Below are 144,179 nucleotides of genomic sequence, written 5' to 3' on the forward strand. Positions count from 1 at the left end.
GGGGGCCCGCTTCACCGAGCACCTCCACACCATCTGTCACCGGCAGGACTTCCCAGTGGACAAACATTAATTCTGATTCCCATTCCAACATGTCGCACCATGGCCATCTCTTGTGCCAAGAGGAGGCCCTCAAGGTGGAGGAGCAACACTTTATAATACGTCTGGGTAGCCTCCAGCCTATTTCTCCTTCTGGTGAACCAAATTCTTCCCCTCCACCACCACCAACCTTTCCTCCATTCCCCACTCTGACCTTTTACTTCTTCTCAACTGCCCATTACTCCCCTCCCCCGTCCCCTCCTTCCCTTTCTCCAATTGTCCAATCTCCTATCAGCTTCTTTCTTCTGCAGTCCTCAACTATCCCACCCACTTGGCTTCATCTATCGTGTTCCAGCTAGCCTCCTATCCCTCCCCCACCTTTTTATACCGGCATCTCCACCCACCTCCCCCACAGTCCTGAAGAAGGGTCTTGGCCAGAAACATCGACTATTTACGCTTTTCCATAGATGCTGCCTGACCTGCTGAGTTCCTCCAGAATTGTTACTCTGGATTTCCAGCATCTGCAAATGTTCTTGTGTTTGGGGCTGCATTATCATTCCCATCCAGTGATCATAGACAGAATTACACAGCTCAGAGACAGGACCACTAAATCCACACCAACCTCTAATCCCATGTCACTGTATTTATTTTATTCAGAGATACAGCATGGTAACAGTGCCTTCTGGCACCCAAATACACCACTGCTACCTGTGTGTTTTTGGAATGTGGGAGGCTACCAGAGCACCCAAAGGAAACCTACACAGGCACAGGGAGAATGTGCAAACTCCTTACAGATAGAGGTGGGAAATGAACCCAGTTCACCCACCGTTCCCATCACTCCTTCCAGATTCTCCTTCTCAGCGATGCACTGTGGGTAATTAACCTACCAGCCCACACAACTTTAGGCAAGCAGTGAACCTGGAGCAAACCCACAGAGTCACAGAGCACCAGACATCAGGACTGAACCAAGGTCACTGCAGGTGCGAGGGGGTAGCTCCACCTTCACCAGCATTCATTCACACAGAATGCCAATTCACAGAGGAGATGACTGCTGTCCACTGTAAGAAAGCAAAATCCATCACCGAGGGACCCCCACCATGCTCTCTTCTCACTGCTGCCATCGGGAAAGAGGTACAAGAGCCGTAGGTCCCACACCACCAGCTTCAGGAACAGTTATTACCCTTCAACCATGATGGTTTTCAACAGGCATGGATTACTTCACTCAGCTCAACACTGAACTAATCACTAAACACAACCCATGGACTCACTTTCAAGGACTCTACAGCTCATGGTCTCAGTATTGGTTATTATTTATTTCTTTTTTGTATTTGCAGAATTCATGTTCTTTAGCACACGGGTTACTTGTCAGTCTTTGGGGATAGTTTTCATTGATTCTACTGTATTTCTTTGCTCTACTATGAAAGGCTGCAAGAAAATGAATCTTGGGGTAGAATTTGGTGACATATACACAAGTTGATAATAAATTCATTTTTAAGTGTCCTTTGAATAATCGTACCCCAAGCACGGCAGGCCAATAAATTATGATCAGGAGAATGCTGTGCTGTAAGTTCACACACCACATACCTGGGATCATTGAGAGACAGAGATTTACTGTTGTTAATAGTTGTAACCTCAACAGATGCCACCTTCATCTTGGCAGAAGATCAGCTGGAAGAAAACAAGAGCTATCAATGCTTACATAACACAACCTGGACTTCACAGTTCTCAGTTGGGCATGAGTGGCGTGGAGGCCTAAACTTGTGAAGGGAAATGGCTCAACAAGAAAAGACACACTACTGAATGCACCTTCCTTTATTCGATCCCCACCATCCAAATCCATGCTTTCTTCTCACTGCTATTATCAGGAAGCAGGTACCAGAGCCTTAGGCCCAACACCACCAGGTTCAGGAACAGTTCAGCCACCAGGCTCTTGAACAAGTGTGGACAACTTCACTCACCTCAACACTAGACACAACCTTTGCACTCATTTAGGTGGGGAGGGGGATAACAAGACATGGGGTATTAGGGACAGGAATCTCAAAAACTGCATTTAGGCAGTTGATATCATTATCTTTGGCGAAAATGATCTCATATTTTTAAAGTATGGAGGATGGATACCGGTGGCATTGGTGCAATTCAAAGGCATTGATGCAAGTGCTTAGTCATGATTTTACAGCAAAGAGCAAGCTCAAGGAGTCCAATAATAGATTCCTGATTCTACATCAGATATTACAAAGCCAGGTTATATCAATATATCAATGCAGCTATAACGAAGGCAAGAGAACGGCTGTATTTCATTAGGAGTTTGAAGAGATTTGGTTTGTCACCTAAAACACTCGGAAACTTCTACAGGTGTACCATGGAGAGCTTTCTGACACTGTCTGGTATGGTGGGGGGTGGGGGAGGTTGGCTACAGCACAGGACCAAAAGCTACAGAAAGTTGTAAAATTAGTCAGCTCCATCAAGGCTACTAGCCTCCAAGACATCGTCAAGGAGTGCTACCTCATTAAAGTGGCATCCATTGTTATGGACTCCCGTCACCCAGGGCATGCCCTTGTCAGGAAGGAGGTACAGAAGCCTGATGGCACACACTCAGTGACTCAGGAACAGCTTCTTCCCTTCTGCCATCCAATTTCTAATTGCACATTAAACCCATGAACCTCACTTTGTTTTTATATTATTCCAGTTTTGCACTATTTTTGATCTAACTATTTAATATATATACTTACTGTAATTGATTTTTTTCCTATATCATGTATTGCATTGAACTGCTGCTGCTAAGTTAACAAATTTCACGACATATGCTGGTGATAATAAACCTGATTCTGATGTTGATGTAAGTGTGGGGGACGAGCACAAACAGGCTGGAAAAAATTCAATCAAGGCCTAAATAACATTATAGTCATGCCAGCTGAACGTGGCTATTTTATATTTAATTTTGCTTATCTCTAGCCCGAGTCCACTGACTAACATTCAATGAGAAGCCTAGGAAAACCTACTTTCAAGTGCCCAATTACTTTCCAAGGCACCAATTTTTAGTCTTTGCTTTCTGGCACACAGTACTCCTCCACCAGTAGAGGGCAATGCTTCCCTTTATTTCAAAGCCAGCACTTCACCATCCAACGCTTTCCCATAGCCAAGTACCAGTTTTAGCGATATAATTTCTGTAACTCACAAGTGGCACAGAGAGTCCTGTTGGATTATGATGTAGAATTGTGATTTTTCTTGTAGCTTAACTTTTCTATGCTTGTTTGTATTTTTATAAAAATCACCTACAAGTTCAATGAATTGCCCAATACTTATGGTACAACTGCTTCTCTAGAAGCTTCTTGGTTTTCTGTAGGAGGTGTCATGCCACCTGAATCTGGCTATTGTGTATTTAGTCATCATCACTGCAATTTTATCCCGAGTAAGACACAACCACAACTTATTTTTTGTCTTTTCTTCATTCGCTCTTGTAACCCTTAAACAACAAGTTTTAATCTTGACTTCTGAAGAACCTCTGGATCGCAAAAACACCAGGATCCAACAGTGCTAAAGTGGTGTAAATCCTGAAATGGAAAAAAACAACAATTTGCTGGGGGAAACTCAGCTGGTCATGGATGGCAAATGTTTTGTGCCCAGAAGCTTCATTGTGCATTCCTGGTCTAGATCACCTTCACCAAATGTCCTGCACTAATTCACCACAAGCTTCTCATGGGCAACTGGAGATGAATAGTTAATTATGGCAACACCTCAAGCACAAATTGTATTAACATTAGACTTTTTTTAAACTTTGTCTTTCCTTCTCACCTGTAACAGATTCTCAGCAGAAAGAATTGACTATTTCTTACATCCTTCATATACATGAGTAAAAATGTTTGCGTTACCTCTCCATCTAAATGTGCAATTTATAGTAAATAGTATGTACAACAGGATAGTCAATATAACAGAAATACAGTTGACTTAGCATGAATTAAGGAGGCTGTTAGCCTGGTGAAAGAAGATGTCCCGGAGCCTGTTGGTCCTGGCTTTTATGCTGCGGTACTGTTTCCTGGATGGTAGCAGCTGGAACAGTTTGTGGTTGGGGTGACTCGGGTCCCCAATGATCCTTCGGGCCCTTTTTACACACCTGTCTTTGCTGCCTCTCAGGCTCAGCAGCCCAGTTTTGTTGCTGACTCCTCTGCTGTGGTTTACACATGTTCTCCCTATGACTCTATGGGTTTACTCCCAATGTTCCAATTTTCCACCAACTCCACATTCGAAAGGTGTGTCGGTCAGTAGGTTAATTGCCTACTGTGAATTTCCATAAGTCAGGTGGGTGGCAAGATAATTGGGGGGGGGGGGTGTTGATGGAAATTCATGAGATTAAAGTTAATATGGCAATAAGTGGGGAACAGAGCGTATTTATGAGATTGCCCTGAAAACGCATGTACTCATTGGCCCAGATGACCGGAAAGAATAGCCACTGGCTTACATCACTTTAAAAAATCACCCCACCCAGAGGACATCAAGGAGCCCTTCGCAAGCACCAAGTCACAGGTAGACAGGGTTTTGGTCTTCATAAGTCCAGAGGTATTGAGTACAAAAACTGTGGAGCCCGCACATCTAGTGTACAGTATTATCAGTTTTGGTCACCCTACTTTAGGAAAATGTTACTAAACTGAACATTTCTTCCCCTTCTGCCTTTCTGTATTTGCAGAAATCATGTTTAAGTGTCCTTATGACTGAAAAAAAATTAATTCAATACTAAAAAGGTCACCCTTGCACACAGGGACATAAATGGTGCTTCTAGGAATGCTCCCCAAGGACACGTTCTTCCACATACATAAAAATGACACACAGATCAGTTATAAACCTTTCACACTGCAAAACACTCTTGAAAGGTCAAATTGCTCCAGGTAGGGTGCGGAACTACCACAACCACAGGAACTTAAATAATACCTTTACTTGATCAGAATCACACACACACATATTGAGGCAGTTTATTCAAAGATGTAAATTTCATTTTAAAGAAGGAAAAAGGCTGAGAGCTGGAATGTAGCTTCTGAACCCGATGACGGTGAAACTGATGGAAATGTGTGACATAAAACGGCCTCAATGAGGTAAATTGAATCAATATAAAAACTGATAGCTTTAAAAATCAATTCGATTATTTAATTATCCAATTTAATTATAGTAGCTTTCTGCTACCTTGGAGGCAGTGCATTGCATATTGCATAGCCAAGATAGAATGGAAATGTATGACAGGTACTCATCATAAAGGCATACTCCCTGTTAGTAGTTGGATAATTGGACTTGATAAACTCCAGTACAAGATAATTGAGCTTAAGACTGTGTGCTTGTTGCTGCTGCTGCTGCCGTGTGGAGTTTGCACATTCTCTTCGTGACCGCAACTCCGATTATTGTCTCTGATATCTCAAAGATGAGTTGTTAGGTTAACTTGCTAGTTAATATTGCAACCATAAACGTAGTCGCATGACACGGGAATGAGAGGTGGGGGAAGTTAAATGGGTATGTGAGAGAGAATCGAATTGATTGCGAAATCTAAGAGCCGGTAACTCAATAGAGAATAGAAATGTCAAACCCAATAACTAATTCCTTCTAATTAGACTAGATCCTAATTCCATCAGTTCTATCCCAACCATCGCGCAGTTAGTTTCAAAAGTTTGTTCAGAAATTTTAAAACTTTTCATTGAAGATACATCACCACTCCTTTTAGTTACAGCATTGCACGTCATGCGCACCCACAATAAACAGTGAACTTGAATGACACGTATCCCGTTTGTTAGAGTGAGTTTCAACACAGACGTGCATGCACCTATCACTTCAGAAACCACACCGCTCCTGAAAACAAATGTTTATAATCACAGCACAATCAAAAGTTTCTGAGTGTTCAGCATTCTTTGTGGAGTAGACCATTCGGAAAAATAAAACAAGTTCACCAGGATGAAACGCGACAGTAAATATATATTTTGTAAGCTGGTTTGCCAAGTTGTCATTTTCTTTCCATTATTAACACAGTAATTTAAAACAATAAGGAAATACTTCACACAAACTATCTATTAATAAACACATTTTAAGCAGGGAGAAAAAGACCAGTACCTGCTTTACAAGGTTGTTTCCAAATTTGCAATAGTTGTGGCTGAAGTTTGTACCACCGCAGGGAAACCCCACCCACCGGAAATGACTTTTAGTTCCTCGGAGAGGAAAGCCGAACGACGAAGAAACAAAGGGAACTCGAAAGCCCCGCCCACTTCACTGAGCATGCGTGGCTCACGATCGACGCGAAGGAGGCGGGACAGAGGTCTCCCCCGCCCATCCGCTCTCCTCGTCTTCCGCTCCGCCGGCCGAACTCATTGGAAAATTGTCCCAAGGATCTTGGCTTCCCATTGGCTGAAGCTGTTGCCAGTCAACGTATATGCCATCCAGCGGCGAAAGAGGCGGGCGGAAAAAAGTGAGAGAGAAAAGCTGCTGAGATTGAGTCGAATCGTCAACACGGAGAGCTGGAGAAAGAAAAGCACTAAATGTAAGTTTTTTTTCATCTAATAAAGTATTTCTATAATTATTATAAGTATTCGATGTTTTATGTCGATTTATGTTGTGGGAGTTTTGAAGTGGATTTATTTTCAGACCTTTTGGGAATATTTCACTCTTCGTTCTGTACTATGTAGTTTTAATTTCTTTTCCCCTTTTTTTCTAGTCAATTTCTCTGGACAAAACGCTATAAATAGCTTTTTTATGTAATCCTTCAACAGAGACGGATTGACTTGATAAAAAGAACAAAAAATCACGAATTTGCAATCAGATTAAAAATCTTACTGTAAATTACAAGTTTCATCTTGTAAATCTACATTTTTTTCTTTTATGATTTCTCTGTAGTTTAATACTCTAGGAGTAGATCGCAACATTTTTTTGTGTGGAGGATGATTCTGTATTTTCAGGTCAAAATAGATAACGACTAAATGTTTTATTTTTCTTAAAACAAAAATTCTGCTTCGATTTCTTTCTGAACTTCGTTTGCACTCTGCTCTCCCAATTCTGATTTGAGTTTTGTGTACAGTAGTTGAAGCACTTTGCCAAGTGAGGGGGAGGGTTTTGTGAATGTCCCGATTGGAAGGGGAGAGATCAGCTCCATGGAAAGCCCCTTAATGTTGATAGCTATTCAACTCAGTACTTTCTTCGTGCCCCATCTTAATACTAAAAGGCTGCATAGTCGTTAGTGGTATGCAGTCACTGGGAAAGCATGCTTATTGTATATTAATAATAGTTTAAAAGTACTTAAATGACTGTAAAGGACATTCCGTCTGTCGTGGAAGATGTCATATAAGCAATTTCTTTCCTTCCTGCACTTCAGAGGAAGTACTTTGGGTCATCCTTGGGCCATACAAGATGAGACAATTTTTCTTTTAGTTGGTGTGGAGCAAACAGATATCACCCTTATCATTTTTTAAAGTGCATGCTTTTGTCTGAATGTAAAGGAAATACGGAATTAAGCAGTTTCTTTATGCTGATGTTAACAGTTCAGGAAGAAATTGCCTCTTGTAATAAAAAGAAAGGGCTACAATTTACTAAAGCAAAATGGCATGGCTTGAAATTTCCTTGGAGGGCCATTAATTACAGAAACAAATTGGGTGCTCCCTTGTCTTTAGAGAGGAATGTTCTTTTTCATTTTTTTGTAGTTCTTAATTTGCATATCTAATTTATAATTGTACTTTGGTGTGACTAATAATCAGAACCTTATTGACTCATCTCTTTCATCTGCCATTTTTCATTGTCCTACTTAAATATATAAGGTCTGTTCTCTATTTAATTACCCACATGCATTTATTTATTGATTTATCACAAGTTGTTCTTTGCTGTCACTACCCTGCACAGTAACTGGCAGTGGATCACACTTTCTATAATAAGCTCATGAATATACATTTGGAAGGACTAACCATCTGTGGCAGTATTGATATATAGAAGAATTATGAGTAACATCCTTTTTGTTTAGTTCATTGCCCTTGAAGTGTTTTTGACAAGGCTTTTGTTTATTCAGTAGCTACCAATTATCAATTACATAATTGAGTGTTGTTTATGGATAGATAGTTAAGCCTAGCAATGTGAGAAGTTAGAATTAATCTAACCTATAATGTCATGTATCCTGTGTTAATAATTGCCACTGTGATATCCAAAAGCCAGTCTCAATACCCTCTGTTAATATTCTTACTTGAAGGAAAACAATAAGGTATAAAAAGTATAAAGAGATAATAAGCTAGTTGAGTGCTGTCACAGGAACAACCTTGCACTCCATGTCGGTAGGAGCAAAGAGCTGATTGTGGACTTCAGAAAGGGTAAGATGGGGGGACCCAAACCAGTTCTCAAAGAGGGATCAGAAATGGAGAGAGCGAGCAATTTCAGGTTCCTGGGTGTTAATATCTCTGAGGATCTAACCTGGTTCCAACATATCAATGCAGCTATAAAGAAGGCAAGACAGTGGCTTGGGGAGTGAAGAGATTTGGTATGTCACTTAAAACACTCGTAGATTTCTACAGATGTACCACGGAGAGCATTCTAACTGGCTGCGTCACCATCTGGTATGGGGGGGGGGGGGGTGCTACTGCACAGGATTGAAGTAAGCTGCAGAGAGTTGTAAAATCAGTCAGCTCTCTCATGGGTACTAGCCTCATTGGTATCCGAGATATCTACAAGGAGCGGTGCCTCAGAAAAGTGGCTTCCATCATCAAGGATCCCCATCACCCAGGTCATGCCCTCTTCTCATTGTTACCATCAGGAAGGAGGTATAGAAGTGTGAAGGCACACACTCAGTGATTCAGAAACGGCTTCTTTCCCTCTGCCATCTGATTTCTGAATGGACCTTGAACCCATGAATACTACCTCACTATTCTTTTTATTTCTGTTTTTGCACTACTTATTTATTTTAAATAAATATATATATATACACACACACACTGTAATTCATAGTTTTTTCTATATTATCATGTATTGCATTGTACTGCAGCCGCAAAGTTAATTTCATGACATATGCCAGTGATGTTATACTGGATTCTGATTCTAATTCATTGAAGTTTTTGAATTTACATGTTAAGTTGCCATGATGTTGAATGCAACATTTAAGAGAAGTTTGTCTGAGTACATGGATGGGAGGGGTATGGAGGGCTATGGCCCAGATGTGGGCTGGTGGGACTAGACAGAATAAAAGTTTAGCACAGATTAAATGGGCCGAATGGCTTGTTTCTGTTCTGTAGTGCACTATGACACTATGGCTCTTTGATGATGTAAAGTCATTATTGCATTAATTGCAGTATGTGACACTTACTTATCATTAAATATAACCCAACATAACCTTTCAGTTAATAAGTGTTGCTGTGGGTTGTTAGCACTGAGTTTGTAATGTTTCATCTGGAATATTTTAAATATTGTGATTGATCATGATTTAAAATCATTTAATTTTGTTCAGAGGTTTAGCTAAGCCAAGAATTGCAGTAATTGTTTTCCTCCCCACAAGTTGCTTAGTCTGGTGGGCATATTAAATATAAGTTTGTTGGTGTATCTTGGATTTATTGGCTCAGAGTTATTCTGTAAAATAACAGCATGTTATGGGATACCTTCTTATAAAAGCACAAAAAATAAAATAACTTAAGCTGTGGACACAAGTTGCCAATTGCTGCAAATTGCTGAATGATTTGTGCGCCCCTGTCATTAGCTTACCAGATATGAAATCACTCTTGTCAACTTGCCTCTGAACAGTAAAAAATTATTGAAATTGTGCCAGAATTATGAATTAAACTCACCATAGAAATGTAGTGTTTGCAGAGCATTTAGGACACAGGAAATGTAGTACTTTATGGTTCTGAATTGCCAGGCCAAGAAAAGGAAAAAATGGAACTTAACTACAGATGGCAAATAGTTCCTAGAGATGATATATATTAAATTTTCAGTTTTATGTTACTCCTCCTTTTAAACCTTCTCACTTGATCCAGTCATATTGTCCTTTTTTTTCCTGTCCCTTTTGCCACTCCTGTTGGACTGTTCAGCCGTTGTCAGTTATGCTGTACCAACGATTTGCAATGCAAAATGTGGTACTAACTGAAGGAAATAAGCCAGTTCGTGGCAACTGCTGCAAGAATCCCTGCTCAAGCAAATTCTAGGCCATTATGCCTTTGATTGGTTTCCAAGTGCTACCTAACTGAAAGCCAATGGTCTGATGTAAACCCATTTGTGCATGCTTTTTTCATCTTTGCACAATGTTAAATGAGAATGTTAAGCATCCCAATTTAGGGGAGAGTAACAAAATCACCGAATTTGTAAATCTAGTGTGTAGTTTGTTGTTGCTATTTTTGTTTATCTGGGTATTGAGGCATACAGAAATCTACTGAATGCATCTAAATCAAGCTGTAAGTGTGGATATGGATAGTGCCAATGCTTGCTCAATGGACAATAACACTTAACTCTTTATATTGTTCTGTAGAATATCTATCTATTAAATATATAATTACCTTAATTTTATACTGAAAGACTTCTTCAAGATGTTTAACATTGTGAACTGGAATAACATTTCTCATGAAGACCTTTTAAGGTATTCTTCAGTTTGTCAGTGTATATGAATGTTACATTTTTAGTAACCTTAATTCTCTAACAAAATACAATGTATAAATTTTTGAATGTTTGATTCAAGTTGTTGACTCAGATTTTTAGTACCTTAAGTTACTCTAAGTCAAAGGATAATTAGTGTCAGTATTTTTATTGAATAAGCTTGTGCACTCCTGTATTTGGAAACATCCACTCGTCGTTTTGCTTGGTAATCAGAGATTTTCCATTATTGGATTACCTCCATCTTTCATTCCCTTTGCCAAGAAGGTCTTTTACTTGGGGGTTGGGGAGGGAGAGAAGTTTTTCTTTTAAGAAAATCATCCTCTTCGTTACGATTCTTGAAGTATAGCCAGTGAGGAAATTATATCAGTGTAAGGGAAGTTATCGTCGATTAATGCCATTTAATTGACTTATTGTAACTTCATATCTGTCTCAGTAAATTTTGTTCAGTATAAATTTAGAAGTCAGCGTTTGAACATCTGGTGTGCCACAGTGTAATGGTTTATTTACATGTTTTATTGATTTTGTTTTGAGAATGTATACAAATTTTAAGTGTGTGTTTAACCTGATTTGAAATATGGTTTAAATTCAGCTTTGTGCTCCAGTTTTAGTTTTAAGCACATTTTTCACAATTAGGCTGTTGGATTCAAATCGAACATGCCTTAATTAACTTGTCACATCCATTAAATTTACTTGAAGCAGAAGAAATTAAATCTGGAAAGTAATAAACTATACTTACCATGGAGTGGACAAAGAACTGGTGTGTTCAGTAAGGAACAGCTGCATCAAGGTCACAAAAGAGCAGATGTGGCAGGAAAGCAGAGGAAAGGAACAATGATCTGAAATGAAGGGATTAAACATTTTGTTGTTTCCAAGCTGAGCTGCTTTCAGCCAACAATTTTGAAGAGTAACATGCTGGTTACTTAATCACATTTGGAAAAATATACTTAACTGTGCAAAGCAGAAAATTTTATTTGAAATCTTAAAGCAATGAATATTTAAGGGCAAAGGGTTGACTACTGTGCATGTTCCTTTTATTACACTACTTGTAGTTTATTGGGTAAACAATTTTCACCATTCTCACTACAATTTGAAATCTTAATAATGAACACAGTAGATGTATTACATGAATGAACCCATTTACCATTATTTGAATGTAGGTGTGCCATTTCTCTTATTTAACTTGTTTAAAGCAGACTAATAATGTCATAGACCAGGAAAACAAGAATCAATGAAACATTTGTTGAGGTGTACAGTTCTCTGTTGGGAAATAAATAGACGCAGCTGGTCCCCTATATATGTAGTTTATTAAATTCCCGCATTATGTCCCGAAGCCCAGTAATGCCTTGTTGGACTCAGGGAATACTCAGAAAAGGAATCTGGACAACATACTTGTATAACAGTATTGTCCTCTTTAAATAGCAAGTCTGGCAGCATCTGTGGAGGGGAATAAACAGTTGACAATTTGGATTGAAATCTTTCATCAGTACTGGAAAGAAAGGGGACAAAAGCTAAAAATGCCCTTCCTTTCCAAACCTGATAAAGGGTCTCAACTAAACTGACAGCTTATTCCCTTTCATAGCTGCCACAAAACTGCCAAGTTCCTCAAGTACTTCACGTGTGTTGCTTAAGATTTCTAGCATCTGCAGAATCCCTTTTGCCCTCTCCATCTAGTTATTGCGTTTAACCATTTTTTAAAAAGCATGGTAATTTGTATTATCCCATTTGTCTAGCCGTTGATCTGCAGAATTATTTTACAATTTGTGTTTGAATCCCTCTACTTCACTTTGCCTTCCACTAACAACACTTATGTCATTAGCTCAGCCATTCAAGGAGGTAGATCCATCCTCTCTATTACCACCACAAAGGTAGTTTGCACTGGTAGTGAAGTTCTGAGTGTGCCTGAGGGATCTGATAGACTTCCTTTCTTGCTGCGGATGAATCACATTCTTGATGCATGTTCGAATGCTATAGTGGTGAGGCATTCTGCTAGTCTGCTCAAGGAACCAGCTTGACAGGATCCACAGTTTTCCTTTTCCTGTAGGGTCTTAAAGGCATTTCCTGTAAAGTAATACCTAATTAACTTTTGGTCAATGAATTTCTTTGATGCAAACTTTTCTGCAAGGGTCAACAGATATGGAGTAGTACAATTGAATGGTTTATTCTGCAACAATACATCCAGACTTTTACCTAAATAGATAGCCAGGGGGCATGGGGATAGAGAGAGAACCTCAGCACTTAGCAACGCATGGTTTTGTACAGAAGCAGCACAGAACTCAATATAGCACAAACAGGTAGCCATCTATGTTGGATATGTTTTTCCTTTCATACTTTTCAGAGCTTCTTCTCTTGCTGTTAGTCTTGGTGGTGTGTGTTAAAGTGTCCAAGTTTATCTCTTTCTCCTATTAGCTAATACTCTCTAATCCAGGCAACATCAGTATTTCCAACAGGTCTAGAAATAGAGAACCCTTCTCTTTGTCTGCAACCCTGGCAATTTTTGTGTCATCTGCCAAGTTACCAATCAGCCCACCTACATTTTTGTAAAAAGCATTTTATCATCAAAACAGTAGAGGTCCAAAGTCACTGATCCTTGAAGAGCACCACTGGCCTCAGACCTCCAGTCAGAATACCACCCCTTCATTTCTGGTCTCTGTCTTCTGTGGTGGAGCAATTTTTAAATCCAATCTATCGAATCTAATGTACTGTGATTTCATTGATTTTTTTTTGTTCAAATACTTGCAATTTTTGTGATGAAGAAAATTACAAATGTAGTTTATTTTCTCTGCGATGGGTCCCAGCTGTTGTCATGTTAGATTTTTGTAGCACTCCTTGTTAACTTCTAATTAGCATTACAGTGGTAAGTCAAATCTCAGCAGAAGAGGTGCTATATAGAAGAAAAGGTGTGAGAATTTGAGTCTTGTGAAGCAGAAGTCCCACAGCAATTTTTTTTTGGAAATGGAAGTTTCGAGGTAAAAAAAATTATACTTGCACTAGGAAATACTGCAATGCCAGAAAATAAGAGGAGGAGACATGGTCATTTTTTAACACCCACAAAATGCTGGAGGAACTCGACACTGAACTTCCAGTCAAGATGGCGCCAGCGAGGAATGGTTCCTTGGGTGACATCTTCTAGATAGCCAATCTCTTCAACTATTTCACTTTTACATTTTCTGCTTGTTCTTTTTTGTCTGCTTTGTGTTTTGGAAACTGTTGGGGCCTGTGACGTGCAGTTTGGAGTCCAATAGAATGATCGAGGGCGGAGAGTATCATGAAGAAGACCAGAGATAAGGTGTGGGGCAGTGTTCGGCTCCATTTCATAGCATCGAGGAACATTGAAGCATCAAGGCAAAAGCAGAGGAGATCAACGGTCGCTCTCTACGGAGGCCAGGGGTCGGCAGCGTTCAGAAGGATGCAGGCCTGCAGCACGGTGGTCGCTCTTCACAGAAGGGCTGAATTTGATTCTGATAGGAGGGTGTTTTTGAAATTCTAATACGTAATTATTGTAGTTTATATTGCTGTTCTTCAGTTTTCTGTATTTTCTTTCTTGTTGCCATTTGGCAGGTTGGGGTTCTGTGGATGGTATGTTAGTTATTGTGAGTTGAAGGATTCGAAGCTTTGGGGTCTGATGTTCTTGGTTTTTCTTTGTGGGCGATCTGTTAGTTTTTATGTATGAAAGGGCAGGTTGGGATTTGATGCTTTCACTTTTTTGCGAGAGAAGGGTGGGGGTTTTGGGGTTTAATGTTCTGGCTGCTGTTTTTCATGTGGGCAATCTGTTAGTTTTTGTGCAAGGAAGGGGGTGGGGGTGTTTGGGGTTTGCGAGTTTTGTTCCTTTTTCCTTTTTTTGTGGGGAGGGGATTGATGTTTTTTCAACGACACCCATGTTTTTTTTCTGTATTTCTTGGTCATCTATAGAAGACAAATATCAGAGTTGTATTGTACATGCATACTTTGACAATAATATGAGCCAATGAGCAGGTCAGGCAACATCCATGGAGATGTTTTAGTTTAATTTAGTACTAGCCGTCCTTAGTTAGGATTTGCAGTTGACTAAGACCCCTGTCTGGGTTTTGTCTTCATATTATCTTATAACTTTCAAAACTTGATCTTTGGAATTATTGAAATCTAAACTCAAAAGCTGGGAGTAAAACCAGTTCTTGGTGGTGAAGGCAGTGGGAGCCAGAAAATGTTGCTGAAAAACGCAACAAAACTGTAGAAAACTAATGACTGGAAAGAAAAGAACACTTGGATTGAAGAAACAACTCATTACTTACTGTAATTCACATTTTTTCTCTCTATTCTCATGTATTGCATTGTACTGCTGCTGCAAAATTAAATTCACAACATAATGCTGATGATACTAAACCTGATTCTGATTAATTCACCAGACTCTCATTCATTTCTGTGAAAAGCACCTGACCAGGGTGAGACTGGGCAAGATGTTCTATACCCCTAAAGATGGCATAGTGTCGGATTGTAAAGAGGTGTTAGCGAGGGGAGTAATAGAGCAGCAAGAATTGTCAGGTGGCTTTTTCAGTGATGTAAACGAGTGTCTGCTGAATAAGTTGAGTTTTTTTTAGTCCTAGTGACTCTTTCCAACCTGTAATTTTCTAAATTTTTTGTTGTGTTTTTGACTATACTTTCTGCCTCCCACTGCCATCACCACCAAGAACTGGTTTTACTCCCAGCTTTTGAGTTTAGATTTCAATACAGTCGGCCCTCCTTATCTGCGGATTATCATGCGTGGATTCAACCAACCGTGGATTGGGAAAACCCGGTAGTTCTCTCTTCAGCACTCGTTATTTGAGCATGTACAGACTTTTTTTCTTGTCATTATTCCCTAAACAATGCAGTATAACAACTATTTACATACATTTACGTTGTATTATGTACTATAAGTAATCTAGAGATGATTTTAAAGTATAGACAGTCCCCAGGTTGTGAACGAGTTCCGTTCCTGTGTCTGTCTTTAAGTTGGATTTGAAGTCTGAACTGGTACATCCGGTATTATTTAGCGTCAATTAGTCAAACGTTTGTCTTGTATAATATAGTATATATATTATAATATAGTATAATATAGTATATATTTTACCTTTCTATGCATATAAAACACTGAAGAAACATATGTACAGGGTATTTCAATAATTAAACCACTGCGTTGCTTAGTAATAATTGTAGCTCTCATCGAGGCAGGGCCTTTTACATGCTCCATTAAAATTGTTATGATCGTTGACCGACTGTAGCCTAACTCTTTTCCAATGACCAATGGAATTTTCAATCACTTTATTTTCAATCGTGATTATTTTCGTGAACAGAAATACTGCGGATTCAGAGCTGTGCCTGCTTCTAAAGACCACCGCACTGGTCAGGCTAAATAAGGGACTTAAGCATCCGCATTTTTTGGTATCCGTGGGGGGGGGGGTCCCAGAATCAATCCCCCGCGGATAAGGAGGGCCGACTGTACTACTTGTGTCAGGGTTAGCTTTTAAACTTACTTTTAAATTAAGCTGAGTCTCACAGATGGGGTGAAAAATCCTCTTCTGCCATGTCATAGTCCATCTCCTTTGTTCTCTCCTTACTCCTTAAAGATACCCCACCATTCCTGCCCCACCTCCACCTCTTTAATCTACAATCTTAACAGTTGTTCTGCTTGTTAACTTTTTTGGTTCGTTGTCGTCATTTAATCTGAAAACTTGACATTTTTTCTCTCTTTCTCTACAAAATGCTGCATGACCCGATGCAGTTCCAGCATTTTCAGTCTTTATCTTTTTAGCACCTATGTATTTGTGCACCACTAAAGTATTGGCTTTAAATAATTTGCTTTAAATTGCTATTCACATATTGATTCACATTCACTAACATAAGTCCAATATAATACGCCAGTTAAATTACACAAATTGATCATTGGTTTAACACATGTTTCTGAAAATGCCTGACATGCATTTAAAGTCAAGCAGTTGTATATTAAAATGACGTTATTTTGAAAATCCGTAGTTTTTTTTCTGTAAAATAATTATGCATGAAAAATATTTCCAAATGGATTGCTCTTCAGAGGTTTGAACTCAAGCTATCCTTTGTTGCTGAACATTGGAGAATCATGACTGACGTATTTCAAATATTTGTGAGGCATCATGGGAGATGCCTTTGGTCTCTTCAGAATTAGTGCAGAACAGTAATATATGTTGTAAGTTGAAGATGAAAATTTACAAATGCGTGTATTGCTTGTTAAACTTTAAGCTGGAACAATTCCTGTACCTCAAAATCAGCACCTGTAACATAATAGAAAAGAGAACTGTCAATGAGGAGTTATTGTGGAAAATGTTCTTGTTTCTTTGATCTTTAGACCTTAGTTAGGGTGCTACCTATTTGTACAAAGCCATACTCCAGCTCCTGAATACAATGCAGAAATCTACTAGTATATTTATATTATAATTTAGAGGCTTAACATAGGTTTCCTGAAGTAGATGAGCTGCATGGAAAAGTACTTGTGGAGGATAAATTGTTACTGGTCTTCAAAGAGGAAGAATGCTAATGTGATATTTCAACATAACTGCCTTTTAGAAATAGATGGCTTTTCTAGAGAAGCTACCTTGCTGTGTGCTTGTAAGTAGTTTGCACTTGCACAGTGTATTATCGAAACAACATACACAAAATGCTGGAGGATCTCAGGTCCTGAAGAAGGGTCTCAGGCCGAAATGTCGACTGTTTATCCCTTTCCATAGATGATGCCTGACCTGCTGAGTTCCTCTAGCATTGTGTGTGTGTGTAGTGTTGCTTTGGAGTTCCAGCATCTGCTTTGGATTATCCAAATCCTGAGGTCCATGACTTTCACATGCAGAACATGGGATATGAACCTATGTTGCCAGATGCTATTGCACCAAATTTCACCAGCACAATCCTTGTTAGTCACAAACCCGAAACTTGATTAGATTTAAATATGGAAATCCACATTGAATTTACATCTCTAACTTTTATCCATCGTGCATGAAGTTGAAGTTTAATTGTCATTCAACCCACAAATACATCCAAACAAAACAACGTTCCTCTGTAGCCAAGGTACAAGACACAGTACCAACAGTCATACACAGCACAAGGCACGTACTGTATAGGATGGCAGTAAACATAGTCACACAAAAACATAGACCAAGTCCTTGAGACCATGGATGTCATAAGAACAAGCCCACAACAGTCCAGAGAGGAATGCAATTGAGCTTATCTTGCACTGAGTGTACGCTGGAGGGCAGCACTGATGGAGCGGCCAGCCCCCAATCCAGTATAGATGCTGCACCTTACCACCTCTGGCATCACTTCCACTGGGCAGCTACAATAGGCAACATTGCGGCATGAGGCCTAGTCTGCTTTGCAACTGAGGCCAATAAACCAATGAATCAGATATATGTGCTTTTTTTAAATATATATTGCAGTGTAGTGTCCTGGCCAGGACACTCTCAATGGTTTTCCTGTTTTAAAAAAAATGTTAAAATGGGTTTCAATGGTTCATTTTATTGTCAACGTATGCATGTACAATACAACTCTGATAACTGTCTTCTCCAGATAGCCATAAAATACAGAAAAACCATGAGGGTTGTTGAAAGAAAAGACATCAACTCCCCCTCACGCAGAAGAAATCAGCAACAGTAGCATCAAACCCCCGACCTCCTTTCTCAAACAGAAAGCTAAGAGATTACCCACACAGAAAAACATCAACATGAAAATCAGACCCCATATCCCCAACCCCTTCTCACAAAAACTAACATATTGCCCACGCACAAATTAGCCACAAGAAAGAAAAAACTGAAGAAGACCAATATAAAGGATAGTCCAATAATCTCACAAATCTCAGAATATTGAAAACTTCTGCCCCTCCGCATTTGAGGAGAGCAGCTGCATGAACTTAGTCCTTCCGTGAAGAGTGACTGCTGCGCCAGGTCTGAATGCTGCCGATCCGGCTACCGACCGTCATTGCCCCTGTGTTCTCCATTGCTGACCCTCTCTGCAATTGTCTCAATCTTCAATCTTTCTCGATGTTTCAAAATGGAGTCATTCATGACCCGTGCCCCGTCTTTGGTCTTTTCCACCAGTCGGCTCGTGTTCTCTGTTCTTCTTTTGGAACCGAAATTATTATTTAGAGTAGAAATACTGGCTGCTTGATAAAATTGAATCTGGTGGGTAGCATGGTAAAGTCGCAATTAGCATAATGTTTTACAGCACCGGAGTTTAGAACATCAGGTTTTAATTCCTGCTGCTGTATGGATGTTCGCGATGAATAAGGATTTCAGGTTGTATACTGTATATATTCTACGTTCTGAGCGACAGTAGTACTGCACTAACCAGTACACTACCATGGCGTCTTCGCAATTCTGTTGTTTGGTCTGAGAAACAACTAAACCTCTTGACCATGTTTGCATGATTCATGCATTCAGTTACTGCCACACGATTGGCTGGTGAACGAGCATGTGCACCGAATGAAATGGCCACTGAGTCTATGGACACACCATATACAAGCTCCCAAAGTACAATTAAGTATGGAGGTCTTGAGACATTCACACACATTCAGTTATGTAAATGATAGAACCAGTTTCCTTTCTTCACTTCGGCAATGTTCTTATCAGGCTTGCGTGCTTTTGATGCCATTCATTATCATCCTGTGACACCATCACTAACTCGCAAAATAGCACATATTGTACATTGCCTCACAAAATAGCATTCCTTCATTGTTTTTCAGGATGCCATTTTTAGCAGGAACATGAGGGCATTTTCATGCAAGGTGCACTGGTTCAAAGTGCAGTTTCCCATTTGGTTCGCCTGTTGGGATTGGGTGATCAAATACAGCCAGAATACTTGGGTCCTGTAAATGTAATTAATAAATGCATTGGATGGAAACAAGACAAGTGTTGGTATTGATATTTCTAAGATTTCTACATAAAGGATGATTACATGCGCTGCAAATTTGGCAAACTTTTAAAATTAAAAGGTCATAAATTGGATTAAGATCAAAAATGCCAGAAATGCTTTGCATATCAGGCAGCATGTGGAGTAAGAAATAGTCAACCATTCGTTAGTACTTGGAAAAGTTTTTAACTCAAGGACACATGAGTTGGGGGGCAGGGGAGAGAAAACACAATGAAATTTTTAAAAGCTGTTCATCCATTTGGTTCCTGTGACTCCATCAATTTAATGTACTGTACATATACTGATCAAACAGTCAGATGAATCTCCACAGTACCCTAAAGAGAAGAACTCAAAAGATTTGAACACTGAAGAAATTTCTTACATATGTCATAAATACCACCCACCTTTTTTCAAAAAAAAGAGGCAGTGTTCTCTTGTTGGGTAGGAGGGTGGCGATATGTCTCTACGGAAGGAGATATAAGGTGCTCCTTCCCTCTGCTAGCCTGCAGATCACCCTTAGGCAAGGTGTAGCACCTGCTTAGCTGCCCCCCCCCCCCCAAAAGAAATCTGGGTCACATGAAGCCATGGGAGCAAGTGATGGATAGTTGTGTGATCAGCTGGTGCATATCACCATTCCTAGTTGTGCGACCACTGATGCCAGGCAGACAATCTCTGAAGAGAATTGATAATGGCTGGGGTCACCCATCTTGTAAAGACACTGCCCAGAAAGTGGCAATGGCAAACCACTTCTGTAGAAAAATTTGCCAAGAACTGTCATTGTCATGGAAAGACCACAATCGCCCATGTCATATGACGTGGCACAAAATGAATAAACAAGCGTTCTTGACTCCTAAGCCAGGTGAAATATCTTATCCACATTAACACTGTCAGGATCCCTATGACCGAATGGAAGATAGAGGTTGAGCGACAAAAGCAGAGATGGAGTTGATGGAAAAAGGGTTAGTAAAGACGCATGTGTAATAACAAGTATGGCTGTTGGCCTTTAGAATGGAATTGACTTTTAAAGGTTGATGAAAAGCTTGAATAGCTGCTTTGGTACTAGCAGTATCCATTGCTTGCATCATTCGTAATCTTCCTGCTAGCAACTCAGAATAATTTCCAGAGCCTGTTCTTAAGTTTGAGTGTAAAACGTCTGGTCAACACAAAGGATCAGTACTGTAATGGAGAAGTCATTTGCTAAGAACTCATCGCTCCTCAACATGGGTAATGTGCCAATATAGTGCTACACAATGTTGAACAGAAGACCCTTGTTCTTGTGATTTGCTAACTGGAAAGGCCATACGTCCTCTCATGTTTTTTTTCCTCTTTGGACAATGAAAAAAATCAAAAATAAAAATGCACAATGCTGGAAAATACTCAGTGGATCATAGAGATGCTGCAGAAAGAAACAAAATCCATTCCATAGACTAACACTTGTGATACTTTAAATGAAACTTAAATAAAGTGGTGATGAAGAATGAATGTTGTATACTTAATACACCGTTGAATTATGTTTAAAGGTGTTGCTAGGCTAATGAAATTTAACAAGGTTCAGAAAGCCTAAAGTTGGCATAGAGAGCTTCAAAGGCAGGATTTTTCAACGTACAAACTATTACAATGAAATATTTGTTAATATATTGGACCAGTCTTGATTAACTCTGTCTGGAGTCATCTGTGTGTTGCAGTATATTTCTTAAACATTGCATCAAAAGAGGAGAAAAGTAAGTTTAAAAACATTAACTAGTGGATGAACTTTTGTTTTGCAGAGCCATCATGAACCTAGAAAATCTCAGCAAGTCAGAGTTACTGATGTTCTTCAGTGTGCTTGAGGGGGAACTTGAAGCAAGAGATATGGTAATTGATGTGCTGCGAGTAAGTATCACAGAATCTCCTACTTTGCTATTTCTCATGTAGCAGTATTATTAAGCAGTGCATCAGCTTGTTCAAAAGCAAATATACTGATCTTAATTCCAATTGAAAACTAATATTGAGAAATGTGTAGTATCATCACTTTTCCTAACTTTTGTGATGCTATGTTTAAGTGATTCTATTATCTGTATTAGTTATTTATCCTTTGATAAGGACTATTAGTATGTTGGCAATTCTTATTTCTCTAATCCAATATCCCAGAACTGTCAGCTTTGCTCAAATGCTGATCTGCTTAGGTAGGTGTGCTGTCATCAGGTAAATATGCAATACAAACACACAAAAAATGGAAATATTCAGCAAATCAGGCAGCATCTGTGGAAAGAGAAACAGGGTTAACATTTCAGGCCAATGATCTTCCATCAGAATTGGGAAAAATCTAGAAAGCAAGTGTGTTTTAGGTACCAAAGAAAAGAGTTTGAGTAAAAATAATGAATATGGATGATAGCGCTGAGACCAAGTAAAACAAGCACACGTTGGTGTTGGGTGATAGAGGGTGGTAAAGGCTTTTAGTTGCAGTTGATATATGTGCACTAGATAGGGTGGATGTGGAGAGAGCATTTCCTATGGTGATGATATCCAGAACTAGAGGGCACAGCCTGAAAATTGAGGTGTGACTCTTTAGAACAGTGGTAAGGAGAATTATTTTTTTTTTAGCCAGAGAGTAGTAAATCTGTGGAATGCTCTGTCACAGACTGTGGTGGAGGCCAATCTGTGGGTATATTTAAGACGGAAGTTGATAGTTTCCTGATTGGTCAGAACATCAGAGGATATGGCGAGAAGGCAGGTGTATATAGTTGAGTGGGATCCAGGATCAGCCATGATGGAATGGCGGAGCAGACTCGATGGACAGAATGGCCTAATTCTGCTCTTGTACCTTGTGGTCTTATAGTAGATGTTAATCTGGAAAGATGAAGGAGAGGACGAGAAAAATACAGAACACTGTATGTGCTGTACATTAAAAGACAATGCTAGAAATACCAGCTGGTCAGGTAGCATTTGTAGAAAGGGTAACACAGAAGTAATAATACAGGTTGATAACATTGCATCTAAACTAATCATCACAAACTGAAAACTGGAAATTGCTGAATTTACCATCAAATACTGAAGGCTGTAAAGTGTTCGGGTGCCTGGAAGGTGAAATGCTAATTCTCAAACTTGTGTTTGGTTTTGTTAGAACAGCCAAAATCTGTCAGAGTAAGAATGTGATGGAGAATGAATTTTTTTTAAAAATTGGAAGTTCAGGGAAACTCTCGTCGACTGAACAAAAATGTTCTGCAAAGCCATCATCCACTCTGCATTTGGTTTCTCTCATATAAAGGAGACCACTTCATGAGCATTGAATGCTGCATACCAAATTGAAAGAAGTAAATTGCAGCATTGCTGGAAAAGAATTTTTGGACTTCAGTAATGGGAAGGTGTTACGTTTTTGTGGATGGTGCAATGTATGTCGGTGGAGTTAGAAGAGTGTACAGTCCTCAGGAATGCTTGAGAAATCTGTCTGCTGGAGCCATCTTGTCAAAAATTTGAACTAAACATGGAGCTACAAAGGGGCTGATTCCTTCCCACTGACATCTTTCAGCATGATATAGCAAAGAGACATTAAAAAAAAAAATAATTTCTGTGGTGTTAAGAAAATGAGAAAGTGGATGGACAGACACGTATAACTTCCATGCATAGTATTTACACAATAATTCATGCAATTTTCCATTTCTAAATGCATATTTCAGTGAAGAGACTTGATATAAAGTTATTACTAATTGTTTCATTTTCACTCGGATAGTAGATCTATTTGATTTATAATAATTAATGCAAATATGAGACTTATAATTAAAGCAGTTGGGTGTCAAATGACAGAATCCTTCTGGTTTTTGGTTGCCAGTACTTAAAACGATCTTATCACAATTGATGTGTTTCAAAATTAAGTAAGTGATATCTACAGAGCTAATTAACTTCCAAAAATTGCAAAATTTGTTCACATTATTTTTCACCAAGGATCTACCATGCTCCTAGTGACTGGTTGCAGAGCTTTGCAAGACCAGTAGTTTGCAATAAAACCCTAATTGCTAGTAAAAAGAAATCTTGTATGACAATAGCAAAGATATTTTGAAGAATACAAATCCTGTATTATTTCTTTGAATGCTGACCATTACCTGTCCACTAACAGATCTTTTAAGGTAATTTTCCACATGATTACAGCAACCTTAATCTCTCATACATTAGCAGTTTATTTTATTTAGATTTAAGACCATAATTTTCAATTTAACTGAAGAAATTTGAATATGAAATTCTACCATTATCTTGCTTTTTTTTGCTTATCATTCTAAATATGATGGAATGGTATCGCAGACTCGAAGGGATGAATAGCCTAATTCTTCACCTATATCATATGGTCTCAGTTTGTAATTCTGCTTGCCCTTCATTCCTTTATCTATTTATTTTAAATACTGCTTTTCTATAAGATGATAACTAGTGTTAATAATTACAATATAGTTGTTTATAAATTATTGAATGTATGAGAGAAAAAATCTACCAAGTCAATGAGTGGTGAGGATTTGAAACTTAATTGTTGTAGGTGCAAGTCTGAGGTAAGTAGCACAGTGTCATCAAGAGGAAGTTGTGCATCCAAACGAAAGAAATACAAGGAACAGGTCACTTTGAAGTTGTCAACGATCCCCCAATGCTTCAAACTTTTGAAAGCATATCTTTCTGTAAATTCCTTTTGTAGCCCTGTCCGGCCATACACTCTTCAGCCCTTCCTAGTAGTTTTTTCTGCATTGAAACTCACACCCCACCTGAGTTGGCTATCTCCCCCCACCAGATTCCCTCAACCATCAGGTTCTTGAACCAGAAGGTATAATTTCACTCACTACAGCACTGAACTGTTCCCACAACTGCTGGACTCATTTTCAAGGACTCCTCATCTCATGTTCTCTGATTATTTATTTATTATTATTAATTGTGGTTTTTTTCTTTTTGTATTTGCATAAATTGTTGTCTTTTACATGCCGGTTGTCTGTCTTGTGTGTGTTTTTCATTGATTCTGTTATGTTTCTTTGTATTTACTGTGAATGCCAGCAAGAAAATGGATCTCGGGGTTGTTTCTGGTGACATTTACTTTGAATTTTAATGGTACCTCTCTAATGCTTTCAGATGCTTAGTATAGGTAGCCGATAAGTCTGAAGCATGCAGGTGTGTGCCTAAGCTTCTTCATAAGATCGGCTGCACTTTTCAGCAGTGCTGAAAGCATCTTTCAGAGCTTACAGATAATTATTTGACGTGATTAATGGGTTTTCTGCCTTCAGGAACCTCACTATAACCAGCTGATGGACACTAAACTCTCTACTAGTCTGTTTTTTCATATTATCAGAGCACTGCCACTCAACCATTAACTGAGATGTCTTCTCTGCCTAAGCCTCACACTCTTCTTCCCCATCGGGCGCGGGCTTGGCTCCAGAGAACACTCATAGCCTACAATATCTTCATCATTTATTAACCAGTGATGTAATAGCTGAAACCAGCACAGGATTTCCTTCGACTGCCGAAGAACCCATTACACAACTCTTTCCCCTCACTTCACAGCAATGAAAACAACTTGTCTTTAAAGTCTTCACCTTTAGCTACGTGCTCCCCTTCTCTAAAAGTATGGACTGCCTGTGAGCCCTCCTCTCCAGGGTATCTCATCCAATCAGGTAGCACAACTCCAGTTACATCACTGCTAGTCTCTTTTTTCCAACTCTTTTATAGAATTCCTCATTTCCATCCACCCCTTTCAGAACACAAGCATTATTTGTGGATAACCATTTCATTTGCACCAACCCTTTATCCCTGCGACATCCATAATAAAGTACCTTAATCAATTTCCCTGACACTAGCCTGACAACTGGCTTAAACACACAAACCGCATAATCAATCCTAAAACAGCAGTCATACAGCATCTGAAATCATCAGGGGATGGCCCCCCACAATTGTAACCTCTCACCAGGGCTCATGTACAAACTCTGCTCATTAGCTAACTCTTATGACAGCCATGTGACTGACTCAGTGGTGAGAAGCCCACCTTTCATAAACAATATACGTCTAGCTTCAGTATGATTTATGGTTCAAACAAGTGGGAATGTTGTGATTTTCTGTTTCAAGGAACCTGGATTTGAGCGAGTGCCCTGTAAATACTGCCCATACACAATTACAGCTGTTCCCCCCCCCCCCTTACAAAGGTAGAGCGTTCCTATGAAACCTTTCTTAAGTTGAAATGGCATAAAGCGAAGAACCATTAATTTATATGGGAAAAATTATCTTCAAAGCGAAAATCCTCTTTGCAATGTGAAAACAAGTTACTAATATAGGTGTTTTGTAAAACAAACATTTGTAAAGCGGGGGACACCTGTATTGGTCAGCAGGAAATAGCAGATTGTACACCGCATACAATTATAATGAAAGTATATCTACCAGTGTCAGCTTAATTAATAGTTAATAGGAAAAAGAAAAGAAAAGGGCCCATTACAGTTAAACCAATCCGTTGTGCACATGGTGTTGGAGCTCATGCTGGAGTATTCGAGGGTGTATCTCTTACTCACAAGCTGGACCCATGGTCTGCGTGAAAGCACCTGCCACATTCTGAGTCCATCTCAAACAAACTGGCTGTCTCTCAGGAGCGTTGGCCATTCTTCCTTCGAGCTATTCATCTGCACGAAGCACTTCTGGCAGTGGGGACTCTCCCTCCAATGGCATTCTGTGGCATCTTCCCTTCTGTCCCCCGCTCCGCAGCTCTGACCAAAAAGACCCCAAACCAGACTACTGTCCTTCAGAAATCTCTTCCCCTAGGCTCTCTAAAACTTTCTCTCACATCCCACAATCATGACTAAGTTGGACAACCTGGGCCTTTATCTTAGCTGAAGCCAAAACACACTTCCAGCATGGCACACTGCTTTTATAAAAAACTGCTAATATAAACTACCTCGCAGCATAGCAGTGGAAATGTTAGCCAGGGCATTACATAAGTAATTTAGTAAAACTTGTTACCCAGTACCCTTTGGACTTTGGTAATGATAGAATAGCAGATTTTCTCAACTATTAGATGTTACTTCCCAATTGAATGCTTTTATTCCAAGATTTATACAAATTACATAATTTTCCAATGAACCCACAGAATTGAAAAGGAGCAGGGAACAAATCCTCTGGACCATGCTGCAAATATACTCCTGACCCAGCCTTGTATACGACCCACAGTCTGTATTCCAATCCTGGCGCCTATTTCAACTCCTGGTTCTGGTCATGCATTATCTGAATTAATTCATGAGCTAGATGCTGGACCATCAGGATTTCTGAACAATTGAATGCTGGATTATTAGTGTTTTGCTGGAATCTCCAGTGTTCAGGCCAATATTTATTCCTGGACAAATTGTAAAACTGGTCATTGAAAGTCAAAATGATTGCAGATACTGGAAGTTCTAAAATAAAAGCAAAGTTCTGGAAATAATCAGCACCATCTGTGGAAAGAAAAAATGCATTTCCATACATACTTTTCCACAGATGCTGACCATTTACAGCGTTTTGATTTTATTCCAGGATTTTCAACATCTGTAGTCTTTACAGCCATGCTTCCTAAAATAAGGATATACTTTTTAAGGAACGCAATGATTGTCAAATGCTTTGGGGTGTCTCAATGTTGTGAAAGTCTGTTTATTGCCATTGCCAATCCAAGGTCTGTTTATTGCCATTGAGAAGGAACCATTTATGGGCTGACCATCAGCCTAGTATATTGAAACTCAAATCTTCTTGCAAGAAATGTTGAAAAAGGAAGAAACATTTCTGCAATCAAGTGAAGAGGGTTTGAAGGAAAGATGACAGAGAATAGTTGCATGGAAATGCATCTAATAAAGGGTAGTTTGATAGATTTAAAAACGTAAGTTAGGTGTACCTATGCTTGTTGATGCAGGATCTGATCAGCCAATCATGTGGCAGCAACTCAAAGCATAATAGCATGGTCAAGAGGTTCAATTGTTGTTCAGACCAAACATTAGAATGGGGGGGAAACTGTGATCTAAATGACTGTTGGGGCCAGATAGGGTGGTTTGAGTGCACAACAGTCTCTGGAGTTTACAGAGAATGGTATAAAAAGTATCCAGTGAGTGGCAGTTTTGTGGATGAAAATGCCTTGTTAATGAGAGGGATTAAACAGGCACTCAACATATTGCATGCTGCCATCAGTGAACAAGAAACAGCCACCCCCTCAATGCATTTCAAATCATAGTCAGAGACTGCAAGCAGACTTGTTTGAAGAAATCTCTGCCCAATTATCATCAGCATATAACCTGCAGCACTAACGGTCACAGTATACTTCACCACTGCTATATTGTAATAAGGAGTGTCTACTGTTCCATGCCTAGACCAGATTTCGGGAAATCTGATCACTTGGCTGTCCTCTTACCTATATTGAGGCAGAGGCTAAGAGTAAGGCTCCAGGGATAAAGACAACAAAGAGGTGGTCGCAGGAGACAGGAGGAGCTATGAGATTGCTTTGAGCAGGTGGACTGGGATGTGTTCAATAACTCAAAGGAGCTGAATGAATATACCACAGTTGTCACAGACTTCATTTTTTTTTAAAAAAAGACATAAACGAGTGTTTCCCTACAAAGTCATTCAGTCTTCCCCAACCTGAAGTTCAGGATGAACCATGCGACCCATACTCAGCTGAGTGTCAGATCAGTGGCATTCAGGTCTGACAACCAAGTAAGATACAAGAGGTCCAGGTATGATCTTAGGAAATATCTCTTATGTGTGAAATGGTAATTTCATACCAAACTTGAATCACTGAAGATTGTACAATAGCTGTGGCAGGGCCTAAATGCAATTAATTGTTACAAAAGTGAAGCCAAGCTCAATGCCTTCTATGCCGTCAAAACATGGTGACACTGGGTATTCAGTCTCTGAGGCGAACATGAGAGCATCCTTCAGGAGGGTGAGCCCGCTGAAAGCATCTGGCCCAGATGGAGTAACTGATCAGCTGGCTGGAATGTTCACCGACGTCTATAACTTTTTGCTTCAAGCAGACTCCATCATACAGCTGCCCAAGAAGAACATACTAACTGTCTCAATGACTCATCCAGTGGCACTTACATCCACTGTGATAAAGTACTTTGAGAAATTTGTGATGAAAACTACCAGCTCCTGCCTGAAAAGCTGTTTGGATCCGCTCAAATTAGCCTAGTGGCACAACAGATCCACATCAGATGTTGTATCATTGGCTTGTCACTCAACTTTGGAAAATCTAGATAGCAAAGATGCATACGTCAGGATGGTCTTTATCAACTACAGCTTGGCATTCAGTAGAATCATCTCCTCAAACCTAATCAATAAGCTTCAAGTCCTTTGCCTCAATACCTCCTTGTCCAGTTGGATCCTCAATTTCCTCACTTGCAGACCCTAGTCAGTTCAGATTGGCAACAACATCTCCTCCACGATTTCCAACAGCACAGGTGCACCACAAGGCTACATGTTTAGTCCCCTTCTCTACACACTTATGACTGTGAAGCTAAGCACAGCTCCAATGCCATATCTAAGTTTATTGATGACACCACTGTCTTTAGCCAAATCAAAGGTGATGAGAAATCAGCATCTAGGAGGGAGATTAAAAATCTGGCTGCATTGTGCATGTTTACATAGTGTTGTCGCAGGAAAGCAGCATGCATCATCGGGGACCCCTACGATTCAGGTCATGCTCTTTTCTCACTACTACTATCACAAAGAAGGTACAGAAGTCTCAGGACTCACACCACCAAGTTCAAGGTCACTTATTACCAACCAGAGGGTTTAAATTCACTCTACTTCACTTGCCCCGTTACTGAACTGTTCCCACAATCTACGGACTCTTCATCTCCTGTTCTCATATTTATTATTTATTTATATTTTCCTCTTTTGTTTTGCAGTTTGTTGACTTTCGCACACTAGTTGTTTGTCTGTCCTGTTGGGTGCAGACTTTCATTAATTCTATTGTGTTTTTTAGATTTACTGTGTATTCCTGCAAGAAAGTAAATCTCTGGGTTGTTTTTGATAATTTTACTTTGAACATTGAGGGCAGAAGAGAATGGCCAGACTGGTTCAAGCCAACAGGAAGGTGACAGTAACTCAAATAACCACACATTACAACAGTGGTGTGCAGAGGAGCATCTGTGAATGCACAGCACATTAAACCATGAAGTGAATAGGCTACAACAGCAGAAGATCATGACTATATACTCAGTGGCCACATTATTAGGCAAAATGCAAAATGACCAATAGCAGGAGCAGCTACCAGTTCACACCCTTCTTGGAATGGGATCCACCAATGAAACATTATAAAGATGAGGACATCTGAAGTTAAACAGAGCAACATCTGGTCTGTCGTTGATAGCGGGAAGAGTGTGACACAGCTTGCAGTTTGACGGATCTTTGCATCAATTACACTCTATGTAGGTTGTGCAGTCAGGCTTGTGAAAGGAAGTTGGATTTTATAAATGAGTGCACATTGTGAAATAAGTATTTGTTTCTGGGTTTTTTTCTGTGGAGCAATTGCAAATATTTGGACTGTATAGCTGGACAAAAGTTGGACCAGAAGGCCAGTTTTAAAAAAAAATCTTATAAGCAAAGATGTAACCTCCAGCAAAGCTAAAGAGGCTAAATGCCAAAATGGGGAAGAAACTATTTAGCATGAACAAATTCAAACATTTAACAATGGATTTGACTTCCAGCAGGTAATTCTAACCCAATGTATTCACACTATGTTTGCTTTCCAGGAGGTTCTGCCAAAATTTAAGCATTTAGAGATCCTATACTCAAAAATGTGATGGGCTTAATGGCAGAACTGTCTCACAATGTACAGGGTTTAGGCTGAATGAGAGGAATGGTCACTTACAAATGTGGTTAATGGAAAATGGGGCTTGTGAAGTAGCAGTAGCTATAAAGAGAGGAGGAATATATCACTCACAAAATTTAAATATAAAATGATATAAATGGGAGCAGTATGCTACCACTATAGCAAAGACTTCTATCTCAAAGGAAAGATGAAATTAAGATTATTACAATAAACCAATCTCTCTGAATGTTTGAATAAACAAAATTTATTTGTTCAGTGTGTGATGAATATTGTCTTAAAAAATAAATAACCTGTTATCAGTTATCCAAATAATTTCCTAATGCACAAGTTATGTTTGAAGTGTTTCAACTGACTTTATAAGGATAAGTTTTAAGGACAAAGTTGGGGGGGGGGGGGGGGGAACATGTTTAGTTGAAATCAAACTCTGGAATGTAAATACTTCATCATTTCCTTCCAAAGGTTATGCTACGGAAAATAATCAACGACTTTGGCTTGAGCAAAAGGATTACATGAGCAATAGTAGAGCAGTGAACAAATAATATATACTCAGTATTAGGTAACTCCTGCACCTAACAAAGTGGCCACTGAGTGTATGCCAGTGGTCTTCTACTGCTGTAGGACATCCATGTCAAGGTTTGACGTGTTGCGCGTTCAGAGATGCCCTTCTGCTCACTACTATTGTAACACATGTTTATTTTGAAATATTTTTCATATTTCTTCCACATTTGCTGTCAGATTGAACCAGTCTGGCCATTCTCCTCTGACATCTCATTAATAAAGCATTTTCACCTATAGAACTGCTGCTGTTCCCTGGAAGGTTTTTGTCTCTCACACCATTCTCGGTAAATTCTAGAGACTGTATGAAATCCCAGGAGATCAGCAGATTCTGAGATACTCAAGCCACCCCATCAGACACCAACAATCATTCCATGGTCAAAGTCACTTTGATCACATTTCTTCCACATTTTTATGTATTGAGTTGCTGCCATTTGATTGGTTGATTAGATATTTGCATTAATGAGCAGGTGTACATAATAAAGTGGCCACTGAGTGTAAGTGCCCATTTAAATACTCCAAAAGAAAATAAAACTTTTAAAAGTCTCTTTAAAAGCTTTGGATCGAAAGTGTGATGTCGATCATAAAGACAGAGTCAATTAATTGTCGATGGTACACTGACTAGTTCATTTTCTTCAGTGCTGTTGCTTGAACAAGGTATGTTGGGTAGAACAGCAGGAGAATTCTTTGCTCTTTGACTAATACAATGAAAGCATTTTTGTTTATGTGAGCAGATAAAAGTCTTCCTTGGTCCAATTATCTATTCAAAGTGTAATACAATGCAACACCCTTCAGAATCATAAAAGATTGTTAATCAAAATTACGTATTCCAGGCTTATTTTGGTTAAAGCTTTCACTCAAATTAGAAGAACAAATTAGTATAGTATTAATTGAAACAAAAAAATGAAGGCCCTTTTAGATAATGCAAGACTATTTGCAATAAAACATTTTAAATGTTTATTGTTACCTTCAATAGTTCTGCTGTACATTTTAGACATGGCAATGTGGATTCCTCAGCCAGATAACCAAAAAAGGTAATTTCCCCAACAAGTGGAGGCAGACTCTGTATTAACTAGCATGAGGGGAGAGGGGAGAGGGGAGAGGGGAGAAGAATGCAAACAAAATGGGGAGTGCATTTTTACAGTCTTGCTTCTTGTGATGTCACATTGCCATTAAGGAATTTAAATCAGGCTGTTGAATGCAGTCATGTGGGTTCCCCAAAACTGGCAAAACTAGAAGAAGCATTCTGCAGTCTTGAGTAACTGTAGGTTTTCAGTCAAAAAATAATAATTTTTGGCATTAAATTGTTAGATGAAGGTTCAGTTGGAACAAATAAAAATCACCACTTAGTTATTGATGTTAGCCAATGTTAGTAAAAATTTTGAGAGTTATGAGCTTATCTGAATATGCTAACTCAATGGAAAAAGTAGCAACTCTGTTTCATATTTTGCATATATAAACAAATGTTACATTAATTAAGTCACCATAGCTAGTCTGTGTCTGTCAGCAGTTTCACTCAGTTGTAATGAAAAATCAGACCTATTGTATTTACATGATCTGCCTGACCCATTGAATGACAGGGAGCAGCTTCCAGCATTTTCAAACTTCAAACAGCTCGTATACTACATTTTGCAGTAAGTTCATTGTAGGATTATACTAGCATACACTGTTCTTGATGTTACATAGCTTGATGTTAATTATACATGTTGACAGATCTGTTTTTTTTTTGCCAGGTACTGTTCACCTCTTTGATAACTGCCTAAGAACTGAAGGGGTATATTTAAAAAAACAAAAGCTTTTGATGCAATTAACTGAGCAAAGTTGTACTTGTATGCAGCTAAAAGCAAAGGCCAAAAATAGATGATTTTAACATTAATTGAAAAGCAAAAAATTTTAATAATACAGTGCCTATAAAGAGTATTCACCCCCAACCCCCCCACCAGAAGTTTTCATGTTTTATCGTTTTTACAGAATTGAATCACATTGGATTTAATTTGACTTTTTTGACACTGATCAACAGAAAAAGACTTTTGTGTCAAAGTAAAGCAGATGTCTACAAAGTGATTAAATTAATTACGAATATAAAATCAAAATAATTGATTGCATTGGAGACATGATAGAGGTGTACAAGATATTAAGAGGAATAGACAGAGTGGACAGCCAGCGCCTCTTCCCCAGGGCACCACTGCTCAGTTCAAGAGGACATGGTTTTAAGGTAAGGGGGGGGGAGTTCAAGGGGGATATTAGAGGAAGGTTTTGCACTCGGAGAGTGGTTGGTGCGTGGAATGCACTGCCTGAGTCAGTGTTGGAGGCAGATACACTAGTGAAGTTTAAGAGACTACTAAACAGTTATATGGAGGAATTTAAGATGGGGGGTTATATGGGAGGCAGGGTTTGAGGGTCGGCACAACATTGTGGGCCGAAGGGCCTGTAATGTGCTGTACTATTCTATGTTCTCATATTCAACCCTTTCAAGTCAGTATTTCGTAGATGCATCTTTGGCAGAAATTACTGCCTTGAGTCTGTGTGGATCAGTCTATATCAGCTTTGCACATCTGGACACTGCAATTTTTCCCCATTCTTCTTTACAAAATTGCTCAAGCTCTGTCAAATTATATGGGGATCATGAATGAACGTCCCTTTCCAAGTCCAGCCACAAATACTCTGTTGGATTGAGGCTGGACTCTGACTTGGCCACTCCAGGACATGAGCCATTCCTGTGTAACTTTGGCTTTATGCTTGGGGTCATTGCTTTGCTGGAAAACAAATCTTCTCTTAAGTCACAGTTCACTTGCAGCCTGCATCAGGTTTTCCTCCAGGATTTCCCTGTATTTTGCTGCATTCATTTTACCCTCGACCTTCACAAGCCTTCCAGAACCTGCTGCAGTGAAGCATCCCCACAGCATGATGCAACTACCACCAGGCCTCACGGTACAGATGATGTGTTTTTGATTATGTTCTGGCAAACTCTACCCAAGATTTCATGTGAGTTTTTTTTTCAACAGTGGCTTTCTCTTTGCCACTCTCCCTTAAAGTCGTGACTGGTGAAACTCCCTGGCAACAGTTGCTGTATGCGCAGTCTCTCCCGTCTCAGCCACTGAAGCTTGTGTCTCCTCCAGAGCTGTCATAGGTCTCTTGTTGGCCTCCCTCACTAGTCCCCTTCTTACATGGTCACTCATTTTTTCGAGGATGGCCTGCTGCAGGCAGATTTACAGTTGTGCCATATTCTTTCCATTTCTTGACGGTTGACTTAACTGTACACCAAGGAATATTCAGTGACTTGGAAATTTTGTTGTATCCATTTCCTGACTTTGCTTTTCAATATCATTTTCACATAGTTGCTTGGACTGTTCTTTTGTCTTCATAGTGACTCACCAGCAGTTGGACCTTCCAGATACAGTTTTTTTTTACTTCAATCATTTGAGACATCTTCACTACACACGGTGATCTCCATTTAACTAATTATGTGACTTTGAAAAACAGTTGGCTAAACCAGTGATGATTTGGTGTTCAAATTAAAGGGGGTGAATACTTATGCAATCAGTTATGCTTTATATTTGTAATTAATTTAGATCACTTTGCAGAAAACTGTTTTCTCTTTGACACAGAAAAAATCTTCTTCTGTTGATCGTGTCAAAAAAGACAAATTAAATCCACTGTGATTCAATGTTGTAAAACAATAAAACATGAAAACTTTTATGGGGAATCAACTTAAAGCAAAATTCACAAAAATTTAACAAGGACTCTTTGCGTCCTACCGAAATCCATCTTGCACAATACCCTAGAAATTTTAACTATTGCATTACTGATATAGCAGTTGTATAATTAAATTCAGCCGCAGCAATTCACATAGTTCCCATTATTAGTGTTCCAAACATTTCTTCAACTGTGTAATTGTTCATGCTGTGTCATTTAATTTAAAATAAAACTGCAAAAATATTTATAAGCTTTGCAAAACCTCCTATCATGAAAAAGGATACACAGTAGTTTTCAAAGCAGTTATTTACCAGTAGTGTGAACTGCACTATAAAATAACAAGGTTAATCCACTATGAAAGTATAAAGTATGGAAATAAATTTCAAACATTTTACAAAAATCTCTAATAGTTTTAGAAAAATAACTTGCAATGGAAGGGTTTAGAGGGATTTAGGCCAAATGTAGGCAAATATGACTCTCACAGGTTGGCAAATTGGTCAGCTTACACTGGTTGGGCCAAAAGGCCTATTTCCCTGCTTTATAATTCTCTGGTCAGTGGGAATTAACAATAGTAAATATAACACAATATAACTAGACCTAAACAAAGGCAAAATCTTAAATTGGCAGTGGAAAGCCAATAATCATGCTAATCACATTAAATAATTGTGTGCATAGTCAGGTGATCTATAGAGTAAAATAGATATGAAAAACATTGTGCATCTTTATTGTGTGAAAGACTGATTAATTTAGAATGTAATTCAGTTGAAGTAATAATTGGACTAATTTGTTAATACAAGACAACTATACAGCAATCTTCTTAATACCTGTGCAAAAATTACTGAAATAATTAGCTCATCATTGTTAATATTGGAATGAAAGTTGAGTTTGGCAATTCTCCACCTTTCGTGAATATTAATGATTAAATTATTGCCTTTATAAAATGTATTAAAAGCATATTTCAACTATTACTTTAACTTAGTATCTCAATGTTATCTAAATTCTAGTGCATTTTATCTGAATTTGTTTTCTTAAGAGATATATTTTTAAGTTTGAAAAACTATAGTATAGTGTGTGAAGTTCAATATCATGAACCACTTAAGGTTGTCAATGTTTCTGTAAACATTTCACTGATGACCTGGCCTCTTAATATTATGTAATTCAATCCCAGCACTAATAAGAAGCCATTAACATCACCAATCCTTTGAAATACCTGTTCAGTTAGTTTTCCTCCTGCTTTTCATTAACCTGTAATTATTTTTATTTTTTTCTCCTTTCCATGTCTATATCCACACCTTTCTGAAAGCTATCATTAGTGCTGTTTTCATCTTTTACAGAAGACTTCCAGCATCAAAGAATACTGCATTTAAAATAAAATCTCTCCAGATTCTTTTCAGTTATCTGATAAATCTTGTCTACACCTCCAAGACTTTGACATCCTTTTTAAAGATTGAATCAAAAAGTGGACATTTAAAATCTCAGAATCGAGTTTATTATCACTGACATACTGTATATTGTGAAATTTGATGTTTATGATAGCAGTATACTTGATACATGTTTTGCTATAAGTTACAATAAGAATTATAAAAAAATTATATAAGTAGTGCAAAAATAGAATAAAATAGTGAGGCCGTGTTCATGGGTTCATGCATTGATTAGAAATCTGATGATGGAGAGAAAGAAGTTGTTCCTAAAACATTGAATGTCTGTCTTCAAGCTCCTGTACCTCCTCTCTGATGGTAGTAATGAGAACAAGGTATGTCCTGGGTGGTGAGGGTCCTTAATGGTGGAAACTGCCTTCTTTAGGCATTGCGTTTTGAAGATTTCCTCGATAATGGGAAAACATGCTGTTAGCCTGAAGCTTTATCTATCCTCTCAGTTCACACTAAAGGTGTTGGGGCATTTTTTTAGAAAGGAAGATTATCCTTGGTGTCTTAGCTAGTATCTATCCTTTGTTCAACATAACTAAAATAGATTTTTCAGTTATTATCATGTTACCAGTTGTAGAGACTTGTTTCTTGCAAATTGTTTTTCTTGCATAACTGCACTTCAGTTTTAGGACCTTTCAGGATGACCACGGATTGTGAGATTCTCTTCTACATAATGTGGGATAGGCTTGTTGGGCCAACTGTTAATATGTTCTGTAATTTTGCAAGAAGAACTGAACATTTGTTTCTAATGCCCTTCCCTTGGACAACATCAGTGGTGTGGAGAGGGGAGACTTGCAGCTTGGGCAACTGCTGGTCTTCCATTTTAAAAAAAAAAACCTTGCCCAAGCTTTGCGCCCTGGAAACTTTCCAAGGTGCAAATCCATGGTCTATCAAGACTAACGGAGGCCTACACTACACATTTGTTTAAAATATATAGTGAGCTTGGCTCCGAAAAACAAGGTCAGAACAAAGGAGTATGAAATGCACCTAAAATATACTGGAAAAGAGCCCACCTACTACTCTCTTTTATGAATCATTTTTTGCTTTAATGGCAGTGCAGCCATGTGTAACTTTGGAGGTTCTATATCCATTTAAAAAAGTGTCCCTCAATGTTGCTTCATTTTTTTTTTGGATTGTTGTCAAACTTTAATATAATTTACATGCATGGGCTAAACTGTCCTGTGTTGTTAAGTAGCTTCAAGATATTGATTGTGCTAAAATTGAATAGATATATTTCTGAAGATACATTCCATGAAGTCAATGAGTAATAAATTAAGCATGCAAAATAATCAGATGACAAGATTTATTAAAGCTTGCCAAGCCCTTTTGGTGTTTTAGCTAAAGAAAAAAAATGTACATCTTAGGCTCTGCAGATAACACGACAGTAAATCAAAGAGACCACTTTGAGAATATGAGTTCCCAAAAATGATTTAAGAGATCCATTTTAAGCAAACATAATGATTAAACTAATAATAGCTATAGGTTCAGAAAACGTGACTAAATGATGATTGCCATAAACTTGTTCAGTGGAAATTAATTCCAAAATGCATCTCCTAGATGGGGAAGTATCATATAGCTTGGCTAGAGGATTGACAATACCTTGATTTAGAGGCTGTTTTTTTTTGTTTTAAGCATCAGTGATAATTTTAGTCCAGCTCCTCCTAAGCAATAATACCTGCTCTGAAAGGATCTTATTCACCATGGAATTTAGATTTTTTTTTGAGTTTTGGATGAGTTCAGTGCCTTTTATGCATGCTTTGAACAAGAGAATAAAACTACACCGGGAGACTTTATAATCTGTCTTTGAAGTTGTCATCAGAACATCTTTCAAGAGAGTGAACCCTCGCAAAGTGTCAGGCCCGATTGCATACCTGGCAAGGTACGAGAAACTTGTGTTGGCCCACTAGCTGGAGTGTTCAGCTGCTCACTGCTGCAGTCTGAGATTCTTACCTGCTTCAAAAGGACACAAATTATACCAGTGCCCAAGTAAAACAGGATGAGCTGTCTCAATCTCTATCACCCAGTCGCACTCACATCTACTGAGATGAAGTAAACACAAAATACACTGCAGATGCTGTGGTCAAAGCAACACATTGGAGGAACTCAACAGGTCGGGCAGCTGAGATGAAGTGAATACTGGATACTGAGATGAAGTGCTTTGGGAGTTTGGTCACGACTTGAATTAGCTCCTGAATGAGAAAGGACCTGTATGGGTTGCAATTTGCCTGCTGCTACAGCAGGTTTACAGAGGATGCTATCTGACTGGCTCTCCACTAGGAAAACAGCAACACACATTGTGATATATACGAACAGACTTCCTTGGAAGTTCTGGAGCCATGAACCAGTCCTATGTAAGAAATTTTGACTCTTGAAACAATGGTTAATTATGAATGTTTTTCTTCCTGTCTTCCTCTTGGTTTGGCATGAGCACGTTCAAATAAGAGTTTTGAGTGGGGGGTTGGGAACAGAAGGTGACTCTGGTGGTGGTTATGGTTTGGGCGGTAGAATTCCAGTGACTCAGTTACAATTACAAAGGTCATTTGCTCTGGAGCCACACAAAAAGGAGTGGCTGAATATCTTGCTGCTGTGTTGTCTGCGTAATAAATGGGAGGAAATTCTGCACTGAGCCTTCTTTGTTTTATTTACTGGCTCATGCAAACAACATTTCAGGAAGGTCAAAGAAAAAGTATTTAAAAGATGATGGGAAGCTCAGATAAGCCATTAATCTGAATATGGTGAAGCTGATTTTTCTAAATAAAATAAAAATGGCAGATTGGATAGAATTTTTCATTGAAATCTTTCATCTTTGTGTTGAAATGTATTCAATTTTATCCATTTTTTTAGAATAGTTAATTATCCTGTGGCATAAACACAAGAGGTTCTGCAGATACTAGATATCCAGAGCAGTACACAAAATACTAGAGGAACTCCATAGGTCAGGCAGCATCCATGGAACGGAATAAACAGTTGATGTTTCTGGCAAAAACACTTCATCAGGACTGGAAAGGAAGGGGAAAGAAGCCAGAATAAGGAGGAGGGGGGAGGTGGGTGAACGGGGGTGTGGGAGATGAAGTGGGAAGCTGGGAGGTGGTAGGTAGAAAAGGGAAGGGGTTGAAAAAGGAATGTGGTAGAAGGGAATTAGACCATGAGAGGAAGGGAAGGAGGAGAGGTTCCAGAGAGAGGTGATGGGTGGGGGGGGGGGGGGGGGCGGCTGATGGTAGATATTTTCCTGAAGCCAGCTTGTAATTGAGGCCATCCTTGTTCTTGCCAAAATCCCTTCAACTTCATTTTCATTGTACTTGAATTGAAATTACTGGCCATTCTAAGACTATCTGGTCTTTTCATTTTATAGCACTTTCCTGAAGAAAACTGAATCGAATGATATCGTAGTCATAGACCAAGAATTAGAAATACTATCATAGAGCATATGTGGTTCTCTTTGTGAACTGCAGCATGGTTGTCCGTGCTTATGTTAAAGGAATATGAAGAGGTTGTCCTTCACCTTCCAAAAATAGTCTACTAGAGTGGACCAGAAGATGGTCTTCCTGTAGTGAGTGACCCTCCTCCCTTCTCCTGACAGCCATTAGGAGTGTGAAGGAATATTGTCCACTTACCTGCAACTGTAGCAATACTTATGGTTCAACACCATCCAGAATAATTGTTATATTCACTACATCATATATTCAATCCCTCCACCAGCACACTCACTTATATATTATCTACAGAATGTCCTGCAGTTACTCCTCCTGGCATATCCTATGGTATCCCTTAAAATCCCATTGCACTGATTACGAAAAATTAACACACAACTACTAAAAAGCATAAACACACGAGATCCTGCATATGCTGGAAATCCAGAGGAACAAAAATAGAATGCTGGGGAAGCTCAGCAGGTCAGGTAGCATCCATGGGGAGGAATGAACAGCCAATGTTTTGGGATGAGACCCTTCATCAGGGCCAGGGGATTCTGGGGGTGGTGGGAGTCCAAAGGAACAAACATAAAATACTGGAGGAACTCAGCAGTTCAGGCAGCATCAATAGAGAGGTTTGAACAGTCGACATTTCAAGTTGAGACCCTTCATCAGGACCAAATACTAAAAAGCAAGATGAAAACCTGAGAATTTTAATCCTACTGTCAAGGGGATTATATAGATAAATAAGGAAGTTGTGTCGTACTGTATTTGCTACCAGGCCTCATCTGGTCAATTACCTTCATACTTGAGTACAACAGGAAAGGTATTGGTGGTCTTGCAGAGTACGACAGGTAAGTTTTTTTTATGGCAAGGCTGAAAAAGTTTAGTTCTGGTCTTTTTGTTAATTTGGATCAAAGGTAGTCTAACTGAGATTTTATTTTAAATAATACATTAATACAATTAAGTCACAGATTCTTTTCTCCAGGTTTGGAATCTGGGGCATTGGCATAATATTAAAATCAAAAATGCCAATGTAGATTGATACAAATTTGGAACTCTGCTTACTATCTCTACCCCTTTTGGAATCAATATAGCTGTAATTTTAAGTTGGGAGAATCTTGATCAGTAATAATCGAATTTAATTATAAGGAAAGTATCAGGGAGAAGTCAGAGGTAGGTTCATTACAGAGAGTGGTAGGTACATGGAATGCATTGTCAGGGGTAGTGGTAGAGGCAGATACGTTAGGGACACTTAAGACACTCTGAGATAGGTACATGAAAGAAAAATGGAGGGCTATGTGGAGGGAAGGGTTAGATTTATCTCAGAGTAGTTATAAAGGTTAGCACAGCATCATGGGCCAAAGGTTGATGAGCTTTGAAAAGCCAAATCTTATTCCTATTCTATTTTTCCAGTAAAGAAATTCTCATGTTACAGTACTAGGAGTTAGGGTGTTCTTGCGATAGGACTTGGTTGATCTATACTTACGGAGATGTACAACTGTACTTTAGCATGCATGCTATCATGTGTATTACATGATAGATATAGATATAAACCAGAATAGATAGAGTATTCTTGACTTTGTAAGGACTATACTTTCAATGAGCAGTAAAAAGGACATTCTGACAAGCTTGTAAATTGAAAGGCTAAAAGATAATGATCTGTGATAGATTACACATCCCAAATAGCTTATTGTGTACGGAAACAAGTTTCAACATTATCAAGATATATTTGAATATAGTTCCTTTTTTCTTGTTACTGAAATTTTTCAGTACAGACTCTGAATGTGAAGAAAGGTATAAAATTACTTCTAACTCGCACAGTGTATTCCCAACAAGGAGCAATTTTAAACCTGCCTTTCCTCATAGTGCTGACGATTAATATCATTGTAAAAACATGTTTGACAAGAAATACTTAACTTTAAATCTGGGTTTCTCTACTGCAGATTAAAAAGAACCATATTGTATCTTAATACCACAGTCTATAGTTATATATTTTCACGGGCTCAATCTAGATAAAGCCTGTATTGTACAGAATATCAAAGAGAAAATGGATGGCTGTTTTTAGGAGATAAATATCATCTGACAGGCTGCATTCTTTGATAATTAAAAGCCGGGTAACTGAGAAATATTCTACTTAGAGTGTAGCATCTCCTTTGATGAATAACTGAATTAGTTGGAGCGAATGAATGGAGATTAAATGTTTAGAATTTTGTCCAATTGAAATTAACCTTAACAATCCATTGAAACTCATTCCCTGCCTCAGCATAATATTTGCCAGTTGCCCGCAGAATGTTTCTGGTATCAACCATCACAGCTGAACAGACAGCAGAGTACACTTTTTCTCACTTTTATATCTTCTTTTATCTCTTCATTAGTTTTGATGAGAGAAATGATAATGGAGTTCACGTTTACATGGTTCTTCATAAATAGTGTGCAGTAAATCAAGATGTATGTATATATGTCCCCATGAAACAAGAAAAACCAGGTCAATCAGTGGCTGCTAGTGATGCTTCAGAGAGAAGGATATGTGGATGGTGGAGAAAGGAATAGAGCAGAATGACAAGTTAAATTGTTCTTTATTTCTTAGTAACTGATTCAGACTGATGTTTAAGAGGACTGAGAGCATGATGCATAGTTTCAATCTTTTTAATTACATCAGTTTCCATAGCTTTGGTCAGATTAAGACATCAGTGTGGCAAAAGATCTGAATCATAATCAGTTCGGGATTTGGTGATGGAAGTTCTTGTCACTTTTATTACGAAGGAGGGAGGGCCAGAGAGTGACTGACTCAAGGTAAAGTTGAAAAGCGGCCAGTTTCAAATGATGCGCTCTAGGACTAGCACATGTTCAGTGGTTCCATTGAATATAGAGTACACAACCTGAAATTCTGAATACAGCCATGTTGTGCAGGAGCAAACTTTCATTGAGCATTCAGCAATTAGTTTGCTCTTTTATTGCATAGCACAGGCCAAACTATCATCTTCTAGATCAGTTCTATCTTGCAATATGGTAGCAAATGTATCTTGGCTTGGTGGCCCAGAGAATGAACCATCATTAGATTTTTATCAAAACTTCAATAAAAAAGCAATAACCTCTAGCTAGGATCACAAAAGCTGTAAGAATTTTGTAAATCCTGATCTTTTAACAAGAGAACCGGCCATTCCCTTCCTATCGAAGTCTCTGTGTACTGGAATACTGCTGTGGTTTAATTCTCATGGCCCGAGCCTCTGCTAAGTAGCAGATCAGAACTTTAAGGAAATATGACCAGAACTCAGTAGTTCCAACCCAATTAGCTTTATGGCACGGACATATATACGCAAAGTAAGACACATAATCCACTGCTGCAAAACCACAGGCGGGATCATCTTTACCTTAGATTGCTCTATCACCATTTCCAACTACATTATACTCTACTGGCAGAGTCGACTCACAAGAAGTCTGCATGTTATCATAGCAGTTAGCATGGTGCTACTACAACTTGGGGTGTTTCAGAGTTCAATTCCAGTGCCATCTACAAGGATTTTGTATGTTTTCCCCATGAACCATGTGGGTTTCCTCCCATAGTCCAAAGCAGTTAGTAGGTTAATTGTAAATTGTCCTGTGATTAGGCTAGTGTTAATAATTAAGCTGCTGGGCTGTGCGGCTTGTTAGGCCAGAAGGGCCTGTTCCACACTGTATATCAAAATAAAAATTAATAAAGTGGAACTTAGTCTTGTGGATTTAAAGTTGCCTGGTCATATACCCTGCATTACAAAAAATTATAGGTTTGCGTTTAGTAAGGCCATGAAAACTTCCGTCTGATTTTCAGCTCATACTTTGCTCTCAGTTAATGAATTGGTACCTTGCTATGTCAAAAAAACACAAAGTACTGAAGGAGCCAGGAATACTGTCAACAACAGCAGAATGATATGTTATTCTATTTAATGTATTTTGCTATTACATATTTATCCAGTTGGAAAATGCAATGGGAGCATACAGAAATATATTCTACAAGAGAAATCAGGAGAAGTTTCAATAGTGCATACAGGCTTTAGACATTTCTAAATGTTCCCACAATAGAGAATGCCCCAGGGAATAAATATCAGTGTACATACATAGTTCTATAGTTTGATTGTTTTCAAAAGTGAAACCAGAGCTGCTTTCATTAACTGGCAAAGAGGTTTAATTTATTCCTATACTGTGTTTTGAAAAATGTTTTTTAAGGAAAATTCATTACTTTTATCATTAAAATTTAGCATGCTGAATGTTGTAAAAATTGCCTCGAAGGTGATGTATGCAGTAGACACACTAAATTAGCCAGTAGATGATCACTATGGCTAAACCTAGCATTATTTCCCCACTGGGAACAGTATTCCAGGTGGTAATAAGCTTGTGTGAAAGTATTTGTTGCTGGCTGAAATTCTCTTCCAAGTGCAAATTCTGCTTCATTAACTTCACTATAATTTACAGTTCCATAATTGTGCCCATTGGAATTTCTATTGATTTAATACTCTTGGGCATAAAGCTACCCATTTTAACCTTTGGCTTATGCAAGAAAGCCTCTTTTGAAAAATCTGTAATCTGATAAATACAGCCAAGCCTCATTTTTTCCATCATCAAATTCCACTACCCTGTAATTTTGTTTTAAAGAGCATTGCCTAAAGTTTAAAGAATGCTTCCACTTTGTTGTCGGTCATTTAGTAGGAAAGCACAATGCTGAATCAAAAGCACAAGCTTGATAAACTGTATAATGTTCAGCCACTTTTGAGTTAAAGGCACTGGTTTCTCAGTTTACACTTATTTATATGAAGAATTGCAGAATTACACTTATATGAAGAAATATCTGTTCTGTGAAAAGTACACTTATTTACACTGTGGGGCAGTTGTAGTCATACCAAGCAGCAGACCTTGACTTTTTCTATGTCATTTACAGAGTATGAGTATTTTGTTAACCTTGGCCATAGATGCTAGTTGTCTGAAAAGGCAATAACTCACATTGCTCTCTGAAGTGATGAAAAATTTATCAGAGAATACAACCTAAAACTAGTTAATTCCACCAAGAACTGTTGCTTATTTCTAGTGTTTGGCCCCTGATTACTAACAGTTACGGTATTTTGGATTTTGTTTCATCAGTTCAAATAATTTCTAATCAATACTGCCTTCAGTGGGAAAATACTTAAATGTGCCTCTCTAGTGAAGCTGATTTCGACTAGTAGAAGTAGTAGAAGAAGTAGTGAGGGATCCCAATTTCCCTCAGGATCAATAAAATATGTCTGTCTGTCTAGAAGGTGCAGTAGCCAGGGCTGGATTTAGTGGTGCCAGGGCCCCTGGGCTGGAGGCCCTGATGGGCCCCTGCCAACACCGTAAAATGCTCCTGTACCGAGCAAAAAAAGGCAAGAACAAGAGCAAAGGTCGTACTGGTCTAAATATCAAAGCTGTGGACCAAGACATCAGTTGAGTACAATACATTGGCTATACACTTACAGGCCTTAAGAGAGAGGACAAAGAAATGCAGATTCTTAGTTTGAAGGACAGCATCTAAATCACTCAAAAACTGACCTAGGCTTAGCTGGCTTAGTAAAGTATGGTGTACCCAATCTTAAATCTTTATTTAGCTATTGCTGCACATACCATAGGCCTTATTTCTCAAACAATGACAAAGCATTTTTATCTAGGTATTTTTCTCAACCGTGTGTTCTGAGAAAGTAAAATGGAAATGAGAGACAAAAAGACCATCACTGAAGATGCGGCATGCAAAAAAAAAACACACAGCTGGTGGAAGGGGAATATAGGAGCCATTGCCTTGACATGCACTCACCATTTACGAGCTTGCATTTGAAGTGAAATTTGGAGAAAAAATGTCTCTGCTGTTTGTATACTCTTTCCGAAGCCTTGATATCCACATCCATATTCTGGCCGGGCTCTATCCCTTTCTTAGCCCAGTATGCTCGGACTGAATCATCTAACGTTTCCTTTCCCCAGCAAACAAGATGGGTGCTGTAAGGATCCTCGGTAGCGGTAACGTTAACATTAATGGCAGCCCGACTTGGTTGTTCGGAGGCCTCTGAGGTCGGGAATCCCAAAGTCATGCTCTCTGTCTCTTCAGCGTTAGCTGCTGGCTGTGGCAAGGACGGTGGTCCTGTGCTAACGCTGGTGCTAGCGCTAGCTGTTGAACAAGTCTCCATTTGTCCACTGGTCTCAGACTGTGACAACAGCGGTGGTACTGCTGCGTCATCGAGAACAGGTTTAAAAAATTCTATCAATTTCAATGTCTTTTTTAATCCTTCTTTCTCACGGTCCTCTTTTTCTTGTTTCTTTTTTTAATTTCTGTGCTCCACTCTCGTATTTTTTTTTTGTCCGCCATGATGATAGCTACTTATTTTGGACCCCTCTGCAGCTCTGGCCCCTGGGCTGCAGCCCAGCCTAGCCCTGCCTAAAGACCAGCCCTGGCAGCAGCCATTTAATTATAAATAGTAACTAAGAAGCTAATTATGTATGTTCTTGCATTGCATTAATGATGGTATCCACCCTACTAAGTAAAGTGCAAAATCACTTGTCAGCTGGCAGCACAGTTGTATAATATAAATATTTTTTCAATGTGTATGGCAGAAGGTATTTTTGCTTTTTTGGAATTTAGAGTTGGATAGGGTGGGGTGAGGGAACAGGCATGGAGATATTGGCCTTGGGACCTGGAGACATAAGGACTTGGATCATCATCTTCTCAGCTATATTTCACAGTTGCATTCCTTCTGAAGACTCTTCCTTGATAGTGATGAAAGAATTCGAGTCTTCAGCTAGATGGTTCTGACAGATTTATTGCCAACTATTGCTTGAATATTCTTCCAATTAAAACACACCTCTGTTTGCGAAGGAGATTCCTTGAATTCCTTGAATAAGGTGGTCAGTTTTTGTCTGCGTGATTTGGTACAATTGAGTAGCTTGTTAAGATTGCTTCAAAGGTCAATTGAATCAGTTATATCTGGGAAGTAAGTAATGTTAAGAGGGAACAATTGCAAGCAAATGAAACTTAACTTTGACCAGGTTATCATGAAAATTTTCCATGTTCTTCAAATCCCCTCCATTTGCAGTGTAAAGGCCTCCAACCTGATCTTACCTACCCATTCATCTGAGGTCAGTCTTTCTATATGATAGACTTCACTTAAGACTCTTCATACACTTCAGTTCATTAAGGTTGTTACTGAATTCTATTTCATTCCAAATCCCACTGGCCAACTCTGCTGTTGTTAACCACTATTGGCTTCTGTGGCTTAAATAGGTAACTCTACACCTTGTACTTACAGCCTTCCTGATAGTGTCACTTCCAGTTCTACACTTAATCTCTCACAGGAGCTTTGTTCCAACTTCAACTTCTTGTTCACAGTCCATCCCCTCTGTACTTTCACTGTTCTGAGCAATTTAAGTCTCACATTCCAGAAATACCTTCACCACTAGCTGTAATGTTGCTTACAATATAGGCTTAAAGACATTTCTTAGGCAAAAGGTTACAGTAAATATTATCTTTTTGACCTTTATTGTACTGTGCAGATACTATCTTGTTAGAACTCCCTGTTCTTTCTGCTGAAGTGAAAGGAAGCCATGATGGTGTTTTGAAGAGACGAGGAAATATCTATTATGAATTAGAATATAGAAAGAAGATAGAGAGCCTAATGGTATGGTGTCATTATAACTGCCTTTCCCTAATGTCGGCAAAACAATGGAGCTGGTCATTGACTTTAGGTAGCAGGGCAGAGCACACTCTCCCCATGTATCAGTGCTGTTAAAGTGAAGATAGTTGTGAGTTTAAATTCCCAGGTGTGAACACCACCCATAGCTTGTCCTGATCCAATCACTAGACGATGAGACCGTGAAAGCACACCACTGCCTCTCATTCCTCAGAAAGCTTAAAAAATATTCAACACCTTTCTGTGTCCTTCACTATTTTTTATTGATGCCTCCTATCCTATCTGGATGCATCACAGCTGGTGCAAGAAGTTACAGAGCATTGTGGATGCAGCGTAGCACATCCGAGAAACCAGCCTCCCCTCGATGCATGCATTTCCCTGTTCCTTGGAAAAGCAGCCAATATAATCAAAGACTTCTACCACCTGAGGCATTCTCTCTTTCCCACCCCCTCCTCGTTCTTTCGGGAAAGATACAAAAGCTTGAAAACGCACATCACTAGGTTAAAGAATAGCTTCTGTCCTGCTGTTATAAAACGATTAAATGGATTTCTTGTACGTAAATGATGAATTTTTGAGCTCACTGGCTACCGTTTCATGGCTCTTGCACCTTATTGTCTACCTGCACTGCCCTTTCACTGTGAGTGTAACACTATTGTGACTGCTTTTCCCTTGCACTGCCTTAATGTACTAACATTTTAAAATTATATATGTGGATGGCATGAAGAACTGTATTTATATCAGTACATGTAACAATAATAGACTAATACCAATATGGTTGTATTTCAATCACCTTTGGAGTATTCAATGTTAAAGCACTTCTGGATGTCGTGAAATTTTAAAAGATGGGGATTCTTCTTTATTTCTGAACTTAGGAACTTTTCTATTTTTTGAAAGCTTTGTGTGTTTGCTGCTGGTAGTAATATTGTTACTTGGAGACTAAAATGGACAGATATTAACGTATGCCAAATGTAAATGCGTAGGAGACCAGCAGTACTGTCATTTGAAGGAGCAGAGCATAAAATGTTTTTTGTCTTCTGACAGTTCCACTTCTTTCAGCAGGCTGTAACATCAGAGTGTTTCTGTTGTAAAATATCTTCAAGTTCTATGTTCACTGCTACAGAGCTGTTACAATGCAAGTCAAAATAAGAACTCAAAACACAAGTCGGCAGCTAGACCACTCATGCCTGCTCTGTTCACTCTGTAAAGTCATGGCTGATCTTTTCCCTGCTCCCTGCCTCTTTCTGCGCTAACCCAATATGTTTGATTCGGTTTTTATGCAAAAATCTATTGAATCTATTTAGCAAAAATAGAAGTCACTGCTGTTTAAATAATTGGCTTTTTAAATGTATTGATTTGTTTTAGTTAGTTTTATTGTCAGCTCAGGCTTGGTATACAGCAGTGCTGAGCCCTGGACTGAAGCGACTTAACATCTTTTATGCTTTGTTGGTTACATTTGAAGTACATAACTTGTACTTTGGTAAATTAAGGTTGACTGAGAAAGACATTTATGCAGTTGGATGCACCAGGCCAACTGCAGAATTGTTTTTGCCCCTTTACTTTCCTCTATAGGGGCACTTGCTTAGAGATTGGATTTTGCCTGTTTGATGATGTTGTCAAATCAGCTTCCCACAAAAATAATCATCCAGAAAATAATATCTACAATGTGACCCGCTCTCAACAAGATCACATTCACCTTGGCACAGCTGCCAACAGTTTGCGATGCAATAATCATGAAAGGGCATCTGCCCCTCGAGGCATATACTCTGTAGTAGCCAGATCATCAGCAATGCATTAAATGGCTGCCATGGAAACAAAAAACTCTGCAGGGGCGAAGAGAAGAAGTCCCCAGATTGAAGGTAACAGGAATAGGTGAAAGCACATTAGTGAAATATGATATGATTGCCTAGGGAACATCAAAGTCAAAGAAAAATTGATTGTCGAGGTATGTACAGTGGCATGCAAAAGTTTGGGCACCCCTGGTCAAAATTTCTGTTACTGTGAATAGCTAAGCGAGTAAAAGATGACCTGATTTCAAAAAGGCATAAAGTTAAAGATGACACATTTCTTTAATATTTTAAGCAAGATTACTTTTTTATTTCCATCTTTTACAGTTTCAAAATAACAAAAAAGGAAAAGGGCCCGAAGCAAAAGTTTGGGCACTCTGCATGGTCAGTACTTAGTAACACCTCCTTTGGCAAGTATCACAGCTTGTAAACATTTACTGTAGCCAGCTAGAGTCTTTCAATTCTTGTTTGGGGGATTTTCGCCCATTCTTCCTTGCAAAAGGCTTCCAGTTCTGTGAGATTCTTGGGCTGTCTTGCATGCACTGCTCTTTTGAGGTCTATCCACAGATTTTTGATGATGTTTAGTTCGGGGGAATGTGAGGGCCATGGCAAAACCTTTAGCTTGTGCCTCTTGGGGTAGTCCATTGTGGATTTTGAGGTGTGTTTAGGATCATTATCCTGTTGTAGAAGCCATCCTCTTTTCAACTTCAGCTTTTTTACAGATGGTGTGATGTTTGCTTCCAGAATTTGCTGGTATTTAATTGAATTCATTCTTCCCTCTACCAGTGAATTGTTCCCCGTGCCATTGGCTGCAACACAAGCCCAAAGCATGATCAATCTACCCCTGTGCTTAACTGTTGGAGAGGTGTTCTTTTCATGAAATTCTGCACCCTTTTTTCTCCACACATACTGTTACGAATGTGCTACAACTCTGAGGGGCCGAAGGGTACAAAGTAGCCCCCTCCTTTTTAAGAATCGCAAGATTGCTATTAATTCAGGTCTGGGGACCCAGGAAATGAGAGAGAGAATCCTCAAGGGTTTGGAATGTGTGTCCTGCCCTCAAAGAGACAAAGCCACGGATACCGGCCATTGTCTCTTGGAGACGGAATTGTGTATTGAGTACTGTACTATTCATTGAAACCCTCAGGGAATGACCAGAGTGGGCTGGTTGAGGGATTGCATCATCCCAACCTGATTGACATCTGAGACTCCGTGAGTAAGGATAAAAGAGGGTCTGAGGAACAACCCCTTCAGACGCACCAGGAGAAACGCTAGAAATCCCGTGACAGCGTTTAATAGCGACAGCCGGTGGAGGCCCGTGTGCGTCCTTTTCCATTTGCCTTGGAATTGGCGGGACCGACCACGGAAGAACAGCTTAGCTAAAAGGAAGAGGTCACCAATGAAATTTCGAAGGATCGACATCATAATAAAGGAAAATCTGGCAAGTTCCAAAATATCTCTCTCCCTCTCTCCCTCTCTCCCTCTCTCCCTCTCCCTCTCCCTCTCCCTCTCCCTCTCCCTCTCCCTCTCCCTCTCCCTCTCCCTCTCCCTCTCCCTCTCCCTCTCCCTCTCCCTCTCCCTCTCCCTCTCCCTCTCCCTCTCCCTCTCCCCCTCCCCCCTCCCCCTCCCCCTCCCCCTCCCTCCAACAATTGAAAACCCAGCGGTCCCCAAAGGCGGAAGCCTGCCTGAACTGAATGACCTTTATATTGCCATCGAACAATACATTATCCCCTAGACAACGATAGAGCTTATTTCTTATTGATTCTTATTATACCCGCACGTTTAGAGTTAGTATTGACAACGTATATTATCTGTATGTTTGCATTGATATTATTCTTGTGTATTTTTACCAATAAATACTGTTAAAAATAGTACCATCAGACTTCAACAGACCTCTCTATCTTTGCTGGTAAGTGACCCAGTTACAGGGTACGTAACAATACTTTTGCTCAGTGCGGCCAAAAAGTTCTTTGTTAATTTCATCAGTCCACAGGACTTGTTTCCAAAATGCATCAGGCTTGTTTAGGTGTTCCTTTGCAAACTTCTGACGCTGAATTTTGTGGTGAGGATGCAGGAAAGGTTTTCTTCTGATGACTCTTTTATGAAGGTCATATTTGTGCAGGTGTCACTACACAGTATAACAGTGCACCACCACTCCAGAGTCTGCTAAATCTTCCTGAAGATGTTTTGCAGTCAAATGGGGGTTTTGATTTGCTTTTCTAGCAATCCTACGAGCAGTTCTCTCAGAAAGTTTTCTTGGTCTTCCAGACTTCAACTTGACCTCCACCATTCCTGTTATCTGCCATTTCTTAATTACATTATGAACTGAGGAAACGGCTACCTGAAAACGCTTTGCTATCATAGCTTTCTCCTGCTTTGTGGGCATCATTTATTTTAATTTTCATAGTGCTAGGCAGCTGTTTAGAGGACTCCATGGCTGCTGATTGTTGGGACAAGGTTTGAGGAGTCAAGCTTTTTATAAAGCTTTGAAATTTGCATCACCTGGCCTTTCCAGGTGACTGATGACTGTGACAAGCCATAGCCCTATCAAGCTAATTAAGGTCTGAGACCTTGGTAAAAGTTATCTGAGAGCTCAAATCTCTTGGGGGAGGGGGGGCCCAAACTTTTGTATGGTGCTCCTTTCCTTTTTTCCCCCACTCTAAAATTTTCTGAAGGACTTGGCAGACATAATTCTCAAGCACGCAGGTAACAGCACCTTTAAGCGGATGAATCTTCATCGCCATGACCAGAAACGAGGCGAGAGGTGGGGGACTCCAAGCCAAGCTGAAACATACAGGATTGAGACCTCCTATACCCCAGCATCTTGTTAGCAAATGTGCAGTCGCTGAAAAACAAAACTGATTACAAGATTGCCATATTGGACAGAAATGAGAAACTGTAGAGTTCTATGTGTAATTTAAACATTGCTTAATGCCAGACATGATGATCAGTCCTGAAGACTTCTTGATTCACAGGATGGACAAAACTCCCTGAATCAAAACAAAACGAAAGGAGGAGGTGTGTGATTCATGATAAACTCACAGCGATACTCTGGTGTGGTGGTTTTGTTGAACTCTTGTTTCCTTGAACTTGAACACCTAACAATCAAATGCCATCCATTCTCTTTACCTAGGGAGCTCTCCTTCATAATCCTGACTGCAGTTTACGTGCTACCAGCAACCAAGTATAATCAAGCGCATTGAGGTATTACATGATGCCATCTCTGAGCAAGAAACAGTCCATCCTTACTCATTTCACATCATGGTTGGGGACTTCAATCTGACTTGTCTGAAGAAAACCCTGCCCATTTACCATCAGCATATAACCAGTAGTACCAGAGTTCTCAACATACTAGACCACTGTTTTCCTAATGTAAGGAATGCCTGCAGTTGGAAACTCAGACCACGTTTTGGTAAATCTGATCACGTAGCTGTCCTTGGCCTCTGCCCCCATGCAGATAGGAGAAAGAGCAAAGCTCCAGAGATTAAGACAACCAAGAGGTGGTCATGCCAGACAGAGGAGCACCTACAGGATTGCTTCGAATTGGTGGACAGGACCATGTCCAAGGACTCTTCTGTGGATCTGAATGAACACACCATGGCTGTCACAGACTTTATTAAAACAGTTGTAGATGCTTGTGTCCCCCATAAAATCATTCAGAGTCTTCCCCAACCAGAAGCCCTGGATGAACCATGTGATCTGCAAACTGCCGAGGAGCAGGTCGGAGGCATTCAAGTCTGGTGATCAAGAAAGTTACAAGAGGTCCAAGTACAATTTCCGGAAAACGATCTCATGGGTGAAGTGGCAATTCCAGACTAAACTTGAATCAATGAAAGTTGCTCAACAGCTGTGGCAGGGCTTTGCTTCAATATGAGCTCAATGCCTTCAATGCTTGCTTTGACCTCCAAAACATGGAACCAATACGAACCCGCAGCCCCTGATAATCCTGTTATGTCAGTCTCTGAGGCCAATTTGTGAGCAGCCTTCAGGATGGTGAACCCACAAATGGATCTGGCCCAAATGGGGTACCCGGTCAAGTACTAAAGACCTGTGCTGATCAACTGGCTGAAGTGTTTACTAAAATTTTTAACTTCTTGCTTCCACAGTCTGAGCTACCCACCTGCTTCAAGTGGACTTCACTTATACCGGTGTCTAAGAAGAACATGGTAACCTGCCTCAATGACTATCATCCAGTAGGACTTAAATCCACAATCCTGAAGTGTTTTGAGAGGCTGGTACTGAAACATATCAACTCCTGCCTGAGAAGCGACTTGGATCCACTCCAATTTGCCTACTGGAACAACAGGTCCATAGCAGATGCCATCTCAGTAGCTTTTCACTCAACCCTGTAATATCTGTACAGCAAAAATGTATCCATCAGGATGCTGTCAGCTCAGCATTTAATACCATCATCCCTTCAAAGCTAATCAATAAGCTTTCAGACCTTGGCCTCAATAATTCCTTGTACAATTGGATCCTCGATTTCCTCATTTGCAGGCCCCTGTCAGTTCAAATTTGCAACATTTCCTTCACAATCTCCATCAGCACAAGTGCACCACAAGGCCATTGGCTTAGCCCCCTGCTGTACTCGCTGTACACCTACGACTGTGTGGTTCTCAGCTCTGATACCATATCTAAGTTTCCTGATGATACCATTGCTGCAGGCAGAATCAAAGGTGGTAATGAATCAGCATATAGGAGGAAGATTGCAAATCTGGCTGAGTGGTGCTGCAACAACAGTCTCTTAATGTCAGCAAGACCAAGGAATTGATTATTGACTTCAGGAGAAGGAAACCAGAGGTTCATGAGCCAGTGCGCATGGAACAGGGATGGAGAGGGTCAGCAACTTTAATTCCTCGATGTTTCGGAGAACTTGTCCTGGGCCCAGCACATAAGTGCAATAACGAAGAAAACTCAGCAGTGCCTCTACTTCCGTAGGAGTGTGGGATGATTTGGCATGACATCTAAAACTTTGACAAACTCCTATCGATATGTGGAGGAGAGTATATTAACTGGATGCATAACAGCCTGGTATGAAAGCCCTTGAATGAAAAATCCTACAAAATGTAGTGGACACGGCTCAGTCCATCACAGGTAAAGTACTCCCCACCATCCAGAACACCAACAAGGAGCTTTGTAGCAGGAAAGCAGGATTCATCATCAGGGACCACCACCACTCAGGTCATGCTCTCTTCTTGCTGTTGCCATCAGGAAGAAGATACAAGAGCTTCATCCCTTAAGCTGTTAAACTAAAGGGGATAACTTCACTTGCCCTATCATTGGAATGTTCTCACAACCTATGGACTGGCTTTTCAGGATACTTCCTCTCATTTTCTTGATATTTATTGCTTATTTATTTCTATTATTATTTCTTTCCTTTTGTATTTGCACAAATTGGTGTTTTTTGCAAGTTAAATGCCAGCTGTTGGTGTGGCCTTTCATTGATTCTATTATGGTTATCATTTTATTGCGGACTTATTGAGTATGCACACAAGAAAATGAATCGCAGGGTTGTATATGGTGACATATGTACTTTGATAATACAATTGCTTTGAACCTTGAAATACCATAGAATTCATGAAAAAACTATACAGAAACTAAGACTGATAAACTACCAGTGTGCCAAAGAAGACATGGTGCAAATAAAGTAAAATACTGAGAACATGAGACAACAATGATCAAATCCTGTTGTTACAACCTTATTGACTGAAATGTTGCTCTTTTGCTGCTGATATATCACCACTTGTACTGCATTATGAACCTTGAATTGATCATTTGGTGAAGTGGCTTAAAATGAAGTTTCACCTGGTGTTTCAAGCAGTATTTCTCAATGCTAAATGATTGTGGATTCCATTGGCTTCTTATGCCCAGCTGATCTAAAAATGTACACTCAGTGGCCACTTTATTAGGCACAGGAGTGTACCTAATTAGGTGGCCACAGGAGTGGAACCCAGTGTGGTCTTCTGCTGCTGTAGCCCATCCACTTCAAGGTTTGACATGTTGTATGTTCAGAGATGCTGTTCTGCACACCACTGTTGTAACACGTGGTTATTGGAGTTACTGTTGCCTTCCTGTCATCTTGAACTAATCTGGCCATCCTCCTCTGACCTCTCTCATAAACATTGGGCTTTTTCGTCCAATGAGCTACCACTCACTGGATGTTTTGTCTTTTGTTTTTTTGCACCATTCTCTGTAATTCACTTGCGCGTGAATATCCCAGGAGATCAGCAGTTTCTGAAATATTCAAACTACCCTGTCTGGCACCAACAAGCATTCCACAGTCAAAATCACTTAGATCACTTTTCTTCCCCATTCTGTTGCTCAGACCCATTTGGTCTGAGCAACAACTGAACCTCTTGACCATGTTTATATGCCTTTATGCATTAAATTGCTGCCATATGATTGGCTAATTGTGTGCCTAATATAGTGGCCACTTAGTGGTGTATGTATTATGCTGAAGTCAGAATCGTGAAATCAGATATATCACATTAGAAAACAGATTTTTTAGCAACCCATTTGAAGTTACTACCATTAAGAGAGTTCTACACTGCCGTTTATTTTCCCTTTTTCATAATTTGTTTCATAAGTATTAATTTGGAATAGGTTTAAGGCAGTGATAAAACTAACTTAAGTATTCTCTGATTGGTTGCAGGCACAACACAAAGATCGTTTCATCCAAGAACGCTATGGAAAGTATGACATCAGTGACCCATTCCTTGCTCTGCAAAGGGACTGCGAATCAATCCGTGACGGGAATTGTGTTGATAAGCAACCAGTGTGCACCAACCCATTATCCGTGCTTAAAGTAGTGATGACGCAATGCAAGAAGATGCAAGACAGAATGCTAGCCCAGTTGGCTGCTGCAGAGAGCAGGCACAGAAAGGTATTATAAAATGTTATATTACATGATGCCTCAGGTCACAGGTTGTTCTCAATTGGAGGAACTTCATGGGTTAATGCATTAACTAATCCATGCATAATGCATAAAACTTCTATTAGGTCTTTCAGAGAGATGGCATAGCCAGATTGCGCTCAATATCCTCTTCTACTGTAAGCTTCTATGACGTTTACATTTCCTTGTCATTCTCCTTCAGAAATATAATTGTATTTGGTATTAGGTCAACAGCATGTGGAAATTAACTCATAGAACAGGATGTTCTAAGAAGTTTATGTTCTTCATTATTATGTCCTCATGTATTTCCTTGGCGTGTCATAGTACTGGACAACAAGTGACTTATTCTCAACTTCTTGCCTTCATCACTCCATGTAGTTTGCCTGAAAGCTTGGGCAGGTGGAGAGACTGGCTGCTCATATATTATTTTTGTGATATTCTTGATAACTTGTACTGTGAATCAGCAAGCATCGGCTACAAATAACTTCTCCAAACCCACTGGACACATTAAGTCAATAGCAATTTCAGAATATAATTACCTAAAACGTGGGATGTCAGTGTTGGACATGTTAACTCGTTGACACAGCTGGCATCAGGATACTGCTAGCATAATCAAAGCAATTGAATTGCCAGTGTGACAACTCAAGTGATCTTTCTGCAACATTTTTCCATGTCTTCCTTTGAAAATGCCTGAACTGAAAGACACAGAGCACGGTCCTGCTGATGAATACCACACAAGAGAGTAAAACATGGAACATAGGATTGAATTCTCCATGTACATAACTAACATGATAAATGTTTTCTGTGGCCTAAGGACACACTAAAGCAATGCACAAAAGTAAAGTATTTTTGAAGCTCAGTCGTTGCTGAACAGTGGAGCAAAGTAGTAGCAAATTAGCCAAAAGCGACATTCTTCAGGCAGTATTGCTGTTGGCACATTCACTACATTAAGGAATAAAGTTGGCTGGAATATTGGGAGAGCTTCCCAGAGTTATCTTCGGATCTTCTCATATTGGTCCAATGCCCTTATGTGATCTGTATACATTTGAATTCATTCAACTGTATAAATATAATTAAATCCACTTGTACAGTTCCCTACGTTGGTTTATGCTATGTTGATTTATGTAGGTAATTTCTATATTTTAAGAGTTTTAGATGTTTACAGTAATTTCAACTTCAAAGGAAGAGCAGAAATTCAATATAATGATTAAAACAAAAAAATTCTTGTCTCTTTAATAACATAGTGCCAGTTTCATAGCCATTCTCCAATAAATGGCATACCTGATTCATTCACTGTAAATAGCATAACCCAAAAGATCACATAACTTACCACATAATGCTGACGGTGGAGATTACAATTCTGGATGTGGATTAACCCCAGAGGACTGCACTAAAATATATAGATGTACTGTACATGTTTAACCAGCCGTTCTGTTATCTATGAATCAAGCTATTGACAGTGTTAATGAGATGGAGAATGCCTCCAGATGGAATTTAAGTTTAATTACCTACAGCAATTGTGCTTCAAGGCAGAGTTGACCCAGATCCCAATAAGAGAACACTAGACAAATTTTCTTTTAAGTAATTCTGTATTATATTTATTATTTTTGCAGGCATAGTCAGGAAATCTAAGGCATCTGTTTGGCCTTGGGGTATTGAAATTAATACTCTGCAGGCTAACTGCCTCCTAAGGATCTTCTCTACCCTCCAAAAAAACTTCTGCTCAAACTGGAATGACAGCCATTCAGCCCCAAATCAAATTAGATGATTGATCTGTTACCTTGCTACCTGCCTGGTTTCATGGTCTATCTTACTGTTTCCTAATTAAAAATTCCAACAATCTTAGTTTTTTAAATTGTTTTAGATTTGTACAGTCCTTGCCATTGCCTCTAATTTGTAATGGCTTTTTTATATTGGACTCTTCTAACAGAGGAACTATTTCTCTTCATCTATAATATGAATTATTTTAATCATTCCTGGATAAATATTCAATCCTCTTCACATATGAGACCAATTCCTGGTTTTGTTTTTGGGCTACATATCTGATATTCACAAACTTAAAAGTCATGATGCCATTTGGAGAGATGTACCTAAAACATTCCAAATGGAACTTAACTAAGAATTTTATAACGCTTAGGGAATATAAAATCTAGAGACCAAGAGTAGATTTACCTTTTTAAAGTCCACTTCTATACTTGAAGTCCAAAAAAATGTCTGCTACTCCAGGTTTCCTACTGTTTTTAAAAAAAAAACTTATTTAAATTGCTTGTAACTTGTCCGTAATTGTCCAGTTATTTTCCCACCTTGTTTTCTTTTCATTTGAGCAAATTTACTTTTTTTTGATTTGCCCAAACACAACCTATTCTGCTTGTTACTCCTCTCCACGCATCAGGCAGCAACCTTGCCATTTCTTTAGCATTTTGTCTTTTTATTTTGCGAGCTCAACTCTCAACCCACCATGGATGGAAAGTGTGTGAGCTGTCGGCCATATTTGAACCCAGGACCACTCACCTCAAAGTCTGATGCTGATGCCACTACACCATCTTCTGGCTTAACCTCTTCTGTAGCCATGAAAACACACTTCTTTTAGAAATGAGCGGAGAGTATTGTGTTGTCTTTGAGAACGATTGAATTACTTGGTATGACTCAACCTCTCAAGATCCCTTTCTGTAATGAAATATTTGATTGTTAATCACACCTTTCATTGATTAAGTTGTCATTTTACTCTGACAGTTCACTAGAAGAATCTTGCCTTTTGCCTCTTGTGACGCATTTATAATTAACCCGTAAGTGACCAATGCCAATCAGCTGATACAGTAATTAGATTTTACAAACATAAGGAAAACTGCAGATGCTGGAAATTCAAAGCAACACACACAAAATGCTGAAGGAACTCAGCAGATCAGGCAGCATCTATGGAAAAGAATAAACACAGTTGATGCTTTGGGCTGAGACCCTTCATCAGGGCATTTTACAATGTGTTTGCTGGACTTAAATTCTGCCTCTTCAATAGATATTGGCAGTGACTGGGTGTGTTTTAAAGATAAAATAAAACATGATTTACCTTAATACTGGAATTTACAATAAAATAAATATAGAATGCATTGTTCCTGAGTACTTGCATTCGTTTCACAAATTGTGGTAACTTCATCCGAAATGGTAATTAATAAATATTTTGCTTAACGTTTGAGTGTAATATTTATTATTAACTAAGCAGACATGATGTAATCTTCAGTAGCAGAGACAGCAGCAAGTCAGTTGTGTTAGTCACTGTCCCACATCTGTGAAACAGCTTGTGGCCAAAAAAAGCCCATCTGCACTCTGCTCAGCTCCTCCGACACCATAAGCAGCCCTAATGGAATAGCAATAGTATCCAGCTGAGTAGAAATTGGCCAATTTTAGTTTAAATTGGTTGTAAAAACTGCAATATAAGCAGCTTGCCAACAAGTGTGATTTGTCTATTTAGCTGCTTTTGAGGGATACATCAAAGAAATGAGAAACTCAAGGTTGTTCATTATTGTCAAGGCACAGAACAAGGTCACTGAGTCTGTGATGGCTCTCAGAACTTCACCATTGATCCTAAATCCCCAAAGAATTTCACTGTAAACCCTTCTCTCCATGGTGTGCATCAATTCCCCCAATTTTCCTACCATACACTTATACAGGAGATAATTTAGAGTAACTAATTAACCTACCAGTCAGTACATCTTTGAGGAAGAAACCAGAACACTGGGGGAAACTCACAAGGTTATAGTGAAAAAGTCCAGACTCTATATAGAAAGCACCATTTGAACCCAGATCACTGGAGCTGTTCACGTGCATGTCAGTGCAATATATTGAACGGTAGCTTTTCATAGTTGAAATTTATCCTTTTAACAAATGTACTGAATATGCGGAAGGAGGTACAGAAGCCTGAAGGCACATAGTCAGTGATTCAGGAACAGCTTCTTCACCTCTGCCATCAATTTCTAAATGGACATTACACCCTTGAACACTACCTCACTTCTGTTAAATTATTATTTCTGTTTTTGCACTGTTTTTAATTTAACTATTCAATGTAGATATACTTGCTGTAATTCATTTATTTTTTCTATATTTATCATGTATTTTATTGTACTGCTGCCACTAAGTTAACAAATTCAACAACGTATGCTGATGATATTAAACTTGATTCTGATCATGATATAACTGGGGAAAATGTGCCTAATGTTAGTGCTGTGGCAGTAGACTAAGTCAGGTAATAGTGTCTAATAAAAGCAATAGAAAAGTGTGGCACTGATGCAGCATGAGTTATCTTTCTGACAAATTGAGATGCTAGGCAGAGTGAAGGAGCTTTTCCTTATAACTAAACTCGGGAAAACTGACCTGCAACTTCAACCATTTTTCCACAATAGAGGGGAGATGAAAAAGAAAGTAGCAGGTTATTGGAATGTTAACCGTTCACTGGTCATAAGCACATGACGAGATTTGATTGCAATCATAATTACATTATGCATGGTTCCTTACTTAACTGGGTCATCAAAATTTATATCAACGTGCCCTGTAGATATCTAATTAAACCAAGGCTCTCTGTAAGATTTTGCCCTAAGCATTTGACTGATGTGTTTCCAACGTTTCAAAGGCATTTACTTGACTGAAAAGTATTTTCTAATATCCTGAAGTCATGAAAGTCATTTTAAAAATATAAATTATGTTTTGTAATGAATCACCTTTCTATTCTTAATGTTCACCCTACCATATTGCATTCAAGGGGTGTATATTTATATTAGTTTTACAAAATATAGCAGGGAACCAGTTACCGAATCAGTATTTGAAATGTTCATACAGATTTGTTAATGCAGTGACTATTGAAAATAGTTATGATATTATCGGGAGCCTTTTACAAAATGCAGGAATTAAAATTGGAAGATTCAATGAGGTTACTTTTTTTTGTGCTAGGTTATTCTGGACCTCGAAGAGGAGAGACGAAGACATGCCCAAGACACAGCTGAAGGTGACGACGTGACTTATATGCTGGAGAAAGAACGTGAACGACTCACACAACAGGTATAAAGAATTTTGCCCATTTTTTTTCCTTTGATCCAGTGGAATAAATCAGTTCTAAGAACAAAAACTTGTTTTTAAATTTTGTGTGCAGCTGAACCAGTAAGTCAAATTAGTTTGTTCCCAGTCACTGGGACCAACCTATTTATAACAATTCAGAAAGAGAATTGTAAGAGTGTCTTGTATGGCCCATGTAAAAAATATTCCAGAAAATTCAGTAATTATTCATCAAGTGAGACAGAATCAGTGAGAAAAGACTCATTTCATCTTTCAGGATGATGACCATCCATCAAATGGGAAAGGAATGGAGGGAAGCAATAAAAAAAGGTCTGCATTCCAAGGCAAATAACATGGGTGTAGGTTCTCAACAAGCAATGTATCTGTATCATAGTGTTCTTAAACAAATGACACAGGAGACCATTTGATCATCACATTCATTCTCACTCCAATAGAGCAATCCCACTAGTGCTATCCCTTCTCTCCTTACTTCTCAGTACCACTGCAACTTGGTGTCTTTCACACATGTCCAACAGCTGCCCACTCATTATGTGTATATTTATCCCAATTGCCTAGACTCAAGGGAAATTTAAAGTAGCCAGTTGACTTTTAAGCACGTCTTTATGGACGGGCAGAAAACAGAGCATCTAGATAAAAGCTGCACTGTACCAGAGGGACCATGCAAACTCCGTGCATACAGCATCTGAAGTCAGGATGGAATTTGCTTAACTGCATCCTGTGCTGTGGTTCTGCATTGATACACACTTAGATTACAATCTGTAATAGACCAGGAGAAATGAAAGGACAAAAAGTTCTTAAAACAGTGAAGGAGTGTTGTACTGGGATTTATTTATTTTTTATTATTGTTTTAAACTGTGGCTGGGAGAAGCAGAAATAATATCTGAAGTTACTGAAGGAAATACCATGAACAATGAATCAGAAATAATACTGGAAATGTTAATCACGTGAAATTATTGAAATTTCTGTCAAGCCTGGGATGTTGTAATATGCCTATCCAAAAATGAAGTTCTGCTCCTTGAACTCCTATTATGTTTAAATGAGCTATTGTGGAGGGGAAGGTCCGTGTGATAGTGGGAGGGAGAGTTAAGCTTGATGACAGGGTGGCCCATAAAGTCATATTCTGGTGCAGCAACTTACCAGCAATAGATGAAAGATTATGTCACCATCCTAAAATCTCCATTCAACCGATCTTTGCATGTCTGACGTCTAAACCAAATTGTAATTTGATCTTGAAAATTAAAGGTACTTCAAGCACAGGAGTTTCAACAAATAGAAAGAAAAACACCATACAGCTTGACTTAATACATTATATAGTATTTTCCATATAGAAAACTATCTCAAGACTTTTCTGGTGAGGTACTGGAGGATAAATTGACATCAAGCCCAAGAAGAATTTGAAAAGTGACCACTATCATTTTGCAGGAACCAGTAGCTATTGGAAGAGTCTAGAGGGCAAGGGGGAGAAACCTTTTTTAATAATAACATGCCATAGTTAACCAACATTAGGGAGTGTGACCTAGACGTTATTATCAAATACTTACAAATAACTTTTTAATATTTTTTTATGTGACCGTATGTGTGCTTGCTGTCGTGAATGTGCCATGTGTGTATGTTTTGCACCTTGGCCCCAGAGGAATGCTGTTTTGTTCGGCTGTATTCATGTACGGTTGAATGGTAATTAAACTTGGATTTGATTTGATTTAGTGTTGCTGTGAGCGCATTCGACTGGTTTCTACACCATCCCATCATATATCTTCACAGTGCTGTGGTTTGGCTTCACAGAGCTGCTGCCACAGTGGTACCTGCTCCGTTCCACTACAGTTAGCCATTTGCCTTAATCCAAGTGAGGAACACGGTAGTAATGACAGCCAAATTCTGTTGGAAAATCCTGATCAAAGTGCTGGTGTTGTTCCCTGTAAACGAGAGTAACTTCCGTATTTCTGTATGTGTGAGTGGAAGTCCTCAAGTTGCAGTGAGCTGTTTCTGCTGTTTTTCTTAACTAGGCCCTTGCTGAAACTCTCAAGTTCAATGATAATAAATTGCTGCAAGTTCTTACCCTATGGTGCTGAATACACAAAAAAAACAACCCACATCAGTAAAAGCAGGACTTTTGAAGAAGGAGGTTGTGGTGTAGGCTGGAGTTTAGCAGCAGAGTTTTGGATGTTCTTAACAGAACAGAGAAAGTATAAGAGCTTAAACAGCTTGAATAGCTTGATAGGGATACAAGTTTCAGGGTGAAAGACTATTATGAGGCAGAAGTAGGTAGTGGTTTAGGATTTAAAAAGTCTGTTTAAGTTTAGAGTTGAAGGTCAAAAGTTTAAAACATTGGTAATGCAGTGTAAAGAAACATAATTATTTTTGTTTCTATGGTTATAACCAGGATTTGTGGCCATCATAGCAGCCCGCTGTGTTGTTAGTTATTAAATGGCTTTATTGTATAGTTAGAAAACACCTTGCATCATACTCCGTTTGCAGTAGGGAGCAGCCCATTATGTTGCACATCTACAGCGATCGGCTACGTGACACAGCACTTCTAGATAAAATAAAAGTATAGTCCATTTTCTACGTGGAGAGAAAATTCAAAAATCTGAAGTGCAAAGACTTGAGAGTCCTTGTGCAGGATTCCCAAAAGGCTAATTTGCAGGTTGAATAGGTGGCGAGGGTAAATGCAATGTTAGCATTCACTTTGAGACGACTAGAATATAAAAGCAAGGCCACAGTGTTGATCAAAACACACAAAATGCTGGAGGAACTCAGCAGGCCAGGCAGCATTAGATTAGATTCAAGTTTATTGTCATTGTGCCAAGTACAGATACAAAGCCAATGAAATGCAGTTAGCATCTAACCAGAAGTGCAAAAGAATAGTGTTATTTACAAAATAACTGCAAATAAAAAGTAAGTTCTACAGCATACAAACATAAAAGTACTGAGACAGTACAATATGGGTGCAATACTGCTTAGCGCTGTGATGTGAGGTTCAGCAGGGTCACAGCCTCAGGGAAGAAGTTCAGGAAGAAATCCTGAGAAGTTCACAGCTCAGGAAGCCTGCTGGTGTGGGAGCGGAGGCTCCTGTCGCACCTACCAGATGCAAGGAGAGTAAAAAGTCCATGGCTAGGGTGAGATGCATCCTTGATAATGCTTTTCGCCCTGCCCAGGCAACATTTATGGTAAATGTTCTCAGCGGTGGCAATTGGGTGCTGATAATCCACTGGGCAGTTTTCACCACCTGCTGGAGTGTTTTGCAGTCCAAAATGAGGTAATTGCCATACTACACTGAGATGCAGTTGGAGAGTATGCTCTCAAAGGTACAGCGGTAAAAGTCCCTCAGTATCCTGGGACAGAGGTGAGCTTTCTTGATGCTCCGCAGGAAATAAAGGCACTATTGCGCCTTTTTGATCAGGATGGAAAAGTGTAAGCAATCAACACTTGAAGCCAAGACCCTTCATCAGGATTAGAAAGAAAGGGGGAAGGGGTGGGACTAAGAAGGTGGAGGGAGGGGGAGGAAGAAGTACAAAGTGACAGGTGATAGCTGAAACCAGGAGAGGGGGAGGGGTGAAGTAAAAAGCTAGAAAGTTGATTGGTGAAAGAGATAAATGACTGGAGAAGGGGGAATCTGATAGGGGTGGATTTCCCAGTGACCATCCATTTCAGTTCTGCTTCCAATTCTGACATATCAGTCTACGACGTCCTCTACAGCCATGATGGGCCACACTCAGGTTGGACAGCAACACCTTTTATTCCGTCTGGGGAGCCTCCATTGATATCTCCAACTGCAGGTAACTGATTTCCCTCTTCTCCTTCACCATTCCCCATTCCTGTTTCACTCTCACACCTTCTCTTCTTACCTGCCCATCACCTCCCTCTGGTGTGCCTTCCCCTTCCCTTTCTTCCATGGTCTTCTGTCCTTTCTTACGCACCACCCTTTGTGCCACGCGGAAATACCTGGTGGCCCTGTCCGAGTCATTACCACAGTTCTGGGATTCTGTCTCCTCTGCCTATAGTGGACCTCTTCGATACTTTATCCTCCGCCAGATCCACACTTTCAACCACCAGTTCTTTGCCTTTCTCGCATCCAGCAAGGATTGGAATGTCACCCATCTCCAGACCACAGATCCCACTATTCCAGCTCCGACAGCTCAAGATGCACTCAGACCGCGATCCCGGCTGCTTCCTGCTTGGACTCCGTACCATTGGATGATCCCAGATTACGAATCTTTCCAAATCCACCCCTGGCCCCGACGGCTCTGGGCAGCAACGTATTGGTGACACTACCATCACCAACACCAGTTCCAATAATCCTGAGCGGATTCAGAACCTGGATTCCACTGCCAGCAGGGGCAGTTCCGATGACCCCAGACACCTTCAAACTGTTAATCGCATGACTGCTAACTCCAGTTCCAGCCTGGACCTTGACTGATAGCACCTCCAGACCGGGTCTTTACACTCTGCTGGAACCCCTGTCTCCCTTTCCCCTACCGCTACTGCAATCCCATGTCACTCAGATCCCACCACCAGTTCTACCCCCTCTGAGGCAGAATGTTCTGTCCTCAATAAGAGCCTCACCTTTGTCCCCCTGTGCCCGCACCTCAATGAGTTTTGCACCCACCGTGACACTGAACTCTTCTTCTCTGTGCCTACTTCTTTGGCAAGGACTCTCCACACCGTACCAATGATACCTTCTTCCGTCTTCAACCCTCCTCTTCTTCCCAGGCACCCCTCTCTGGTCCTCTGCCTGCCCTGCATCATTTTGTCGCTAACTGCCGACGAGACATCAACTGTCTTGACTTTAGCACTCTTCTTCCAATTCCAGTATCACTCCATCTGAACAGGCTGTTCTCCACTCTCTCCGCACTTGTAATATTGTCATTCCCTTCTCTCGTATTCTCCATCTCAGCCTCATCTGCTCCTTAGATGAGGCTTTTCATCCCAGAACAACTGAGATGTCCTCCTCCTTCAAAGAAAGGAGCTGCCCTTCCTCCACCATCAATGCTGCCCTCACCCAACATAGATTGAGGGATCACTTTGTCAAGCACCCTCACTCCTTCTACAAAAAGCAGGATTTACTTTCCATTCCCATTCTGACATGTCAGTCCATGGCCTCCTCTGCTGCCAGGATGAAGCCACACTCAGGTTGGAGGAGTAATATCTTATATTCTGTCTTGGTAGCCTCCAACCTGATGGCATGAACATCAAATTCTCAAGCTTCCTGTAATTGCCCCCCCCCCCCACCATTCCCCATTCCTGTTTCCTACTCTCCTTCCCTGCCCATCACCTCCTTCTGGTGCTGCTTCCCCTTACATTTCTTCCATGGCCTTCTGCCCGCTCCTATCAGATTCCTCCTTCTCCAGCCCTTTTATCTTTTTCACCAATCAACTTCTCAGCTCTTTACTTCACCCCTCCCCCCACCTTCTTGGTCTAATTCCTTCCCCTTTCTTTCCAGTCCTGATGAAGGCTCTTAGCCTGAAACCTCAACTGTTTACTCTTTTCTATAGACGCTACATGACCTGCTGAGATTCCCCCAGCATTTTGTGTTTGTATTGCTTTGGATTTCCAGCATCTGCAGATTTTCTCATGATGTAATGTTGAGGCTTTACAAAGCACTGCTGAGGCCTCACCTGGAGTATTCTGAACAGATTTAGGCCCCTTGGCTAAGAAACAATGTGCTGAAACTGGAGAGGGGTCAAAGCAGATTCACAAAAATGATCACAGGATTGAGAGACATATTATACAAGGAGTGTTTGATGGTTCTGGGCCTGTATTCACCTGGAATTCAGAAGAGTAGGGTGGGAGGGAAATCTCATTGAGACCTATTGAATGTTGAAAGGCCTCGAAAGAGCGGATGTGAAGGGGATGTTTCCTGGGTGAGGGAGTCTAAGATCAGCGGACACAGCCTCAGAATAGATGGACATCCATTTAGAACGGAGATGAGGAGGAATTTCTTTATCTAGTAAGTGGTGAATCTGTGGAATTCATTCCTACAGGTGGCCATGGAAACCAAGTCACTGGGTATATTTAAGGCAGATGTTGTCAGATTCTTGATTAGTAAGGGCATGAAGTGATGCAAGGAGAAGCCAGGAGATTGGGCTGAAGGGGAAATGGATCAGTCATGATGAAATGATGGAGCAGACTTGCTGGGCCAAATGACCTAATTCTGCTCCTATATCTTACAATCTGATTATACATGTAATGGAATCATATGCCTAGTTGGAAAAACTAAGTACAGTCCTGCAAGAGAGCCAGAAATAGAAAATAAAATGTGGCTGAGTGAAGTCCATGAAACCTAAGCTTTTCACTATTTTTCATAATTTCAGCAAAGTAACAATGTGCCCTAAATAACTGGAATTGTTTTTGTCATTCTGGAAATGATCAAGTTTCTCTTTAAAAAAACTGCCGTCATTCAACATCCATTACAAGTTTGACTAGACTATGAGAGAGCAATGACTCATCAGGAAAAAAAAATATTTTATTATTAACCATTTCTGTACTTTTTTTTTCCAATACATTCTGTCAAGACTTATGGGTTTTATCTCTAAATACCTACTCAATCAGACTAAATCTTGTCTTGGAAACCTCACTCCTTCAGATGTACACATGAATACCGCCAAATGAAACAACTGTCCTCTAGAACAAAGTACACAACACAATACATATAACTCACACGCAGCACAAGGTAATGTTACCACATATAGATTAGCAATTAGTGAAATATTTCCAGAAGATTGATATTTATCATGAGGTGCATTTACAACACAAACTTGGACCCTGTCCTCAGAACTTCATTTTTGTTAAGCATCATTCTGGTTGCTTTCATCTCCATATTTTTCGAAGTATGCAAATTCTTTACCAATATAGGAACTAAATAGGATATAATACTCCTTGGAGCTGTATCAAAATTTTATATAGTCAGGCTGTATTCTTCACTTAAACTGGATGTTCTTTGCAATTCAGCATAAAACTTAACCTGCTTTCTTTACAGCCTGCTTGCCTAATGTGCACTTTCAATTAATGAACAACAGTGAGTCCCACACTTTGTGAAATTATTGCATTCCTTGCAAGGAAAAGTAAAACAAAAAGTTGAAGAACAGTTCACTGAGGACCACACTTTCACATCATTAATTAGATGTTGAAGTGAGTGTGCAGAAGCCCAACAGTCTGCCTAGTCATTTACCTTATCAATATGTATATGATACTTGATCAAAAGTTAAAGAGTATATCAGCAATATCAGGAGCAGACAAGTTGGACCCTTGTGCTGGCTTTGCCATTCAGTAACATCATAGCTGACCTTGTACTTCTATTCCTCTTTCATACTCTAACCCATTTCCTTCATTCCCTTGATATCAAAACATCTATCCATCTCTTTCTTAAATAAACTCAATGGCTCAGCCACCACAGCAGTAAAGATTTGCAAGGAAACTCTATCCTCTAGATTTAACCTCGAGGTAGGTTGCCTGTGTAGAATACAGAGAGGAAGTATGTGTGTGAGGCCGATGTTCTGTACTGGGTGTCAGATGTGGGAAGTGCAAGAGACTCCCAGCCTCCCAAACGGCCACATCCGCGCCAGGTACGTCAAGCTACAGCTCCTTAAGGACCGGGTTGGGGAACTGGAAATGCAGCTCTATAACCTTCACCTGGTGAGGGAGGGTGAGGAGATGATAGAGAGGAGCTATAGGCAAGTAGTCACACTGGTCCCTCGGGAGACAGATAAGTCAAGAGAGGGAAGGACAAGAAGCAGATACTAGAGAGTACTCCTGTGGCTGTCCCCCCGAACAATAAGTACTCCTGTTTGAGTACTGTTGGGGGGTGGGGGGGGGGGAACAGTGGATGCGCCTCTGGCACAGAGTCTGGTCCTGTGGCTCTGAAGGGTAGGGAAAGGAAGAGGATGGCAGCAGTGATAAGGGACTCTATAGTTAGAGGGTCAGACAGGCAATTCTGTGTATGCAGGAAAGAAACAAGGATGGTAGTTTGCATCCCAGGTGCCTGGGTCAGGAATGTTTCTGATCATGTCCACAATATCCTGAAGTGGGAAGGAGTACAGCCAGAGGTCACTTTACATATTGGTACCAATGACATAGGTAGGAAAAGGGAGGAGGTCCTGAAAGCAGACTACAGGGAGTTAGGAAGGCAGTTGAGAATCAGGACCTCAAAAGTAGTAATCTCAGGGTTACTGCTTGTGCCACATGACGGTAAGTATAGGAATAGATTGAGGTGGAGGATAAATGAGTAGCTGAGGGATTGGCGCAGGGGGCAGGGATTTAGATTTCTGGATCATTGGGGCCTCTTTTGGGGCTGGCGTGACCTGAACAAAAAGGACGGGTTGCATTTGAATCCCAGGGGGACCATTATCCTGGCAGGGAGGTTTGCTAAGACTATCAGGGAGAGTTTAAACTAGGATTGCTGGGGAGTGGAAACCAAACTAAAGAGACGGAGCAATGGGTGGTTGGCTCCCAAATTGAGAAAGCTTATAGACAGTGCGAGAGGGAAGATAGGCAGTTGATAGAGAAGGGATGTGCTCAGACCAATGGTTTGAGATGTGTCTATTTTAATGCAAGGGGCATTATGAACAAAGTGGATGAGCTTAGAGCGTGGATCAGTACTTGGGGTTGTGATGTTGTGGCCATTACAGAGACATGGATGGTTCAGGGGCGGGAATGGTTACTTAGAGTGCCAGGCTTCAGATGTTTCAGAAAAGACAGGAAGGGAGGCAAAAGAGGTGGGAGCATGGCACTGTTGATCAGAAATAGTGTCACGGTTGCAGAAAAGGAGGAAGTTATGGAGGGATTGTCTATTGAGTCTCTGTGGGTGGAAGTTAGGAACAGGAATGGGTCAATAACTCTACTGGGTGTTTTTTATAGACCACCTAATAGTAACAGGGACATCGAGGAGCAGATAGGGAGACAGATTCTGGAAAGGTGTAATATTAACAGGGTTGTCATGGTGGGAGATTTTAATTTCCCAAATTTTGATTGTCATCTCCCTAGAGCAAGGGCTCTAGATGGGTTGGATTTTGTTAGGTGTGTTCAGGGCGGTTTCTTGACACAATATGTAGATTAAGCCTACAAGAGGAGAGGAGGAAAAGCTGTACTTGGTCTGGTATTGGGAAATGATTCTGGTCAGATGTCAGATCTCTCAGTGGGAGAACATTTTGGAGATAGTGATCACAATTCTATCTCCTTTACCAAAGCATTGGAGAGGGATAGGACCAGATAAGTTAGGAAAGCGTTTAATTGGAGTTAGGGGAAATATGAGACTATCAGAACTTGGAAGCATAAATTGAGAACAGATGTTCTCAGGGAAATGTATGGAAGAAATGTGGCAAATGTTCAGGGGACATTTGCATGGAGTTCTACATAGGTACGTTCCAATGAGACAGGGAAAGAATGGTAGAGTACAGGAACCGTGGTGTACAAAGGTGGTTGTAAATCTAGTCATGAAGAAAAGAAAAGCTTACGAAAGGTTCAAAAAACTGGGCAATGATAGAGATCTAAAAGATTATAAGGCTAGCAGGACGGAGCTTAAGAATGAAATTAGGAGAGCCAGAAGGGGCCATGAGAAGGCCTTGGCAGAGAGGATTAAGGAAAACCCCAAAGCATTTTGCAAGTATGTGAAGAGCAAGAGGATAAGACGCAAGAGAATACAACCAATCAAATGTGACAGTGGAAAAGTGTGTATGGTATCGGAGGAGATAACAGAGGTACTTAATGAATACTTTGCTTCAATATTCACTGTAGAAAGGATCTTGGCGGTTGTAAGGATGACTTACAGCAGATTGAAAAGCTTGAGCATATAGATATTAAGGAAGAGGATGTGCTGGAGCTTTTGGAAAGCATCAAGTTGGATAAGTCACAGGGACCAGGTGAGATGTACCCCAGGCTACTGTGGGAGGCGAGGGAGGAGATTGCTGAGCCTCTGTCAATGATCTTTGCATCATCAGTGGGGATGGGAGAAGTTCCGGAGGATTGGAGGGCTGCAGATGTTGTTCCTTTATTCAAGAAAGGGAGTAGAGATAGCCCAGGAAATTATAGACCAGTGAGTCTTACTTCAGTGGTTGGTAAGTTGATGGAAAAGATCCTAAAAGGGAGGATTTATGAACATTTGGAGAGGCATAATAAGATAAGCAATAGTCAGCATGGCTTTGTCAAAGGCAGGCCATTTCTTTTGAGCCTGACTGAATTTCTTGAGGATGTGACTAAACGCATTGATGAAGGTAGAGCAGTAGATGTAGCGTATATGGATTTCAGCAAAGCATTTGATAAGGTACCCTATGCAAGGCTTATTGAGAAAGTAAGGAGGCATGGGATCCAAGGGGACATTGCTTTGTGGATTCAGAATTGGCTTACTCACAGAAGGCAAAGAGTGGTTGTAGACGGGTCATATTCTGCATGGGGGTTTATGACCAGTGGTGTGCCTCAGAGATGTGTTCTGGGACCCCTACTCTTTGTGATTTTTATAAATGACCTGGATGAGGAAGTGGACAGATGGGTTAGTAAATTTGCTGATGACACAAAGGTTGGGGGTGTTGTGGATAGTGTGGAGGGCTGTCAAAGGTTACAGCGGGATATCAATAGGATGCAAAACTGGGCTGAGAAGTCGCAGATGGAGTTCAACCCAGATAAGTGTCAAGCGGTTCATTTTGATAGGTCAAATATGATGGCAGAGTATAGTATTAATGGTAAGACTCTTTGCAGTGTGGAGGATTGGAGGGATCTTGGGGTCTGAGTCCATAGGACACTCAAAGTTGCTACACAGGTTGACTTTGTGGTTAAGAAGGCATACAATGCATTGGCTTTCATCAGCCTTGGGATTGAGTTCAAGAGCTGGATGGTTGTGTGGGGGGTTAATGTTGCATCTATATAGGACCCTGGTCAGACCTCACTTGGAGTACTGTGCTCAGTTCTAGTCGCTTCACTACAGGAATGATTTGGAAACCATAGAAAGGGTGCAGAGGAGATTTACAAGGATGTTTCCTGGATTGGGGAGCATACATTATGAGAATAGGTTGAGTGAACTTGGCCTTTTCTCCTTGGAGTGACGGAGGATGAGAGGTGACCTGATAGAGGTGTACAAGATGATGAGAGGCATTGATCATGTGGATAGTCAGAGTCTTTTCCCAGGGCTGAAATGGCTAACACGAGAGGGTACAGTTTTAAGGTGCTTGGAAGTAGGTACAGAGGAAATGTCAGGGCTAAGTTTTATACGCAGAGTGGTGAGTGTGTGGAATGGGCTGATGGCGACACTGGTGGAGGTGGATACGATAGGGTCTTTTAACAGACTCCCGGACAGGTACATGGAGCTTAGAAAAATAGAGGGCTATGTGTAACCCCAGGTAATTTCTAAAGTAAAGTCATGTTCAGCACAGCTTTGTGGGCTGAAGGGTCTGTATTGTGCTGTAGGTTTTTCTATGTTTCAGTGGGATCTCTGCCCATTTCACTCTATTGCACTGTCTGTGCCAAGTAGATCCTTTGGGGTGTCATAGCTAAACTATATATAAGACCATAGGACATCAGATCAGAATTAGGCCATTCAGTCCATCGTGTCTTCTCCACCATTTAATGGCAGTAAAAGTGCTGAGATCTCGAAAAAGCACTTCAAATAAAAGGGTGACTACATTATAATAAACAGTTTGAGCTTTTGTTCAAAATAAACAAATTCCCTTGAAGGAAACATATTTCTAGGAGACAATCTTTTGACTAAAAGCACTGGATATTTACTGAATTTTAAATCAATCTCATGAACCTGTTTTAATAGTTTTTGATCTCAATGGTTGCTATGTGACCAGAACTCTGATTCATGCTGTTACTGTTTTGTTGCTTTCCTTGTTCTGATAACATTGTGGGCATGCTATTTTGGCGCCAGAATGTGTGGCGACACTAACCACCATTCTCAGCATAGTTTTAGGTTGTGTTGTTTAATGTAAATGACACATTTCATTGTGCTCCCATACACGTGATGAATCTCAATATCTGCGAAACTGTGGCAAAAAAAATGTTCATGGAAGAATGCACCTGCTGGTATGGTGGAGGCACACAGTCTGCACCCTCAACGACCTGCATTCTTGTGGTGGGTGTGATGATTTTTTTCTTCCCCTGGTTCTCATTAATGATGCATCAGTTCCCATATTGAAGTTTAGTTTGCATAAAGATTCCAACATTTTAATTATATTTTAACTATGAAGACATTTTTTAGTTAAGCAACACACAGTTTGAGGGGAAGTGCAAAAGAACAATGGGGAAATCTGACGAAGTTTTAAAAATATTTAGGGAAATGCACTGAGATATATGTCAATGATCTTTGTGAAACCTAGAACTGAGCTTCTGCCTCTGCCACATGACTGATGTTTCCAGTCTTAAGTATATGTTAGCCTGGTGTATGGACACATCACATTATCACACACACACACTCCTTTGTTGCTTGATTAAGATCATTGTTCAATTTAGGATTATGATATACAGCTGTGTTTTCAAACAGTGTCAGGTATCCTTGACAATAGATCATGAGTAAGCAGTCTATGAAACAGATTTGAGAGTTTACAAAAGAAAAAAGATAGAGTCTCCATTTCTAGCAATGTATACTTTATTATTATCCTAAAATACTACTCCAGCTTTTCCTGCCCCTCACATTTTAATTGATTTCTAACATTTTAACCTGCTTCTGAAATAGGTTGAATTAAAAAAAAATGCAGCATTGGAGCGTGGCAATTAGCTTAACACTTTCACAGTGTCAGCAATTGGAAGATTGGGTGTCAGATTTTGCCACTGCCTGTAAGAAATTTGTATGTTCTCCCCATGACCATGTGGGTTTCCTCCAGGTGCTCTGGTTTGGTATGTTGGCACTGGAAGCAGGATGACACTTGCAGGCTGCCCCCAACATATTCTTGAATTATGTCGGTTGTTGAATCAAACAACATATTTCCCTATGACACACACAAAATGCTGGTGCAACACAGCAGGCCAGGCAGCATCTATGAGGAGAAGTACTGTCGACGTTTTGGGCCGAGACCCTTCGTGAGGACTAACTGAAAGGAAAGACAGTAAGAGATTTGAAAGTAGTGGGGGGAAGGGGAAATGTGAAGTGATGGGAGAAGACCGGAGGGGGTGGGATGAAGCTAAGAGCTGGAAAGGTGATTGGCGAAAGTGATACAGAGCTGGAGAAGGGAAAGGATCATGGGACCGGAGGCCTCGGGAGAAAGAAAGGTGGAGGTGGGGGAGCACCAGAGGGAGATGGAGAATAGGCAGGGTGATGGGCAGAGAGAGAGAAGAAAAACACAAGCAACTAAATATGTTAGGGATGGGGTAAGAAGGGGAGGAGGGGCATTAACGGAAGTTAGAGAAGTCAGTGTTTATGCTATCAGGTTGGAGGCTACCCAGCCAATTATATAAGGTGTTGTTCCTCCAACCTGAGTTTGGATTCATTTTGACAGTAGAGGAGGCCATGGATAGACATATCAGAATGGGAATGGGACGTGGAATTAAAATGTGTGGCCACTGGGAGATCCTGCTTTCTCTGACGGACCAAGCGTAGGTGTTCAGCGAAACGGTCTCCCAGTCTGCGTCGGGTCTCACCAATATATAAAAGGCCACACCGGGAGCACCGGACGTAGTATACCACACCAGTTGACTCACAGGTGAAGTGTCGCCTCACCTGGAAGGACTGTCTGGGGCCCTGAATGGTGGTGAGGGAGGAAGTGTAAGGGCAGGTGTAGCACTTGTTCCGCTTACAAGGATAAGTGCCAGAAGGGAGATCGGTGGGAAGGGATGGGGGGGATGAGTGGACAAGGGAGTCATGTAGGGAGCGATCCCTGCGAATAAGCAGAAAGGGGGGGGGAGGGAAAGATGTTCTTGGTAGTGGGATCCCGTTGGAGGTGGCGGAAGTTACAGAGAATTATACGTTGGACCTGCAGGCTGGTGGGGTGGTAGGTGAGGACAAGGGGAACCCTATCCCGAGTGGGGTGGCGGGCGGATGGGGTGAGGGCAGATGTGCGGGAAATGGGAGAGATGCGTTTGAGAGCAGAGTTGATGGTGAAAGAAGGGAAGCCCCTTTGTTTAAAAAAGGAAGACATCTCCTTCGTCCTGGAATGAAAAGCCTCATCCTGAGAGCAGATGCGGTGGAGACGGAGGAATTGTGAGAAGGGGATAGCATTTTTGCAAGAGACAGGGTGGGAAAACACATTTCCCTAAATGTTTTGATGTACACATGACAAATAAAGCTAAACTTTAATCTTAAAGGTTACAACTGTGAAGTGTTAGAACACTTCAATTACCTATAGAAGAAAATCTTCACAATGGGGAAAATACAGATTGTAGTAAAATAAATTTGTTTTTCTCTTTTTTCCCCAAAATGCATCTGCGTAGCTGGAGTTTGAAAAGTCGCAGGTGAAGAAGGTGGAAAAGGAGCAGAAGAAGGTGTCCACGCAGTTGGAGGAAGAACGATCACGGCACAAACAGCTAACCACGGTGTTGGTGAAAGAATGCAAAAAAGCAACTAACAAGTCAGCAGAGGAAATGCAGAAAGCTGCAGAGCTAAAATTAAAGCTTGAGAAAGAGCTGGAAAGGAGCTGTAAATTGGAAGAAGAGTTGACCATTGAGAAGAGGCGGGCCTTGCAGAAGGAAGCCCAAATGGAGAAGCAACTCTTTGAATTTGACACTGAGAAGGAGCAGCTGAGAGCTAAGCTAAACCGCGAAGAAAACCAAACACGAGCTCTCAATGAAGAAGTGGAACACTTAAAAAAAATCATTGCAGAACTTAAAAGTGGAGCAGGAACCTCCATTAAAGCAACAGGGAATGAAACAGGCTCGTCAGTAGGGGCTGGGTCTAATAAAAGTAAATCATGCCAAGTAGATTTTCCATATGTGGAAGTAAGCAGAAGTGATACAAAAGCAGGACACTGCACATCACCTAAAATGCCAGTGTTTGTTCCACATCTAAACGGGCACTGTGCGACACTTGCATTAAATAACAATGATGATCAGTCAGCTGGTGACAATGAAACAGATGGCATTTACGCAAATGAGAACAAACCTGTTTCTCCCACTCCGGATCACGTCAGTGAAAATGGAGCTGCCACAGTGACCATGAGCTATGCACCACATTTCACTGGTTCTCCAAACAACACCGTAAACTCGTCAGCTGCCTCTTCAGTATCTTCCTCTCCATGCTCATCTCCTGTGTTGACAAAACGACTGATTGGTTCAGCAAGCCCCACAACCAGCTTTCAGTCCTCCTATCAAGCTGGGCTGAATCAAAGGTTTCATGCTGCTCGATTTAAGTTCCAAGCACAGGCAGAGCAAGATCAACAGACTGGTGTCCTTCAGAGTCCTCCGCCAAGGGATCTGTCGCCCACTACCTTGGACAGTTCAGCTGCCAAACAGTTGGCTCGTAATACTGTGACCCAAGTCCTTTCTAGGTTTACAAGTCAGACGAATGCCCTCAAAACTACAAATAATTCCCCATTTGGCACTGACTATCGGCAGCTGGGCACTTCAACGAAAGCTCCAATCAGTGATGCAAATCATTCACCAAACAGTAGCAAAGTCTCTAGTCCTCAGAGTCCACTGGTACCTTGTATAAGATCACCAACGACATCAAGGGTGGATCGAGGCAATCCTCCACCAATTCCTCCTAAAAAGCCTGGCCTTGCACAGTCTCCAGCTTCACCACACCCACTGGGGAGAACGTCAGCAGATGGTGGACCAACTCAAATCGGGCTTGCTTCTAAAAGCGAGTCAAGTACCCCCAGCTCTGTACAACCACAGTGTTTCTTTAACTGGCGAGAAACAGGGAGTCATGAAGATGTCTCATCAAAATTGTCTTTGGACCATGGTGCAGTGATGGGCTCAGCAGATGGTACTGACGCTGCAGTTTGTGTTGTACCGCTATCTAATGAACCAAACCCTACAGCCTCCATAAAGCTCTCAGCAGCTTCTGTGGATGGTTGTAACACCACAGTTGACCTTCCGAACACTTGTGGCATGGATAACAGTTTGATCACAACATCCAATAAAGAGATTGATATACTTCTACCAACCAGTAGTTAAACTGTGTAGAAACCAGATGTGAGTTGATGCTTTTTTCACTCCTTCCAGATAATTGGAGTTTTGTAACAACAATTTATTATTTATAGCACATTTCGTATTTATACAATATCCATTTTTCTCTGCATTTTACAAACTTTAGCAGTTACTTTTTTAGTCCTGATGTCAATGATATTAATTTATGGGTTAATTGGGAAATATTAACTAAATGTATAAAAATTCAAAAGCTCCCATTTTATAAAACACTTTTCAGTATTACCAATCATTAATTAAAGGATGGATTTACTGAATGCTCCCCAAAATGGTTTGAAGTTCCTTCAGGGTGTTTTGTCCATTATCTGTAACCATGGCTTTTATTGGTTTTCACTAATATGTACATTTATAATCGTGAAAAGTACATTGTGAAACTAAAATGGGAAGAGATTAAAAAGGGAATGAAAACTCTATTTGCAAATCTGGTTAGGTACATTTTGCTGCCCAAGCCAGCTTTTATGTAAGAGATGATAATGGTGCTGGGAAATCCATCAGGAATTTCACAGAAAACTGCAATCAATTTTCTGATGGTCACTTTGGTTCTTATAATGGTAAACCTGGGTAGTGGGTAGAAGATAGTGGATCTGAGAAACATAAGATTGCTTATTTCTTTGTCATATAACTAAAATAATTTATCCCTCATTATTGTTTTGTTCTGATGGTGGTGGTGGTAGTAATTAATTGTTTTTGCTCTTGCAATAAGTGCATTTAAAACCTTTAAATGGAATATCTCTTCAGTGAAGACTTCAGTTAAGCTATATATATTGCATTATTTTATTAGTTACCTAACTGATCCTAGGAGTATTAGCAAAGGTTGCTGGTGATGTTTATTTTTCATCTGGATGCTAAATTACTAGAATAGACCTGTGAATGATGTTTTAAATGCTGTATTCCTCTGGTTTGATTCATTAATTGCCAAGGATCTGTATATCATATCAGAGGGAGTTACGAGTACTTTAACAACAGGTTCAAATGTTTCTTTGATTTGTAAGTAGCATAGCCAAAGGGATTGCACAATGTTCTGTTTTACATCCATTAGTTAAGTGTCATTAAACTTTAGTCAGAGTCAGTTCAACAACTTGTGGTATTCAGTGGCAGTCTTTGCCGGACAAATTTTGAGCAACTATGTACTGTAGTAACATCTTTATAATTTCCAGAGGCTTGTTTAAATGCTCAATTTAGCTAGAATCATGCAATAGCCAGTACACAATGGGGAGATGAAATCTATGGTGTGCACAAGGCATACACAACATCAAGTACAAGAAAGTAGTACCATTTTTATAAACTGAGCCTATAAACTGATGTTCTCCCCAGTTGGTGTGGTGTGGTATTTCTTTTAGTTTTTTTTCTTCCAACACCCCACAATGAGAATCTCATTGTACACATTCATATGACTAAAATGACAACAAAGATTTATTCCTGCATCTCTACCACAACAATGAAGCTGGAGTTTTATCAGACTGTCCAATGGTTTGGGAAAATGACTTTGCTTACTTGCATGCCACCTGCCCTCCATCTCCCTACACAAATAGATTAGTCTTCCACCACGATAGGCATTAACATGGACAAATCAGAATTTAAATAACTTCAAAATCTGATAAAGTATTAGTTTCAGTCATCTAAATGACAGATTAAAAATTGTATGTTCGATTGGCAGCGGTCATTTTAAACACAGTTTTGTAAACTGCAGGATAGATATGGTCCACTGAGGAAATCCAGTGAGAAATTGTACTAAATTTGTTAAAAAGACATAATATTTGTTCTTTTTTTTTTACTGCCTGTTTCTAAGCATCAGGGTAAATTGGTGCTACTACTAGAATGGAAAATTTGAAAATTGTTTAGCGTCTTTTTGCACCTTGGATCTATAGCTCAAAGGTCTTCAGATGAATTGAATTGCCTTAAAATGTGATAAATGTTATTTGGGTGTAAGCGATGGCCATTTTGTACATAGTAGGAATCTACAGAGAGCAATAAATGAAATGCTCTGTTAGAATTTTTAGGTATAATATTTCTTTTAATAGTCAATATTTTAAAGGCTGCAAAGACTGTGCACTTGAGACTCTCAAAAGGCTCACTCAGCCATTTAAGCTCTGAAATAAAGGGCCTTCAATTGCCATTCTTGCCCAGTCCTGATTAAATTGGGAATGAATCATTTCTATGAATTAGAAAGCTACCTTTGGTATTTCTGATGCCCATAGTGTTTGATCTTACTAGATTTGGAGGTAATAACTTTGAAATGTTACATTTCCAAAGAAAAGCAAGTTCCTAAAATGTCTGAGATTTCTTTGTTTTTAAATTATCTGTTCTGGAGCAATCAGTAGGCATCGGGAAACTAGCAGTTTGGACCTCAGTGGAATATGAAATGCAGTTGTGGGAGGGCCAGAGTATTCCATGTCATCTCATCCTGCTTGTCTTCTGGCATCAGCTTTTATCAACACCCAACTGAACCAGAACTGTATTTCAACCCTCCTCCAATATTCTCCCTGCCTTGCTTAGCAACAGAAGTTCAAAGCTTGTTGGATCACACAAATTCTCAGATAGCCTGCTGACTTCTGGGATGTGTCGTTAAGTTCATGTGTTTCCATGTGAAAGACGGCATAAAATAAATCACTTAAAACAATGTTCCATAACCTGTGAACTAGCTTAACAAAACATGATGATAAGCAATGGAAAGTCTGTGACTTCAGATTGACATGGCTCTGATTGGTTTATTCCAGACCCATGAACATTGCGAATGAACCACTACTGCTTTATAAGAAATTACACGTGTTGGTCCCAGTGGGGCATATATCATCGTGACCAAAATGTGATAAACAATTTAGGCAAGAGAACAACACATCATTGCTTCATGAATGGTCACCTTTAAGTAATCAATGTTTGCGCATTTTTAAAATTCAACGGCGCTTTTCTAAAATAAATTTTATGTTGTTATTTTCTTAAAGTTGTGTGGGCTGCCTGATAGAGATAGCGAGAAATTAAGTCAGAGAGGTTATATCATTATATAGCGTGAATAGACCCCAATTAATCCAGTTGGCTGTCTTGCACACTGAGTGCTGATCAGTGCCCCCTGCCCCCCCAGGACTATTTGCTGTGATTAGGGAAATTGCAAAGAGTGTAGGTGAGGCATTGCCTTGTTTAGATAGACAGATATTCCATTGACAGTAAATCTGGAACACCGCAAGATAAACTAATAATAGAACAAAGAGAGGTAGGGCAAATCAGGAGCAGTTTCAAGAAGTCCTTTGTACTGAGAGATGATTGTGAAAATGGTTGAGGAACTGTAGACTAATTAACTGCAGAATGTAAGTGCTTGTGTCCATATTGGAAAACTTGACAGTTCTAGTATAATTTTAAGTTTATGGAAGTGCTGAGTAGTAGTTGAAGAATATAGTCAATATAATACAGCTAACAATGCGTATTTATAAGTAAGTACATGGAAGTGAGTTGTCGCGGAGAGAAAATTGCAAGCTACTGGAGTAAGGGTTGAGCGGCTTGTGGAAGTTTTAGGAATCGTGTTTTAATTGTTTCCTTAATGCCACAGGTGTTTCAAAAATAGTTTTCCTTTGAGGCTTTTTGTTTTAAGTTTTGCTACCATGCTGTAACAGTGATTTGAAATTACATGATGTAGGTGATAGAATGGTGGTGGATAGTGATGTAGGATCGGGAGAAATAGGGAATGGTGACTGATAAAATACAGGGGTTTCTTTTCTGCAACAAAACTGCACTAAACAATGCTAAGTAGTTAAAAAAAACCTTGCAGTTATTGACAGTCTTTTAATAACAGTAGTATTTTCAATAAATAACAATTATGCAGGTATTAAATTGATAAATGCAACCCAAAAGATGCAAAACATTTTTTTCCCATATTGAGAGTAAACTGGTTTGATAGCAATTTAGCCAAACCTATTGAATCTGAAATGAGGAGACCTGTCTATTTGTGTTTCATCTTTTCAAATTGGAGGCTTAAGTAAGTATTGGATGCTGTTACTTGTGCTGATTGGAGTAATTTAAAAACAATTAAAATGCATTGTATATTTTGGAGTTTAACAAATGTTCTAGTGGCATTTGTAAAGTTCTGGAATTAATTTCAAAGGAATGGTAACTCTTCAGGATACAGAATACATGAGGTCTTGCAAAAGGTAACATGAACCAATGAAATTGACTTAATCAATATGTTCAAAAAGTCCCTGTGAATTGTTCTTTGGAATGGAATTAATTCATCCAATTAATTAAATCTAACAATGAGAGCTAAACATTGTGGATGGAATGTGGATTCCTTCCATTATCTGTGAAGCAAGTAATTTTATGATTCTTGTTAACCTAATTACTTCTTCAATACCTTACAATTACAAATTACTCCAAGTTAATTTACAGAAGTTACTCTAAAATAAATCATTAATTATAATTTTTGATAAGTGGGAAGTGAAATGGTTCTCAATTGAATTAAAAATGAATATTAATTACACTACATCTAAAATCTATCGTGACAGAGTACTGAGAGCAGGTTAAACCTGCCCGGTTGCTTGAAAGTCTTGTCAAATGCATCCTACTGAAAACACTTAAAAACTTGAATCTTGAAGCAATCAAACTTTTAAACTTATCTCCCTCCCTCTGCTTTGCCAACTAATGCTTTGTGGAGGTTATTTTAATAATTATTCCTGAGATTGTCAGTAATGCTCCATCCTATTCCCCTTCTTACAATACTTTCTAAAATTGATTATGTAAATCTTTTTAAATTGTTAAATATTTTCTTGTTTTATGTGTCTGTGTGCAGAGACTAAAATAAAATCAAAAGATTTACATTTTGTAAGTTTAAACTACAGTGCAGATGTAATTTTGAATTTTCATATATACTGTAGTTCTGATGAAGGGACTCAGCCTCAAATGTTGACTGTATTCTTTTCCATAGATGCTGCCTGACCTGCTGAGTTCCTCCAGTATTGTGTGTGTGTTGGGAGTATTTGAAATCTTTATGTTCCCACCCCAGAAGCCAGCTTCCTTTTCTAGAGTATGTAGTTATGAATACCACTTCTTAAAAAAATATATACACCGCTTTACTGATACTGAAGGCATTTGTATTGAAGCTTTCCCATTTATTTAACCTTTTGTCTCAAAATAATTTGCTATTGACACACATACAACTGAACTACCACACACAGGCATTTTAAGACGAAAACAAAAGCCACAGCTTGGAAACCTACCTGAAGTGTATCAGAGGCCTTTATTTATGATTAGCTGTTTGATATCTGATCTCTACTGTAAATGCTGGGGCATTTGTTTTCAGAAAAGCTAAATACAGTCGCCTTGCTCTGGTAGATCAGAACTGCTCATGCTTTCAGGTGTACACATTCTGTTTTTTTGTCTTAATTTACTAAACAATATGTTAAGCATATGGTTTTAAGGAAATAAATTCTGATGCATACAGTATGCATTTTTTGAGATGTGATTAATCTTATTCCATAAAATGCTGTTACCACACCATGTGAATCTTAACAATCCAAATATTGATCAATTTCTGCATTTTGGAAAGTGATATTCAAAAACTCTAGTGTTCTGAATTTCCATTGTTGTTTGTGAATAATTAACAGAATGGGAAGCATCCTTTCTGGGTATTGAAAAAAGTGCTGAAATTCACTGATAATAAGTTTCATTCAGGAACCACTAACTTGGTTAAGGCGAGGGTATCTGAACCATGTATAGACCAGGTATATCCTACATTATTGAATTGATATCAGCATGATGGAAGTTTCTAATTTTCCCCTAAGGAATCAGTCAACAGCCAGCAATCCTATTGCTCAGTATTTGGGATTGCTTGATAACCACCTACAGTAATTTCTGTAATGGGATTTACTCTGAAAGAGATGGCTGGTCTGGGTAATATGGGGTGGGGGGGGGGAGATGCTGAATAGACAGTAGTACAACAAGATTCTTAAGAGGGGCTAGAGAGAAATGCGTTGAGGGATAAAGGAAGTGGGATATTGTCCATTTGAATGACGATGATAAATCAGTACTTATGTGGCACTTAATATGAATCATTGTGCTTTCCCTTCACATATGAAGTAAATTGCATTTTAACATTGCTTCCATTTTTATTGTAACACTAATTCACAGTATAAAATAGTGTAGTGCTTCCATCTCATAGCATAATTGATTGGACCAATTAGTATTCTTAGTTTTAAAACATTCATAGCAATATATTTTTAATAATTTATTAGCTATAAAACTGTTTTGATACAGTAGAATTGGTATTTTTTCCAGACTTTCAATGTACTGTGTATCTAAAAATGCATGTAAAGGGGTGATTCCTTTTTGTGCTTCATTTACAAACTTCTTAAATCTGAAGCTGCTCTATCTAACAGGATTTTGTTTGTACTGCTGGGATATTTCAACTAATTCAAAGTGCAACTTCTAAGTGCCTTTTGAATCTGCATGTTGTAAATTTTAAAAATGTAAAGGAATTGCATATATTCACATTTAATGGTAATTACCATTAATAAAACCAGAATTCATACCAAGATGTCTTGTGTCTTATTTACTTTATTTAGTCAACAAAGCATTTAGAGATCAAAGTACAAAAGTAGTTTGCATACTGGAGCTAATCAACAAGCACCCACTAGTATAGGTGGATCAAGAATCAATTTTATTCACCATGCACTGTACATGTACACTCTGGCCACTTTACTAGGTATTTCCTGTACTTAATAAAGTGGCAACTATATGTTCATGGTCTTCCGCTGTAGGTTATCCACAGAGATTCTCTTCTGCACACTACTGTTGTAATGTGTGGTAATTTGAGTTATTGTCACCCTCTGGTCAGGTTGAACCAGGCCAGCCATTCTCTTCTGACCGCTCAAGGCATTTTCACCCACAGAACCACTGCTCACTGGATTTTTTTTTTTGTTTTTCACACTATTCTCTGTAAACTCTAGAGACTGTTGTGTGTGAAAATACCAGGAGATCAGCAGTTTCTACAGTACTCAAACCACCCAACAATCATGGTCAAAGTCACTTAGATCAATTTTTTTCCCCCATTACACAATGCGTTTGATAGGGAAATGTATTTGAACACAAGCACAACACTGTTTACTGCTTACAACTAACTTCTTTGGGAACACAAAAAACTAAATAATGGCAAGTTGGTGGTACTTAAAGTTGTGAGCAGCAAATATATAAAATAAAAATCAGATGCTCCAAAGCTGAAATAAAATCCAAAGATGCTGGAAGCACTCAGTAGGTAAAGCAGAGGGAGAAAGAAAGTTATTTTTAATTTGCAGAGGAGTGGGAAGTTGGATTGAATGAAAGAAATATAATTTATAGAGAGGCCATGGATGCCAAATGGATAAATTGTAAAGATCATCTGGTCAATGGGTTAATGGGACCCAGTCAGAGAAAGTGAATGAAAGCAGTGACTTTGGGGTAGTTAAAGAGAGACCATGCAAGCAAAGAAGCATGGAAGTTGCCAAGGGTAGGGATGTAGAGACTGCCTTTAGATCGCTGGTGGGATCGCTCTGCTAAGGAGAGGGAAAGGCCTGCTGCTGTGCCCAGAGAATGTTATCTAGGTTTTCTGCGATTTGGATATGGACTTGGACAATAGACTGGTTTTTCAGACTTTTTTTTCATGTTGTGTTTTTCACCAGATCTTTCCTGTGTTTGTGTGTGGAGGAGGGTGATTTGGGGGAGGGTCGATGTGCCTGTTTTTTTTTGTCCAGGGAGGAGGGACTTGGGGGTTGATGATTGTGCTGCCATTCTTGGTTTCATGGCTACCTGGAGAAGAAGAATTGCAGAGTTGTATACTTTGATAATAAGTGAACCTTTGATGTAGAATGTGCCCAGCAAGTCAGGCTGTGCTAATGGAGAGAGGGGAAAATATGAGTTAATATCGATGTCTTGCCTCAGAATTCAGTAATATTTCGTAGAATTGGCCGTTCAAGTCATGCAACCCCGCAACCCTGATTAACTCTGTAACCTAATCACAGGACAATTTACAATGACCAATTCAACTACCTGGTATGTCTTTGGACAGTGGAAAAAACACCAGAGCACCTGGAGAAAACCCACGCATTCAGAGACCATACAGTGACTTCTTACAAAACAGCAGCGTAATTGAACCCAGAACTCTGGAACGCCCCAAACTGTAATAGCATTGCGGTAACTGCTATGTTAGCATGGTGCATATTTGCTATTCTGAATTAATCAAACTTAAAGAATTTGATACTGATTCTGTAAGGCTGCAACATGCACCAAAGGAAAATGAGATATTGGATGTGCTTACTTTAGATCTCCTTGTGAGAGTGCAGAAGCACAAAAATATGTAATGGAGAATTAAGGTGATGAGCAATAGAAGCTCTTAGTCTCTTCTGTGGAGCACTCGATGCAGCTGCACTGTGAAGCAACCACCCATTTGGTTTCTCCAGTGTTAAGGAGATCATGTTTTGAACAGTGAATGCAGTACACTAGAAAGAAATGGAAGTGTATTGCACACCTCTGCCCTCATCCTGTCTCCAGCACAGAGCAAGGATAGTTTCCCAGGTCCTCACCTTCCACATGTGCAGCATTGGAGTCGATGAAGAATTTTTACAGCTTCAACAAAATGTCACCACCAGACACAACTCTTCTTTCCCTTTTAGCATTTTGAAGGGACCCTTTTCCTTCATGACTGCCTGGTCACCTTTTCCATCCCCAATGGCTACCAGCTTTCTATCATCCCTGGCTCACTCACTTATGCATTTAGGCTCATTAACAAATGCAATACTTGACCTGAGTGTTTCTAGAATTTTTGTACTTCTTCCAGATTTTTGATTTTCAATCTAGCAGTTCGTCTAGCTATTCTGAATGATGCTGATTACACATTACTGGCAAATCAGTTGAATTATTTCTAATTTAGTGATTATGGAACACATATAACTGAAGAAAAGTTACTAATCTTTTTGATAATATTTTAAACCAATGCTCCTGTTCCCATTTCAAGTGGTCAGATTTCCTCTTCTTCAGCCCTTTACTCTCCCATCTCCCAACATTTTACTTCAATCTCCTCCCCCACCCACCCACCTTCCCGCTCACCTAGGTTCACCTGTCTTTGACTATTAGTAGTGCGGTAAGACTAGCTATGCGGTAGGGATGGACTCCGCCAGGTTTCAGGTGCCCAAGGCACCCCGTACGAGGAGCAATCACCAAAAAGATCGGTGCCAAAAGCTTGTCATGATGGCGCCCCGACAACTCCACCAGGAGGTCAGGGTGCGCGTGTACACACACACACACACACACACACACACACACACACACACACACACACACACACACACACACACACACACACACACACACACACACACACACACACACACACACACACACACACACACACACACCCTCTCTCTCCCTCTCCCTCCCCGCCACCCCCCGTTAGTGGTATGTTCTTTGTGTGAAATGTGGGAACTCACAGAGGTCTTCAGTCTCCCTGTTAACCACATCTGCACAAAGTGAATGGATCTGCAGTGGCCTGGTCTCTGGCTCTGTGGCTCAGAATGAAAGGGGGGAGAAGAGTAGTGTATCAGTGATGAGGGATTCCATAGTTAGAAGAGCAAACATGAGATTCTGTGGATATGGAAGAGATACCGTATGGTACGTTGCCCCAGGTGTCAGGGTCAGGGACATCTCAAACTGAATCCACTACCTTCTAAAGGGGGAGGGAGAACAGTCGGAAGTTATGGTACATATTGGTACCCACAGCATAGATAGGAAAAGGAAAGAGGTCCTGAAGAGAGAATATAGGCAGTTAGGTGGAAAGCTGAAAAGCAGGACCCCAATGGCAGTAATCTTCAGATTGGTGCCTGTGCCACACACCAGTGAGGGTAAGAATAGGATGATTTGGAAGGTGAATGTTTGGCTGAGGAAATGGTACGGGGGGAGGTGTTTCGGATTTCTGGTCATTGAGATCTGTTCTGGGGAAGGTGTGACCTATTCAAAAAGAACAGATTACACTAGAACTGTTAGGGAGGGTGTAAGCTAATTTGGCGGGGGGTGGGAACTGGAGTGATGAGGCTGAAGATGGGGCAGTTGGTATGCAAGTATATCGTGAGACTGTGAGGAAGGACAGGCAAATGATAGGGCAGAATTGCAGACAATTCAGCCGTAATTTTTTTTTTAACTTAGACTTCATAAAGAGATTAAATTGCAATGAGATGCCATCAGCACTGTAGTATTGTGGTTAGCACAATGCTCTACAGTAGCAGAGACCCAGGATCAGAATCCGGTTTAATATCGCTGGCATAGGTTGTGAGATTTGATAACTTAGTGGCAGCAGTACAATGAAATACACGACAATATAGAAAAAATATAAGAATCAATTACAGTAGCTCTATAAGTATATGTATTGAAGAGTTAAATTAAAAACCGTGCAAAAATAGAAATAATAAAAGTTTTCATGGGTTCAATGTCCATTTGGGAATTGGATTGCAGAGGGGAAGAAACTGTTGCTGAATCACTGAGTGTGTGCCTTCATGGTTTGGTACTTCTTTCCAGATGGCAACAATGAGAAGAGGTCATGTCCTGGGTGATGTACACCGTTTTTCTGAGGCACCACTCCTCGAAGATGTCTTGAATACTACGGAGGCTAGTACCCAAGATGGAACTGACTAATTTTACAACTCTGTAGCTTCTTTTGATCCTGCAGAGGGTTATAAATCTGGTCAGCTCCATCTTGGGTACTAGCCTACAAAGTACCCAGGACACCTTCAAGAAGCGGTGTCTCAGAAAGGCAGCGTCCATTATTAAGGATCCCCAGCACCCAGGGCATGCCCTTTTCTCTCTGTTACCATCAGGTAGGAGGTACAGAAGCCTGAAGGCACACACTCAGTGATTCAGGAACAGCTTCTTCTCCTCTTCCATCCAATTCCTAAATGGACATTAAACCCTTGTATCACTTTTTTTAATATGCAGTATTACATTATTTCTGTTTTTTGTACATTTTTAATCTATTCAATATACACATACTGTAATTGATTTACTTATTATTATTATTTTTTCCTATATTATGTATTGTGTTGAACTGGTGCTGCTAAGTTAACAAATTTCCTGTCACATGCCGGTGATAATAAACCTGATTCTGATTCTGTGCGCCCCACCCCCGCCCCCCCCCCCCCCATACCAGACAGTGATACAGCCAGTCAGAATGCTCTCCATGGTGCACTTGTAGAAGTTTTCAAGTGTCTTAGATGACAAACCAAATCTCCTCAAACTCCTAATGAAGTATAGCCACTACCTTGTCTTCTTTATAGCTGCATTGATAATCTAGGTCCTGGTTAGATCCTCAGAGATCTTGACCAGAAACTTGAAATTGCTCACTCTCTCCACTTCTGATCCCTCTATGAGGATTGGTTCATGTTCCCTCGTCTTACTCTTCCTGAAGTCCACAATCAGCTCTTTGGCCTTACAGATGTTGAGTGCAAGGTTGTTGCTGTGACACCACTCAACTAGCTGTTATATCTCGCTCAGTTCCTGCCACCTTTGGTAAGGAGTTTGTATGTTCTCCCTATGACCATGTGGGTTTGCTCCAGTTTCATCTCACAGCCCAAAGACGTACCAGTTGGTAGGTTAATTCGTCATTGTAAATTGTTCCATGATTAGGCTAGGGTTAAATCGGGCGATGCTGATAGGCACGGCTCAGAGAGCCAGAAGAGCCTAATCCACGTTGTATCTCAAAAAATAAATAAAAATAAAATTTACCAATTCAGAAAACACAGTGATTGACTTATTCACCACTGGATAAACTGCAGTTTCAAAAGACAATTCAGCTGTAATTTAAAAAAATATTTTTTGAGACGTCATGAAGAGATTAAATAACCAAACATTTCATGATGCCGGGTGACCCTAAGATATTCAGAGGTAGAAGTCCTGTCTGAATTTGCGCAAGCTAACTGCAACCCCCTCCACCCCAAAATAAAAACACCATCACAGCAACTAATATGTTTTAATGGTTCTCAGCAACGAGCATTGCAATCTTTCTTCTCTGCTACTCTAAGAATATTATTCAAAAACATTCAAAGCTTGTTACAGTGTTGTCAGTTATTTTAACTTGGGACAAGGTTTAATTGGCAAATTATGTTCCACTGCTCTTTGGGTCTAACTTGTTCTGGACAGCCCTCATCGTTCCAAAAAAGTACACATGACAGTATTTACATGCCTAAGGCCTCTCCAGTCAGAATCAGCACAGTTTTGATCAGGAAGTTAAAACCAATAATCCACATAATGAAAATACAGTATTTACCACATGAAAGCCTTGCCTTTGATAGATAACGCAAGGTCATTGCTGGTTTTGTGAGTGCTGTGGCAAGACTCTTTCATTTGTTCCAAAAGGAATTCAAGAGAGCGGCATGGTGATATGGTTAAGTGGTCCAGCCCCCAAACACAAATGATGACTAAATTTATCCCATATTTGGTGATTCATGTATTGTGCATTTTTTGTGACCAGTTACATTCTGTCTCACAATTTGAGAATGCCATTGTTCCTAGTATTTAAATATCTTGGAGTTAAAATCTGCCTTTACCCACAACGACCAAGGTCATTAGAATACTGTCCACCAAACACAAGGCAAAGAGGGCCAATCTTGGGATCAAAGTTCAGGAAGGATAAGATCAATAGATTCTGATAAATTTGACCGAACACTTTCCTAAACAGTTTGTTCATGCTGTAATGTTGCCAGCTGTCCGGGAGGTGGTACGTAGAGGGATTGTTGGTGGTAAAGTGATGACACAAAGAAAAAAATGGCAAATATTTGGTTTTTCTACCCAATATGGAATTCTTTTAAGTTCCTAGTAATCTATCTGTTCCTCTGTGGTCAATGGGTAGTTTCAAAGATTCTGATTCTGCTTCAGATTTATTTATGTCATTCAAAGATTCAAAGTACGTTAATTATCAAAGTATGTATGCAGTATACAACCCCGAGATTCGTCTCCCCACAGACAGCCACAAAACAAAGCAAACCATGGAACTTGTTCAACAAAAAGCATCGAACACCCTCACCCCCATGCACAAAAAAAACACAAAGGGCAACAAAAAAGAGTGAAAAACACAGAATAAAAAAAAACAAAGTCAAGAGAGTTGAGGCATATTCATACATACAGTGAAACATGTTGTTTGCGTTAGGAACCAACACGTCTCGGGATATGCCAGGGCAGCACACTGTGATACTAACATTACATGACCACAATGTTCAAGACAACAAGGCCAGAGCGGAAAATGCCACTCGTACATTCTCAGAATTACAATTAGTTTCATGTCTTCAAACAATCTTTGTTTGTAAAAGAAAGAAACAGATGGAATCCATTATTGGGGATTGGAAAGAATACCAAATCCAGTAGTAAGACTTATTTCTTTTTTTCTCTACTGTACTAATTAAGAATGTCTTCCTTCACTGGACAACTGTGAGGCCCCAATGCTTGCAGAGATCTGTTCGGTTCACTAAAGGGACACTCCCTGACTGGAATGCTGTTCTACCAACTGTTTCAGTAAGATGGTATCGTTGGGCTCTGCCCGTTATGTGAATCTGTTTGTCAGTGATCGTATGTAGTCATTGATAGAAGGAATAAACTGAGAAATTGGGCAAGTATAAAGTTGTTCAAGGTGAAATTTTATACAGTATACCAAAGTAAAAAAACCAGCAAGTCAGCAAAGAGCATAAAATTTAACAACTGGAACAGAGTGACTCTTATCTAAAAGTCCATCGTGCTCACTTTCATAATTGATCATGACGGGGATTGCATTAGAGCACATTTCCTCTGAGAATATCACCCACATTTGCTAACTAGCAGCCAAAGTTGATTTTGTCCAATATGACAGCATACAGTATATACTCCCACTGGCCACTTTATTAGATACCTCCTGTACTTGATAAAGTGGCTACTGAGTGTATGGCTGTGGTCTTCTGCTTCTGTAGTTCATCCACTCAGACATACTCTTCTACACACCCCTGTTGTAACGTGTGGTTATTGGAGTTATTGCTGCCTTCCTGTCAGCTTGAACCAGTCTCCTCTGACCTCTCTTATTAACAAATTGTTTTCACCTACAAGACTGCTACTCACTGGATGTATTCTTGTTTCTCACACCACTCTCTGCAAACTCTGGAAACTGTTGTGCGTGAAAACCCCAGGAGATTAGCCACTTCTGAGATACTCAAGTCACTATTATTCCATGGTCAAAGTCACTTGAATCATATTTCTTCACCATTCTGATGTTTGATCTGAGCAACAACTGAACCTCTTGACCATGTCTACATGCTTTTAAACATTGAGTTGCTGCCACATATTGGCTGACTGAATATTGACATTATTGAGCTGGCATACAGGTGTACCTAATAAAGTGTCCATTGAGTAAGTAAAGCTACTCCTTTTGATGTAAACAAGCAAACATGACAACAATCTGTAGATGCTGGTAGATGAAGTTGTTATGGTATATGATAGTGGTTTCCATTGCACTCTTCCACACAAATGGTTTATCAATTAAACGTGACTCAGTTCCTTTTACATGTAGTCACAAGTCACATGGATAACCTAATAAAAATGGCCCCATCTTTTGTCAATAGACAGAAACAAACAAAATGAAAGGGCGGAATATTGATTGTAACTACTGTTAGAAATGTGGGCAAGGTAGACTCTGGAATGTGTTACAACTTCCAATGAACTACACTAACTGATGTTAGATGCTATCTTCACAGCTTTTTCTCTGATTATTACACTAGACAACAGTTTTTTTCCAAAAGTGTTACTTCCTCAGAATTGTTTTTGGTTTATGATAGACAGCTTAAAGCTGAACGAAAATATAATTTCAGACTGCTTGTATCATGTAGGAATTTGGTGAAACAAGAAATTAACTTTTATTGAAAATAATGCATTTAATTGCATAATGATGCTGATGCTTTGCAATAGTTCAACTAATCTAAAAATATTTTGTTGGTGATTTTCATTTGTACAACGTGTCTGAGGCTTCTCGCTTAAGTGTCCAACAATAACCAGCCAGCATTGATGGATTCCAGTTGCCCTGGTACTGTTTCTCCATGACTGCAATGTCTTGGTGAAATCTTTCACCGTGCTCATCACTGACAGCAGCAAGATTTGCAGGGAAGAAGTCTAAATGGGAATGCAAAAAATGAATCTTTAGTAACATGTTGCATTTCATGGTTTCATATGTTTGAAATATGTTCTCAACTAGCTGCATGTGGTTTGGTGCTCTGCTGTTTCCAAGAAAATTTTCAACAAAATCTTTGAATGTCCCACTAAAAGTTCTTCAAATATCCTTTTGTTGTTGACTGGTTTAATTTGTGGCATCATTTATAATGACTTGAATTATGAATTGAAATTACAAATACAAGTGATTTCAGGATCAGCAGCCCAAAATCCATCCAATATACCCAAAAGTATTCAGGAAGCAAAATCTTTTTTGTCCAGTTTTATTATTTCAATACATAAATAAAATCTGGGAAATTGTGATTGATGATACGGAAAAATGAAAAGAATAATATCCTGCTGTTATTTCAGAAAAAGCATCAACCCTAGAGTTGAAAAAGAAAGAAATATGTATTCACACTGCATTTTCCATGGTCTCTGGTAATTCTGAAGTCCCCTCCATCTATTTAAGTGTAGTCACTGTAGTGATTAAAGAATAGTGGGATCCCTGCTGTGCATTGCAAGATCCCACAAACAACAGGATCATCTGTTTTCAGTGATGCTGACTGGCAATCCCTGGAGAGCTGTTTTTAGAATAGTGCACCAGGGCATTTTATATCTAGCTGAGAGACCAGGTGGGACTCAGATATAAAGTCATCCAAACACTGCACCTCTTTCTGTTCTGCACCCATTCCGTCCAATACCAGAAGTGTTAGCTTCTATATTGTACTCTAGTCTGTGGAACTACAACCCTCTGACTTAAGAAGCAAAGTTACTGGTCAGGGATGGGATTTGTACTTGAATCTTTAACATACTTACATTGGTGTTGAAGTTATAGACCATCTACTTGATACATCAACAGAAATATCGAGGCTCCTTTACTGAAAGTTTGGTCTTCCCACTGTAAACTCCTCTTTATCTCAAAAAAAAACAATTCAAAGTTCAAGTTAAATTTATTTTCAAAGTAGTTATATGTCAACATATACTACCCAGAGATTAATTTTCTTACAGGCTTTCACAGAAGAAGTACAACAGAACCAATGTAAAACTACACCCAAACAAAGACTGACATACAATGAATGTGCAAAAAGAAGATAAACTGTGCAAATACATAAATAAACAACCAATATTGAGAACATGAGCTGTAGAGTCCTTGAAAGTGAATCTGTAGTTATCTACGCTGGTTCAGGATCCTGATGTTTGAAGAGTAGTAACTGTTTCTAAATGTGGCGGTGTGGGAACTAATGCTCATGTACCTCCTTCCTGTTGGCAGCAGCAAGAAAAGAGCATGTCTGGACAGTGGGGGTCTTTGATGATGGACATTGCTTTCTTGTGGTAGTGCTCCTTGTCATGTAGATGTGCTCAGTGATGGGGAGGGCAATTCCTCTGATGGACTGGCCTCTAGCCATTAAATTTAAAGGGCTTTTTTTTTTAGCCCTTTACCTTTCTCACCCACCTGGCTTCATCGATCACCTTCTAGCTTGTCCTCCTTCCCCTCCCACCACCTTTTTCATTCTGGCATCTTCCCCCTTTCCTTTCCAGTTCTGATGAAGGGTCTTGGCCCAAAATATTGTCTGTTCATTTATTTCCACAGATGCCGCCTAACCATTTGAGTTCCTTAGGCACTTCGCGTGTGTGTTGCTCTGGATTTCCAGCATCTGCTGTTGTGTTTATAACACATTAAGTTTTGTAGGCCTTTCCTTTCCTGGGCATTAGTGTTTTCATACCAGGCCATGATGTAACCAGTCAGGATACTCTCTAGAGTGCATCTATAGAAGTTAACAGAGAACAATAGTTAAGGCAGGATTATGTATAAAAGTTAGGGATCTAAGCCTCCTTCATAAAATGTTCCTTACACAGATTCAGAAACATTCTGTTCACGCTGTAAATGATTAGTGAACGTCATTATCCAATTAATACCAATCCCGCATACATCATCTTCTTCAGTGTGTCTAAATTGGGTTTGTGGATTGTTCTTGAAGACTGGTTGGTTGCTAAATACAAGCCAGAGAAGTGAATCAGCTTCTAAGGGGAGGAACTATATTCTCTTTAAATTACATGTTCTGACTGTGATCCACATTCAAAAGCTTCTCCTGATTCCTGCATGGTTGCTTTTACAGGTACGGTACTGTTTATTGGATGTGCGCTAAGCTATTCTAAAGTGTCTGGCATCATTAATAACAGAAGGAACTGGTTTAAAAACAGAAGGAACGGGTTATTTCTTCAGCGGTTTGATCGGGGCATGACTGCACAAATGCGTGGACGTCAGCCAGTGAGGACAGCGAGAAGAGTTTAAAAGGAGACACCTTACAGAGCGGGCGATAGAGTAGAAAGGCTTTGGCTCAACGGGGCTTCAGCGATAACGGGTCGAGGCGAGGTGGGTTGTCTGTGTAGAATACAGACAGGAAGTATGTGTGTGAGGCTGGTGTTCTGTGCTCAGTGTCAGATGTAGGAAGTCCAGGAGACTCCCAGCCTCTCGGACGGCCACGTCTGTGCCAGGTGCGTCGAACTGCAGCTCCTTAGGGACCGTGTTAGGGAACTGGAGATACAGCTTGATGACCTTCGTCTGGTCTGGGAGAGTGAGGAGGTGGCAAAGAGGAATTATAAGCAGGTAGTCACACTGGGGCCTCAGGAGACAGATAAGTGGGGAACAGTCAGGAGAGGGAAGGGTGGGAATCAAAGGCTAGAGATCACCCCTGTGGCTGTACCCCTTGACAATAAGTACTCCTGTTTGAGTACTGTTGGGGGGGAACAGCCTACCTGGGGGAAGCAACAGTGGTCGTGCCTCTGGCACAGAGTCTGGCCCTGTGGCTCAGAAGAGTAGAGAAAGGAAGAGGATGGCAGTAGTGATAGCAGACTCTGTAGTTAGAGGGACAGACAGGCAATTCTGTGGATGCAGGAAAGAAACACAGATGGTAATTTGCCTCCCAGGTGCCAGGGTCCGGGATGTTTCTGATCGCGTCCACAATATCCTGAAGTGGGAAGGAGAACAGCCAGAGGTCGTGGTACATATTGGTACCAACGACATAGGTAGGAAAAGGGAAGAGGTCCTGAAAGCAGACTACAGGGAGTTAGGAAGGAAGTTGAGAGGCAGGACCACAAAGGTAGTAATCTCGGGATTACTGCCTGTGCCACGTGACAGTGAGTATAGGAATAAAGTGAGGCGGAGGATAAATGTGTGGTGAGGGATTGGAGCAGGGGGCAGAGATTCAGATTTCTGGATCACTGGGACCTCTTCTGGGGTGAGCGTGATCTGTACAAAAAGAACGAGTTGCACTTGAATCCCAGAGGGACCAATATCCCGGTGGGGAGAGTTTAAACTAGGATTGCTGGGGAGTGGGAACCAAACTGAAGAGACAGAGGAAGAGACCCTTCATCAGGACCCTCGGCCCAAAACGTCGACAGCACTTCTCCCGATAGATGCTGCCTGGCCTGCTGCGTTCCACCAGCATTTTGTGTGTGTTGCTTGAATTTCCATCATCTGCAGATTTCCTCGTGTAGACAGAGGAAGAGGTGGTTGGCTCACAAATAGAGAAAGCTTGGAGACAGTGAGAGAGGGAAGATAGGCAGGTGATAGATAAGGGCTGCGCTCAGACCGATGGTTTGAGATGTGTCTATTTTAATGCAAGGAGCATTATGAACAAAGCAGATGAGCTTAGAGTGTGGATTAGTACTTGGAGCTATGATGTTGTGGCCATTTCAGAGACCTGGATGGCTCAGGGGCAGGAATGGCTACTTCGAGTGCCAGGCTTTAGATGTTTCAGAAGGACAGGGAGGAAAGCAAAAGAGGTGGGAACGTGGCACTGTTGATCAGAAATAGTGTCATAGCTGCAAAAAAGGAGGAAGACATGGGGAGATTGTCTACGGAGTCTCTGTGGGTGGAAGTTAGGAACAGGAAAGGGTCAATAACTCTACTAGGTGTTTTTTATAGACCACCCAATAGTAACAGGGATATCGAGGAGCAGATAGGGAGGCAGATTCTGGAAAGGTGTAATAATAACAGGGTTGTTGTGGTGGGAGATTTTAATTTCCCAAATATGGATTGGCATGTCCCTAGAGCGAGTGGTTTAGATGGGGTGGAGTTTGTTAGGTGTGTTCAGGAAGGTTTCTTGACACAATATGTAGATAAGCCTACAAGAGGAGAGGCTGTACTTGATCTGGTATTGGGAAATGAACCAGGTCAGGTGACAGGTCTCTCAGTGGGAGAACATTTTGGAGGTAGTGATCACAATTCTATCTCCTTTACCAGAGCATTGGAGAGGGATAGGACCAGATAAGTTAGGAAAGTGTTTAATTGGAGTTAGGAAAAATATGAAACTATCAGAACTTGCAAGTATAAATTAGGAACAGATGTTCTCGGGGAAATGTACGGTAGAAATGTAGCAAATGTTCTGCATAGGTACATTCCAATGAGACAGGGAAAGGATGGTAGAGTACAGGAACTGTGCTGTACAAAGGCTGTAATAAATCTAGTCAAGAAGAAAAGAAGAGATTATGAAAGGTTCATAAAACTAGGTAATGATAGAGATCTAGAAGGTTATAAGGCTAGCAGGAAGGATCTTAAGAAAGAAATTAGGAAAGCCAGAAGGGGCCATGAGAAGGCCTTGGCAGACGGGATTAAGGAAAGCTAAGGCATTCTCCAAATATGTGAAGAGCAAGAGGATAAGACGTGAGAGAATAGGACCAATTAAGTGTGACAGTGGAAAAGTGTATATAGAATTGGAGGAGATAACAGAGGTACTAAATGAGTACTTTGGTTCAGTATTCACTACGGAAAAGGATCTTGGTGATTGTAGGGATGACTTACAGTGGACTGAAAAGCTTGAGCATGTAGATATTAAGAAAGAGGATGTGCTGGAGCTTTTGGAAAGCATCAAGTTGGTTAAGTCACCAGGACCGGACAAGATGCACACCAGGCTACTGTGGGATGTGAGGGAAAAGATTGCTGAGCTTCTGGCGATGATCTTTGCATCATCATTGAGGACGGGAGAAGTTCCGGAGGATTGGAGGGTTGCGGATGTTGTTCCATTATTCAAGAAAGGGAGTAGAGATAGCCCAGGAAATTATAGACCAATGAGTCTTACTTCAGTGGTTGGTAAGTTGATGGAGAAGATCCTGAGAGACAGGATTTATGAACATTTGGAGAGGCATAATATGATTAGGTATAGTCAGTATGGCTTTGTCAAAGGCAGGTCATATCTTACGAGCCTGATTGAATTTTTTGAGGATGTGACTAAACACACTGATGAAGGTAGAGCAGTAGATGTAGTGTATATGGATTTCAGCAAGGCATTTGATAAGGTACCCCATGCAAGGCTTATTGAGAAAGTAAGGAGGCATGGGATCCAAGGGGACATTGCCTTGTGGATCCAGAAATGGCTTGCCCACAGAATCATATTCTGCATGGAGGTTGGTGACCAGGGATCTGTTCTGGGAACCCTGCTCTTCGTGATTTTTATAAATGATCTGGATGAGGAAGTGAAGGGATGGGTAGTAAATTTGCTGATGACACAAAGGTTGGGTGTGTTGTGGATAGTGTAGATAGTGTGAAGGGCTGTAAGAGGTTACAGTGGGACATTGATAAGATGCAAGTCTGGGCTGAGAAGTTGCATATGGAGTTCAACCCAGATAAGTGTGAGGTGGTTCATTCTGGTAGGCCAAATATGATGGCAGAATATAATATTAATGGTAAGATTCTCGGCAGTGTGGAGGATCAAAGGGATCTTGGGGTCCGAGTCCATAGGACACTCAAAACTGCTGTGCAGGTTGACTCTGTGGTTAAGAAGACATACGGTGTATTGGCCTTCATGAATCGTGGGATTGATTTTTGGAGCCGAGAGGTAATGTTGCAGCTATATAGGTCCCTGGTCAGTTCCCACTTGGAGTACTGTGCTCAGTTCTGGTCACCTAACTACAGGAAGGATGTGGAAACCATAGAATGGGTGCAGGGGAGATTTACAAGGATGTTGCTTGGATTGGGGAGCATGCCTTATGAGAACAGGTTGAGTGAACTTGGCCTTTTCTCCTTGGAGTGACGGAGGATGAGAGGTGACCTGATAGAGGTGTATAAGATCATGAGAGGCATTGATCATGTGGATAGTCAGAGGCTTTTTCCCAGGGCTGAAATGGCTAGCACAAGAGGGCACAGTTTTAAGGTGCTTGGAAGTAGGTACAGAGGAGATATCAATGGTAAATTTTTTACACAGAGAGTGGTGTGTGCATGGAATGGGCTGCCAGCAATGGTGGTGGAGGCAGATACGATAGGGTCTTTCAAGAGACTCCTGGACAGGTACATGGAGCTCAAAAAAATAGAGGGCTATGGGTAACCCTAGGTAATTTCTCAGGTAAGGACATGTTCGGCACAGCTTTGTGGGCCGAAGGGCCTGTATTGTGCTGTAGGTTTTCTACGTTGCTATGTTATTTTCTGTGTATAAGTTTATAACAGACATAGATAGAGTGGACATCCAGTGCATTTTTCCTAGGGTGGCATTGACACATACCAGAGGACATCTGTTTAAGGCAGGGGTTCCCACTCTTCTTTATCCCATGGATCCCTACAATTAACCAAGTGGCCTCTCGACCCCAGGTTTAAGATGAGTGGAGGATCTTTGAGGGGCGATGTCTGGAATGTACCTCTGAGGCTGAGGGTAGAGGCATCAGGGATATTGAAGTGACTCTTAAATGGATGAACGAAAATGGAGGGTTATGGGCTGCATACTATAGGAGGGAAGATTTTTTGATCAGGGAATAGGCTAAAAGCTGTACTGCTCTGTGTTCTATGTTCTATGTTTCCTGGCATCTGTTATGTTTCGTAACTCCAAAACATAAAACTAACGGAAAGAAAAACGCAGAGCCAGAGAATAACGTGTCTACTCTTAGTCTTACTTTTAACCCTTACAAACAGTTCGGGTCAAATTTGACCCGTTCTGACATTTGACAGCAGTAAAAACATCCTAAATGCCATTTTTTTTAAGCGGAAATTTGATGACTTTTCCTAAAGTGACCCAAAATGTGCAAAATTGAAAATATTTTAAAATTTTATACTTTTGTACAAGTGCTACAAATTTTTGTACATTGAGGCTGTTCCGGGTCAAATTTGACCCATATCTATTGAAATAGATTTTAGATCTCTGAAACATTAATTAATGATTAATCTCCCATTTATTAATGTCAGATAGGCTATTTATACATTTTAAATAGATCTGTGGTTCAAAATTTGGTATAGGCACTTGTTATGAGGGGATTCTTGGGCCGGGTCAAAATTGACCTGGACCATACTGTGAAGGTATAGAATTTGAACAGTATGTAAGGGTTAATGGGATGTGCACATATGACAGGGTGGCGTAATGACGTATGCCATTCACATGTTTTTACATATAGACTGTAATGAATTATGTAAACAAGCAATGAATACTTCAAACAATATATTTATAATATTACTCAAGTATTACTGAAGTATTAAATACACAACATCAGCCATATAAAACCAAATGCCTTCATGATAATTTTATCAATAGGAAGCCATTTGCTGCTCCTACGCATGTAATAGGTTTTACCTGTTCAAAAGTACAATAGGAAGCCAAAGGTCACTGCTGCTCATTTGCAGAATGTCAGTTCCTACGCTGATGTAGGAAGCAATGCTGAAGGATAAATGGGACATTCAGACTGAGACAGAGAGATGTGGAAATTCGGTGGTGTGGTACAGTGTTGATGTTCACTATGCAAGTATTTTGTACAGATATCTGGGACCGGAGCCAAGGAGTATCAGGCCCACAGTTTCCCCCCTGCGTTCTCGATCCTCTCTTGCACACATGCACAGCTACCTGAATTGTTCAATGCTTTCAATGCATGAGTGCATGCTATGTTTCCTTAGATTCTGCATTGCCCTTAGATGGCATAGGCAATTCATGCAGAACCAGCTCTCCCCCCACCCTACGAATTTGGAAATTTCTTGGGCAAATCTCCTTGAAGTCAACCCTTTGTTAACCTTAGAAGGGATGTCCCTTAGTAACTCTAAGCTACAGGAGTCTGACACTATGTAGGTCGACTGTAAATAGGAAACATACCCTTTTTGATATTGCCCAGAATACCACCACCCACAGGTAAGTCCATGACCCTAACCCAATCATAATATCAACCCAGCACTGGCAGTTTGCAATACCCAAACACCAACTTGTTGTCCTTAGGCAGGAATCAAGGAAGACTTCTTCCATTCCAGTTTACTGCATTCTAAGTTAGACCATTGAACAAGAACGTTACAGCACAGAAAAGGCCTTTTGGCCTACAATGTTATGTTGTTGTTTTATACTACTCCAAGATCAATATAACCCTTCCCCTCTAGATAGCTCTCCATTCTTTTTCATTGATATACCTATCTAAGAGTCACTTAAATGTCCCTAACATCTGTCTCCACCACCACCCTCAGAAGTGCATTCCTTTCACCCACCACTCTCTCTGTAAAAAACCTCTGACATTCCCCTATACTTCACTCCAATCACCTTAAATATATGTCCTCTTGTATTAGCCAGTGCCTCCCTAAGAAAAGAGGCACTAACTATACACCCTCTCCATGCCTCTTGTCATATTATACACCTCTATCAAGTCACCTTTCATTCTCCTTTGCTCCAAAGAGAAAAGCCCTTACTCATTCAACCTCCATTAAGACATGCTCTCTAATCCAGGCAGCATCCAGGTAAATTCTCTCTGCACCCTCTCCAAAGCTTCCACGTCCTTCCTATAATGCAGAGACCAAAACTAAATGCAGGTGTTCGGCTGAAAAGAAGAATTCAAGTGACACAACCACAGACTCTGCGCACCCTCGCCTGCGGGAGGCGGAGTGGGTTTGGCAATCACACTCGAGATTATGCACGTTGCAGCCGATTAGTGTTCCTTTGTGACGGTATTTAACTCCCTTCCTCTCATTTCAGTCTTGGTGAGAGCTGACCAAAAGCAGTGCAACGTCAACCCTCCCTGCTTACTGTTGTCCTGGTCCCGGGGAAGAAGACTGCCATTTACACAGTTGCTGTTAAGGAGTGGTACTGTATTTATTTAGTATTAAGCTACTACTGCCAAGCCATTGTGTCAGCATTAGCTTTAATTTGAAAGTTCTAGTTAACAGCCCTGTTGGCCTAGCATTTACTGATTTGTCCTTTACTTCTGCACAGTTCCGGTTAAAGTGAACTTTTTTTTTATTTTTATTTTTATTTACTTTGAGAAACAGCACGGAATAGGCCCACACAGTCAGTTGAAGCTGCATTGGGAGAAGTGACTAAACTGATGTACCATCAATAACTCTGAGACGTGGGTTAAGGTCGGCTTTTATTGGCTGGAAGAAAGCACAAGCAGCAAGTGACCACCACACAACATCCTGGAGACTGAGGAAGGGTCTGTGTCTCCAATCGCCTTTATACAGGGGTCTGTGGGAGGAGCCACAGGAGCAGTCAGCGGGGGGGGGGGGGGGCGTGTCCAGACAGGTATATGTAGTTCACCACAGTGCCCAAGGCTTTTTCACAGTACTGTATTTGTCAATGTGGAGCGGAGAGTGGGTTTGTAAATGTGGCAGGAGAAAAGGGATGGCAAGGGTGGAGGATGGATGGGAGGGGAGGGGGACAGTTGATAGAGAAACAGTGCCAAGGACAAAGAATGGCACGGGTGCAGACAAACCCAGCTCTGAGACACCAGGCAAGGTTATTTGATTCCAAATAATTAGTTTATTGATCATTACAGAATATTCTGCTGATGCTTCCTGCTCCCTCCCCTCTCCCTTCCCCTTTTCCAACCATGATTCCCCTCTCCCTGCCCCCTTCCTACTCTCAGTCCACAATAGAGACCCATGTCAGAATCAGGTTTATTATCACTCCAAGTGACTATACCAGTGTGACAGATACTCTCAGAATGACAAGCCCAGTCCAAGCTAAGGTTCGTTGGAGGATAAACTAAAATCAGTAGTAGGTTTCTGCTTGTGTGCGCATAGGTTTCCTCCAGGTGCTCCAGTTTCTACCCACAGGTTAACTGGTCATTGCAAATTGTCCTGTGATTATGCCAGGGTTAAATCAGTGGGATGCTGGGCGATACGGGTTGAAGGTCGAGAAGGGCCCAGTGAAGGCCAGGACCGAGGTTAGATGAGCTCCCTCTGCTGGGTGCATTTTCTTCAGATGAGATTTGCTGACAAGAATGTGCGTTATGGCCCAAGTGCTGTGTGGTGAACTAGATATACCTGTCTGACTGCTCCTGTGGCTCCTCCCACAGACCCCTGCTGACAGCTCCTGTGGCTCCTCCCACAGACCCCTGCTGACTGCTCCTGTGGCTCCTCCCACTGACCCCTGCTGACTGCTCCTGTGGCTCCTCCCACAGACCCCTGCTGACTGCTCCTGTGGCTCCTCCCACAGACCCCTGCTGACTGCTCCTGTGGCTCCTCCCACAGACCCCTGTATAAAGGCGACTGTGGGCTGCTGCTCTCCATCATTTCCCCCAGGATGTAGTGCTGTTTATTCTTCCAGTCAATAAAAGCCGATATCTCACTTCCTAAGTCTCAGCGTGAGTTATTGAGAGAGAGAAAGAGAGACAATGAAGTGATCAGCCACGGTAGTGTAACAGTTAATGCAACACTATTACAGCTCGGGGCGTCGGAGTTCAGAGTTCAATTTTGGCGTTCTCCGTAAGCAGGCTTGTGGCTGGATTGGCCAGCATGTCTCATGCAGTGTGACCGCTACTTTCAGAGCAGCAAGCCCAGTCCCAGCTGGAGGAGCAGGTGTCAACACCCGCACCAACGGTAAGGCAATTTACCGCAGACAGCCAGATCTAGGCGGCAGTGATTACTGCCCTCATGGTCACAGTCCAACAGCTTAGTGCCAACAGGCAGAATCAGGCGACAAGCATTATCACTCTTGCTGCCACAATTCAGTAGCCCTTAGCCATGTCCGTCCCCCTCCCTGAATCTCCCAGACTCTCCTCTTCAACAGCCTCAGCAACCTCAGCCTCTAATGCCCCAACTCCCGTAACCAGGAACAGACCAGAACCAAGTATTCCTCACCAGCCAGATACTTCGCTGGCTCCAATGGCTGCAGAAATGTTATTACTCAGTGTGAGCTGACCTTCCAACCCTGCTGGTGATGATCATAAACCAGCATATGTGGTGAATCTGTTAGACGGACCACCCCCCCTCCCGACTCAACTTGTTCACTGCTCTAGGGGATAAAGGCCAGTCATTTTGGCAATTTGTTGGGGTGATCAAGAGGGTTTTTGATCTTCCGGTATGGGGTCGTGAGTCCGCTCAGCCATTCCTGGACTTGCACCAAGGTAGAGGGACAGTGAGGGACTACGCAGCAAGGTTCCGCATGCTTGCGGTGGAGATTGGCTGGAACGAGAGATCCCTCATCATTGCCTTCCTGCTGGGACTGAGCACAAGAGTCTGACATGAGATCGCAATGTGTGATGAGCAGGACAGCCTGGATGACTTGATTAATCTGACCATTCGAATTGACAACCGGGCAAATGAGTGACACAGAGAAAGAACACCCTCAGCTACCTATTCCATAGATTAGTGGTCGCCAACCCGTCGATCGTGATCAACTGGTCGCTCTTTGAGACTTCCCCAGTAGATTCTGAAAAAAAATGAAAAATAAATACACAAATACTGTTGAGAGATTGTTTCCGGGTTGCTGGGTTTTAGTTCCGTTCTTTCTGCCCAGTGCGCATGTGTGTAGCTCCGCCGCCATGCGCTGGTCCCCAGCCATTGGGCTGCAAGGAAACAATATGAGTCTTCTTCATTCCCTGTCGCGCTCACTGTTGAACTTGAATACACGCGAGGTCATTACCCAGGCACGTCAGGGATCACTGGTAACTGGCCAAAGTCTCAACTCCTGTTAAGCTCGTCGGGCTCTCCTGATCATCAGTTTTAACTTCATCCTCACCTACCACCCTGGCAACAAGAATGCCAAGGCCGATGCTCTCTCCTGGCAGTTTGACGTGTCAGAAGACAAAGCCAACCCAGAGCCCTTCTCTCTTTGCTGGTGTATTGCTGCTCCAGTGATTTGTGGAATAAAGGTGGAGGTGACAGAAACCCAACAGTCAGATGCAGGATCAGGTGGGATCCTCCTAACCAGCTGTTTGTTGGAATGGGCTCACTCCTCCGGTCTGGTTGGACAGCCAGGAATTCAATGGACCTTGGACTTTATCAAGAGATGATTTTGGTAGCCATCTATTTTCCGTTGGCCCGTGAGACTGCCATCCTAAAGATTCAACGCATGTTCAGGCTGCACATCTGCCCTCAGGAAATAGCATCTGATCATTCACATCCCATTTTGGGAAGGCCTTCTGTTCTCTTGTTCGAGCCACAGACAGCCTCTCATCTGGTTTCCACCCCCAATCTAACAGCCAGACTGAGAGAGTGAATCAGGAGCTGGGAACAACCCTGTCTCTTCCAACCTGGAGCTCCCAACTGGTTTGGGCAAAGATTGCCCACTATAACCTCCAGTTGTCCAGCGGTACAAGTGCATGTACCGCTTTAAATGCCAAAAGCAATTCCAGCCACCCCTCTTCCCTGACCAAGCAATTGACATGGGAGTTACTGCTCTGAACTGTTGATCTAATGCTCCAAGTGCACGTGGAGGCAGGCCAGAGCTTCTCTGCTACGTGCTCAGAAACAACAGGCCCGAGAGCTGATCAGCTTCGTCTCTCAAGGCAGGGGAGAAAGTCTGGCAGGCATCTAAGACATTCGCTTGAAAGTTGAGAGCTGCAGGTTGGCTCCACTCTTTTCCATTTGTAGTGGAAAAGACTATCAACAAGTTCTCATATAGATGGCGTTTACCATCATAAAAAAAAAGGTTCATCCGGTGTTCCAGCTCAAGGCAATAACTACCTCCTCCTTTGTTCCAGTCACTCACCTCCCCCTCCTCTCAGCTTGGTACATAGGTCCTTGGCCTATTCTGTCTGGTGACTCCTGGCATCCTGCTGGGTGCAGGGAAGTGCCCATTATCTCATGGACTGCGAGTGTTATAGCCCTGAAGAATGCTCTTGGGTTCTGGCCCATGACTTCCTGGGCAAGTCTCTCATCTGCAACTTACGGCAGGCACATGTCTCTGGTACCAATGGAGGGGGATGCCTAGGGAGGGGGTCCTGTCACAACCACAGAATCTGGGTGCCCTTACAGGCGGGCTGCAGAACGGCTTCGGTAATCACACTCCTGCGAATGCACGTTCCAGTCGATCAGTATTTCAGTGTTGTGCTATTGAACTCCCTTCATCTTGTTTTAGTCTTGTCAGGCCTTCGACCAAAAGCAGAGCAAAGTCAACACTTCCTGCTTACCGTTGTACTGTTCCAAGAAAGAAGACTTCCATTTAGACCGTCGCCGTTAAGGAGAATCTTTTATTTAGTATTAAGCTACCCCAGCTGAGCTGCTGTGTTAACGTAAGCTTTGGTTTGAAAGTTCTAGTTAATGGTCTTGTTAGTCTAGCATTTCTTGTTTTTTTCCCCCCTTTTTATTTCTGCACAGTTCCTATTAAAAGTTAGTGAAATGTTGATTAGCTTCAGTGGGCTGCTCTCTCTCAGCACTTGGGCCATAGTGCACATTCTTGTCATTCAAATGTGTGATCTAGCCAGAATTTGATAACGCTCCAACATCACTTCACAGCTCCTAAAATCCATGACAAGTGAAAACTTGCCTAATGACATGGAGCATCCTCCCCCTCAGAAGATCCGCTGAATATTTTTTCTGCATTCACAACAGCAACAGAGGTAGACACAAGATGACATAATGATATTTATGACTGCAATATTTTTCCTCAGCTTGGAGTGCTAAAATTGTTGTGTGAAGGGAAGAGTGCAAGGCCACACGGACATTGGTGCAATGGGCAACATCTTGAACGCATTTGGTACGAGTTATTTTTAACGTATGATTCTATTTTGGTGTTTGTGCTCTGTGTGAAACAATTTATTCTGCACTCTAGTAATGTTTTACCTTGTACTACCTCAATGCAGTCAATGCGCTGTTGATTGACACGAATGGTATGTAAGACGAGCTTTCACTGTAAATCTGCACATGTGACAATAATAAACCAGTTTACCTCTGTAATGTGAAGACTTAACTTACTTGCCAGCCAAAAGCCACTTATGCTGTGCAGATCATCTGGAAGCCTGCTTGAAGGATGTCTTTCCCATTGGCTGGCTTTCGCACCACGGCGCCAGCCTCCAATTCCAGGCACACCAGGGGTATAAGAATAATACATGCAGGAGACTCTGCCTCTTTCACTAGGGGCTCTCTTCAGAATGAGGTCGCAGCCAGTGCTGAAGAACCATTGGGAAAGTGTGCTGCAGATAGGAGGGCCTGCGCGCGCGCACACACACACACACACACACGCACACACACACACGCGCGCACACACACGCACACACACGCACACACACGCACACACACACACGCACACACACACACACACACACGCACACACACACGCACGCACACACACGCGCACACACACGCACACACACACACACACACACACACACACACACACACGCACACACACACGCACGCACACACGCACGCACACACACACACGCACACACACATACGCGCGCACACACACACACACACTTAGACAAGTACTTGTTTGTTGAATATTTAATTTCATTGTGTAGCTTGGGAAGATTTAATGAAAGTTAGCAGTGTTACTGAATGTTTAGTGTCATAGACTTTGTAACTTAGGGTGGTTTAGCTGAGTATTGTTTGATTTAGATGCTTGGTTGAGTGTTTCACTGCTTGTAAATAAATAGTTAAAGTGTTTAATCGCAATCAGTGTCTTCTGTCTCACTTACCGAATCTGCGAATCTACTTCTCTAGAACAACAACCATCTCTGTCTACCATTCCTTTCCCAGCCTTTTTATCCAACATGATCACTGTACATTTCTGTTCCTTTTTCCTCCTGTTTGTAAGTGTACTCTGGTACCTGTTTCACTATTCCACAAGATTAAAAAAAAATTCTCATCCCTTTTTGTTTAAAAATGTTTATTCTCATTTCCCTTTTAGATTTACAAAACTCAAGATTTTTTTTAACTCAAAGCCTGGAAGGGATTTTCTACCTTGTTGAGTAGTTACATCAGGAATTACCTCAAGAGTTCTTACCATTTCACCATTATTAAAATAGATTTTTCCAATATATGAATCTGTTTAAAAGGATTTAATGAAGTAGCCAGAACAGTTAAGAAGATTATTAGAGTTCAGGGGGTAGTGTGGCTGAATGTGCAGAGAAGAGGCACCTTCTGAGGGGCTTTAAACACATAGCATGATATAGGCCTCAACTTGTGTCAGTCCCATTCCTCATGAATCACAGGCAAAGTTTTGACCAGGATAAGGTGACAGGGTTTTGCAAAGCTCCAGATATAGGCAACCTGCTATTCATCATTGTCTCAGCTCTCCATCAACATCTCTGCCAGTACGACACCACCTCATGTCAAGGAGTGAGTTGTGAGCTTTACCCATCAGAGGCAAAATGTGGAGTTGAAACAGGTGCCACCTTTATATTCCCATCAAATAATGGAGGGCTATGGTTCCAGTGTAGGGAGATGAGAGTAGGCAGTATAAATGGTTCAGAACAGACTAGATGGGTCAAAGGGCCTGTTTCTGTGCTGTACTTTTCTATGATTCTACGACTCTAATTCTGGTCTTCTCAATTTACATTTTCTCTACAGTTTTCATTCCAATCCTTCCACAGTGTTAAACCTCTCCCTACCAAACCAAAACCTTCCCTTTTTTAAAAGTTCTTGGCCTGTTGCCTGGTGAAGACACCCTTTTAGGTCTTGCCTCATCTTTATGAACGTTCTAGCATTTTCTATTCCCTCTGTAATAACATACTGATCTGAATCATGAGCATAGATCAAGCCTGGTTCAGCCAATGGATTATCTGATTGAGATATGTTTTTGGCAATATTTTATTCGTCCTGCTGAGAATAACAATTCTCTCTGTGGTCTTTCTTCAGCTGATGCAGATTCCAACTCTTCCCTTTGGGAAATAATTGGGATTGAACTGGACCCAGAAGATCTGTCGACTTATTGCTTTCAACCTGACTGGAGAACATGCCACCGAAAGTACACTGTTCCTTTTACAGCAGAAACCAAAAAGTTGCTACATGCAAATAATGATCGAATTTCTGCCATGGGAAATATTGCCAGGATTTCTAGAGTGGCAGCTAGACATTTGAGGAGAATGATGTCTTTTAAACAATGTACAACAGCCACCAAAAGACCAAGAATAAAAGTAGTAAAACTCTCTTCTACGTTTCCCACCAGAAACAAAGATTTGCATTTATCTAGCACTTTTAGTATGCATAATCACCCCAAGGTGTTTCACAGGTATTTTATCAGAAAGAAATTTTGCACTGCTGCTAAAAAGTTTATGGAAAATGGAATGAAAAACTATGAGTCAAACCATATTTCAGCAATTGTTACAAAGAACCCTGGAGCACCAATTATTAGAAACACCAGTAAGAGCTCAAGGATGGCAAGGACTAGAAAATCTCTGGTGACTCCCACCAGAAGTAATTGGATTGCTGCCGTCAAGAATACTGATGGTTCTTTGGTAGCTGTACCTAGGTTAAACATCACCAAGAAACGTTCAGCACCTGTCATTGCGAACCCTGGGAGAATTATCCCTGTAAACCCAGTGGTAAATGCTACTCAAGTGTCAGGAGCAGCAACCAATCAAAATCCTTTGATGATAGCCGCTGGAAATCCAAGGATGACGACTGGGAGCAGATTGAAGGTGGCCGCTGGAAATCCGAAGATGACTACTGGAAGAAATTTGAAGATGGCCCCTGGAAATCCAGGGGTGACAACTGGGAGTGACTTCCTGCCAGTTGCCATTAAAAATTATAGCATCCTCATTAAAACTGATACAAACCAAAGCCCAAGTAACATCAAAAACAGGTACACTGTCACCATTCATCACCCCAACAAGCGTGCTATCCAAAAGCCCAGCAGAAGTAACAGTGGAAGCACCAGTGGTGTTTCTAATCAACCATCCAAAATGATCACTATGCAGTCTCCCAGTGGGAAGGTCACTAAAGAAGTGAATGGGATCCTTAATCAAAAATTGAGCAGAATCGACATTAAAATCACAGCAGGACCATAATTCAGAACCCTAGAAGAAGCCCCATTCAAAAATTCAGCAGAAACACCGGTGAAGAAATTAACATTATCATTATTGTAAATCCCAGCCGAAAAGCCAAATTAAATGCCATTATGGACCGTGACAGAATAGCCACTCAAAATCCTACCACAACCAGCGTCAGAAATGTCAGCATTATTAATGTTAACAAACTTGCTTAACCCTTCAGTTAGAAGACAGAAGCAAATCTCAGCATTTTATATTTGGCATTTGCATGAGATTAAATAATTAAGCAGAATTGCTATGCGGGTCATTATTAAATTCCCTCTTCTGGCACTAATAATGAGCAATGGAAGTTTGTGCAAAGACTATCGAATGAAACAGCTTAGGGGGAGAAATGAGGCAAATAATTGTCTCTTTTAGAGAATAAAATGTAATTTACACATGGGTCAAAATTTGGGATGAGATTTCACAAGAATCTCTTTCCTTCTCATCATGGCCTCTATTTTCCTTCTATTTCTCCCAAGAAGGAAGACGTTTCATTTATGGAGCATCTCAGAATGTCCCTTAAACCGTTGATTATTTTTTATACACAACAAGCTCCCAGAATTCAGGAAGGAAATAAGTGACTAAGTACCAAGCAGCTTTGTGGAGGAAGAATTAGAATCATTCCAAATTCAGCTCCTTGAGATTTGACACTCGAGCCTGATTCGTATGTAACACTAACAGCCATATTTAATATGGCTGTACTAAACATAGCTATCGGATATTGAAATGCCTATGAAAAGTGGACATAGAGAGGAGTAGGGGAGTCTGGAACCAGAAGGCAGAGCATCAGAATACAAGGACTTTCCTTTAGAACAGAGATGAGATGAAATTTCTTTAGCCAGAGGGTGGCGAATCTGTGGAATTCATTGTTGTGGACGGCTGTGGAGGCCAAGACATTGACGTATATTTAATGCAGAGGTTGATAGGTTCTTGATTAGTAAGGGTATCAAAGGTCACAGGGAGAAGGCAGGAGAATTAGGTTGAGAGGGATCATTAATCAGCCATGATAGAATGGTGAAGACTCGATGGGCTGAATGGCCTAACTCTGCTCATATACTTTATGTCTGATGGTCGTAGAGTCATACCTGATCAGCAGGCAGGAGTGGATTGTTAGGAAGCAGGAGATGAGTGGTTGAAATGGCCAGAAAAACAGGCTTGCTTCCCATTCCTTGAAATATAAGAACCAACCTTGATCTTCTTCAGTGTCACAAATCAACCTCTGCCAGCTACCAGCTTCCATCCATACATCCTCCACATCAAAGCACACCATGAGTGCACACATAGTGCTCTTCAGCAATGGAACTTTCATGGTCTACTCAGTGGAAGGTGTCCTGGTTCAGAAAGAATTCTCAGTGGAAAGTGCTTCCAACAGAAGCCATGGCCATTGTCATTTGTTGAAGGAAGGGAATTGACACTTAGGTGTTGGGATGGACGATTATGATCCAATCCCTTGATGGGTCATGAGAGATATAATAGAAGAGGCTGAGAACCATTCAGCCCCTCCTGCCTATTCCACCATCCAATGAGATCAAAACTGATCTTTCATCACTTAGTCACGGAATGACAGATGGCACTTTGCAATGCTTATCTGAACTGCGGCAGGTACAGTCGTTGCCTCCTGTGCTTTGCTAAACTTTGTTCAGCAGGAGGAACTGAGCCTTGAGGGAATGTGTGTGGAGGTGGACAAAGCGGACAAGGTTAGTCAGGAACCATCTGGAGCCTTCCCTCACCGGACAAGCAGACAGGAAGTTTAAGAAAAGATTAGTTTTATTTGTCACATGTGCATCAAAAACATCCAGTGAAATGTGTGGTTTGCGAGGATGATGTTGGCGGCCAATATTGGATGCTCACAATTTACTACCTCTAACTGTGCGTCTTCAGAATGTGGGTGGAAACCGGAGAACTCAGAGGAAACCCACCTGGTCACAGAGAGAAAATATAAATTCCTTAAAGACGGCAGCAGGAAATAAAACCCAATCGGTGATCACTGGTGCTGTAAGGCAATACACTAACCACTGTGTTACCGTGCCACCCAGCAACAAACTACACCACTGTGCCGCCCAGAGCCAGGGACCAGTTGTTCCCTGATGTTTCTGCTGATGGTGACCTGCAAGATTCCAGCAGCTCTCCATCCCAACCCAATGATTACATGAAAGCAAAGTAATAGCTGTTACCACTATATCACTTCTATTGAGAAATAAAATTCAATGCTCCATCTTTACTCATTGCAAGTTTTTCTCCATTATACTAATTGCTGAATATAGTAAAAGCAGACATTAATTGAAACAGCCATTCATTCACTTTCTTGCTGCTATGAATGATTCAAGTTAGCTGTGAATGCCCAGAACCCTCTACTTGAAATTAACATGGATAGATTTTATAAGTGCACAGAATAGCATTTTAATATTATTTATGCCATCAGAAGTTTATATGTAACACTCAAACACAATTACCACCTAACAGAATGGCAAATGCAAGGATAAGCAGTAAAAAGGTGTTTGCAGTGATCTTATACAATCACGTTCATCCTGAGAAGTTGTTGGCCATTATGTCAAGCACATTGGAGTCCATGATGGTGAATGGGGAGCCCAGTGTTTTCTGGTCCTTGATCTTCTCCAATACTGCACCTACACTGTAACAGGGTCTGCCTGCATTTCATATTGCTCCAGGATTAAAAGCCAGTAGGAAGTCTCCTCTTATATCAAGGGCTAGTAATGTTTTTGTGTGCTTGTACACATGAAGGAGGTGTGGGATGGGATGAAGATCATCACCGGATGCGGTGCAAAGCGGGGGGCGAACATAAGTGGAGATGTGGAGAAAGCGAACCAGCTGAACAACTTCTTCAACAGGTTCGACAGCTCAATCTCATCCTCACCGCAGAAATCCACACCAGGCTTACTTCCCTCACAGGAAAATAGCCACTCACAGGAGACCTTGCCCACGCCCAGGATTACGGCTGCACAGGTGGAAGGTCAACTGAGGAAGATCTGTACCAGCAAGGCGGCTGGACCGGATGGAGTTTCCCCACGACTACTGAGGGCCTGTGCGACTGAGCTGGGAGAACCACTACAGCGCATCTTCAACATGAGCCTGGAGCAGAGAAGAGTACCCAGACAGTGGAAAACATCCTGTATTGTCCCGGTACCGAAGAAACCACAACCAAAGGAGTTGAATGACTTCAGACCTGTTTCCTTGACGTCGCACGTTATGAAGACCATGGAGCGGCTGATAATACAGAATCTGAGGCCACAAACCAGGCACGCCCAGGATCCTCTTCAGTTTGCGTATAAGGAGAAGGTGGGAGTGGAGGATGCTATCACGTATTTGCTGCACAAATCACTCTCTCACCTAGAGGGGGTCAGTTGTGCTGTGAGGATTACATTCCTTGACTTCTCTAGTGCCTTTAACACCATCCAGCCCAAGATCTTAAGGCACAAACTAACGGAGATGGGAGTAGACTCTCACATGGTGGATTGGATAGTGGACTACTTGACAGATAGACCTCAGTATGTGCGGTTGGGAGACTGTAGGTCTGACACGGTGGTCAGCAGCACAGGGGCGCCGCAGGGAACCGTACTCTCTCCGGTCCTGTTCACCCTGTACACATCAGACTTCCAATATAACTTGGAGTCCTGCCATGTGCAGAAGTTCGCTGATGACACGGCCATAGTGGGGTGTGTCAGGAATGGACAGGAGGAGGAGTATAGGAAACTGATACAGGACTTTGTGATATGGTGCAACTCAAACTACCTGCGTCTCAATATCACCAAGACCAAGGAGATGGTGGTGGACTTTAGGAGATCTAGGCCTCATATGGAGCCAGTGATCATTAATGGAGAATGTGTGGAGCAGGTTAAGACCTACAAGTATCTGGGAGTACAGTTAGACGAGAAGCTAGACTGGACTGCCAACACAGATGCCTTGTGCAGGAAGGCACAGAGTCGACTGTACTTCCTAAGAAGGTTGGCGTCATTCAATGTCTGTAGTGAGATGCTGAAGATGTTCTATAGGTCAGTTGTGGAGAGCGCCCTCTTCTTTGTGGTGGCGTGTTGGGGAGGAAGCATTAAGAAGAGGGACGCCTCACGTCTTAATAAGCTGGTAAGGAAGGCGGGCTCTGTCGTGGGCAAAGTACTGGAGAGTTTAACATCGGTAGCTGAGCGAAGGGCGCTGAGTAGGCTACGGTCAATTATGGATAACTCTGAACATCCTCTACATAGCACCATCCAGAGACAGAGAAGCAGTTTCAGCGACAGGTTACTATCGATGCAATGCTCCTCAGACAGGATGAAGAGGTCAATACTCCCCAATGCCATTAGGCTTTACAATTCTACCGCCAGGACTTAAGAACTTTTTAAAAACTATTATTAATGCTTTTTGAGATAGTGATTTAGATGCATATCATATTTTTTACTGAGTTAAGTATTGTATGTAATTAGTTTTGCTACAACAAGTGTATGGGACATTGGAAAAAAAAGTTGAATTTCCCCATGGGGATGAATAAAGTATCTATCTATCTATCTATCTATCTATCTATCTATCTACTGCAATCACCTGATTGATTCTCCACATGGAAGAGTTTGTGTATGGCTCTACACTACCTCATTAAGTCCTAGATTAGCCACACTAAAAGTTCAGATAAATGTATTTAAAAATATGTAAATGTCCCATGTACGCCCTTGAGATTTATTTTCTTGTAGGCATTCAAATTAGAGCAAAGAAATTCTGTTAATCGATGAAAATCTGCCAAGATTGACAAACATCCAATATGTAAAAGAAGACAAAATGAGCAAATAAAAATAATAAATAAATTCCGGGAACATGAGTTGTAGAGACATTGAAAGTGAGTCCATAGGTTGTGGAATCAATTTAATGATGAGGCGAATAATGAAGTAGAAATTATCCTTGTTGGTTCGGGAACCCAATGGCTGATGGTTAATAACTGTTCCTGAATCTGGTAATGTGGGACCCTAAGGCTCCTGTACCTCCTACCCGTAAGAAGAGAGCATGGCGTGGCCTGGATGGTGGGAGTTCTTGCTGATGGATTCTGCTTTCCTGAGGCAGTGCTCCGACTGGGCTATGTCCACCACTTTTTGGAGGCTTTTTCCACTCTTGGGCATCAGTGTTTCTCTTTCAGGGCATGATGCTACCACTACACGCTCTATCACAAAGGCCAAATGCCCACAGAGCACTGTATTCAAGTCAATCTCCTGGGCAGTGGATTTGATGCAGTCTGTCACTTGGGTGTCGGAATGTTATTCACCTATGTTGAAGTTCCCTTCTTCCAAACTGACTTGCAAATGCTCTGGGTGTAGTGGTAGAGGCTTCCTCGGGCAGACTACTGGAATTAGTTGAGACAGAACAAGGAAGGTGCTGTACTGGGAGGTGCCATGCTTACATGACTCCTCTAGGCTGGAGAAGATCCAACATAAGTTTTCTCACAGAGAGTAGTGTTTGTATGGAACACGTTGTCAGTGGTTCAAGGTTCAAAGTAAAGTTATGATCAAGGTACTATATATAGCCCTGAGATACATTTTCTTGCGGGCATACACAGTAAATCCAAGAAATGCAATCAAATCAATGGAAGACCACAGCCAACAGGACAAACAGCCAGTGTGCAAAAGACACCAAACTATGCAAATACAAAAGAGAAAATAATAATAATAATAAATAAACAAGCAATAAATATCAAGAACATGAGATGAAAAGTCCTTGAAAGAGAATCCATAGGTTGTGGGAACAGTTACGTGATGGGGCAAATAAAGTAGAGAGTTATCTCTTCGGTTCAAGAGCCTGATGATTGAGGGGTAGTAATTGTTCCTGTACCTGGTGTTGTGAGCCCTGAGGCTCTTGTACCTCTTTCCTGATGGCAGCAGCAAGAAGAGAGAATACAGCCTGGAGGTCCTTGATGATAGATGCTGCTTTCCTGCGACAACACTCCACATAGATGTATTTAATGATGGTGGTTGAGGCAGATACATTAGGGAATTTAAGAGCCTCTTAGATAGGCATGTGGATTGAAGAAAATGGAGGGTTATGTGGAAGAGAAATGTTAGATCGATCGTGGGAGTAAGTTAAAAGGTGAAGGACATTTACTGTGCCGTACTGCTCTATGTTTTATATAGTCTGTACCCCCTCATCACACACATGCCCTTCCCCTTGAATGAAGACACACACTGCTACCCTCCATTCATCTAAAGCACATCTCACCCAGGGTGGACCCCTTAAGTTCCATATAATGCCTATCTGCAGCCATCTCTATGATTTGGGACAAGATTAAAATCTACTGAGAAAATGCACACAATTCACAATGGTAATCCCTTTAATTAAGGCACATCTCTGATCCAAAATGATAGGTTACAATATTTATGCATACATGTTGCAGCCAAATATTTAACTCAACCCCATGTCAACTTGACATCAGGGTACAGTGTTAGAACCTAGGTTGAACAGCTGTAAGACATTTCCTTCAAAATACAATAGGTCCTTAATTACAGAATCAGAAGCAGGTTAATTATCAGTGACATATCTGGTGTTCGCTTGCTATATCTACTGATGGTGGTATGGCATCAACAGACTTGTTTTGAATGGCAATGTCTTCGTACAGACTTCATCCAGAGGGATGTGCATCCAGTCAATGTCAAGGGCATTCAGGTCTGGCTGGTCTGTTAGATAACACTCACCATTGACCTGGTTACCATTCAGCTTCATCATGCAGTGTGTTCTGCCAATCGGCTTGAGGGTTCCACCCGATGCACTGCAGATGGACTGATGCGATAATTTGACAGGTGGGGACCCAAGTGCCCGCCACGTGTGTTTGGAAATGAAAATGGTGATGTCTGACACCACCGCAATTTATAGATGGACCAAATGATTGTTGATAAATACATTGACCTACCTTCAACTTTGAACATGACCATTCAATTCCTCGTAAGTTTTGATGGCTTTAGAAACTTCTTGTCCTGGTGTATCACTGGCCAAGAAGACCGTAAAGGATGGAAAAAGCCTCCTTTGTGACCACGCTTCTGTCACTTGCTGCAAATGTGTTTCTTGTATTGGCAGTTTCTTACATAATGCCACACACCACATTTCCAACAAGCTGTGTTTGGCTACTTTCTGAATGTTGGTGCCTGAGTGACTGGAAATTGCCATGAAATGGTTCTGTTCGACCAGGTTGGAATCCTTTTTCAGATACTCTTGAGTGCCAGCTTATGAAGTCCTTTCAGAGACTTGCTCCAGTCTGGCAAAGAGCCGTTTGTGAATGTCTGCATTGCCAGGTGCCTCAAGTTCACAAATAAAAGTCAGATATTTGAACTGTGATTCAGTCATGTTACTCAGCTTGAGCTTTTCACATTCACGATTGACAATGGTGGCATTTGTAACTATGTCATCGGTGTCATGTTTAACAAGGTTTAAGCATTGTCCTATCTCCTGTCTTCGGGTCTCATGAGTAGTTATAGGTTGAGTGAATAGAACAAATTGGTGATGAGGCATTCTATTATACTGACATGCCAATTTCAGCAGACAATTTACACACAGTTCTGCAACAGCAGTAAGCTTAATTTGAGGTGGGCTAACTGAAGTTAATTGAAATGTTGACCTGCAGGTTATCATTGAGTCCAACAACATTGGTGTCTAGCACTGAACAGAACTCATATGAGTCAGTTGTTGTATCTATTACCAACTTCCAGTTCAATGCCGTATCTGGCATTACATTTGAATCCTGACTTAAATGTTATAAAAATATATTCTGAATTGAATTCACCAGTATGGGCGACATGTGGAAGACATGAACTTGGCTCCAAAAATTGAGTACTAGTGAATGTAAGTATTATTTCATCTTCATTTTGCCTAAGAAACCATGTGACCTATCGTTTGATGAAACTATCCAACAGCTCACAAGCATTTTAGAAGAGCAACCACCTCTCTTCAGTGTTCACTACCAACTTGTATTGGTCAGCTGACAACCAATCCCAGGCTGATTTTCACTAATTGATCATTGTTCCAATCAATGTCTTGAATGATCTTTGGTTAAACATCGTGCTTTGGGATGTACAGTTGAGTTTTGAGTTTGAGGTTTTATAGTTGCGAGGTTTTACAGAATATAGGAGTATTTCAAGTTTTGGCTTTGTCCTGTCTGCGGGCTTCGGGTCTCATCAGTAGTTATAGGAGAACGGAGGCAACATTTTGCAGTAGCAGTACAGTGCAGACATAAAAATACTACAAATGACAATAAGAAATATATTTTAAAAATAACTGAATAACTAAATAATGTGAACCATGATACAAGACCACAGTAGTGATGTAGTATTAATGGGTTCATGGACCATTCAGAAATGGGGAAGAAGCTGTCTGTTCTCAGCTTCCTGTACTTTCTCCCTGATGGTAGTAATGAGACGAAGGCATATCCTAGATGGTGAGGATCCTTAATGATAGATACTGCCTTCTTAAGGCATGGTCTTTTAAAACCATACCACTTCCAGCATTTGACATCTCATGGACATTATTGACCATCATGGGCACTAGCCTCCCCAGTATCCCAAACGTCTTCAAAAGGCAATGTCTCAAAACATCAAATTTCTTGACATATGCCAGTGATAATATCCTGATTCTGATTCGGCTTACTCTGAAATATACGTGGGACATACACATAGAGCATCAGTAGCTTTTGCCACAGTGCGGGGCAGAGAGCTCTGCTTTCATGTAGACATGTGATGCACCATCAATAACTCACTCTGAGATGTAAAAGCGAGGTATCAGCTTTTATTGACTGGAAGAAGGAACAAGCAGTGAGTGACCACCATACTACATCCTGGTGACTGAGAGGCCGGGCTCAGACCTCCATCACCTTTATACAGGGGTCTGTGGGAGGAGCCACAGGAGCAGTCATCAGGGGCGTGTCCAGACAGGTATATGTAGTTCACCACAACATGTTCAAACTCAGACTGCCTGTGCGAGGTCTTTGAATTTCCTGTTTGTGCTGACCAACTCCAAAATCTTCCAATCTATTCTGTTCACATTCCTGAAGATCCATTCTGCAAATCTATGCCATAGTCAGGAAAATATTGAGATCTCAATTGCTGACATTGAAAGTACTTCTGACATCATAAGATCTGTCTCTCTCCTGTGGCTGGGTACAAAGCCCATCAGAAATATTTCTTTAATTTCCTCATTATAATAATAAACCTTACATGGATACGAGAATTTTTTTATTTTAATCCCTAGAGTCCTTAAAGATTTACATGAGTCTTTTACATGAGGCATGAATATAAATGAAAATCTAATAGCAGTTTGCTGATGGAAATGTCCAACAGGTCGTCAGCTTTCTGAGACTTGCCCTGACCCCAAATTACGTCAAGAGTACTTCACATTTATTATCTTAAACACCTTACAAATACTAAAATAGAATTTCCAGTGTTTGAATCTGATTGAGAGCATTTAATGAAAGAGAACAGTTAAAAAGGTTATTAGGGTTCAGGATGATCGTGCTGTGAATGGACGAAGAGACATATTCTGGGACAAGCAAGAGAAAATCTGCAGATGCTGGAAATCCAAGTAACACACACACACAAAATGCTGGAGGAATTCGGAAGGACAGGCAGCATCTATGGAAAAGAGTACAGTTGGCATTTCAGGATGAGACCCTTCAGCAGGACCGGAGTAAAAAAGATGAGGAGTCAGAGTTAGGGGGTTTTGACAAACACCAGATGTAGGCAATCTGCTGCTCACCATTGTCTTAGCTCTTTGTCACCATCTCTTCCAGTACAACACTACCTCGTGTCACAGAGCAGGGTATGAACTTTACCTTTCACATGCAGAACATCATTCTTTCAATGAGACAGGCAGGATCTATAGGAAGAAATAAAAGTCAATGCTTTTTAGTGGAGTGGAGGGATGGGTTAGTAGATTTGCTGATGACACAAAAGTTGAGGGTGTTGTGGATAGTATGGACAGAGGTTATAGCGGGACATCGATAGGATGCAAAACTGGGCTGAGAAATGGCAGATGGAGTTCAACCCAGATAAGTGTGAGGTGGTTCATTTTAGTAAGTCAAATATGATGGCAGAATATAGTATTAATGGTAAGACTCTTGGCAGTGGGGAGAATCGGAGGGATCTTGGGGTCTAAGTCCATAGGACGCTCAAAGCCCTGTGGTTAAGAAAGCATATGGTGCATTGGCCTTCATCAATCGTGAGATTGAGTTTAGGAGCCAAGAAGTAATGTTGCAGCTATATAGGACACTGGTCAGACCCCACTTGGAGTACTGTGCTCAATTCTGGTTGTCTCACTACAGGAAGGATGTGGAAACCATAGAAAGGGTGCAGAGGAGATTTACAAGTATGTTGCTTGGATTGGGGAGCATGGTTTATGAGAATAGGTTGAGTGAAATCGGCCTTTTTTCCTTGGAATGACGGACGATGAGAGGTGACCTGATTGAGGTGCATAAGATGATGAGAGGCATTGATCGTGTGGATAATCAGAGGCTTTTTTCCAGGGCTGAAATGGCTAGCACAAGAGGGCACAGTTTTAGGGTGCTTGGAAGTAGGTATAGAGGAGATGTCAGGGTAGGTTTTTTATGCAGAGTGTGGCAAGTGCGTGGAATGGGCTGCCAAGGATGGTGGTGGAGGTGGATACGATAGGATTTTTAAGAGACTCCTGGACAGGCAGATGGAGCTCAGAAAAATAGAGGGCTATGGGTAACTCTAGGTAATTTCTAAGTTAAGGAATGCTTGGCACAGCTTTGTGGGCTGAAGGGCCTGTTTTGTGCTGTAATTTTCTGTTTCTATGCTTCCGGCTGAGACCCTTCATCAGGACTAATGTTGGGTCCTGATGAAGGGTCCTGGCCCAAAACATCAACTCTTTTATTCCTCTCTATGGATGCCGCCTGACTTGCTGAGTTCCTCCAGCATTTTGTCTGTGTTACTATGGATTTCCAGATCTGCAGAATCTCTTGTATTTATTCTTTTAATTAACTTAATGGATCCTGATATAAGTGTTGATGCCAAGATCAAGATTGTTTAAAGTCATTTCCAGTACACAAGTGTAAAGGAGAACAAAATAATTGTTACTCCAGATCTGATGCACCACAAAGAAAACACACACACGCAAAGTAAAATAATGAACACAACATTAAATAAAACATTAATTTTGCAGCTTTCAGAAGGCTAAGAAATCATACCAAGTGAAAACAGTGTCCAGGATTGATGCTCACCCACATACTCCCTAAGTCTACCAGGATATTGAACAAGCAAAATGAAAGCTAAAAGCACTGAATGCCAGCACGAGGACTGTGTGTTTATGCTTCTGTATCACTAAATTGTTGCAAATTGAGCATGATAATCAGAGTTTGAATTTAGCAACAAAGATTATAAATCAAGGCTGCCTGCTGCACGGAATTCCTTCAGTCACAGGGCCGTGTCACGGCACGAGTTATTGCCCCGCCAGCACAGGGGTAGCCTTGAACAGAGCTTCTCCAGCAATGATACTCCAGGGTCAGAACTGGCATGTGAAGAGTGCCTCCTTTGTCCTCCCCACACCCCCTTCACCACAATCAGCTGCCATCGCATCCTGTATTCTGGGGCAGTATTTGAAAGGTACAGGCCTCTATGTGGGGACTGGACGGGTAATTAAGCTGATGCTAGAGGGAGTGTTGCACTGTTAGAACTGCCAGTGAGAACATTAACTAAGCTCTATCTGCCCCCTTCAAGTGGATGTCAGTGACCTGACGGTATTATTTTAGGAAAAATGTAGAAGGAACTTTGTCCTGTATATAAAGCAACTTGCTCTTCACCCCCAAAGCAATTCCTTTGCCTCTTTAATTCACTACTCTCATGAAAGGCCATTGACCTGAAGTGTTACCCCAATTTTCTACCTCCCTCTCCCTCTCTCTCTGCAGATACTAACTATCCCCAGCATTTTCTGTTAATATCCTGCATTGATTTTGTTTTGAAAGCATTACGCAAATGGGATGATTAAAATTATTGCTGGGCCATAAGTACATGGTTATTGTGAACAAATGAGAACGCACCACTATTCAATTTTTCAAAAAAAAACAACTCTTACAGCTCTATCATGTGTACATGCACAGTACGTCCAAAGACCGCAAACCCTGTGATTACCTAGCAGGGACAAAAAGAGCATTTTTTACAATATCTTCTCTAATATTAACACACGGTACATTCAGCCAGAGACTCATTCCACCGAGATGCAACACTGAGCATCATAGGAAGTCATTCCTACCTGTGGCCATCAAACATTACAACTCCTCCCTCGGAATGTCAGACACCCTGAGCCAATAGGCTGGCCCTGGACTTATTTCCACTTGGTATGATTAACTTATTATTATTTAATTATTTACGGTTTTATATTGCTATATTTCTTCACTATTTTTTGGTTGGTGCAGCTGTAATGAAACCCAATTTCCCTCGGGATCAATAAAATATGTCTGTCTGTCTGTCTTTACTTTTAAGATGAAAGCACACAAAATATATATATTATTGGTTACACATTTTATATTTACTTGTAGGTGCTGTATTTTCCTACGTACTTTTACATACAGCACATAACCTTCCATTTTCTCTGCTTTTCTTCCCGCTGAGCCAAGGCTCCCATGATATAAGTTCCAGGCCTCTCTTTCTCGCTGTTCACTTAAGATGAATTGATGGCCTCAGACCTGTTAGAAGGACAATATTATTTTCCCCCAAGATCAGTTACTGTGATGCAGAATATATTGCTACCACAGTGAGATTAATTAAAGTATTCATGCATGGTTCATTTTCAGGGATATAAACTGAGTATGAGAACTGTGTGCTATTTGTTACTGATTCATCTGGGGTCTCCATCGTGTCTTGCTTTTGCTTTAAGTGAGGGATGCGTAAATGTTCAGAAAATAAGAATTAGATACCAAAATGTTTGTTGTATGGATAAAATCCTGCATGGTTGCCCATAAATGATTGGGTAAGGAAAACTTGGGAATGTATGTCATATCGTTCAGTTCATCACTGACCACACCACACTTCAGTTCAGCATTCAACACAATCATCCCTCAGAAACTGATTGGAAAGCTGAGCCTACTGGGCCTGAACACCTCCCTCTGCAACTGGATCCTAGACTTCCTGACTGGGAGACCTCAGTCAGTCCGGATCGAGAGCAGCATCTCCAACACCATCACACTGAGCACAGGGGCTCCCCAGGGTTGGTGCTCAGTCCACTGCTGTTCACTCTGCTGACACACGACTGTGCTGCAACACACAGCTCGAACCACATCATCAAGTTCGCCGATGACACAACTGTGGTGGGTCTCATCAGCAAGAACGACGAGTCAGCTTACAGAGAGGAGGTGCAGTGGTTAACGGACTGGTGCAGAGCCAACAACCTGTCTCTGAACGTGAACAGAACAAAAGAGATGGTTGTTGTTGACTTCAGTGGGGCACGGAGCGACCACTCCCTGCTGAACTTCAACGGCTCCTCGATAGAGATCGTTAAGAGCACCAAATTTCTTGGTGTTCACCTAGCGGAGAATCTCACCTGGTCCCTCAACACCAGCTCCATAGCAAAGAAAGCCCAGCAGCGTCTCTACTTTCTGCAAAGGCTGAGGAAAGTCCAACTCCCACCCCCCATCCTCATCACATTCTACAGGGGTTGTATTGAGAGCATCCTGAACAGCTGCATCACTGCCTAGTTCGGAAATTGCACCATCTTGGATCGCAAGACCCTGCAGTGGATAGTGAGGTCAGCTGAGAAGATCATCGGGGTCTCTATTCCCGCCATCACGGACATTTACGCTACATACTGCATCCGCAAAGGAAACAGCATTATGAACGACCCCACGCACCCCTCATACAATCTCTTCTCCCTCCTGCCGTCTGGGAAAGGCTCGGAAGCATTTGGGCTCTCACGACCAGACTATGTAACAGTTTCTTCCCCCAAGCTATCAGACTCCTCAATACCCAGAGTCTGGACTGACACCTTGCCCTATTGTCCTGTTTATTATTTATTGTAATGCCTGCACTGTTTTTGTGCACTTTATGCAGTCCTGTGTAGCTCTGTAGTCTAGTGTAGTTTTCTCTGTGTTGTTTTTTTACATAGTTCAGTCTAGTTTTTGTACTGTGTCATGTGAACCATGGTCCTGAAAAACGTTGTCTCATTTTTACTATGTACTGTACCAGCAGTTATGGTCGAAAGGACAATAAAAGTGACTTGACTTGACTTGAATATTGTGTACTATTATTCCTGCTTATATTATTAAGCACACTCCCCAATACTTTCTAATGAATAACTGCTTTCATTTAAGTAAAATCTAGCTTTAAAAGACATATTCTTGTTTTCAACTATTTTCATGGTCTGGCCTCTCCCAGCACCATAAACTCTGTATGGCAAAGACTATTTGATAACAGTAAGGGTCAGTGGCTCAGCCAGTAATGACCTAGTCCAGTCCTGACCACCACTGCTGCCTGTATGGAGTTTGCATGATTCCTCTGTGCAGATTTTCTCCAACTGCACCATTTTACCCCAGCACCCCAATCATAGACGTATGTTGATAGATTAATCGGTCATCACAAGTTGTGATGCCACTGTTTATTTTTTATTTACTCATGCCTTGTTTTGCAGAGGATCAGAATCAAGTTTATTATCACTGTTGTGAAATTTGCTGCCTTGTGGCAGCAGAACAGTCCAAGACATAAAAATTACTATAAGTTAACAAAAAAACAAACAGTGACAAAAGACAAATTCTGAGCTGGTGTTCATATGTTCATGGACCATTCAGAAGTCTAATGGTGAGAGAAAGAAATTGTTCTGCAAGTATTAAGTATGAGTCTTCAGTCTCCTGGTATCTCCTCCTAACAAGAAGAGGGCATGCCCCAGATGGTGAGGGTCTTTAATGATGGATGCTGCCTCCTTGAGGTATCATCTTTTGAAGGTGTCCTTCATGGCAGGGAAGATTGTGTCTGTGGTGGAGCAACCTGGGTCCTCAGCCCACTGCAGTATCTTGCGAATCATGTATCGGAACCTCCAAACCAGGCAGCAATGCAACCAATCTGAATGTTCTCTGCTGCACTTCTGCAGAAGTTAAGAAGTCTTCCCTGACATCCCAGATGTCCTCAAACTCTTAACAAAGTAGAGCCACTGGAATGGCTTCTTCAGGACTGCATCAACGTCCTGCACGAAGGGTGGATCCTCTGAGATGTTGAACGCCGGGAACTTGAAGCTGCTCACTCTTTTCACCACTGACCCCTCAGTGATAAGCTGGTGTGTGTTCTCCTGACTTCCCCTTCCTGAAATCCACAAATAAATTCCTTGGTCTTGCTGACATTGAATGCAAGGTTGTTGTTGCAAAACCCCTCAATTATTTGATCTATCTCATTCCTGTACACCTTGTCGCCATCTGAGATTTTGCCTACCACAGAGGTGTGATCAGCGAATGTATAGATGGTGTGAGCTGTGCCTAGTTACACCATTATGAGCTTAGAGAGAGTAGAGCAGAGGGACAAGCACACATCTTTGAGGTGCGCTGTTGTTGATCGTCTGTGAGGCGGAGATGTTATTACCAATCCGCATTGACTATAATCTCCCAATGAGGAAGAAAACATCCCTGTTGCAGAGGGAGATATAAAGGGCCAGGATTTGAAGCATGTTGATTAGTAGTGAGGAGATGATGATGTTCAAACCTCTCATTTATGGCTTCCATAATTTATGTAAAATATATATTCAATGGCCACTTTATTGGCTACTCCAGTACACCTGCTCATTATTGCAAATATCTAATCAGCCAATCATGTGACAGCAACTCAGTGCATAAAAGCATGCAGATATGCTCAAGAGATTCAGTTGTTGCTCAGATCGAATGTTAAAGTGGGGAAAGAAATGTGATCTAAGTGACTCTGACCGTGGAATGATTGTTGGTGCCAGATGGGGTGGCTCGAGTATCTCAGAAACTGTTGATCTCCTGGGATTTTCACACACAGCATTCTCTAGAGTTTACAGAGAATGGTGTGAGAAATAAGAAACATCCAGTGAGCAGCAGTTCCATGGGCAAAAATGCCTTGTTAATGAGAGAAGTCGGAGGAGAATGGCCAGACTGGTTCAGGCTGACAGGAAGGCGACAGTAACTCAAATGACCACACGTTACAACAGTGGTGTGGAAAGAAGCCCTCTGAAGGTACAACGCATTGAACTTTGACATGGGAGCAGAAGACTACAAACGTACACTCAGTGGCCACTTTATTAGGTACAGAAGCCCACTGAGTGTATGTACTGTTCATTTGTGCTCTGTATGTTGTCTGAATCTTTGTGTCTGTGATCAAGTCAAGTCAAGATTATTGTCATTTTGACCATAGACTGCTGGTACAGTACACTGTAAAAACAAAACAACGTTCCTCCAGGACCCTGGTGCTACACGAAACAACACAAAACTACACTAGGCTATGTGAGACAGCACAAGGCTACACTAGACTACGTAAAACAACATAAAAACTGCATTGGACTACAGACCTGCACAGGTCTACATAAAGTGCACAAAACAGTGCAGGGCAGTACAATGATTAATAAACAAGACAATAGGCACAGTAGAGGACAAATTTCAGTATAACAATAAATGATGTAGATGTCAGTCTAGACTCTGAGTATTGAGGAGTCTGATGGCTTGGGGGAAGAAACCATTGCCCAGTCTGGTCGTGAGAGCCTGAATGCTTCAGTACCTTTTGCCAGATGGCAGGAGGGAGAAGAGTTTGTATGAGGGGTGCATGGGGTCCTTCACAATACTGTTAGCGTTGCAGATGCAGCGTGTGGTGTAGATGCCTGTAATAGCGGGAAGAGAGACCCCGATAATCTTCTCAGCTGACCTCACTATCCGCTGCAGGGTCTTGCGATCCGAGACAGTGCAATTCCCGAACCAGGCAGTGATGCAACTGCTCAGGATGCTCTTGATACATCCTCCGTAGAATGTGGTGAGGATGGGGGGGGGGGGGGGGTAGGAGATGGACTTTTCTCAGCCTTCGCAGAAAGTAGAGACGCTGCTGGGCTTCCTTGGCTATGGAGCTGGTGTTGAGGGACCAGGTGAGATTCTCCACCAGGTGAACACCAAGAAATTTGGTGCTCTTAACGATCTCAACGGAGGAGCCGCCAATGTTCAGCGAAGAGCGGTCGCTCCGTGTCCTCCTAAAGCCAGTCGGCAACCATCTCTTTTGTTTTGCTCACATTCAGAGCCAGGTTGTTGGCTCTGCCCCAGTCCGTCAGTCTGATGTTGCAGCAAACAAGTTTTTCACTGTACCTGTACTTCACCGCACTTGAGCGCATGACAACCAATGTGACTTCTGAGCCAGAAGGCCTGTTCCTGTGCTATGAGACCAGAGGACTGTAAAACCACGAGATAAAGGAGCAGAATTGTCATTCAGCCCATTGAATCTACTCTGCCATTTAAATATGGCTGATTTATTATCCCTCTCAACCCCATTCTCCTACTTCCACGCCCTACCTTCACTTTGACACCCTTTCTAATTAGCCTATGAACGTCCACTTTAAACCTTCACTTTGAGCTGTCTCTCTTTAGGACTCTATGCCTATGAGATAATATTGTTTAGTAGAGAGATACGTTAAAAGTGTCTCATACCAAATGTGTTCAAGATGTTGCCCATTGCACCAATGTTCATGTTGGCTTGCATTCTTCCCTTCACACAACAATTTTAGCACTCCGAGCTGAGGAAAAATATTGCAGTCATAAATATCATTATGTCATCTTATGTCTACTTCTGTTGCTGTTGTGAATGCAGAAAACATATTCAGGGGATCTTCTGAGGGGGAGGGTGCTCCATGTCATTAGGCACGTTTTCATTTGCCATGGGTTTTATGAGCCGTGAGGTAATGTTGAAGTGTTATAAAACTCTGGCTAGATCACATTTGAATGGCAAGAATTTGCGCCAAGTGCCGAGAGAGAGACGTGCAGGGCAAGAAGCTGTAGAAAGCTATAGTGTCAGCCAGTCCAACATAGTCACTACCTTCCTCACCATTGTGGTAATCTTCAACAAGGCATCAGGCATTACTGAGGACATGCTCCCTTCTCAAAGCTACCTTCAGGGAATAGATACAGGAGCCTGAAGCCACACACTCAATGATTCAGGAATAGCTTCTTCCCCTCTGCCATCAGATTTATAAATGGTCCCTGAATCATTGGTAAATAAATCCTTGAACTCTACCTCATGACAAGTGAACCCACGAATTCTACATCATTATTCCTTTTTTATGTTTTTGCACTTTTTTTTTATTTATTGTAATTTTATAAAATTGCTGATGCAAAGCCATAAATTTCATATCATTTAAGTCAATGATCTTAAACCTGATTCTGAAGTTTCTGATTAGTTGCTGGTCACTGCTGCTGACAAGCATGCTGTGTATTCCTTTCCTTTTACATTTAATGGATAGGTACTTTTAATGCTGTAGCCTGCAGAGAGCATCTGTAGTAACTTGAATGAGAAGCAGTTAATCTTAAATTCCCACGCTGTTAATAAATTATGGTCAGCTCCCTTCAGGGGCAGGTCAACGTTTTCTGTAGTATTCGGGCATGCAAACTTGGTTACGCACTGAGTTTGTTGATTTTAATTAGTGTAGTTAGAATTTACCTCAGCATGAGTGGGAATTAATCAGTCCAGATTGCAGCCTTCCCAGTAACTTATGCCCTGAAACGTGTGTAGAGTTTGGGTAAGTTGACTATTTGAACTTATTAGCTATTCTTTTTTGTGAATAATGAGTTATCAGAGATTATCAGAGGTAACACAAGTTATCAGAGATTCTTGACATAAAGTTTAGGGCTTTATTCCTTGGAACATAGTAGACTGAGGGGAGATTTAATAGAGGTATACTGAATTATGAGTGATGTAGATAGGGTAAATATAAGCAGACATTTTCTATTGAGTTTCAGTAGGACTACAACTAAAGTTTATAGGAAATGTTTAAGCAGAACATGATGGGAAACTTCCTCACTCAGAGGATCGTGTGAGTGTGGAACGAGCTGCCAGTACAAGTGGTGCATGCGAGCACGATGTCAACGTTTAAGAGAAGTTAGGATTGGTACATGGATGGTAGGTTTATGGAGGGTTATGGTCTCTGTGCAGGTTGATGGGCTTAGGCAGTTTAAATGGTTTGGCATGGAATAGATGGGCCAGAGAGCCTTTGTCTCTGCTGTACCTGTCCATGAGTCTAGAAGGAGTTGAAAACACAAGGCATTGGGAACTTCTTTCCAACAAGAGGGATAACACAGGAGCAGGTTGTAACAGGAAGGGTAACATAAGCTATCCATACAACGTCGTCCCAACAACAGTTAGTCCAAGAGATGATTGTATTGGAAATTGGGGAGAACATTTTGTAAGTCCAGTGATTGTTAACTTTGCTAATTACTGTGCAAAGTTGATAATAAACGGCACCAAGGTTGGGGTGGTCCAGCCTCACACACAACACAAAATGAAAAAGGGAAGCATTATAAGAATCTTCTGTCTTTACCTAACACCACCATCTACCTCCACTCTAAACCTCAGGCCCAGGTCTATTTAGAAAATTAGCCCGTTTCAAGTTCTGAGCTTGTTAAAATTTCTGAGAAATTGGTTGCCTTTTAATACACTAGGTGAAAACTGATAGGACCAAACAATGTTAAAAAGACTTCAAGAATAGTTAGGGTTCTTTCAGAGGCAATCAGCTTCTGTTGCTTCTTGGACTGGAAAATCAGTTTATTATTGTTACCCGTACGGAGTACAGTGAAAAACAGTTTTGCTTGCTGTCCATACAGATCATTTCATCCCATCAGTGTATCAAGATGGTACAAGGTGCAGGCCCACCTAGTAAATGAACAAAAGCTTGTTAAAAGATCTGAAGACTTTGTTGTCTTTTAATATACAGGTGAAGGCAGATAGAATCAGAAAAGGTTAAAAAGACTAATACAATTTAGGGTTCATACAGAGGCAATTAGCGTATTTTGTCTGATACGTGGTGGTGGTGGGGCTACTACACAGGATTGAAATAAGCTGCGGAGTTGTATACTTAGTCAGTCTTCGCAGTATCCAAGACATCTTCAAGGAGCGATGCCTCAAAAAGCTGGCATCCATCATTAAGGGCCCCCATCACCCAGGCCATGCCTTGTTCTCATTGTTATTATCAGGAAGGACATACAGAAGCCTGAAGGCACACATGCAACAATTCAGGAACACCTTCTTCCCCTCTGCCATCCAATTTCTGAATGGACATTGAACCCAAGAACACCAACTCACTACTTTTTTTTAATTTCTAGTTTTTGCATTACTTATTTAACTATTTAATATATAATTACTGTAATTCACAGTCTTTTTCTGTTATTATGTATGACTTGGTCTGCTGCCGCAAAGACAATAAATTTCACGACATATGCTGGTGATATTAAACTTGATTCTGACTGATTCTTTTAAGTTGATAAATTGGTTTATTATTGTTGTATGTATGAAGTTCAGTGATTATACGTTGTTTTGCTTGCCATACATAACAAATTATTTCATTACATCAGAGCATGAAGGGAAAACAGTAACAGAAAGTAGAATAAAGTGTTGTAATTACAAAAAACTGAAAGCACATACCTCCACAGTCAGGATCAGCTTCTACCCCGATGTCATAGCACAGGAAGACAACAAGATGTAAGGGAAAACAAAGTAGATTGTGAGGTCAAGAGTCCATCTTATTGTGCCAGGAGACCATTCAATAGTCTAACAACGGTATTCCTGGGTGTGATGGTACATGCTTTCAGTTTTTAGTATTTTCAGTCCCATTGCGAGAAGAGACTGTTCAGAGTGGGTGAGGTCTGTGAGTATGTTGTCTGCTTTACTGAGGCAGCGAGAAGTACAGACAGAGATGTGAAAGATTCAGAAGGGGAAATTCCCTTTATTTTAGGAATCTGTCAAAGAATGATTTATGAATAGAAGCTCCCAAAGGTCTCAAGTTCAAGCTAAGCCATTTGGAGAAATCAGGAAATGCTTGCCATTAAAGGGAGACAGAAATGTACTGAACACTCTCTCAAAATAAAAGTTCAAAGTAAATTTATTATCAAAGTATATTTCACCATATACTACATAGAGATTTATTTTCTTGCAGACATTCACAGTAAAACAAATAAAATATAATAAACTCGATTAAAAAACTACACACAAATGAAGACTGACAATTAATGTGCAAAAGAAGATAAAACAGTGCAAATAAAAATAACTAACTAAATAAATAAATAATACTGAGAATATGCATTGCAGAGTCCTTAAAAGGAAGTCCATAGATTGTGGAATCAGTTCAGTGTCAAGGTAAGTAAAGTTATCCATGCTGGTTCAAGCTGAGTAAAGTTATCCATGCTGGTTCAGGAGCCTGATGGTTGAAAGGTAAGTACAAAGAAACACAGCAGAATCAATGAAAAACTGCACAATATGATGGACAAACAACCAACGTGCAAAAGACAACAAACTGTGCAAATGCACAAAGAGAAAAAACAAATAATAATAATAATAAATAAACAAGCAATAAATATCGAGAACATGAGATGAATAGTCCTTGAAAGCGAGTCCATAGGTTGTGGCAACAATTCAGTGTTGGGGTGAGTGGAGTTATCCCCTCTGATGGTTGAAAGGTAATAATTGTTCCTGAACGGGCTTGTGCAGGAGCTAAGGCTCCAGTACCTCCTTCCTGATCCCAATTGGATCAGAGAAAAGAGCTGATGTTTCAAGATTGCTCTTTCCTGAAAGGTAGCCAGTGTTCAGATAACAGTGAATGTCAAGGCTGTAGCTGATAGAGGAACATATCTCACTGCTTTTACCTGTCCTCTGGAGTAACTATCATCAATTTAACAACTGGTCGAATTGAGATGTTTCTCGGTACAACAGCGCCCTCTATTACATGATTCAAGTCAAACAGCTAATTAAATCAACTGTTCACATTATGGAAATTAAAGGTATATTAAATTTCTCAGCTTCTAAATCCAGAGTATAGCAGTTAGCATGATGCTTAGCAGCACCGGCTGTAAGAATGGGGCTAAATTCCCGCTGCTGTCTGTAAGGAGTTTGTACGTTCTCCCCGTGACCACATGGGCTTTTTCAGGTGCTCCAGTTTCCACCCACATTCCAAAGACGTATAGCTTAGGGTTAGTGATTTGTGAGCATGCTATGTTACTGCTGGGAGTCTGGTGACATTTGCGGGCTGCCCCCAGCACCCCCTCAAACTGTGCTGGTTGCTGGCACAAAGAACGCACCTCATTGTGTGCTTCGATGTACATGCAACAAATAAAGCTAATCTTTTAATCTTCAATACCTGATAATCTCCCCCTCTCCCAGTGTAGAGTGCCCTCCTGCTTCAAAACATCCACCATTGTTCCTGTACCTAAAAAGACCAAGGTAACATGTCTGAATGACTGGCGTCCTGTCGCACTCACCTCAATAATAAGCAAATGCTTTGAGAGGCTGGTCAAGGATTACATCTGGAGCTTGCGAGCACCCACACTAGACTCCCTACAATTTGCCTACCGACACAACCGATCGACAGTTGTTGCAACAGCCACAGCTCTACACACCGCCCTTACACATCTGGAGAAGAACGATGCTTATGTGAGAATGGTATTCTTGGTCTACAGTTCAGCATTCAACACCAGAATTCCCTTCAGGCTCAACAAGAGGCTCAGAGACTTCAGCCTTCATCCTGCCTTGTGCAGCTGGATCTTGGACTTCCTGTCAGATCGCCGGCAGGTGGTAAGAGTGGGCTCCCTCACCTCTGCCCCTCTGACCTTCAACACAGGTTCCCCTCAGGGTTGTGTCCTTTACTCTCTGTATACCTATGACTGTGTTGCCACCCGTAGCTCCAATCTGCTAATTAAATTTGCTGACAATACTACATTGATTGGCCTAATCTCAATTCATAATGAGGCAGCCTACAGAGAAGAACTCATCACCCTGACACAGTGGTGTCAAGAAAACAAGTTCTCCCTCAGTGTCACAAAAACAAAGGAGCTGGTTGTGAACAACAGGAGGGATGGAGACGGGCTAACCCCTATTGACATCAATGGATCTGGGGTTGAGAGAGTGAACAGCTTTAAGTTCCTCACCACACACATCACCGAGGATCTCACGTGGTCTGTACATACTGGCTGTGTGGTGAAAAAAGCACAACAGTGCCTCTTTCACCTCAGACGGTTGAAGAAGTTTGATATGGGCCCCCAAATCCCAAGAACTTTCTATAAGGAACAATTGAGAGCATCCTGACTGGCTGCATCACTGCCTGGTATGGGAACTGTACTTCCCTCAATTGCAGGACTCTGCAGAGAGTGGTGCGGATATCCCAGCGCATCTGTAGATGTGAACTTCCCACTATTCAGATTCAGATTCAGATTCAGTTTATTGTCATTTAGAAACCACAAATGTAATGCAGTTAAAAAATGAGACAACATTCCCCCAGAATGATATCACAAAAGCATATGACTAAACAGACTACACCAGAAAATCCACGTAATGTTTGGCAATCCCCAATCCAGAGTCCGGAGAGGCTGTTGTGTATTAATATTGCGCTACCGTCTCAGCGCATTCCCTGGAAAGGAGCTCCAAATCCACCAGACAAAAACAAGAACTAAAGCTACAAGACCTGCACAAAACCACATAATTACAACATATAGTTACAGCAGTGCAAACAATAGCATAATTGATAAAAAAACAGACTATGGGCACAGTAAAAATAGTCCAAGATGTTAAAGGACTGTGAGTTCAAAAGAAATCACCAGTTTCCACAAGTCCCCAGGGTCCCGACAGACTCACCATCCCACGCCAGCGGCAGAAGGGAATACCCCCGCTATGGACTTCCACGGCGCTGCCCGACTCAGCCTCGCAGACGCAGCACACACCGAAAGCGACTTGAGTCCGTCGAACCTCCGAGCCGACGACCATCCCCTCCGGCACAGCTTCTCTGAGCACCATCCTCTGCCGAGCGTATTAAGACGCTCAATGGCCATCGGCAACATGACCCCAAGGACTGGGGGCCTGTTCTTCCCAGCAGAGTCCCGGACTTCACAGCAGCAGAAGCAGCAGAAACAAAGAAGGTCTTCCTGGAATTTCCCGATGTTTCTCAGGACATTTATAAAGACACGTGTGTAAAAAGGGCCCAACCACAAACTGTTCCAGCTGCTACCATCTGGGAAACAGTACCGCAGCATAAAAGCCAGGACCAACAGGCTCCAGGACAGCTTCTTCCACCAGGCCATCAGACTGATGAACTCATGCTGACACAACTGTATTTCTATGTTATAATGACTGTCCTGTTGTACATATTATTTATTACAAATTACTATAAATTGCACGTTGCACATTTAGATGGAGGCGTAATGTAAAGATTTCTACTCCTCATGTATATGAAGGATGTAAGTAATAAAGTCAATTCAGTTCAAGTGCTCCACTTTATCTTGATACATTGCATGATAACAGCTATGTTAATGACAGTGATTAGAGGAAGCCAAGGCTGATACCATTACTAGGCAGACCACACCACAGTGGAAATCTCTGTGGAATTCACCCACACTTCCACAGAGATAAAATCTCTCCAGTGAGAGAGGACTTGTGCACCAGAAGGAATGTAAGGCTCAACAGCTCACTCCCTCTCCAGAGCTAATCAGTACTTGGATGTCCTTGGAGAGGTAACACTATCAAACTCTGATTTTTCCTCTTTTAACACAGATTTGTCTTCTTTTGCACATTGGATGCTTGTTCGTTTTTTATGTATAGTTTTTTTCATAACTTTTATTGTATTTCTTTATTTTCCTGTAAGTGCCTGCAAGAAAATGAATCCCATTGTGGTAAACGGTTACAGATACGCACTTAGATAAATTTACTTTGAACCTTGAACTCAATGCCTTCAGAGAGGCAGATGTACATTGACTATTAGCAAGGTATTTTAGGTTATATTTTAAATCTCTTAATTAAAATAAAGGGTTTCCCCAAAAGTAAATGGACTTCATAAGAAAAATATGCATTTGTCCATAATAAATCAATATCATGAAACAATCTATTGATGAACTATACCATTGATTTCCCGGTGTAAGGATAGAATAAGCTCTAAGGACTGAAGCCTATCAAATATTGAAAGACCTAGACAGGGTGAATGGTGAGAGGATGTTTCCAATAGTGGGTGAGTCTATGTCCAGAGGGCATAGCCTCAGAATACAAGGACATCCCTTTAGAACAGATATGATGGGGAACTTCTTTAGCCACTGCATGGTGAATCTGCGGAACTCATTGCTGCAGGTGACTGTGAGAGCCAAGTGATTGGGTAGTTTTAAAGCGGAGGTTGGTAAGTTCTTGATTAGTACGGGAAGAAGGCAGGAGCATGGGATAGAGAGGGATAATAAATCAGCTATGTTTGAATGGCAGAACAGTCTCAGTGGGCTGAATGTTCTAACCCTTACATACTGTTCCGGTCAAATTTGACCCGTTTTGACATTTGACAGCAGTAAAAACACCCTAAATGCCATTTTTTAGCTGAAATTTGATTACTTTTCCTAAGGTGACCCAAAATGCGCAAAAATGAAAATATTTAAAAATTTGATACTTTTGTACAGGTGCTACAAATTTTTCTACATTGAGGCTTACCCGGGTCAAATTTGACCTGTATCTATTGAAATGGATTTTACATTTCTGAAACATTAATTAAGGATTAATCACCCATTTTTAATGTCAGATAGGCTATTTATACATCATAAATGGATCTATGGTTCAAAGTTTGGTATAGACATTTATTATGAGGGGTTTCTCGGGCTAAGTCAAAATTGACCCGGACCATACTGTGAAGGTATAGAATAGGAACTGTATGTAAGGACTAATTTTGTTCCTATATCTAATGGTCTTATGGACAAACACAGATTATTACACAAGCAGAAGTAAGGCCATGGGATAAATTACATCCAGCTGACAGTGCTAGTGACATTCTTGCCTGACGCCACGGTTGAGAATTGGCAGCTCTGACAGTGCCACATTCTCTCAGAACTTCAATAAGTGGAGACGCAAGAGAGTGAAGATCCTTGATCTGAAGCAAAAATAACCAAGTGCTGGAGGAACTCAGTGGCTGAGCAGCATATGCGGAGGTGAAAGGGATTGCTAATGCTATGAGTCGAGAGCCTTCACCACCATTGGTAACCAGGGAGACCATGAGCTCTGTTACCAAGCTAAACTCTATTGAAACTCCTCTCTGTCACTGAGAGATTGATTAAATTATTCATTTAGCCATTCACTCTGTTAACTGCTTAAGTGACTTGATGTCAATCTTTGTATGAGCCATATTTTAGAACATAGCACGGTGCAGTACAGTACAGACCCTTTGGCCCACAATATTGTGCTGACCCTTTGACTTACTCCAAGATCAATCTAACCCTTTCCTCCCACATAGCCCTCCATTTTTCTTTCATTCATGTGCCTAAGAGTCTCTAAAATGTCCCGACTTTACCTGACTCTGCCACCACACCCAGCAGTGCATTCCACGCACCCACCACTCTCTGTGTAAAAACACCTCTGACATTCCTCCTATAGTTTCCTCCAAACACCTTAAAGTTATGCCTGCTCGTGTTAGGCATTTCTGCTCAAGAAAACGCCTCCGACTGCCCAGTTGATCTATCCCTCTTAACATCATGTGTTAAAGATTGTTATTATTGTATTCCTGTGAAAACTGGCCTGAGCTTTGTGCCAAAATCTCCACAACAGGATTGTCAAGTTATAATATTTTTGTCTGAATGCTGAAACTTTTCTTCATCTCTGTTCCCTTTACTTAATCTCATTAGTATAACCTCTTACTGAGTTATTTCTAAATCTGTAACTTATACTGTCCTTCTCAGACTAACCACTAGAGTGCAACCATTACTGAAAGTACTTTACAAGAGACCAACTCATCGGCGTCAGCCAACGGATTCAGTTTCTATAGAGTCTTAAAAATTTTTCCTATTTTTCAGCTCGTAATCAACAAACAAAATATGTACACACAGCAAGATTCTACAGTCACTGAAAATAAAGTTAGATTTATTAATTTTTCATAATCAGGAAAACTATTGGGAAGGGCAGCCTTTATTAATCCAGCCTGTACTACCTTTGTTCTCTGTCTGATTGTGCAAAGCTAAGACAACTGATGCTGCCATAGAGAACTACATCTCCCAGCATGCTGTGCTGATGCCACCCTGTGGTATAACATACATTACCTCTCCACTTTATGGCAACCTGCTGTCAAACTGAAAACGATGGATCCATTTTCATGTCAGTATGACACAGTGGTGCAGCCGGTAAAGATGTTGCCTTTGTGACTCCTGATCTTGGTCTTTAATGCTCTCTGTGTGGAGTTTGCACATTCTCCCTGTGACCATTGAGTTTCTTCAGCCTGCTCATTTCCTCCCATGAGACATAGGAGCAGGATTTGGTCATTGGGCCCATTGAATCTGCTCTGCCATTTCATCCCTCTCAACCCTATTCCCCTACCTTCTCCCTGTAACCTTCGATGCCCTCACTGATCTAGAATAATCAAGAACCTATAAACCTCTGCTTGAAATATCCCCAAATGGCTAGGCCTCCTCAACTGTCTGTGGCAACGAACTCCACAGATTCGGCACCCTCTGGCTAAAGAAATTCTTCCTCATCTCTGTTTGAAAGAGACTTCCTTCTATTTGGAGGCTGTGCCCTCTGGTCCTAGACTCTCCCACTATTGGGAACATCCTCTCCATGTCAACACTGTCTAGGACTTTCACTATATTCAGTAGTTAGGACTAAGATGGGGAGATTAATAGTTAATTGGTCACTGTAATTTTCCCTAAATATGTGGGTGAGTGGTAAAATTTAGAATAAAATGGGCTAATATACCTTTAATGTAAATAGTCAAGGCAGACGCATGGAGCCAAAGACGGGTTCGAGGTCAGGTTAGTGTGCCAGAACAGTTAGTGGAGGGATTGTGGAGGCAGATGTTGCTAGGACCTCAGACAAATATAGAAAGCGAAAGGTTAAACATGGTGCGACCAGTGTCCTGAGCTGCAAATTTTTCAATGCAAGAAGTATTGTAGGAAAGGCGGATAATAGTGCTGAAGATGAGGTAGCTGGTTTAAAAAACAGAGGCAATGTGTAGTCAGGAGAGGCTGCTGATAGGGCAAAAATGCAGTCAACAGGATGAGTTGAAATGAAAAAGGCAGACAAAATCACTGAATATATGACTGAAGGTGTTGCATTTGAATGCACGCAGTGTACAGAGTAAGATAGATGAACTTGCAGTTATATATTGGCAGGCAAAATGTTGTAGGCATCACTGAACCATGGCTGAAAGAAGATTATAGCTGGGAGCTTAATGTCCAAGGATATGCACTGTATCAAAAGAACAGAGGGAGCAGTGTTGCTCTGTTGGTTAAAAAATTAAATCAAATCATTAGAAAGAGTTGACATAGGGTTTGAATCATTGTGAATAGAGCTAAGGAACTGCAAGGGTAAAAAGACCCTGATGGGAGTTGTATACAGACCCCCAAACAGTAGTAAGGATGGCCTACAAATTACAACAGGAGATAGAAAATGCATGCCAAAAGGGCAATGTTATGATAGTCATGGGGGACTTTAATACGCAGGTAGAATGGGAAAATCGCATTGGTGCTGGCATCCAGGAGGGGGAGTTTCTAGAGTGCCTGTGAGATGGCTTTTCAGAGCAGCTCGGGGTTGAGCCCAGTAGAATAACAACTATTCTGGATTGGGTGTTGTGCAATGAACCAGAATTGAATAGAGAACTTAAGGTAAAAGAACCTTTAGGGTAAAGTAATGATAATATGATTGAATACACCCTGAAATTTGAGAAGGAGAAGCTAAAGCCTGATGTATCTCTAATACAGTGGAGTAAAGGGAATTAGAGAAGCATGGGAAAGGAGCTGGCCAGAATTGATTGGAAAAGAACACTGGCAGGGATGATGGCAAAGCAGCAACAGCTGGAATTCTGAAAGCAATTTGGAATGTGCAGGATATATACATACCAAAGAGGAAGAAGTGTTCTAAAGGAAAGTTGACACAACCAAGAGAAGTCAGAGCCAGCAAAAGCCAAAGACAGGGCATATAACAGAGCAAAAATTAATGGGAAATTAGATGGTTGGGAAGCTTTTAAAAACCAACAGAAAGCAACTGAAAAAGGCATTAAGAAAATAAAGATGGAATATGAAAGTAGGGCAGCCAATAATATTAAAGAAGGTAGCAAAAGATTCTTCAGATAAATAAGTGTAGAAGAGGGGCAAGAGTGGATATCAGATTGCTGGAGAGTGATGCTGGAGAGATAGTAATGGGGGACAAGGAAATGGTGGATGAACTGAATAAGTATTTTGCATCAGTCTTCACTGTGGAAGACATACTAGCAGTATGGTGGAAGTTCCAGGTGTCAGAGGTCATGAAGTGTATGAAGTTACCATTACTAGGAAAAGATTATTGGGAAACTGAAAGGTATGAAGATAGATAAGACACCTGGACTAGATGATGTACACCCAGGGTTCTGAAAGAGGTGGCTGAAGAGATCGTGGAGGCATTAGTAATGATCTTTCAAGAATCACTAGATTCTGCAATAGTTCCAGAAGACTACAGAATTGCAAATGTTACTCCACACCTCAAGAAGGGAGAAAGAGAGGCAGAAAAAGAAAACTATAGGCCAGGTTGTCTGACCTCAGTGGATGGGAAGATGTTGGAGTTGATAATTAAGGATGAGTTCTCAAGGTACTTGGAGGCACATGATAAAATAGGCCATAGTTAGCATAGTTTCTTCAAGGGGAAATCTTGCCTGACAAATCTGTTGGAATTCTTTGAAGAAATATCAAGCAGTATAGATAAAAAAGAATTGGCTGATGTGGTGTACTTGCATTTTCAGAAGGCCATTGACAAGGAACCACAGATGAGGTTGCTTAACATGCTACGAGCCCATGGTATTGCAGAAAAGATTCTAGCATGGATAAAGCAGTGGCAGATTGGCAGAAAGCAAAGAGTTGGAATAAAGGGAACATTTCTGGCTGGCTGACGGTGAGTAGTGGTGTTCCACAAGGGTCTGTGTTGGGACTGATTCTGTTTACGTTATATGTCAATGATTTGGATGATGGAATTGATGACTTTGTTATAAAGTTTGCAGAAGATATGAAGACAGGTGGAGGGGCAGATAGTTTTAAGGACTTAGAGAGGCTACAGAAGGACTTGAGGAGAATAGGCAAAGAAATAGCTGATGGAATACAGTGTCGGGAAGTGTATGGTCATCCACTTTGGTAGGAGAAATGAAAGGGTTGACTATTTTCTAAATGGAGAGGAAATACATAAATCTGAGGTGCAAAGAGACTTGATAATGCTTGTGCAGGATTCCCTCATGGTTGATTTTCAGGTTGAGTCTGTGGTGAGGAAGGCAAATGCACTGTTTCAAGAGGGAAAAAAATAAAAAAGCAAGGATGTAATGTTGAAATTTTATAAAGCATTGGTGAGGCCTCACTTGGAGTATTGTGAGCAGTTTTGGGCCCCTTATCTTAGAAAGGATGTGCTGAAACTGGAGAGGGTTCAAAGGAGGTTCACGAAAATTATTCCAGGATTGAAATGGTTTGTCATTTAAGAGTGTTTGATGTCTCTGGACCTGTATTTGCTGGAATTCAGAAGTATGAGGGGTGACCTCATTGAAACCTATGGAATGGTGAAAGGCCTTGATAGAATGGATGTAGAAAGGGTTTCCTACAGTAGGAGAGTCTAAGACCAGAGGACACAGCCTCAAAGTGGAGGTGCATCATTTTAGAATGGAAATGAAGAGGAATTTCTTTAGCCAGAGAGTGAACCTGTGGAATTCTTTACCACAGGCAGCTGTGGAGGCCAAGTCTTTATGTATCGTTAAGGCAGAGGTTGATAGATTCTTGATTGGTCAGGACATGAAGGGATTTGGGGAGAAGGCAGGAGATTGAACTGAGAGGAAAATTGGATCAGCCATGATGAAATGGCGGAGCAGACTAGATGGACAAGATGACCTAATTCTGCTCTTATATCTCCATGGTCTAATAAATAAATGAATCTAAATCTCAGAAGGCTAAATCAGTTGTAGATATGAACAGAGATGAGACAATGAACTAGCAATTTTTCAGATCAACAGATCTGTTTGAACCCTTTGCTCACCTACCAGATTTTCTGGGACTGGATTTTGTGAAAAAAACAGCAGTCTACTATAGCCTCTGTGCTAGCTGTGCAGCTCTGCAAAATCAGTTGTGGCAGATTAATTTTCTTACATCACAGTAGTTAATTACTGTGTGCTCACAGCATCTGTCATCATACTTTAATGTTTCCACCCATACGAGCTTGTCAGAACCATCTCGGAAATAAACCTGTAACAGAAAAATAAAACGACAAAGCAGCTGGACGGAATATAAACTAGGATGGAGACATTGGAGAGTATACAGCCCCTGTTCTGATGGTGATTATAGAATTATGCATTACAACACTGAATAAGGTGGCTCGGTCTCACTAATTATTGTTGGTCTTTATCCCTCATACAAAGTAATCTCAAATATAGAGTATCCCTTTTCTTCAACCACTGATCTAAACCATTAAATACTGGTGTATCATTTGTAATTCTGGTAGTGCATACCTCAACTTTTTTTTATATATTGAAAAGGTTTCAGTTGCTCATTGTTTGAAGACCCTTACCTTTAATTTTGCATCATTTACTCCTTGACCACAATTGCTGGAAACAGTCTGTTTCGGTCTACATCTATCTATTCCTCCTTAATGTTAATACCTTGGGCAATCACACAGTATTCCATTTTAAATAGTTTTGTTTCCTTTCTGCATCTTTCTGCCATTTCTTCACATCAATTGAACTACATCTTCTCCTGTTGCATTCACATCCTTCCTGCAGTGTGGAGGCCAAAGCTGTACATAGTCTCCCCTGCTCTGAATCCTTCCTCTTGTATTTATAATATATTCTTGAGATTTTGGAGATGTTCCTTGTCATCCTCAGCAGTAACAATGATGTCATCGAAGTGAAACTGAGTACCAAGGCAACCTTTCAGCACCTGGTCCATTATTTTCTGTCAGAATGCAGGTGTCGATGCTACTCCAAAAATAACCCTATTATAGTGATAAAGCCCTTTGTGAGTGCTTATGGTAGGAAATACTTTAGACTCTTCTTCTATCTTCGTCTGTAGGTAGGCCTCAGATAAATCCTATTTTCTTAAGTGTTTCCCCCCAAAAAAGATATCTTCTATCCTGGGCTGAGGATATGCTTTCAGTACTCGGTTGATGGTGACCTTAAAATCATCACAACTCCTGACAGACCCAATCTTCTTGGCTACTAGAACTACTGGTGGTGCCCAAGGGCTCCACTCAAACTTGGAAAGAATACCTTCAGCATCCATGTGATCTAGCTCACTGGCTACCTTGTCACAGATAGTATAAGGAACTGAACGGGCCTTGTAAATCTTGGGTGTGGCATTTTCATTTAACACTATTTTACCCTTGATACGTTTGAGTTTTCCAATGCCATCCTTGAACACTGTTATGGCATTATCCAGTATTTTTCATAATTCACCTTCAGTTGAATCTTATTGCAGGGGATGTGGCATGCAAATAGAGGATGGATCTCTAATTAAGTTCTCTGGCAAACATGTCCCCACAATACTGGCCCTACCGTTTGTACCACGTACAACCCCAATGTGGCTTGTTGGTTGTTACATTTCACTGTTATGACTGTATTTCCCACAGTAGTTATCATTTCTCCAGTATAAGCTCTTAGTTGGATATCTGCAGGCTTCAGTTCAGTATCTTTAAATTGTCATTCAAATGAATTTTGTGAAATGATTGAGACAGACAAACAAGTATCCAATTCCATTTTAATTAATTTGCCACTTTCTTCTTGTGTAGGCCATATTGCTTGTCACGTGTTAATTTTAAGATTATAAATCTCGAGGATACCCAGTCTTGCATCACATTCATCATTATCAGAATTTTCAGCTTGCAAATTAGCGCTGTTTTCAAATCTGCAACTTGACTTTTTTACAGTCTAATTATTTATGTCTGCCTGACATGTGTTCTACTTTGTTGAATTTTCTGCAAGTTTTGCCTTTAAATCTACATTGGTCTGGTGTATGTGAGCCTCTGCCACAATGGTAACACAATTTAATTGGCCAGGTATGTACTGCTTAAACATTGTAATTTTGTTCACACTCATCTTCAATCCTGTCTGCAACTCAATTACTCTAGCTGCAGTTTCTATTGATAAGGCGATTTCAACTATTCTTTTAAATGTGAGTTGTGATTCAGTTAGGAGTCACTTCTGAAGGCTTTCTTGTAGATTCCACAAACTAGGTGATCTCTCAGTGCATTAATAAACTGATCACTGAACTGACAAAGCTCAGACAACCTCTTCAATTCAGCCACGTAACCTGAAAAGGACTCTCCTTCCTTCTGATTCCTCTTCTGAAACCTAAAGCAGTTTGCAACTAATAATGGCTTCAGTTCTAAATGTTCCTTATTATTTTCACAATAGCAGTAAAGCTCGTTTTGGCTGGTTTGGTTGCAGCAGTCAAACTTCTAGGCAAACTGTATGCACTTCCATCCATTGCACTCAGCAAATCTGACACTTGTTTCTCATCAGCATTCCATTTGCATTAAAATACTGCTCAATTTGTTCAGTACATACTGCTGTGCAATTGAGCGTGTCTATCATTCCAATGTAGCCAGCCATTTCTGCTTTTATTGTTATTTATTATTATTATTGCCTGGTACTCACTGTTTAAGAACCCGTGAAATTCTTCCATTTTCAACCAACTCATCCCCTCTTCCGAACAGATATATGTTGTGCTTTATATTTTAACTTGACCAATTCTTCCCTCCTGCACTTTTTTAAAAAAACTCAAATGTCTTGCTGTGCTTCGACAGGTAGGTAGTCATCTCAGGTTTGCTTTAAAACTCACTTGTCACAACTGTTATGTTCTGTAACTCCAAAAGACAAAACTAATTGAAAGAAAAGAAAAGATGGAGACAGGGATAAATTGCATGTTTAGTTTTTACTTTAGTGAGGTGCACAATTAGATGTGGTGGTGTATTGACGTATGCCATTCACATACTTTTACATATAACCTACAATAAATTATGTAAACAACAAAGATGCTTAATCAAACAATATATTTACAATATTACTCAAATATTACTGAAATATTAAATGCACAACGCCATTCAAAATATAATGTGAAGTACACCACCTCACGTTTAATGATGTTGTATTCTGTTCGGGATCATTCTGGGTTTATGAAATTATGGAAAGCATAATTATGGATGAACTAAAATGAGAACCAGGTTTACAGGAAATAAAGCCTGTATACAATTTAATGGATTATTCTGATTCTGTTGTGTTGAAGACAATAGATGAATGTTCCTGCTTTCAATAGTTTCAATGGTTCCATTTAATTTCAGAAAATGGATGCAGTGTACAACCTGAAATTCCTACTCTTCACAGACATCACCAAACAGAAAAACCCAAAGAATGAATGACAGAAAAACAGAACGCCAAAGCTTTTAAAACATTATTAAAGGTGTATCCCTGCCACTTAAGGCAGGCTGGATCTGCTTTGCCTCTTAACCTTCTGGTTAGCTGTACATCCATGGAGCCAGCCATCAGCATTGCAACAGAAGTGGCATATTTTGGATGTCTAGAGGCTTTTCGAACAAACAACAGTACCGAATATTCACAGGGGTTCTGCTAGTTGGGATGTGTTGCCATTGTAAATATACGATCCCGTAAATTTAAGAAAATGAATCTCAGGGTAGAATTTGGTGACATATATGTACTTTGATAATAATTCTACTTTGAACTTCAAATCATTTACCTGACTATATTCAAATGTTAAGTAGGTGATTATAGCAATTGAAACTGCAGTTACTCGTATTGTTAACATAATATTGAAGAAGTATAAAATGTCGCGTTAGGAGGGTAAAACTCTCTTGGATTCACTTGGCCTCTCTCCTGAAGATTTGCTGTGTGAATAAAGACTTTTATATTTCCCAGTTACAGCTTCAGT

General features: G+C 40.8%; 1 protein-coding gene across 2 annotated transcripts; it reads left to right on the plus strand.

The window, feature by feature from the left end:
* Positions 1-6,457: 6,457 nt before the first annotated feature.
* On the plus strand, positions 6,458-83,346 carry cttnbp2nlb (CTTNBP2 N-terminal like b). 2 transcript variants are annotated; one of them, XM_073030598.1, is made up of 6 exons: positions 6,458-6,544; positions 21,267-21,372; positions 55,469-55,699; positions 60,647-60,754; positions 75,119-76,819; positions 81,741-83,346. In XM_073030598.1, the coding sequence occupies exons 2-5, from the start codon at positions 21,274-21,276 to the stop codon at positions 76,799-76,801; spliced, it is 2,121 nt and encodes a 706-aa protein (XP_072886699.1). In that variant the 5' UTR covers positions 6,458-6,544; positions 21,267-21,273; the 3' UTR covers positions 76,802-76,819; positions 81,741-83,346. The 2 variants fall into 2 exon arrangements, with proteins under 2 accessions (XP_072886699.1, XP_072886698.1); XM_073030597.1 differs by having other exon boundaries at positions 75,119-83,346.
* The last annotated feature ends 60,833 nt before the right edge of the window (positions 83,347-144,179 follow it).

The sequence above is a fragment of the Hemitrygon akajei genome, chromosome 27 (genome assembly GCF_048418815.1).
Source record: "Hemitrygon akajei chromosome 27, sHemAka1.3, whole genome shotgun sequence".
In the NCBI taxonomy this organism is placed as follows: Eukaryota; Metazoa; Chordata; class Chondrichthyes; order Myliobatiformes; family Dasyatidae; genus Hemitrygon; species Hemitrygon akajei.

What these genes read in the sequence shown, in the direction of transcription:
- cttnbp2nlb (XM_073030597.1), top strand. Translation starts at nt 21,274, where the DNA reads ATGAACCTAGAAAATCTCAGCAAGTCAGAGTTACTGATGTTCTTCAGT. An exon ending in TGGTAATTGATGTGCTGCGA is followed by an intron (nt 21,373 to 55,468) that starts GTAAGTATCACA and finishes GATTGGTTGCAG; the next exon opens with GCACAACACAAAGATCGTTT. An exon ending in CAGAGAGCAGGCACAGAAAG is followed by an intron (nt 55,700 to 60,646) that starts GTATTATAAAAT and finishes TTTTTGTGCTAG; the next exon opens with GTTATTCTGGACCTCGAAGA.